This window comes from Coturnix japonica, chromosome 13 (assembly GCF_054131305.1).
Source record: "Coturnix japonica strain WE chromosome 13, WE-NBRP24, whole genome shotgun sequence".
Lineage (NCBI taxonomy): Eukaryota > Metazoa > Chordata > Aves > Galliformes > Phasianidae > Coturnix > Coturnix japonica.
Window position 1 is genome coordinate 9,111,810 of NC_140675.1, and position 143,433 is coordinate 9,255,242.

At 41.0% G+C, this 143,433-nt stretch overlaps 2 protein-coding genes across 7 annotated transcripts; one reads left to right on the forward strand and one right to left on the reverse strand.

The window, feature by feature from the left end:
• Nucleotides 1-16,198: 16,198 nt before the first annotated feature.
• TMEM130 (transmembrane protein 130) lies at nt 16,199-24,713 on the reverse strand. Of its 2 annotated transcripts, none has more exons than XM_015876803.3 (8): nt 24,075-24,713; nt 22,867-23,157; nt 22,305-22,473; nt 21,506-21,675; nt 20,807-20,891; nt 18,536-18,738; nt 17,471-17,583; nt 16,199-16,722 (listed from the first exon to the last, which is right to left on the reverse strand). In XM_015876803.3, the coding sequence occupies exons 1-8, from the start codon at nt 24,157-24,159 to the stop codon at nt 16,546-16,548; spliced, it is 1,293 nt and encodes a 430-aa protein (XP_015732289.2). In that variant the 5' UTR covers nt 24,160-24,713; the 3' UTR covers nt 16,199-16,545. The 2 variants fall into 2 exon arrangements, with proteins under 2 accessions (XP_015732289.2, XP_015732290.2); XM_015876804.3 differs by having other exon boundaries at nt 17,471-17,626.
• Nucleotides 24,714-24,751: 38 nt separating this feature from the next.
• Nucleotides 24,752-97,838, forward strand: TRRAP (transformation/transcription domain associated protein). Of its 5 annotated transcripts, none has more exons than XM_015876799.3 (71): nt 24,752-25,088; nt 26,012-26,162; nt 26,811-26,860; nt 27,871-27,981; nt 28,496-28,600; nt 29,274-29,357; nt 29,898-29,954; nt 30,575-30,700; nt 30,979-31,056; nt 31,269-31,357; nt 32,208-32,304; nt 32,638-32,776; nt 33,537-33,615; nt 34,106-34,340; nt 34,673-35,000; nt 35,145-35,242; nt 35,965-36,159; nt 37,069-37,260; nt 38,898-39,063; nt 40,290-40,546; nt 41,557-41,757; nt 42,570-42,748; nt 43,832-44,031; nt 44,775-44,992; nt 45,113-45,310; nt 45,955-46,215; nt 47,227-47,388; nt 47,900-47,996; nt 48,445-48,566; nt 49,634-49,804; nt 50,985-51,053; nt 51,910-52,029; nt 52,334-52,453; nt 52,778-52,942; nt 53,344-53,525; nt 53,770-53,968; nt 54,374-54,502; nt 55,026-55,292; nt 55,721-55,927; nt 57,110-57,268; nt 57,354-57,488; nt 57,679-57,789; nt 59,082-59,228; nt 59,692-59,905; nt 60,562-60,687; nt 61,927-62,073; nt 63,076-63,278; nt 64,044-64,165; nt 64,962-65,175; nt 65,439-65,618; nt 65,960-66,106; nt 66,718-66,837; nt 67,118-67,405; nt 67,898-68,035; nt 68,392-68,504; nt 68,958-69,093; nt 72,145-72,336; nt 75,937-76,165; nt 76,378-76,643; nt 77,338-77,438; nt 80,095-80,296; nt 81,313-81,477; nt 83,017-83,107; nt 84,127-84,326; nt 84,830-85,091; nt 88,760-88,985; nt 89,535-89,752; nt 92,016-92,200; nt 94,227-94,430; nt 95,260-95,454; nt 96,568-97,838. In XM_015876799.3, the coding sequence occupies exons 2-71, from the start codon at nt 26,063-26,065 to the stop codon at nt 96,850-96,852; spliced, it is 11,574 nt and encodes a 3,857-aa protein (XP_015732285.1). In that variant the 5' UTR covers nt 24,752-25,088; nt 26,012-26,062; the 3' UTR covers nt 96,853-97,838. The 5 variants fall into 5 exon arrangements, with proteins under 5 accessions (XP_015732285.1, XP_015732287.1, XP_015732286.1 ...); XM_015876801.3 differs by having other exon boundaries at nt 75,937-76,132; XM_015876800.3 differs by having other exon boundaries at nt 42,570-42,721.
• The last annotated feature ends 45,595 nt before the right edge of the window (nt 97,839-143,433 follow it).

The window sequence follows — 143,433 nt, forward strand, 5'->3', positions numbered from 1 at the left end:
ATGTTGTTTGTTTTTTTTCCAAAGAGCTCTCAGTTCTCACCCTGTCTGCTCTTTCTTTTTAGCAAGTCTTTGTGCATTTTATGTTCTGTTTTGGGACAACGCTCTTTTTGAAGTCTCGCACACAGTTCCATCCCTGTTCCTTTCTGTTCCATCCCTTTTTCTTTCTTATAACATCCTTTCCATTGTTTCATGCAGCATCCTCCCAGAAGCATTTCCCTTGATCATCTTCTCCAGGATTTCAGGGTGCACTGGGGGTTTCCATGTGACAGGGGACATCTGGTAGGACCCAAGACCTGAGCAAGGTGGTTGTGCTGTGTGTGTGAGGAATACACGTGCTCCCAGGGGATCCTGAAGTACAGTGTGTGTCTTGAGGCTGGCAGCATCAGCTCAGCCTTGTGGCGCATTCACGTGGTGGTTTTTCAGTGCCTGGGGGAGCTCACTCATAGATGACTTCTTGGAGCCCCAGAATTGATGGGTGTCCCTGATCAAGGTGTGCTGCAGCTGAACTTCCATTCTCCTTTCCTATCCTGCAGCCATGGCTAGAAAGGCAGGATTTGTCACTGCTTGTCTGTGCTGATGTTGTCTTCTGCTTGCCATTTGTGTAGTATCTCTCCTTGCTTTCTTCCCCCTCTGAAAATGACATATCCTGTCCCTAGATATCTAAGCACATCCTGCTAAGAGTGTGGAGCAGATTGACTGCGAGCCCTTCTGATGCTGAATTCAGCTGACAATCAGCTCTTGGTGCCAGCAGCTATTCCTGGTTTATATCCTCTTCCTTCAATCTGATGTTGACAAGGTCAATTCTAGAAACTTCTAACAAATGTTACTTTCCCATTAACAGCCGTTAATGGGTGGCAACTCCTATTTAGCGTATACCAGTTGCCATTTTAATCAGCTCTCTCTTTGTTAAGCTTTATGTTTGAATAGCTAGTAATTCCGGAGTGGAGAATGGCATTGGAACCGGCACATCTCCAGGCTTTTGTTTTGCAATCTGTATTTCTTTTAAAGCAATTTGTATTTGAGTCCCATTTCCAAGTGACCCTGATTGCTCTCTGAAGAGAAAAAGGGGTGAGTGCGGGAAATCAGGGGATGGATGGATGGGTGAATGAATGGAGAGCACTGTGAGCCAAGGGAGCTCTGCTGCCAAGGGAAACTTCTTCCACATTGGGGAGTCTTTACTCCAGGTCCTGTAAGCGCAGTTCTCTCAGCCTGCACCCTCAGTATCCTCAGCTGAGGACCTCTCCAGCTTGGTAGGGACAGTGAGGTATCCTAAAGATGCACAGCCCACACATCAAGGACAGTGAACTCTGTTGTGCTGGGCTGAGATGAGAGGCTGAAGCAGAAGGAGCCCTGCCTTTCTGTGCCTCTTCTCATCTATTTATTGCTGCAGTCCCTAGTATAGTGCTTCAGGCATGGGCTGAGATATGCACTCAGAGCAATTATACAAGTGAGTGGCATCAAATATAGAAAATATATAAATACTGTGATTTAAAATTGTAGCATTAACCTGTATGCAGAGACCTACAGTTTGAGTCAGACACCTTTTAAATCACTGGGGATCTTTCCACTGCTGTCAGCAGGCTTCACTTCAGCCTAATGATTTGTCCTCTGTGCTGGAAGTGATAGAGTACATCTTCCCGTGAAGGGTTCAGGGCTGTCAATCGCTGGTGGATGCTCTGTCTGAATGATGGTCCCAAAAGTTAATTTCCATTCGTGATGTGGTGAGGGATGTGAGATTGTTCCTCAGTCTCACTTCAGACAGCAGTAGGGCTGTGGAAGGATGGATGATGGTGGCTGACTTTGCACACATTGGAAAGATGATCTCCAGAAGAGCAGCCTTGTCTGGCATGCGCTGGGATTGATAGCTGGCATTAGCTGCAATGAAATGGCCTCTCATTAACACTAATCATACTTAGCTCTTTCTTTTCATATTAGATAATTAACATAGTTATGTACTGGAAAGCCTGCCCTCCCTTTTCTGCTGACAGCGTTGGATTATTGTGATTTATATTCTTCATAAAAGAAGTAATATGATTATTCAGTTAATCTATTATTCATTTCACTCGTGATCTATTCTTTTCACATTCATATTCCGTGAGTCAGTTTCTCTCTCTGCTGTTTTAATAGAGTAGCATTTTAAATTGTGAGAATACTGCATTAAACATGTATAAGATTTAATCTAATTTAAAATGCTTTCTTCTAGCAGGATACACCTAATAAGCATAAACACAATAATGGTCAAAAAACTACGGCATATTAGCGTGACGCACTACCAGGGATGAATTCAAATAAAGCTAAGCACTAATTAATGAATATGAAATAAAAATATTAAGAATTCTTACCCTGAAGCTCAGTGATAGACATGGGAACGGATCTTTTGGCAGAGTAGCCTTGCATTCAAGCTGCCTTGAAGTCTATAAATACTGTTTCTTGCTGTCTAGCGAGGTATCTCTAGAGTAGCACAAAGTCAGTGATATCTCACAGTATTAACGTTACACAGACAGCAAAGTGCTTGTGAATAATTAATCTGCACTTGATTTAGCATTGGCTGTGTGTGTGTGACCCACCGGCTGGGATGGATGTTGGGTTTCCTCTCTGTGTTTCTGCAGTGAGGCCGGGGCAGCACAGCCAGCTCCTGCTTCTGTGTGAGCTTTGAGGGACTCCTGTTCAGCTCCATTATCTGTGTGGTTGTTGTCAATGACTTGTGGGGCAGAAAGACGAAGCTCTGGCTGGACTCGAGACTTGTCTGAGTGAAATTCCATGTGCTCTTAGGCTTTTCACATGGAATGTTCTATACAAATGCAGGCAGTGGCAAATCCCCGACCCTCCAGCAAGTCAGGTCTGTCACGGCTGGGCCTGCCCTGTGCAGTCTGTGGGACCCTGCTCCCCCAGAATTGCAGTGGCTGCAGAGCCCAGTCCCACAGTGTGACCAGGGCACCCCCACGTGCTTCTGGAAGCCATCTCAGCTCTGTCACTTCACACAAAGCCGATGGAAGCTGACTTTGTAAAACCCAGTGGGAAAACTCACTTTATTAAGCTCATCCCTACATCTCTGCAGTCCCCGAAACTGCTTTTTAAACCTCCCGTTCATTACCATTGTATCAGTTTAATTATAGATTTTCAGCAGAGGCTGACATGCAACAGGAGGTCTAATTGTGCACTCGCTTTCCGGGATTGCTCATTCCCAGCAGGTAACCCCAGGCACAGATGGCAGCATTAGCCACGTGCTCACGCTGCTGACCTGCTCTGCACGCAGGCTGTGAGCTGCTGCCCTCCCACACTTGAAAGGGTGAGTGATGCAAAGAGAGACTTGGACAGTTGGATGAGGATCACCAAGACAGCTTGCTGGAAGCAGGGCCTCAAATGATGTAGAAAAATGACTAATGCTGCAAGTTCCAGAATACAAACTCCTGTGATATCGGGAGAGTCTAGAAAGAAAATATCTTCTGACAAGAGTTTAGAGTGCGGTTTGGATTCAGCAGCGTTTCTTCTTAAGCACGTTTTGGTTCTTGATAGGGTCAGAGCTCTGCTGAATATTTCTATCTATGATTTGCATGTTGCTAGCTGCTAAGTTCTCCAGCTGCAGTCCAGGATCCATCGTGCTGGTGGTGTTTGGACATAAGAGAATGAGAGTGCTTTGTGTTTGAGGAATGTAATAGGACTGTACTTAAGTTGACATCTCTCTGCCCTGGAACTGGCATGAAATAAATAGTAACGAGAGCAGCTTTCCTGAATGTTACAAAACCAATATTTGGGAGTGTGTGCGCATATATGGCAGGTTTTCAAACAGAGGACGCACCAACCCCCTTTGCTATTCTTTATCCTGGGAGGATCTTGTGGAAGCTGTATTTCAGGTGTTCAAGAAATCCAAGCTTAGATGCTGGATATTGAGCAAACGCTGGACAGAACTGGTAAGCCGTGGTCACTTGTTCCTTTATGCACTGGCACAGACTGTCCAGGGTGCTGGTGGAGTCATTGTCCCTAGAGGTGTTGAAGAAAAGGGCAGATGTAGTGCTTAGGGACATGGTTAGTGGGCAATTCTGGCTGTAGGTGGGCAGTTGGACTTGATCTTAGAGGTTCTTTCCAGTCTTAATGATTCAATGATTCTGTGATTCTTGCAGACATACCAAGTGCTCTGGACCATCCAGAAGCCATGGAACTGCATTAGTGCCGTTCCTGTGGCTGTGGGTGCTGGTGTCACTGGATCTCCTTCCTGCTGAAACCAGGGGTTATGACCCCATTTCCAGTCACATCAGTGTTCTTGCACTAGGAAACAGCTAGTGGCAGATCTCCTCTGTCATGTACTTCACAATAGAACGTGCCCCAGAGCCCACCCAGAATCTTCCAGCAGCAAAAAATACTATTATTTGGTCACAGTGCTTGGTTATACAAAACACTGCTCTGTAAGTGACCCATTTCAGCCAATTAATGAGCAGGCTTTGACTGCTAGGCCTTTCCTGTTTAGAATCCTGGATGCCTCAGCACTGCCGTAGCTTGGGTTGGCAGTTGGTGTTGTTGGCACCTTGGGGAGCTCAGGCCCTGGGCACACGGCGCAGCACTTTGCTTTTCTTCCATGTCAACCTCTCTTCACATCCATCCATCTTAACCGAAATCTATTTTCTGTTCTCTCATTGTGTTGCTTCTTCTTCTAGCAAATAATACAAGGAAAAGGTCTGGGACAGTTTTGGAGGCTGTATTTTAAAGAGGAAAAAAAAGAGGTTATGGATGGCAGCTACTTTTTCTGTGTGCATTTGGAAAAAAACCCTTGATTTGGGGTTTGGTGGCTTGGTGGAATGAACGATTTCTATGGAAACGGAGTCTGAAATGTTGCAAAAAAGTTTCTAGTTTTCCTTTTTTTTTCTGTTTATACTGTCCTAAAATCACGCAGCCCTATTGCTGAGATGCGGGGACAGCTGTGTTGGTGCTATTTGTGATGCAGCTTGAACAACGAGAGAGCACCAAGCATGTCAGTCTTTGGATACATACCCATTTACTGAAAGAAATAAGAAACCAGGAAAATGTACACATCAGCTGGAGGAGTCTTGTGTTAATGCTAGCGATGCTTAGATTTTAAGTAGTACTACTTACTGGATTCATATCACGGCTCCACAGGTAGGAGCTGCTGTTGTGTTACAAACCTCCGTGTTTTTGGTAGGAATTTCCTGTCTGCCTCCTGGTGGTTGGGGGCTGTGCAGCTCTGCCTGTCCCAGGGCTCACTGGGAGCAAAGATGTCCTATTTGTCCTGATTTCCAGCACAGATGAGCACAGGGTCTGGGGCTGTAAGCCCCGCGTTGAGGTACTGATCTGTTGTGTATGTGGGGGGATAGTCAAACTGCTGTCTCTTCCCTGGAATTATCTCCTGAAGGTGGGGGCAAGTTGATGCACATCTTCAAATCATGCATTGCTTGAGGTTCATGCTTGTGCCTTGTGGTTTAATTGGCCTTGTTCTGATGTGCTTAAAAGCCACTGAGGGGTTTGGTCCTCCAGCTCCTCTGTGGAACTGCAGCCAGACTCACTGAGTGTTCAGGGAAGAGGGGGCTCGATCTCAAGGAATTACTTCTGCTTTGTCCTTTTCAGAACTCTGCCTTTGGTGTGCTTTTATACATTAATTCTTTGGTGATGCTTAAGGTGATGGGCCTTATTTTAAAACACAGACACTAAGAAATATTAGGAAAAAAAAGTTGAGATGTTGTCATCAGGTTTATTCCAGTATTTGGTGTCTTAGTCCTGTAGCAGCACAGTGTTTCAGGTGACACTATGCTATGTAGTAATGGCTTTTGGGCGCTGTTTGGTGACAGCTATTAGGAGAACTGGACTGAAAAATCCACCAAAAATGAAAAGCTACGTGAGTATGAATCAGGCTGTGGAAGGGAACGTGGGTTTGCATTTGCAAACACCCACTCAGCCCTGAGCACTGGCACCAGCCGTGGCTCTTGGACAATTGTGATTCCTCAGCCTGTATACACCAGTGGAATCTGGGAGCAGCTCCACTGAAGTGACTGGGACTGTCCCTGTAAATAGGGGCGAGCTCAGACTGATGCTCTGTGAGACCTGCATGGGACCAGTCTGAGCAGGGAGCAGATCCTCAGCAAAACTAAAAGATGCAGGTCTGAGTGCATTTTGAACTTGTTTAAACAAAATCTCTTTCCCATCACTTCCACCCCTTTAAATCCAAAATAAAAGACTGCATGGAGTGCTTTCATAAATAATTTACTTTCTGCCTGACACCAGTCAAGGAGGCATAAAGCTTCCTGTATGTACATGCTGCTCCTGGAGCTCAGCAATAACTGCATCAGAATTTAAAACAAAAATCTGAAGATTTTTATTTTTCTATGAGGATGGAAGAGGGTCAGGGGCTCTGAAAGAGTCATTTCAGATCTCACCACATCAAACCCTCCCTGTGGGGCTTGGAGAGGTGCCGCCCATTCATCCTCTGCACCCTGGCGGAGGAAGGGTAATGTGGGGAGGACTGCCCTTATGTATGAACTGGGTGGGACTCGCAGGGCTTTGGCTCAGGTCTCTGCCCTGCTCAGGGTGACGTCAGCTGGGTACAATGCACTCCTGTGCTGAGATCCCAGCTCACCTCTGAAGGAGCCAGGGAGCAGAATAACTGCATTCATACGTCCTGTCCAGGCAAGCCGCCCGTTGCCCATGGGGTTGGCTGACACAGTAGGTGTGTTGTGTTTACCCGACCAACCTTACAACATTGCCAGTTTTCCATCCTCCAGGTTCACGGGGAGAGGAATTACTGAGCAAGCAGTGGAGTTTGGAAATGGCTTTTCCAAATGTTCTGTGTGACTTTGGGCACATCGCTTAGGCAGGAATTTAGCAGAGTGTTGAAGCATTTTGGTCCCACTGGAGGCTGATCTCCCATTCTTCCCAGTGGGATTTACATTTCCATTGTCTGTTCATCAGTCTCACTGGAATCCATACATATTTTAAGGTTTCTTTTTGAAAAAAGATAAATGTCTCACAGAGAAGCTCTGAGGAGAAATTAAAGACTGTGAAGGAGTTAAAAATCTGATGATGATGCCTCGTAGCCATGATAGAATGACCATGTATTTCCCAAAGCAAAATGCAGACTGTGTGCTTGGCACGAGCATTGCACAAGCATTTCCAAGCTTGCACCCAGTCTCCATCTCATACAAAGCTAATTCTGTAGTCTATTGCAACCCTTTAGAAAATGATTCTTAACCGCCAACATTTCTGCCAATGGCCCAATATTTGTAATGCGAGCTCTTTGTAATTCATCAGTAAGGCCACACAGATAACAAGATGAGGCTGCTTGCTGTTGCTGAACATTTCCAGTGCTGCTTCAGAATGAGAGCTGGGGATGTTGATGGAGGCAGGAGGGCCGCAGTGCAGAGCGTGCCCACAGTTGGATCCCACTTGTTGCCCATCCTGGGGATCTCCACCCCCATTCTGGAGCCTGCACCTTGCCTGCGTGCCTCTGGCCCAGAATTTGGAGTGCCCAAACTGTGGTTAAATGAGCTCCAAAATGAGCCACGGCCAGAGGTGCCATGGTAGCTTGCTTTGTCTGTAGCTGATGCTGTGAGTAGGATAGAGCTGACTCTAGTAGGGCTTCTGACTCTAGAGAGAGAACACGGCTGTGGGAAATGACACTCTTGCTTTCTTCTTGCTCCTGGAGTGGTCCTTTCCATTAAGCTGCAGTTGACTGATGCTGCGCTGCCAAGATAGAGGCTTTTCATGAGCTGGCAGGAACTGTTGGGCTCTGCACTGCTGTGAACATTTGGAAGCACAATCTCTCCTCAGAGGTCGGGGTCTCTGATCTCCCGTATGTGTTACAGCACATGTCCAGGTGCAGTGTGAATGTTTGTATCAATGGCTCCTTGGTTTCCTTCTCCCTTTTCTCAGTGTTAGTTGCATAAATGTCAGGAGTTGGTAAGGAAGGTGGGGACGTGATGCCCCTTCCCTCTGACTGTGGGACATGAAATCAAACAGGAGGCACTGAAGGCAAAAACATCACCCTGATGGGTATGTTTGAATGAAAGAGGTTCCTCTTGCTTTACCTTCACTTCGTAAGTTCTGTGTAATTTAATTGCAAATTAAAGAAGGAGAGAAGCAACGTTAAGCGAAAGTGCATGAAGGATTTGTTAATAGGAAGCAGAGCTGTGCTTTCCCTCTCCCCGGTGTGGTTTGGAATATGCCCTGTGGTCTCAATAACACTGAGCTATGTGTGCTTCTGGCTAGTGGGTGACAAATGGCACATAGTGCCTAGGAACGTGCTGAGGTGGGGTAAGTAACCATGCTGACAGTACACAGTGCAGATGTAGGAGTTATTGTGGCAATAACCTGTTGAGTCACTGCTTTTTATTGTACAATAATTTGTGTTCAGATGTGATGGCTAAATAATGTTCAATACTGAAACGCTGCAGAAAAAAAGAAATGAATGCAGAGCGCTGCTCCACGCAGCAGAATGTCCCTGCTGAATAAGGTCTATAGCTATTTCCCTCAAGCTCTAGTTAACAAGGTTCTAAAAAAGTTGGGTGAGCTCCTCAGGGGCTGGTGCCTGAGTGCAGTTCAGAAGAGTAGCCTGAAGTTCAGACACTTCTCCAAAGCTCCTCTCATGCATTTGAACACCATCAGTCTCCAAACCTGGGCTGAAATTCACCCTGTGAGGATACACTGCTCAGCAGCTGTTTGACTTCTCAGGTTCCCACCAGGGAATGGAACTGCAAAGGCATGCAGAACTCACAGCTTCTCATGCTGAGTGCCAGGAGTTAGCAGTGTGCTGGGGACACAGGGACTAAGGTGGTCAGGAGCATCTTTGTGACTGGGTTCACACGATGGAGAAGCTTATTCTGCTCAGCATGTGGAGTGGTGGAAACTTCTAGCTGATGAATAGAGGAGCTCTTTGCAACCTGCACCTGTTTACCCTATGGCCAACTTGCTCATCAAGGGCCTGTCTATGGTAATGCAGGCCAACATGTGGCCTGCTGCCACTGTCCTAACGTGGGCAAAACATACACCAGTGTCTGAGCTGCTGTGACTCATCTTTGAGGGGAAGTAGCACAGGCAGGTCCTTGTATCTACAGAACTCGGGCTCTCTGCTCTCACATGGCTATGAGAGGTGGGTCAGGGCATATACACCTTTTTCAAGTTGGATGTTAAGCATGTTAGCAGAAATCTGGTATAGGCAAGGTGCATCCTCTCAAGAGCTAACTTACTGCTGCTGTTCCTGGCTGGACTGCTGCATGCCCATCCTCTTTTAGGCTGTGACAGTGAATGTGGCATTAAATGCTGTGTTAAGGTATTAGAGAGAAGAGAACAACGTGGGCTTGTTATGAGTCTTTTAGCTCTCAGAGCGATTTGCAGGTTTATAGGCAGAAAGAATTGGTGTAAGCTGCTGAAATGCACAGACTGTTTCCTTCTGCTCCTCCGTGGTGTCTCTGACCCTGCAGAGCTCCCAGGCTCTCTGCACTGAGGGCTGAGGAGCAGAGCTGTGCAGTGTTCGGGGTCCTCTGTGCACTCCTGAATGCGTTTGGATTGCAGTGTTATTTCCCCTTAGAGCCACTGTGGTTCCCTTTGTGCCACAACAAAACTGCTGAACAATCCTTCCTCTGTTTCAGGAGAAAGGAAGCAATTTTAAAGCATTTGCAGCCATGTATGTCTCTGGAGGTTCGAGGCTGGAAGGACGTATCACATTTAAGTTGTCATGGCAGTGGCTCTGTAGGCATTCCCACAGCTGAGCAGCTCTAGAGCATCATGGCCTGTGAGCCCCAGCACTGTGCTGTGGGCACAGACATTGCACTTCAATGTTTTTAAAGTTACAGTGCTACATGTCATTGGATAAAGAAAATACCTATTTGGTCTCTGGGGCTGAGTGCTTATTATTAGCTGTGTCAAATCTGAATTAGAAGTATTTTAAATCGTGGCATTCGCCAGCAAATAAAAGGCGTATTCAATTATTTGAGAACATTTTGATGGCTCTGTGTGAGTAATTGGACAGATGGTACTGAGACTTTTTGTTACAATGCAAAAGGAATATGAAAACCGGTCCTATTATAACATGAAAGTTGGTTCCCACATTCTGCACTGATTTTATACAACTGTGAGGCATGTGCAGGACAGAGACAGCGATGTGAGCCCTTAATGGCACAGCCTGCCTAAAGGCTGCAGTGTGTTCTGCTGCAGGTAGCTCTCCTGTCCCACGTGCATGTTGGTGAAACGTTGGTGTTCCATGGGACTCTGCCCCCATTGCAGACAGAGGAGCGTGCTGGGCTCAGGCTGTGCTTGCAGTGTGTGAGCTGGGGTGGCAGATCCAGCTGCTGGGAAGGCGTGCTCACTTGGAGGAGCAAATTAGGTGGAAATTTTCCAGATTTGTGTTTAAAAATTGAGATACTCAAGAGCTTTGGAACTAAATGAGCCCCATCTGTTTTAGAAATCACACAGCACCAAGAATGCGTCCATCAAAAATACACATCAAAATCTGGGATGCATAAAAAAGCAGCAAATTCAACGGTAACAGAAAGATTTAAACAAATAATAAATCTCAAAGCATTCGTTGCCTGAACTGCTGGTTTTAGTGCTAATCATGAACAATATTCAGGCCTGGTTTTCTGGTGGAAGTGTTTCCTCCCCAGTTAGGATTGGCCATGTCGTAGGTCCTGCTCGCTGAGGAGTGAGCTCTGGCACCAACAGCCCACAGCCCTGGTGTCTGCTGCTGCTGAGCAGGGGTGTCTTCTGGTGTCTGGATGTTCTGTGGCCTTTGCATCAAGTAGCAGTTCCTCTTGGGATGCACTTGTGGGCACAGGGAGGAGAAGGTCCCTGGGATCAGTCAGCACAGGGTGACCAGAGGTAAACATGCCCGAGCAACACAATTGCCTCCAGTCAAAGAGTGATGGGAGTGACAGCATGGGGTGTGTGACTGGGCTCCTGGGTCCATGAGGAGGAGAGATGTCCGGTGGAAGCAGAAGGAGGGCAGCAACCTGAGCCCAAAGTCACCCAGCTCTGTCAGGGTTGGATCATTTGATGGCTGGCTGCCTTGGAGGTGGGCATGGCAGGCTTCTAAAGGCTCTGTCTGGTCCCAGCAGGGCTCTGCAGGACTGGGCTGGCTCCTCAGCTGATTGTTTATAGCAGGCACTTGTTTGCTTGTCATGCAGTGATGCAGGATGCTCCTGGATGGAGAACAACCCCTTAAATCTCAGAGCTGCCAGCGGCTGCAGACATCTGCTGATACGGGGCATGTAATCTCTGCTTTCAGACCTTGACATTGCTGTCTAATCTCTGCTATTTGGGGCTACAGGTTTTTGTACAACTAAAACCAGGCTGCAGGTTAGTGGGAAAAAAATATAGTAACATCTGTTGCAAAGGTCAGAAAATATGTCCATGGTGTTTGACTAACATAATGCAGCAGCTCAAGGCCTTACGAAATAGGCATCCCGCCTGTCCCAGCCCACACAGAGGAAGCAGCTACTGTCTCTCAATTCTAAGTGCCGTCTGATCCCCAGGGAAGACCTTAAGGGATGGTATTTCCCTGCTGAGAGTCTGCCTTTTCTTTCTGTACTTCATTAGTAATCGTTGAGGGTCCTCTTGTTCATCAAGAAATGCAGGCGCTGCTCATCTGATTTCGCACAGGCTGTATTATGAAGAAGGATGTAATCCCTACAGAGCTAAATAGAGCACTTTGCATTTAATTACGTGGTGTCTCCTTGTCTGCAAGATTTACCCCACTACTTACTGCCCAACAAAAGGAAAGGGAAGAAAAGAGAGAATAAAATCGCAGCTGTGTGAGAGGCTGAGCTGCGTGTGGGGCCTGTGTGGGGCTGGCAGATCCTTCAGTGGGCAGCTCCTGTCTGCACTGGGGTGGGCATGGCCAAGGGATGGCTCATTGCTGTGGGGGTGGACTTGTGATATGAGCCACTTGTGTTCCCGAGTATGAATAATTTCATACACAAGGAAAACCTGGCGCTTGTTTGATGGCCCAGCAGTACTGCGCTGCTGAGGCAGGAGCACCCCTCGTGGAGCTCCCCTCAGCCTCCTGCATTTGGAACAGCAGCAATGGAAGAGAAAGGGCTGAGAAGTGGTTTTTTGCATTGGACTCAGGGCTCTCCAGGCCAGCTGCTCACTGTGGTGTGTTCTGTGTGTTCTGTGTGCTGCTGGGATCCCGCAGCCCTCACAGCAGCCCACTCCTGTGCTTGCAGCTGGGTGTGTGTGCAGGACCGGGGGCAGCCCTGTCTGCTTTGTGCCTTTTAAACTGAGTGCTCTGTCTCGTGGTGAAAGAAATGCACTGAACCTGAAGTTAGTTAGTAATTAGGCTGTAATTTATCAGGATTGAACTGGAAGGGTAATGCTATTTAGTTAAGCTGAGGCATTTGGATTTTTTAGATCGTTTTTTTCCCCTCTTTGATTTAATTCAAAGTATTACAATGAACAATTTGCATATAATGAAAGAAGAATAGATGAAGGACAGGAAACTGAACGGAGAATTAAAAAGCTGTGTAATTCCATTTTGCAGAGAAGTACACACTGTTGATCCAATAAGAGAGGTTTTGTTGCTGTCTGTTCTCATTTTGTACTCAAACTGTAGCTGAAAAGACACTTTGATTGCCGGTGTTGTAATTATAGTGTTACAGGAGGCATGGAATGGCAGAGCTGTGGGGCTGAAGTGTGCTTCGTGCTGCTCCAAGAGCTGCCCTGGTGATGGCTGCAGGTCCCCCACGCAGGTCAGTGGCTGACAAGCATCACCTGTGTGAGCTGCTCGGGGTGGCAACCAAACCCGTGGGGTTTGTAAGGCGAGATGTAGGTTTTGTACTGACTAGCTGTGCATTCAGCTCACATATCACAGTGAGGAGCTCCCAGCAATCCCAGCTGGCAGAGCACAGCACGATGGCATTGCTGTATGCAGGGAGCCCCCTGCTGCACGGTGCACCCACACTGCGTATTCTGTGAGAGCAGAGCTCCCTTCTGGCGTGTTTTAGTCCTGGATTTTATGCAGACAGCTGCACCTGCCTCAGCAGCGCTCTAGGGCAAGCTCCGTGCTGCTGCACAGCCCCCTTTTGCCTTCTGTACGTGGTGACAGCAGCACTTCCGAGCAAATGCATTAGAAACTGTTCTGTTCAGTCTGGGGTATTCCTGAGGCCAGAGAAGCCTTCTAGCAGTGCTCTGCTGTCACTTGCTTGTGGAGTTGTTGCCAGTTGTTGTGCAAAACCCTGTACGTTGTGACTGCTCTGCTTATGTGCGCTGTTGTGGGAGGTGTGTGTGCCGGCAACGAGCGCACTCAGCTCAGGAAGAAGTTTCTGGAGCTTCTGTGTTCCCACATTGGTGTCTTCGATGTAAAATCCCACATCTGTAGTGCTCAGTGAGCTGTCAGAGCCCAGCTCTGAAGGACCGAACGCTTCTGTGACAGCTGCAAGATAACACTTCAGTTTCCACGGAAACTGGTGCTGGCTCTCCGAAATCAAGGTGAAGTGTTGGCTGATCATTGAATAATAATGCTGAGCATTTAAATATGAATTTCTTCACCTTACCCTTTCAATGGCAATAATCGACATTCCTACGGCATCCAGCAAACACTACAGAAGTCTCATGAATTCCAGGTGTCACAGCTTGGGCTGCATAATCCCCTTTCAGGGAGAGGGCTGGATTCTGGCTCTGACCTGCTGGGATGCAGCCTTCTGCACTGCTGCTAAGTTAAGGGTTAATTTGTGCCTGTGTGCTGCAGGGCTATTGGTATGTTCTGTTGTTTTCACTGCACATATTCACACCGTAACTCTCCAGAACCATTTTTGTCGTCAGATGCATTTCCTGGAAAACAATTCTCAGTTGCATAAACTTTTTAACTGCTCCCACCCTCACTTATCACAGCGGTGTGATCGCTCTGCCTTTGTGCTCACCGGACTCTGGTTTTGTGTCAGTGAGTTTCATGGTTTTGCTGAACGTTCCTTTTTCCAGGTCATTGATTTCTGAGGTTAACAAACCGATCCTCCCGCCCATCCCTGCTCCGTTCCACTGATCTCCTTGCTGTATCCGGAACTGCTCAATTACCTCGTCTTCAATTTCAGAGGCTTTTATTGAGCCCACAGATCAGCCCTTTGTGCAGGAAGCAGTTTCATATTAGATTCAGGAACATATTCCTGAGAGTATTTCTTACCCTTATACCTCAATTTGTTCAAGTTCTTTAAATTTTCTTGGTTAATTTCCTTCTTGACGTGCCCTTTGAAGTGCACTTTCTCCACTTTTTTTGCAAGAGATGTCCATCTTTCTGACCTCTATTCTTTTCCTCCTGCTCTTGAATAACAGCTTCTACTTTGTGACAGCCTTGGCCTGGTGTGCTGCTGCCCTCCATCTTTCCCACCCTCCTGAATCCCTTCACTGTCATGTCCTTCAGCCATTCTAGCAGTGAAGGAAGAACCAATGTTCTTTGGAAGGATGTTTGCTCTGTTTTGCTCAGCAGGGACCTGGGAATTTCCCTAGGCCCAGCCTTTATTGGCCACATCACTAAGTCCATGACCCTCATTTTTTTCTGGTCTGTGGGTGATATCCACCTTAGTCAGGCTTGGTGCCAGGGTAATAGGTCAGATGTGTTGGGGAAGAGCACAGAGACCCCAACCAAAGAAGTGACATGTGTGACCTAACACCACGTGAGGCCTTAGGAATAAATTAGGTATTAATGGAAATTAGGGCAGAATGTGTGTCTTGCTCGCTGGGTATCCTCATTCTCTGTCCAAAATTCTCTCTGTTTGAGGTATCTACAACTGATAGTCATTGCTCTCTTGTAGTTACTGCCTTTCCTAGGACAGCAGCATGGAGAAGACTAACTTCACATACTCATTAGCATGTCAAGGTGTTGCTTTCAGGTGTATTATCCCAGAAATGGTCACACTTCTGCCACAGTCTTCTTAAAAAAATAAGGCTAGACTGAACTTCTGGCTCCAGAGAGCCACAGTGCAGTCAGTGCAGGGCTGCTGTCACTCTGCCTTATGATTTTCACATTGGTTTGCATTTCCAGTGCCCAAGGACCATGTAGGCATCTATAGAACACTCTGATATCCCGGAACAAGTTGTGAACCTTTGGCAGCGGCTCAGGTTGCTGGTATCTCAGGAATAAGCAATAAAACCAAGGCTGCTGAGAACAATAGCTTCTTTGCTAGTCTAAGGAGAGGCACATTTTAAACAGTGACTGAATATGACTGAAAATAAGAATTTGACACTGGGGCATGGAGAAGGAAGACAAAGGCCACTGGTCCTAACCAGCAGGCTCGCTTACTTTACAAACATAGCTTCTCTTTATAAAACCAAAACCAAAGCCAAAATCTGTTTGGCCTTGGAGGACTTTTAGACAAAAACTTGGATTTAGTGGATCAGTTGTTACTTTAGGTGATCCTAATCCATTTTGTGCGTATCAATTAGCAAAGCCCCTCTGAGGTTATGTAATTCCATTCACAGAGGAACTGAGATGCTGGGTTTCCCAAAGGAAATGTGGAAGTTGGATGTGTGAAATAAGAACTGTGAAACCTGATGGTAAATCCCTCCCAGTCAGGCAAGTACCTCTCATTCAGTGCATTGGATAAATTATGACAGGTGAAAAACCCCAAGCCCAAGTCAGAGGTGGTAAAAATGTCAGCACTGTGTTTAAGAAAAGAAATGGGCCCAAAGACAGTTCAGGGTAAAAACCTCCAGAGTGCTCTGAAGTACTTCATAGCAGGAAGAAAAACATGGCTGAGCAGGAAGCTGATCACAGAAGACAGTCTGCAATGAGCAAGGGGTTTATACAGCCTTGAACACTGACTATGGACTGAGTGTGTTTTGCTGAGCACTTTGAGCTGCAAGTTACTGCTTTGTTGATGTGGAAGTTTTGGTGACCAGCTGGGTGGTAACATAAGAAAAGGAGAAGGAATGTTATGGAAAAAATGCAACTTATTTAGACTGAAGTGGTCTCAGACTGCTGGAGGTGTAGAGTCTTCCACAGTGGGTGCTGCCATCCCACCGGACTCCTGTGAGTAGAGCTACCTCTCCATGAGCAGCTCAGCATCTACTGCAGTCTCAAAGCAGCTCTTAATTAACTTAACAAAGAGGTCTTCTAAGGTGGAGGAAAAAAGACAACATAATTACGTAGTCTGGTTCACTGGAAGCACTGAAGGCTAAAGCCTTTCCCAAGCAGGACAAGTTGGTTCCCTTATAGGCGCCTTGCATTTCCAGTAGTATTTTTACAGCATAAGAAAGAAAGAGAAGTGTGTTTGTTTTAAGTACTTTCTTTTTTTGAAACACATAGCAGAAGGCAAAGAGAAATTACAAGAGGTAGTGAGTTTAGCAAACTGCATAAAATAATCCTTCATACGAATAAAATGCTGCTTTCACAGCTGTAAATGTATACATCCATATAATTTAAAAATACAAAATTTTGCTGTGTTTCAGGCTCCTTCTTTTTCAGATTACATAATGAGACACTCAAGTGCTGGACTTAGCAAAGTGGTTTACCTCATAGCATTGGCAAAAAGAAACCGTGCAGCACTGGGCTTGTAACTCATCACATGTGAGAAAGTTAAAGTTGGAGTTAGTGTAACCAAAGTGCAGCTGTGTTCTTCACACCGTGTACATTTTGACTGGCTTGTAAAAAGAAAGTAGAAATTCATGACTCTCCCTGGCAGCTTCTTGAGATGATCGAAGAAAACATGATCTGCAACATACTTGGCCACAGCCTGACTCTGAATGAGAAGACAGGCTTTTATCGGACAGCGGAGAAAAGTCAAAGTCAGCTACCTGGAAAAGGAACATTAATGAGATTGTTTTCAATTCCAGGCATACCAGTTCAAGTGAAAACAGCAAGAATACTCTGGGTTAGAAATGGCACCTGGTCCTCAACCAGTTTCTATCAGAAATCAATAGATAGATTGAATCAGTCACCGATTGAATCAGTCAACAAAGTTGGTGACTGATTCATACCAGCTGGACACATGGATCGCAGCAGCCCTCCTAGAGGTCCCAGGTCCATTCATATGTACTGTGACATGTATTACATGTATTAGGTACTTTCCAAAGGGCCAAGAAAGCTTCTTTGATTTGGGATATCATGACCGTTATAAATACAAAAGTGTAAGAAGCTACAGAAAGGAGATGGCATGGCACCAGCAGAGATGAGGGTCACATACTAAGCTTGGTTGACAAGTTAGTGTCACTTTAGCTAATATAACTATCCTTTTTTACTGTTCCATATCCCTTCTCACCATCCCTCTGCTTTCTTCAATGTAACCATTCTAGGCACAACCTCTGGAAGGCATACTTCGATTCAAGCTCATGTTTAGGAATTTTAACTAACTAGCCATGCTAGCTCTGGGAACTCGAATTGCATTTTTATTTCTCCACAAGCCAGAAGCATGCCTGTTGCTTAAACTCTTTGACAGCTCAAACAGATACCAGAGAAGTGCTCCCTCCCACTCTGTTTGCCTGAGGATGAAAGAAGAGACATAGCTGTAAGCTATCTAATTACTGTCCCAGCTCAAAGTAATACCTCCACAAGGTCTTTCTGTTGTGTGCTACTTCGAAAGGTCATGTAAAGCACCAGTCCTACTGTCACTGAAACCAGGGCGATGCACAGCAGGACAAAGAAGGCTGGCTGGATCCCTGGGAAAGAGCACAAGGGACATTCCAGGAGTGATACAATACACTGAGAAGAAGTAACAGAAGAAAAAGATGTTTTAGGAGAACTTTTCACATTTTTACAACAAAGGATGTGTATGCATCAGGGAACAGATTCAACCCAGATTACTTCAGGTCTTTCTGAAATCACAGAAGTAGGAATACAGGATTGCAAGGGTCAGCTTAAATGGGCTAAAAAAAGCCCCTGTGAGTTACATGTTAGCCCTAACTTCCAAGGGTGTCTGTACCTCTGTCATGACCTCAGTGGGTAGGGAGAAATCTTGATCAGCATCTTCTTCTCAACAGCTGGTAGCCCTCAGCAGAGAGGATTCTACCTCTGTGCCCTGAGTGTACACTACTGCCTCCTGCAGCGAGCAGACCTGCATGTACAGAAGTGCTGGCCCACATGGGAAGTTCTGTAACTGTTCTTGTAACTGTTCTGTTACCACAATCTAGCTGACTCCTAGCCAGGTCCTCTTCATTTGGCTACCTGACCCCTTTCTCAGATTAATCAGAGCCCCATGAGGGCAGCAGGCAGGGGGTGGTCTGCAGGGATTGCTGGCTGGGGGAACAGAAATATGTAATGAAATGGAGATGTAGAGAAAACTACCCTTAATAAATACTAAAAAGAATTCAGGGAGTGCTACAGCCACTTATGCTTTTATACTTATCCTCTCTAACTACAAGAGAGGGAGACTATTTAAACTGAAAAATATGTAATTTAAATCTTCCTGGGGAACACATTAGCTTCAAAACACTCTTGAGACTATGGGTTCAGCAGGATACAAAAAGCTCAGAGCAATTATAGAAAGCACAGTATAGGCTTCCCTTTATGCTTCCAGAAACCCCATGAGCTGCGAATTAATGCATAATGCCCACGACATGCTTGAGACTGTCAGATTCTCGGACAATCGTGAATCTGTGCCCTGCAGCTCACCTGTTGGCCATACTTTTATTTCATGGTAGGTCTGCAGCATCGTCACGCCATTCTGCACTCGGACGCTGAGGCAGTACTGCCCGGCATCACTGAAGGTATGGCTGAGGTTGTAGCAGGAGCCGGTTATCACCACCAGATGGCACTTTTCGCCTTCTAGTGGGATGCACTCAGACTTTATAAGCCAGCATAATGCTAGTGGTGGGCTGAAATGAAATTTAAAAACAAACAAACCACGACAACACGTTAAAAGCTCCAAAATGTTCAGCTAAGATGTGATAAATCACTGGGATAAAACTGTATAACAACTTAGAAAATAATAAGGTTAACCTAACTACAAACAGAGAAATAATTAACAGCACACTTGCTCAGTTCATAGTGTTTGTTCATTGAAAAAAAAAAAAAAAGGGTCTTTCTTATGCTTTTATAACAGCGGTCCTTTCAACTGAAAGCTAAATACCTGTGTGGGTCATAGGCAGGCCATTGTGCATTGCAAGCCTATGTCCTGCTCTAACAGAGATAAAAGCAATCCTTTCTCCCCTCTTTTAGGGGAGTATAGGTTGGTTTTCTTTGTTCTTTTCACAGTGGAGATCACTGTCTGTGCTACTGAAGTACATCCGAGACTTCTGATTTAACCAAAAAAAAAAAAACAACAAACCAACAAAAGAAAGAAAGAAAAGAATGTAAGTGACCTCTGCACAATGGGCTAACAGTTAGGGTAGTTAAATGACTTGCAAGGATCTTGGTATTCCCTTACAATAACAAAAAGCTTTTTAGATGCTGTCAAGCTCTCTAGGAGCAATCCACATAATGTCTGCGTGCGTTCTCACTGCATTTAGCTGATGCTATTTATTTACACTGTAAGATCCTTGCTCCAACTGATTCTGCTTGAACTCCCCATACACACTATGGACTTTGATTCTGATGACAGAGCTTTTCTTTACACTGTCTTACTGGTATTTTGTTCCTTATCTGCTCAGGGTAGACTCTGGTAAGAAAGCAGCATGCTTATGTGTTTCATAACACATCTCTCAAGCCTTTGTTGTTGATTTTGTCACAAATTGCTGTCACAGCAGTCCCAGCCCTGCTGCTATTGGATAGCTCTGGCAAGCATTGATTGGCCATCTTAAGAGACAAGCCTTGTAGCCTGTAATTTTTTTTAAACCATTCATATTTACTTGCATGCCACCTGCAATTTCCAGTCTGTCAAAGTGCAGTCCCTTTGCTGAATGCAAACTGTGCTGCCCTGTGTATCTGTACCACTCATGTCTTTGATACATGACTGCACTGGGTGCTTCTCCCTCTGTCCTACATCCCTACCAGCAGCCCTGCTCGTTTTTGGTTTGGTTTTGGAAATCCACCATTAGACAAATCCGCTCCCTGTAGCAGAGCACAGAAGAGTTACTTTTCTGGGGGATAAATGACCCTCCATGATCATGGAGATTTTATGGTGAAAGCACTTTCCTGAGTGCTTCAAACATCAGTTAAAATGCTTCTGCTATATGGGAAACTCTCACGTGTTCTAAATACTTTAACTTGAGAGAGCTTGTGGTCAGATCAAGGTGCTCCTGAGTCTCCTACATTCCTACAATGGTAAATGATTAGTTACCAAAGCTGGATTTCTCCCAGCTCATCACACTGCACAGTGACATTTCCCTTTTCCTCTCTTTCCTTGACTCATCTCTCTTCAACAACTTCATTTTTCTCTGGACTTTTCCTTGCAACGATGACTTTAAAAACAAAACAAAGTAAACTGCCCTTCTCTCACTGTGTGGTGCCCCTCTCTTATTCATCTTATGGCAACCTTTACTTTATCATACTGATTTCAGAAACTCACCTCTCCCATGTGCCAGTCAAGGGCTGCTGCTATTCAACAGCACTCTGAATACAGTTTAATTTAATTATGAGGAAATTGGTCAAGGATAAAAATTCAAAAGAGAGTTTTAAAACATCATTGTTTCCGCTATCTTTCTCTGGCAAGTTCTCCTGTAATATTCCATTTACAAAGAGATAAAGGTAACCTTTGCTTTCTATATGAGGATTTGTTGAGGAGATTAACATCTTAACATCCTACTTTTCTGTACAGATGTGGGCTCTGTCAGACTATTACAGTTCATGGTCTTTTAAGTCAAGAAAAAGCAATGTTCAACACTATTCTCTTCAAAGAAAACTTCAACAAACAGTTCTGTGGGGTGCAAGTGACTTTTAAGGAAACGGAGCAGAAAAAAGCTTAGACAAAGTGTTTTGGGGAAAGCAGTAGTGTTTGCTACTTACGTGCCATTGATATGAAGTGATAGACTCAAGTTTTCCATTACGTGAGTTTCTCTGGAGCCCACTACGTTAATGCTTTTAACAGCATCTGAGAGGAAGAAAGCAAGCATATCACATGAACACAACCTGGTTTCCCAGTACATATTTCATCTCTTAGCCCATGTAGATGTTAGCTGCTTCGCTCATACAAACAACAGCTCCCTCATACCCCAAAAAGAAACCTACCAGTAGAGTTGTTATAAGTTTCCTGAATGCTTTGTGATTTCTTTTTAGAATATAATCAGTTACTTCAATAATCACTGAAGCGCATTATTATGTGTGTTTCCAAATCAATGGAACTTTTATAACACTCGTTTTAACAGATGTATTTTTTTAGGGATATTCACCATAAATTAAGCAAACAGATCCTCCATAAGTATGAGAAACAAATGATTTGAAGTTTTGAGTATATTTGAGGCTGTTACAAAAGACAGTGAAACTGCTAATGAATGAAACAGCAACAGAAGATTCTAGATTTTTTGTGAAGCAGAATGGTACAAAGTCCATTGTAGAATGCAAACTCTTCACTGAAAAATACTGACCAATTCATCCACTTGAATCAGTGCCCACGTTGTGTTATCACCTTAAAAACCTATCGTCTAGATTGTATTGCTACATACATATAACATCTTATTTCGAGCATGCAAAATGTTTTATAGTTACCCAGCAGCTCCAGAGCAGTGGTAAAATCACCAGTTTTCTGCACAGTTTCTGTTTCGTGTATGATGCTTCCAATTTGCTCCCATTCTGCTACGACTTTGAGATGCACTGTGCGATTCCCCATGGTGGAGTAGTTACAGTAGACAAAGGGCTCCTTGGTAATCTGATAAACTCTGCGTGCAACATGAAAATCAAAACTGCTTTTTATCAAGTACTTCCTTATTTCTGATTTAGCACTGAAAAAGGACTAAGGGTTATTGTATTTTCTTTATAGCCAGTGGTAGCCACGATTCTAATTCTCCTTTATGTCCTTATCAATAAGGATTAACGTCTGTTGCACTTTGTTTGTGTAAAACCAATAAAGCTCTAGTCAATATCAGACTTACACTGTATTTATGCATTTTTAGTAAATGAAATCAAGGATAGTACTAAGGCACTTTATAAAATGGGGTAGGAATAGACAATAAAAGGTAAAAACTATGATTATAACAGTGGACTATAGCTAACTGAAGTACTGAAAAGGAAAAAATAAAAGATTTTGTTTTAAAAGAAAGGAAGATGTAGTATTCAAAACCAAAACCTTATTTTTCTATTTGTGTATGCTTGTTTGTGCTAGACATAAATTTGTACTCAAGAGAAGACAAATAGCTGGACATCTTTCATCCTCCCTGCTGCAGGGTCATACCTATGGACAAAGGCGAGTGCACCATCTCATGCATTAATCAGGATTTCTCTCTAGATGAGCAGCTGAATGAGAAGCACCTTGAATATTCATTAAAGAGTACAAAGTAACCACACCTACCCATCTCCAAAATCCCAGTTGTAGACAAATGAAGCTGACTTGAAGTAATCACTTGGATCATGAAGACAGAAAGAAATCCGTGTCACAGCACCCATAGAAGAGCTAGAACCGTGCTTGCTAAATCTGCTATCTTCTATCTGTGCAATGGTCAGATTCCCTGTGACAAATTCTGCAGAAAATTAAGGTAGACGAAGAACGACAGCATTTATCACTTCCATAGAATACTGTGTGTGCCAATACATGACTTAAAATATACAGCACAGGTCTTTGTGTGCCCCAGTCCAAACACTAAGGTGTATTTTGTATCTATTACTCAGTGATGAGATTACTTGGCCTACGGAAGGTTATACAGTGGGACGAGATGAAGCTTCTAATAGGACTGAGAGAAAAAATCCTGGACCAACTGAGATAGGTAGACTACAGCACAGCACAGCTGGAACAGCGCTGGCTAAAACCACCTGCAATGAAGGCCTACACAGATCCAACTCTGGTGGTGGAAGCCATATTTACACCTGGCTTTAATTTTCTAATGTAAGGAAAGGCAGCAGCAGTTCTGCTTTACCTGTGATCTGAAGCATGGTGACATTCCTTGCAACCGGCCGACATAACCAGCAGTTTCTGTGAGTCACCCAGACAGATACGGGAAAAGTCCCAGGAAATTCACCAGTCACATTAATGACAGAGTCAAACCGCTGCTCGGATTTCGCTATCAGGATCAGAGGAGCATAAATCCAGTTGAAGTGATACAAGTTTGATACAGCGCTGTTGTTCTTCACCCTCAGAGTGGCGTGAACAGTAGCTTGAGCTCCTGTTGTGATGGGACCATTGTTGGTGATTTCTAGCCCATACTCCTCTGTGGATTCCAGAAGCAGGACAAAAAAAAAAAAGAGAAATCTTGTTGTAAATAAGTGCACATTACCCAGCCAGCTGTGGGCTATAAGGTACCTTCCAACCTAGGCTATTTCATGATGAAATGATCTGCTAAATCAAAACAAAACACGACATACACTGCAAGTTCTGAAGTGAGACAGAGCTGGGAAGTGGATCTGGGAGTTCGCTACCCTGAACAGCTTTCTGCCCAGCTGTTCTGTCATGGGAGAGCACATGGGCAATACTGGGCAGAGCACGGGGCAGCTGTGGGGTTGCTCACTCTTCCAGCAGCTTAACAGATTGCTCACAGGGACAGGAGGGAGCAGAGGGACCAGCTCATCCCTGCACTGCCTTTCCTGCAGCCCTCTGGCTGGGATGGGAGAGGAGCCCAAAGCATCCATGCTAGTGTCCTCACGCTGTTCCCAGGGTTGCAGGTGCTGAGCAAATCTGGATGTAAATGAATGGTGAAAAACAGTTTTCAGAGAATGGCCCAAACTAGAACTCATCTGTTGCCCTTTTATAGGAACAGCTCTGAGTTCGTTCAGCTTTTGGGCTTCATGGAGGAAACTGTGATTTAATGAAACCAAGCGCTGAGAAGTTCCATCTCTCTAGAAGGTTCAGGACGATCTCAGCTTCTTCTCAGAGAAACTTGGGGAAAAAACCAGCCGCCTCTCGGTTATCTACTGCAGCTCTATCGCAGCTCTCCTTGGAGGCTATCGCCGGGCTTTGCCCACCAAGGTCGCCGCACATCAGCGCCTCCCCCACGAGCACAGCAGCGCTCCGCGGTCCCTTTTACCTCCCCGACCCTCCCCGAGGTGACACCCCATCCCACCCCTCTGTCCCCGCAGCCCTACGCTCCATCTTCCGGGAACGCGGCCCCGTCCCCCCGTTACCCGTTACCCGGTGCCGTGGCGGCGCGGCCGAGCAGCAGCATCAGCATCAGTATCAGCAGTGCGGGCAGCAGCGCGCAGCTCAGCCGCAGCATGACGGGCGCTCACCGCTCCGCTCCGGGCGATGCCCTCAAGGCCGCCCGCCGTACTGCGGCTCCGTCCGTCCGCCCCCGGGGCCGCTCCCCCTCGTCAGCGCCCAACCGCCCCCAGGGGGAAGGTCCCGCGGGGCTGCGCTGCCCGCGGCTGCTGCGAGGCCACGGGCGGGTAGAGCCCAGACGTAAACAGCCCTGGGCTCACTGATCCTGCGTTTGTCAGCCCTGCCCGCCGCAGCTCCGCGACCCGCAGGGCTCCGTCTGACCAGAGCCCAGCTCTGCGCGGTGCGGGCACACCGTTCTCCTGCACCTCAAGCCCTCGAGGAGCGCAGCGTGCGCTGCAGGAGCCCACGGGCAGATAACACGGGGCGGTCCGACGGGCTCCGTCCAGCTGTGCCCCGCACCTGCCGGCGGGGAACTCATCGGCTGTGGCTCCCCCGGCCGCAGCGCTGGGACGGACGCTCCGCGGAGAGGCCCGGTCCCGGCGGGGCCGCACAGCGCGGTACGGCGCCATCCCGGGCGGCCCCGCGCACTGTGCCGGCGCTCCGCCCGGGGGTGCCCGCGAGGCGGGCGGCGGGAGGAGGCGGCCGGAACTGAGCTGAGGCGCTTCCGTTGCGCCCATGCGCTGCCGCCGGGCTCCGGCAGCAACAAAGGAGGGAGCCGGGGGCCGCGGGGCGAGCGGCGCGGGGCGGCGGGCCGGGCCCGGCGGCGGGGAGGGCCGGGGCGAAGCGGCGGGGCCCGGAGTGAAGCCGCCCGCGGGGCGGAGCGGGAGGAGGAAGGGCCGCGCTCCGGCCGCACCGCGCTCGGAGGCCGCGGGGCCGCGGGGAGCGCCGGAGCGGCCGTTCATTCTGTGCCCGTGTCGGCAGGGCCGCTCGGCGGGGATGGGGGCGGCGTGATGGCCGCGCGGCAGCGGGGAGCAGCGGGCGGTGGAGGTAAGAGGCCGTGAGTCGCGGCGGGGCTGGGGCGGGAGGATGAGGATCGAGCGGTGTCTGAGGGCCGCTCTGGCTGCGGGTCGCTGGGGTGGGATGCGGGCGGGTCGGAGGGTGCGGCGTTGGGGCGGCTTTGAGCCCAGTGCTACAGAGGGGACGCGGAAGTTGCAGATGCTGACATGGATCTTGGGACCCCAGAATGGTTGAGTTGGGGGGGGCCTCAGAGATCACCCAGTTCCATCTCTTTGCTGTGGGCAGGGCTGACAGCACCCAAATCATGCAGCAGCTCCAGCTGCCCGTGTGTGCCCTTGGCACCTCCAGGGATGGGGCAGCATAGCTCTGCACAGCGTTGCCAGCACTTCACCAATCTCTTCAATAAAAGTCTCCCCAGCATATAATCTGGATCTCTTTTCTTTTAGTCTAAAACTGTTTTCCCTTATCCTGTCACTACCTATCTGTGCAAAAAGTCAGTTTCCCTCCTGTTTATATGCTCCCTTTAAGTACTGGAAGGCTGCTCTTGGGTCTCCCTGCAGCCTTTTCCTGGCTGTACACCCCTGGCTCCCTCAGCCTGTTGCTGCAGAGAGGTGCTCCTGCTCTCTGAGCATCTCTGTGCCCACACCAACAGCTCTGCATCCCCCCCCCGAGTTGTGGCCCCAGGCCTGGGTGCAGTGCTCCAGGTGAGGCTTCAGGTAGATGCAAAGAGGGCAGATGGGAAGAGCTGGGCTGCCTTGGCTGTTTGGAAGTATGTACCTGTGCTCCTGGGTGCTGTACACACCAGACACTGTTCATGTGGGCCTGCAGAGGTCCCCCTGTTACTCTAGGAGTGAGATGTGTCCTCTTCAGTATGTCAGATGAATGGGTTTAGGTAATGTGATGACTGCGATTAAACATATATGTAAACTAACACACATACATGTATTTTGTAGGCGTGTCGATCTTGATTTTATGTAGTGAAAGCTGATCCTCCCTCCTCCAAGATGGCATTTGTTTCAGCACAAGGGCCCACAGTGGTGGACCAAACCACTCTGATGAAAAAGTACCTTCAGTTTGTGGCTGCTCTTACAGATGTCAATACACGTAAGATACAGTTTTCTTTTGCACTGTAAGTTGAGTCACAGGATCACTTTTGAATTGGAGGGGACCCTTAAAGCTCATCTAGTTTAACTCCTCTGCACTGAGCAGGGGCATCCAGTGCTCCATCAGTGCTCAGATCTATCCTCTGAGCTTGGATATCTTCAGGGACAGGGCATGGCCACTGCTCTGTGCACCTTGTGCCACTGCCTCACTGTCCTCATTGTAAAAAACATTTTCCTTACATTTGATCTAGACTTCCCAGCTTCTAGTTTGAAAACATTCCTTGTGCTATCAGAACTGATTGCTAATAGAGTCATAGGATCATGTTCACTTGTGGTTTGTTTCACCAACATATGAATATTGTTCAGAAAGTTGACACATGTGTGCTCAATTCAGCTTAAATTTTGCTGAAATATTGATTTTTGAAGAAGCAAAGTGATGAATAATGTTTCCTTGAGCCAAAGAGAGAGTGAGGTGTGTGTGTGTCTGGTTGTATGACAGGGATGTTTGTGAGAACTGTGTGCCTTATAGTTTGGCGGTGACAGCTAAACTGATAAGATCTGATTGCTTCTTTCATCACTCAGCCTGGTAACTTGCTTTCGTGATTTAGCTTTGTATTCATTTATTTTTTGTTTGAATCTCCATTTTCAGCTGATGAAACCAAACTGAAAATGATGCAAGAAGTCAGTGAGAATTTTGAGGTAATTAATAAAAAGAGCTGTCCAGGATGACAGTGTTTCTGGTGCTTCGTGTCTGTCAGTTTGATGTCTGATATCATGCAGTTAAAAGATTGTGTATGTTGTGAGTTGTGATTTCTACTATAAATCAGTTATGTTGCTGCTGCGTTTAGCAACTACCCAGATGTTTGACGAGTTCATCTTTGAGCTTGAGAGCTCTTTTATTCTGTCATTATTCAGTATATATATAGTCATTATTCAGTAAGCATTTAAATACAGGTGACATCATACACTTTTTTTTTCTATTTAGTTGAGTGATCCAAAATCTCTGTATTTTAAGCATTGTTTTATATATAAAAGAACTTGTTCTTTTGTGAAATAAATAAGATCTTAGAATAGCTGTAGTTCTCTCTGTGTCTGTGCTTTTAGTTGTGTTGTGATAAATAAATAAGCTGTTGCTGTAATAGCTTTTGTCCATATCTGCTTTGTTTGAAGTGGTCTTGCTTAGTCTGTGGTGTGGGCACAAAAATACCCATTCTAGTGCTCTTTGATGTCATCAGATATTCTTAAATAGGCTTTATTCAAGGTGCTGGAAGTGCAGTGCTGTGCAGATTTCAGTTGTTGATGAGCTATCAGTGGAATCTCCTGACCAGCAAAGTGTTGGGTTTTTTTTAGGTTAATGCAGTGAAATGCAATTAGAGCTATTACAGCTGTAATATTTACATGTAAAAAGCTAAAAGGCTTAATCCTTGCTTAGTGTGTATAAGGGACTAAGTTGCCTGTGACCATCCTGCAGTAGTGTGTGCACAGGCTGAGCAGAACTATTACAATAAGTGACTATCTGAAGATATCCTCATGGGGTTTGGTGTGTGTTTGTTTCGAAGATGCTAACTCTGCAATATTTCAGCAAATGCTTAAATACTGTGTCTATTAAAAATCACTGAAAATATTTTCTAGAAGCTTTGAATGTAACTCAATGCAATCTGTGGCAGTGTGTTAACACGTCTTCATGGCTTTGTTTCCTTTTTGATTAGAACGTGACATCATCCCCTCAATATTCTACATTCCTTGAACACATCATCCCGAGGTTCCTCACCTTCCTGCAGGACGGAGAAGTTCAGTTTCTGCAGGAGAAGCCAGCTCAGGTAAGCTGTGCACAGCATCTCTTGTTCAGTGATGCACTTGGTCAGCCCAGTGACCTGACTTCCGTACTTTGTTCTTGACAATAGGTCTCTTGTTTGGAGTGAAGCTGAAAAAGTCCAGTTTCTGAATATGTTGCTTTTAAACTTTGCAATTATGCTTCTAAGAGCAGTGAGGGAGAAACTAGATGCATTGGACTTGGTTTTCTCACTGATAAGTTGTTACCACTTGTAACAAAAGGCAATGGTTGAGAATCTATGTTGTTGAAGGTTTACCTGACTTGTTTAAGGACCTCATTTTTATCAGGTATTGTTACATTTGGGTTATTCAGCTGTTTAAAATAGGAAACATTTTGTGTTTGTATCGAAGTGTATGTCTGTGCAAGGAGAAATGGCTTTTTTATTGTAAACGTGCTGAAGTATGGAAGTTGAAAACACACATCAACAAACTGTTGTTTTTGTGCTCTGCTAAAAAACCCAGGAGCGATTTACTTATTTACTTATTTATTAATTTAAACAGCAACTCCGGAAATTAGTGCTTGAGATTATTCACAGAATACCAACAAACGAACACCTTCGTCTTCATACCAAGAACATCCTGTCTGTGATGTTTAGATTTCTAGAGGTACTTATCTTTGCCTATGTGTGTGTGTGTGTGTGTGTGTATATATTTCTTTTAAAACTTACAGATTTGCAGAAAGTTTTTCTTCATCTCCAGAATTGCTTCTGGAGCAAGAGTAGAACAGCATTCTGCTTAGACTTTATCAGTGTAATTACTTACTGTTTGTAGGATTTTTTTCATGCTTTTTACTCCCTTACTTGGCTTTTAATTTGGCAGGGAGCTGTTCTTTATCGCTTACTTCAGACAACGTTATGCTTATAAGCATTTTCTTGCTTAGTTTATATAGACACAAATGCTTTATTCTGGAGATGTAGTTCTGCTTTTTATTTGGCATTGAAAACATTGTTACTTGAAGCCTACCAAAAATAACATGTTATATTTGGAAAGGTCTTGATGTGCAAATGGCCCCACTGTGTTTTTGCCTGTGGGGTGTGTGGTCAGGTCTGATGGTGTACAGAGATTGTAACTTCTGGTTTTTGTTCCAGAAGGGATGAATTGAATTCACTTTCAGCCTTCCCCAGAGGTTACAACGTAGAGTTAGATCAAATGGAAGGCATCTTGCTAATGCAGATCTGCAGTAATGGAATGCTGAGATAACTGTACTTTCATGGGGTTTTGAAGTTGAAGAATGCAATGGTAGACTTGCTGAAAATCCTGTTGTTTTTTTTTTTATTAGACAGAGAATGAAGAAAATGTACTGATATGCTTAAGAATAATAATCGAATTGCACAAACAGTTCAGACCAGCAATCACTCAAGAAGTAAGTGATCAGTCTTATTACGTAGCATGGAGTTTACTCCCATGATCTTTTCAGAACTGTATGGTTTGGTTTTTATTATGTCTCCTGTCATTTTCTGTTTGTTGACCTCTAGTAACCATATGTCAGCCAGCAGCAAAAAACCTCCCTAAAGTAATTTGTAGCAGAGGATTGCATAGTGCTAACAGCCCAGCACCACGGAGAGGGTAAAAAAACAACAAAACAAACTGTCAGAGTCTTCACTTCAGGTGTTTAGCTTATGGGTACTATGTTAAAATGGGAGACTTAATTGTTTTATAGTCGTTATTCCTATTTATACCATATCGAGAAAACGTTGAGGTTATAGTTAAATTATTCCAAGTCAATTCAAGTTAATGTTAGTGGAACAGAATAGACTTGGAGAACACTTCAGTATCCCTTTTAGATGTCATGAAAAGTGAACTCTCCTGGTGGCTGAAGGTTGTGTGTAGTTGTGCTGCTAATACAGATGCTGTAAAATTGGAAGTTTTTGTCTGTGTGGTGAAGCACCTTTTTCTTCCCTAGATTCATCATTTTTTGGACTTTGTGAAGCAGATTTACAAGGAACTTCCTAAAGTTGTGGTGAGTTTTTTGTTTCCAAAATAACCCTTGAAATAGTCAGGAAACTGATTTCTCTGCCGTAATTTTGCCTCTAAATGAGTCATTGGTTTTACATCTAGTGATTCAGTTAGAGATATAGTTTTAAGAAAAATATTTAACAAAAATACTCCATTAAATAGAGAAATATAGACTTTGATTTAGAAAATCTTGTGTTTGTAGAACGATATTAACACTGTGAGAAAACCAAGGTGCATTTGGTTAATGTGATACTATTCTGTTGGCTGCAGTGATCTCCGTATTGTGGTGTTTTTTTTTTTTTTTTTTTTTTTGAGGAAAGGGCTGAAATGACTTCTCTCCCAGTAGAGCTCTTCAACTTGCTTGATCTCTGGAGGCCGGTGCCTGTTCTTCCTGTCAGATACAGCTGACTGCCTACTTCAGTGTTTTTGTCTTCTGCTTCCTGCTGTAGTGGGAATGAAGAGTTATGGCACATGCAGTCACAGTACCTTCTATAGTGTAAAGGCCCTGTGCAGTGGAGAAAAGAATATCTACAATGAGTTGTGGGGAAAAATTATGTGGAAGAATTGCCTTATGACTGTAACTAGCATTGTTATATTTTTGTTCTGCTCTTCCTCTACTTGTAGGGTCGGTATTTTGAGAATCCTCAGGTGATTCCTGAGAACACTGTTCCACCTCCTGAGATGGTTGGCATGATCACAACAATTGTAGTGAAGGTGAACCCAGAGAGAGAAGACAGTGAAACAAGAACAGTAAGTTTTCTAACTGAGATTTGGGTATTGTGATATACACAAATTTGAGGGCAAATGAATTCTGTAGGCTCTTTTTGTTTGTTTTGCGTATCAGCCTATATTTGTAGAAGAGGATTGGAACTTGTCATGTATTTGCTATACAACTGTAACGTTTTATTTAATGTGATACCAAGTGGCTCTGAGCCCCTTCAATGTTTTTGTAATATTTCTTTAAAAATGTATTTCATGTGCTTTTAAAAATCAACAGACTGTTCACAAAACGTGTATTCTCTTTTCAGCATTCTATAATACCCAGAGGATCTTTATCCCTGAAGGTCTTGGCCGAGCTACCTATTATTGTTGTTCTTATGTATCAGGTTAGTATAGTGTTGTATTTTGCACCTAAACTCTTCTGGTGTAACTTCTGATGACAAAATGTAACCAATTTTTGAGATTAAAATATGGTGGAATAATAATCTTGCAAGATTTTTTCATTTTCTTTCATTAGCTGTCAAATATGTTGAATGTAAGAATGAGTTGCATGTTTCTCTTGTTTCTCTAATTATACTGTTTGTTTTTTTTCTTTAAGCTCTACAAACTGAACATTCATAATGTGGTAGCTGAATTTGTGCCCTTGATTATGAACACTATTATAATTCAGGTTTCTGCTCAAGCCAGGTAAAAGTAATTCAGTACTATTTTGATGATCTATGAAATGAACTTTTTAACCTGCTATTCAAGGTTATTTGAAATATTTTTTTCTCTTGTATCCTGTGAGTTTTGCTTCTAGTCTTAGTGCTTTTAATCTCAAAATACTTGAAGTAATTGGCAAATTTGAGTATTTCCATTATGTGTCACTAAGAAGATTCATGGTTATGAGCTGCCCCCCAGTTTATTATTTGATAGGCATTTTTAAAAAAATGGAGTTTCTGACTCCATCTGAAATTGATTTTACCACAGATAGAATGTGATGGAGACCACACAGCTGGGACTTCGGAGCTGTTTCTCTTTAGGAAGCCACCATTGTTACAGTTTTGCTTTTCCAAGTCTAGCTTGCATGGAGCCATGTGGTCTTGCAGATGTGGGCACTGTTTTACCTGCTTCAGGGAGATGTTTCTAAGAAGCAGCAATTGGTGCTGTGCAGTGCAGCAGGATTTCTACCTCTGTCTTTCCCTGTCTGCTCGGATGATCTGCATAAGTCTTTGGAACTTGGGAGATGTGCAAGCCTTTGGGAAGGAATATTGCTTGGAGAAAAATGGCCCCAGCTAAGGGAAGAGAGGCAGCTGTTTGGTGAATGTATTAGCTTAGTTTTCTGATGGGGGTTGAAAATTGCATGCTTGCTTCAGAGTTGCACATTTCTATTTAAAGCATAAAATGTTGGCTAAATGGGCTCTCCTGTAATGAATTTATTTTCTTATGCAGCAAGAACCTCTGTTTAAGATAATGTAATTTGATACTGCCATGAATGTTCTGACCAAAGGTATTGAAGAGGGGGAGAAGAATAACCACTGTTCAATTTTGTTTTCAGGCAACATAAACTTTATAACAAAGAACTGTATGCTGATTTTATCGCTGCTCAAATTAAAACATTGTCTTTTTTGGCTTACATCATCAGAATTTATCAGGTAGGTTGCATTTTTGTTACCTTACTATTAAATGCAGCAGATCTCTCGTTACTCTAAGGTGGGAAAGCTACTTGTATGACTGCTGGAGAGAAGAGCAATTGAGTAGCAAACCTGACCACATCTGTAGGGCTGTACTCAGTTATGCTTTCAAAAGTGTTCTGATGTGAACACGAAATAAAAGCATGTATAGAATGGCTACTGTGTTTTATTTTCACAAGCAGACTTCCTAAAGAGAAGTCACTGAATTTTAGTACAATCTTCTATTGGAGATTCAAAAACAGAGTTTTAAAGCAGAGTATAATAATAATTTGTTTTTTCGTTTATTTTTTATAGGAATTAGTGGCTAAATATTCTCAGCAAATGGTGAAAGGAATGTTGCAATTGCTTTCCAATTGTCCAGCAGAAACAGCACACCTCCGGAAGGAGCTTCTGATTGCTGCTAAGCACATTTTAACAACAGACTTGAGGAGCCGTACGTATGGTTTTCTACAGTGTATCTATACATTGATAAGGTTTCAGCTATTTCTGTGTATCTAGTAGGTACATTTGTGTACGATTTGGTTTGGACTATTACACACTTCTCGCTACTTTGGAAAGGGGGTGAACTTAGCTTTCAGTTCTGTTCTTTTTGGGTGCCTCTCTTTATTTGAGGTTTTATTTATTACTGCATTTTCCTTTGTGTTATTTGAAGGTGGGATCACTCAACACTTCCTGTCATTGCCATCATCTGCCCTTTGGATGGAGTGAACTAATCAATTCAGTCTTTTTGAATTCTATATTTAGAAAGAAAAAAAAAAAAGCTTATTTGACCTTGCTTTTTCATTTGAATTTGTTACTGATAGCTCTTCTTATTTCCTTGAATCCCAAATTCCATGTATTCTTTCTCACATTTTGGGATAGAGCTTGCATGATAGATGACACACCAAACAGCGTTTTCCTGGGCAGTAACTCATTAGTTGCTTCTAAAAAGTTCTGTGAAGTTGAAATTAATGGAACCGCTTTTTCCAGCTGTAGCTGTTCTCATTATATCCATCCATAGTGTTGCTTTGACTGTTCTGTAAAGTTACTCAAGGGGCAAGTGCCAGGAGAGTTATAAGAGTTTGACTGAGAGCTTTCATGTTTCAAGAGTAAACTTTCTGTCTTTGGTTTCAATATGTGCAATGAGTTGCTTAGTGCTTAACAATCTAAGTATTTATTTAGCTTTCATTTTCTTTCTTTTTTTTGAATTACAGAATTTATTCCATGCATGGACAAACTGTTTGATGAATCTATATTAATTGGCTCTGGATATACCGCTCGAGAGACACTGAGGTATGGCAGAAAGGTTGGAATGTCTTTGTGAGTGCCTGCCATGGCTGCTTTCTTTCAGGGTTTGCTAATATTTAACTGTCTGTATAGAATTTTAAGACTTTATAGGGCTCATTTTCATGAAGTCATGAGTAACTGAGGATTAATTGTGAAAAAGCTTACCAGCACAGCTTCCAGTGCGGTTTGAAACAGCTGAATTGTTATGGAGATGATGTCGTGTGTGGGGATGTTCAGCAGTGGGTGAATAAAGATCCAAGTAGTTCTAATATTAGTGTTGTGGAATGAATTAATGCTTCTTCGGTGAAGTTATACAGATTATAATTTTTTTGTGTAATTGAAAAAGCCTCAAAGCAATGTGTTTCCACATAAAAATAGAAAATTTTAATTCAGAATCTTGGAAATAGATCAGGTGGTGATTATTGGTTAAGTCCAATTAGCAACTGTTATAATTGTCCTCAGTGTGTTTTCTTTGTTTCTTGTTTTTTACCGACAGGCCCCTTGCATACAGTACACTGGCAGACCTGGTGCATCACGTCCGGCAGCATTTACCTCTCAACGATCTCTCACTTGCTGTCCAGTTATTTGCCAAGAATATTGATGATGAGTCGCTGCCTAGCAGTATCCAGACAATGTCCTGCAAGCTCCTGCTAAATTTGGTTGACTGTATCCGGTCTAAAAGTGAACAGGAAAATGGGAATGGTAGAGATATTCTCATGAGAATGTTGGAGGTATTGACATGTTTAAAAATTTTTATAATAAGTTGAATAGCCTAATTAATGTTTTGTAGTATATTATCAGTCACCTTTTACTCCGTCCTTCAGAAATGAGAATATACCAAAACAGCATGTTAACACCTTGTGGTACACTTGAATATGTTTGCAGTTATTTGAGCCGTTCCAGAAATATGGTTTTAAGCCTTATTGATCTAAGTATGTTCAATTGAAGGATTAGGGTTATGAAATGTAGAATAATCTTAAATTTTAAGGTGGGAACTTACTTTCTTTTTTTTCTTCCCCTCTCCACTCTGCTCTTCTGTTTCCTTTCTTCCCTGTCCCCGCAGGTGTTTGTTCTGAAGTTTCACACCATTGCACGATACCAGCTTTCAGGGATTTTTAAGAAGTGCAAACCACAGTCTGAGCTCGGAGCGGCCGAGGCTGCATTGCCTGGAGTGCCAACAGCAGCAAATGCAGCGCCTGTTCCTGTTCCATCTCCTGCTCCAGCCACTCCAGTGGCCCCTGCGCCTGTACCTGTGTTTGAAAAGCAGGGGGAGAAAGAAAAAGAAGATAAACAGACTTTTCAGGTTACAGACTGCCGAAGCTTAGTGAAAACTTTGGTCTGTGGTGTGAAGACAATCACGTGGGGCATAACGTCATGCAAAGCTCCTGGTGGTAAAGCTGCATAATGTTTAGTTACTCTTGACATTTTTAATTCTAAATTACTCTATTACATACTCAATTACATACTCTAGCCAAAAAACCCCAAACAAATAGTAGTTTTAATATGTACCTGTTGTTGTATTTTTCTCCTTTCAGAAGCACAGTTCATTCCCAATAAGCAATTGCAACCTAAAGAGACTCAAATCTATATAAAACTGGTAAAATATGCAATGCAAGCTCTGGATATTTATCAGGTATGCACCCTGACCTCACACCATGTTTATTTTATGCAGTTTCTGTGTTAGATCTCCTAATAGGTCAGCTAAAATACAGGTTGCACTTGTATATTTTCATGAAGCTTTTCATTTCAGGGCAGTCTCTAGAGGGAAATTGTTTGAATTTCAGAGTACTTACCGCTTGCAAGAAGCACATTATTTTCCTAACAGTTATTATGGTCTCTTTAGGCTGGCAGGTCAGACTACAAATCTTTGTCATTTATGTGGAGGAATTAAATTTCTTCTCTTGAGAGATTTCTTTAAGTTTAGTTACCAGTTGAAGCATTCAATTGTCACATGTTTATCTTTTGAAGTTACACAAGGTATTGCTGAAATGTAAATGTACGTGATACAGAATTAAGTAGCTTTACAAATACAGCATGATGTTTCCTGTTGTATTTTTTGTACTCCTGACTCTGTGTTTTTGAAGCCTGTGATCTTCACATTCCATTTTAAGATATTTATTGTCACTGTTGGCTTTTGTGATTTCTAGTTGTATGGGAATTGCTTGTGAATCTTGCATAAAATCAGTTTTATTCAAATCTTTCTTTAGGAATAGCAAGGACAAGTTGCTCCAGTTCAGTAACTGATAGATTGAGATGTCTGTCTGTCTGTCTGTCTATCTATCTATCTATCTATCTATCTACACATACACATATATGTTAGTATTAATTTATTTATTTATTCCTCAATTGCCATAGGTTCAAATAGCAGGAAATGGACAGACGTATGTTCGAGTAGCCAACTGTCAGACAGTCAGAATGAAAGAAGAAAAGGAAGTTCTGGAGCATTTTGCTGGTGTATTCACAATGATGAACCCTTTAACTTTTAAAGAGATCTTTCAAACTACTGTTCCTTATATGGTGGAAAGAATCTCAAAAAACTATGCTCTGCAGGTATTATGTTTGTTGTTGTTTTTCTTCTCTAATTGATAATAACCAGCCTGTAGAAAATGCCTCATGCCTTATAGTATCTAAGGCTGAAGAGGAATTATTAAGCACATGATGTTGAAATTAGCATGAATCGTTCTATGAAAAGACAGTGCAAAGATGGGTTTTGAAAAACTTTCCAGGTTAAGTGATGAAATGCAAACACGAGCACCTCAGGCTGGTACTTTTCTTCATGAGAAACATTAAACATTGTGGAATTCCTGTTTTGTGAGGTTGTTGTGTTAGTGTTCTGATCTTCTCTGGCTGAGTGAGCTAGGATTGTTCAGCCTGGAGAAGAGGAGGCTCAGGGGAGACCTTATTACTCTCTATAACTTCCTGAAGGGAGGTTGTAGTGAGCTGGGGGTTGGCCTTTTCTCTCATGTAGACAGTGATAGAACTAGAGGGAATGGTTCCAAGCTGCGGCAGGGAAGATTCAGGCTGAACATTAGGAAGTATTACTTCTCGGAAAGGGTAGTCAGGCATTGGAATGCACTGCCCAGGGAGGTGGTGGAGTCACCAACCATGGAGGTGTTCAAGAAACGTTTGGATGTTGTGCTGGGGGATATGATTTAACTGGGAAGTATTGGTGATGGTTGGACTGGATGATCTTCTAGGTCTTTTCCAACCTTGATAATTCTGTGATTCTGCTTAGCAGAACGCAATTCCTATAGTGTGCATCTAAAGTTTAAATATCAGTCTTAAATTATGTGCGTGGTTCTTTTCCTTTGAGGATAATATGAACTGTGTGCACTTCAGTGAAGATGGGGTGGAGAAGCAGAAACTGGTCGTAGTTGTTTTTTTCTAAATTGGTAGTCTATTAATCCCTCTGTTCTTTTCATTGCAGCAGCATTAATTCCCTTCTGGTTTCCTTTATAGATAGTTGCCAACTCCTTCTTGGCAAATCCTACTACCTCTGCCCTCTTTGCAACGATTTTGGTAGAGTATCTTCTGGACCGACTGCCAGAAATGGGCTCGAACGTGGAACTTTCCAATCTGTATCTCAAGCTGTTCAAGTTGGTCTTTGGCTCCGTTTCGTTGTTTGCTGCTGAAAATGAACAAATGCTGAAGGTAAAGGTCATTTGGATTTAAAAAAATGTAATCTGATTTTACTCTTAATGTATTCTTCAGTTGTTTGAAGAAGCTTAGTTTTATTCTCTGTATCATTTGATAGTCTTTTCATGTTTGAACCACTATTAGCACCATTGTTCAAACAGCAATCCGTTACTGCCTTGATTATAAGAGGCAGTTTCTGTGAGTATTTGACACCTTAGTGATGTGCTAATTCTGAATCTAAATGGCTGGGACTGCATGGGGTCTGACTGGTCAGGACAGTTATGAATCTCGTGCTTTTTTTTGGTTGTTGCCTTTTTAACGTGAGGATTTTGCTTAGGCTGTCACTTCTGTGTGGTTGTGGATCTGGTTTAATTCTCATCATGTCTGGTGACATGGAGTTAAAAATACAGTTTTGAGATGTTGCAAAGTCTGCATTGATGAACTCTGTTTTTCTGTCAACAAGATAATACTTACTGTTCAAAGAAACTTGTTTTATGTTGAACGTAATCATTAATTTTAATAAGTTCAGAAATAATGAGTTCTGAGCTCAAAGCTTTCTCATAACTATGAGAAACAGCTACCAATATAACAGAAGTGCTTTAAAACATTGGTAGAGCACTGCTGCTTCTCTCAAGATTTATCTCACTTCCCCTTTCCCTACCTTAAAATAAATGCAGTTCCAGATAGAGGTAACCATATAAAAATTACTCCTTTGCTTAATGTTTTGTTATTGATGGTTTAGTTCAGTATTTTCAGGGCGGAACAGAGTAGCGATGACTATTTTTCCTGATTCTTTAAGAGATTAATATGAAGCAATGTTCCTAAGGAGAGTGAGGCAATATTCATATAATTTTGGTTAAATTCTTTTGCCATCAGAGTCAAGGTCATTTGGATTTTATAAGCTGGAGGTCCCATTTGGGGGATGTCATTTAATGCCTTCACAGTTCCCTTCTTCTGATACATTTTTGTTTCAGCAGGATTGATGCTGTGAGCCTTGGGTAGACAATTAAATTGAATGATGAAGGCTCTCCGCAGCATTTGCGTAACAATGTGGAGTGCTTTTAGACGTGAATAAAATCCAGAACTATGTCACTGTTTGTACCTGTTGTGGGAGGTTCCTTGCATTTATCAACTGTTGTTAATGATTTCTGGGCACTGTTGAAGTCCTCTCCTCCATGAGGCCGTTCAGCCTTACTCTTTTGGTTCAGGAACTGCTTCTTTCCTTTGTAAAAGTTAGTTTTTAACGTAATACCACTGCATTCACCAAAAAATAAGAATTAATGATGAAACTAAATCTGAATTAAACTAATGCGGTGAAATATCTTCTGTTGTCATTATGACGCTGCTGTGCTCTGGTGGAGCAAATGTGTTTCATTGTGTTATGTTTGTGGGTTTCTGCTTTAATACAGATTGTGTTTGGAGTAGCAAGCAGACTTGATTGTTTGGCTAATGTGAAAGCAGTATTTAATTAATTAACAAATGCTATGTGTTTTAGTAACAACTCCTCCGTAGCAGTATAAAATTGGGATGATATCAGTTACTTGGAGAAACTGAAGGGTCTTTATCTGAAAAAGTTGTCTCCTGTAAAGTCTTACACTACAGCGATGATAAAATTGATGATTTATTAATCTTAAAGCTTTATTTCCTTATAGCCACATTTACACAAGATTGTGAACAGCTCTATGGAACTTGCACAGACTGCCAAAGAGCCCTATAACTATTTCCTGCTGCTCAGAGCACTGTTCAGATCTATTGGAGGAGGCAGTCATGATCTGTTATATCAAGAATTCTTGCCGCTGTTACCAAACTTACTGCAAGGTAGAACAATACCTTTATTCTCCCTCCCAGTTTCTGATCTTTTTATGTACATAGTACTCATAAAGTTATGTTGCGTAATTTAAAAGAGAAAACAACATGAAACCAATCGTAGCTGCTGGTTTTGAGCTTAGCAGTTGATTAAATAACTTGGACGTGGCTTATTTTTGTTTTCTGTCAGCTGCTTCAGGCTCCATAGTTTTGGCTGCTTCACAACTCCTGCTACTTGCTTTCTGCTGTCTGTTTTGGGGCTCTTGGGTTTTGTTTGCTTGTTGTTTTGAGGTGTGGGGGTTGCAGGAGGAGCAAGGTTGCCAGTCTATTGCTGCTTCTGAATGAAGAGCACTGCAGAGAGGCTCTCGCTCATATGTGGTTGTGGGTGTGTTGTGTGCACTTGCTGCCGCATGAGAAATGGACTTCGAAGTTGTATCAGTTTCCAGAAAGAAACAGAAAAGTGAAAGAGCTTGATTAAATGAGCTTATGTGCTTGTGAAGGCCATCTTCCAGAGACTCTGGACATGACCAGGGGAATATGGAGAACTACTTAAACCTAAGGAGAAGCTAATCAGAACAACTTTGGGAAGGCAAAATCTGTGGTTTCCCCCTACGTCAGCAGGGGCAACTTTTATTGTAGTTAGCAAATATTTCTCTTATATTTAAATCATTATGAAAAATATGTGTCAGTGTGGAGCTGCTAGCTGAGGCTGTGGAGTATATGAAATCTTCTGTGGAGGGCCTGGGGAAGAAGAGTTGCAGATCATAATTTGCCTGTATGGAACAGTGGATGGACATTGACATAAACATATTTACATATTAATATTTGTTTTCAGGAGCCCACATGATTTAGAAACAACCATCTTCTCCATCTGGAGAAGATTTCAAATTTACATTGAAATGAAGTTGGGTTTGGGTCAGGCTGTCTTTTTGCTTTCATCCACTCTATTCAAATGCTACCTTATCTTGACATTTATTTGATTTCAGTTTTAGTGCACACACAGATCTTCTTGTATATGCATGTATCTAAAAAGCATTCACTGTGTTGCATCCTTAGATGAAACTTGTGTTTATAATGGTGCTATGTTGTTTAAATACATTGTTTAGAAATAAATAAGCCTGACATAATTGCAAATGACAGGTTATCCTGAGTTTAAGACATGGTTTGTTCTGAACACTGAATTGTGGACTGTTTTTTTTCCCTACCTTTTGAACATGTAATTTTTCAATAATTTTCAGGACTTAATATGTTGCAAAGTGGTCTTCATAAACAACACATGAAAGACTTGTTTGTGGAGCTTTGCCTCACTGTGCCAGTTCGTCTGAGCTCGTTGCTGCCATACCTGCCGATGCTCATGGATCCCTTGGTGTCAGCTCTCAATGGATCTCAGACCCTGGTTAGCCAAGGCTTAAGAACACTTGAATTGTGCGTGGATAACTTGCAGCCAGACTTTCTGTATGATCATATTCAGCCAGTTCGAGCTGAGCTTATGCAGGTAAACAGGTTTTTTTCCCATTAGACCACAAGAGGTCATCAATTCACTACGTTAGAATGTTATATGAAACTTTGGTTATAAGAACTGGGAAAAAAGTGTCATGGGAACCATAGCTGTCTGATTTGTATGTGGAGCGTTGTTTGGTGTTGTGCAACTGAAAACTGAAACATTTAAAAGTAGATGAATCTTTGCTTCTATACCTCCTGGTAAGAAGTTAAAATTAAGGCTTGGGAGTCTGTAGGAAGAATATTGCTGTCTAAGAGTTGGTATAGAAAATGATTAAGATCTGTTAAGATTAGTTGCCTAGTTCCCTTCAGCATATTGTGATTGACAACTATATGCAATTTTCATAGAATCATAGAATCATAAGGTTGGGAAGGACTTACAAGATCATCCAGTCCAACTGTCCTCCCATTACCAAAGCTACAGAAAACCACTAGACCAGATCTTGTAGCTCCTCATCCAGATGCCTCTTGATCACTGCCAGGGATGGTGACTCCACCGCCTCCCTGGGGGTGGTGGAGTGAAGATTGTATTTATACTGTGGCTGAAATTTGGAGCAATGTTGTATGTCTGTTCTCTAATAGGGTTAGCATATCCTTTGGCCTGTAAATGTAATATTTAATTCATTTTCTTTTTAGATTTAGAAGCTAGCTTTCTGAGGGTATTTCACTTGGCCCATGTTGATGTTTGGTTTTTAATTTTTCTTACTAAATTCATAATGTTATCTATCTGATATTAGCCACAAGTACAACATTGCATTTCACTGGAACAAAGATTTGGTGACTGATCACATTAATCAAATCTAAAACTGTTTGTAGGATTCAGTTCACCTGTTTTCAACAAACTGTTTTCATTCCTTCTGGGTAAGTGTTTTTGTTCTGGAAGGTATGCAGGACCAGATACCCAGATAGGTGAATAAGTGGTTTCTGTGACATTTTATTGCACTGTAAGCTGAAAAATCTTGAAGTGAGCCTGGTTTGACCTTATTACATTTAAAATACTTCCAGGCTCTGTGGCGCACACTGCGCAATCCTGCAGACAGCATTTCTCATGTGGCTTATCGTGTCCTTGGTAAGTTTGGTGGAAGTAACAGGAAGATGTTAAAGGAGTCACAGAAACTACAATATGTGGTCACAGAAATTCAGGGACCCAGCATCACAATAGAATTTTCAGACTGTAAAGCATCTATTCAGCTCCCTATGGAAAAGGTAAGGACTTGAGCCAGAAGTTTGCCAGTATTTTTTTTTCTCCTTTAAATTGCTTTATGTATCAGTCCAAATAATAAATGTAAAGATGCTGTTCTGCTTCTACAAAGCCTTAGGCAAGGGCCGAACTGTCAAAAGTAAATCTTTGCTGTGCAGTTTTCCTCTCTTCTTACCTTTCTGTGTGTTGGTTAGATTAGGAGCAGGATTCTACTCTATTATCTTCCTGTTTTCTTTATGAAGTGTACCAAAAGCTTATCATAGATGTTCTTCAGTGATTATCCTAATGGCTTTAATGATTTGGCTTCCTTTGTTGTCTGTAGGTTTGGTATAGTACTTCTAATACTTGCAAAAATACTTTGTACTTGTAGTGGCTTTCATCTGACAATCTCAGTGTTTTACAAATGCTTTGTTCTCACTAATTACAGCAGTCTAATCTGTGACTGTATTTTGGGATCAGAGAATCCAGCTGGATTCTAAGTTAATTTGGTCTGTACGGTTTTAATACATTTTCTGTGATTTTCAATATCAGCTCCATAAGTAGGTGTGATCTGAATGTGGTAAACAGATTGCTGTACAGGCAGCTGCCTCTCTTTGTATCCATATAGCCAGCAGGCTTAGATATAGCTTGGAAGAATGGTTGCTTGGTTGTTTTTTTTCATGCACATGACTTTGCTGATTTCTCCCCTGTACTGAAACTGATGAGTTGAATTTGTATAAATACTGTAATAGCTGACATCTTCCTATCCTGACAAGTTTAATTCAAACCAGGTTTTCCAGTACATTTATGTATCTAACGTTTAACCTCTCCATTGTAGGCAATTGAAACTGCTCTGGACTGTTTGAAGAGTGCTAACACAGAACCGTATTATCGGAGGCAAGCTTGGGAAGTAATCAAGTGTTTTTTAGTAGCTATGATGAGCCTGGATGACAACAAACATGCTTTATACCAACTTCTTGCACATCCCAAGTATGACAATTCTTTAAGCATAAATGCGTATGTAAAATTTATAGTGTCTAACCTTATTTAGTGACAGTGTATTCTTCATGGCATTTTAACCTACTGGCTTACCCTGCTTTCTTATGAATTAATTCAGGACTTTTCAAATCTTTCTCATGCTAACATGAACACTGTTAGCATACAATGTGTGTTAATTTTCCATAATTTTCATATTTTACTTGCAGTCCAGTGCAATCTATAGATATAAAAGACAGTCATTTAAAATGTAATCCTGGCTTCATGTATTTAAATAACTAGAGTATTCTGATGCTTAATTGGATTGGCAAGATTAGATTGCAATATCATATGCATACTTCTCAATTTTTACCAAAGTGAAAGAGATGCAAAATCCGATTTTGGTTAGTTCCCAAACTGTGGCATAGTCACATACAGTTGATACCTATGTATGTGTTGTTTTGAGGTATGACTTTGTCTTAGAGCAGCTGAGAGGTTATATTGAATTATTTTACATCGTTTTAAATTTCAGTTTTTGGTACTTAATGACTTTTTTTGTTTTTAGACAACTGTCACTTTTATGTGACAGTGCTGGCTTTGAGTTGTGCTGGCTTTGTGTGTGCTGGCTTTGAGTTGCAGTTGCTAAGGAGCATAGTAGCTTGTATAATTTGGGTTTGTTAGACTTGACACACACATAGCTTTGCAGTAAAAAGTTTTTTTTGGGGGTGGAGATCTGTTACGTGATATTTCAGTCTTGAAAGATTAAAATCAAATGTCATTTTAAAAAAGGGAAAATGTCAAAATATTGAAAATGACATTCTGTAATTGAGTTGCAATGTGACGCCTGTATACCTCTTATTTGTAATATATGTGGCTTCTTTTGAACCACTGGCTTGAAATGCTCATGATGAAATTGAGCTATCCATCATGTTTGAGACCAGTGGTTGACAAAATTGATACCAACTGGGTAAACCAATCTAGATCTATCAAAATGAGGGGAAAATGGGAGGTGGAGAAGGAGTTTGATATAAAGATCAAACTGTAAATCAGGTACTTGATGATGTTCATGGTTGAGCTGCTGATACTACAGTTTAGGACTACAGCGAACTCAATTTTGTCTTTCAGCTTTACCGAGAAGTCCATACCCAGCGTCATTATTTCACATCGGTACAAAGCTCAGGATACTCCGGCTCGTAAAACGTTTGAGCAGGCGTTGACAGGGGCGTTCATGTCAGCAGTCATCAAAGATCTGCGGCCCAGCGCTCTGCCTTTCGTAGCCAGCCTGATCCGCCATTACACCATGGTGGCTGTGGCCCAGCAGTGTGGTGAGCAGAGGGGCAGGGATGGCTGGGCTGCGTGGCTGCAGGGGGGGGAGAAGTTGTTTGGATCTTGTGGTCCTTAGTTTGAAGGAAGTCAGGACGTTATGGTGGCTTTTGGGTTGTTTGGTTTTGCCTTGTGGCCAAATTGTGCTGAGCAGTGAAAAATAACTGAGCAGGTTTTCAAAGTTGTCTCCTAATAATACTTTCAAAATTCTGAAGCAAATCAATTAAATTGGGTCTGGAATTGTTTATGTTTCCAATGCATTTGTGAAACTTGGTAAATACAGTTATTTTTGCAGGTGGTTTATGGTTTGGTTGTTTCCATTCGCTTTTTTGAGGGCCTATCGCAGGAACCAAGTAAACCTTGGTGAAGCCTAAAATGTAAACTTCTTGTTTGGAGTTTGATTGCGTGGCAATATTGGGAAAAGACCTAGTATGAGCATATGACTTCATTGTTACATTAATGTAACTTGAATGTCTTAGGATTCTTTATTTTAATTAAATTTCCTTAGGAGACCTGCAGTGCATAGTCTAGTAAGTAGAAGAAAATATCCAAGTAGATGTAATCTTTTTTTCTTGTGAGCGAAGAATGCCTTACAATCCATTTATATGCAAATTGGCACAGCACTCGCTGTTTTTTCCATCCCTTAGTCATAGGAATAGTAATCTAATTGAAAGACTATTCATATTGAAATATCCATTATTTTATCTTTTTCTTCCCCTTCTCTTTCCCCCCATAACAATTGCAGGTCCTTTTCTGCTGCAGTGCTATCAGGTTGGAAGCCAGCCTAGCACAGCCATGTTTCATAGTGAAGAAAATGGGTCAAAAGGCATGGATCCCTTGGTGCTTATTGATGCCATAGCAATCTGCATGGCTTATGAGGAAAAGGAGCTCTGCAAAATAGGAGAGGTGGCTCTAGCAGTGATATTTGATGTTGCAAGCATTATCTTGGGTTCGAAAGAAAGGGTAATATATATTTCAGTTTTATCTATATGATCTACATTCAACCAGTTCAATTCTGCCTCAAAGACTCCAGAGGCTACCAGTGAGCTGAGAAAGCAAACTGATCAAATTCTGTGTTGGCAGGCTTGTCAGCTTCCCTTGTTTTCATACATTGTGGAACGTTTATGTGCTTGCTGTTACGAACAAGCTTGGTATGCAAAACTAGGAGGTGTTGTGTCAATTAAATTTCTTATGGAACGGCTTCCACTAATTTGGGTCCTCCAGAACCAACAGACTTTCCTGAAGGCACTTCTCTTTGTTATGATGGACCTAACTGGAGAGGTAATAATGAATATATCATGTAGTTTGGGGGGAAAATAACTTATTTTTTTTTTCCAATTTGTACACATTAAACTTTTCTAATCTTGATTTTATTTAACTTGAAACTATATTGATAATGCAATAGTTTTGAGTTAATTTTAGTCATTTTAACTTAAACTAAGTCGTGATTTTAGGAATCATTCCTTGCCCTGTCCTGCCCACTTCACCAATGTTATTGGAATTACTTTTGATTACATTACCTTATTTCTGAGTATGAATGTTATGTTCTGATCAGTGAAAGAAGATGATTCCCTGTAACTTGGACTGATTATTTTTTATCCTGTGCTTAGTTTGAAGGTGTTGGCATTATCTGAAGGCAGTATGCAGCTACAGTTACCACCAAATTGTCTGCTTGACCTTTTCTTAGTTGTGAATCATACAGTAACACCATAGCTGAAGTGTTCCAGCTCTTAGAGGTGGTTTGCATAGTTGCGTTCCACTGCAGCTCACAGCTTTGAAAAGGTTGCTGGGAGGTGAATAATGTTGTTTTTAAACTTAGGATGTTTTTAGCCTTTTGCAGAGGATTCATCAAAATCAAATGCAGTTTCTTGTTGATGAATGTGCTGATTTATAGTCTTTGTCAAAAATTATCTATGATACCCTAGGTATCCAATGGGGCAGTTGCTATGGCAAAGACCACACTCGAACAGCTTCTGATTAGATGTGCAACTCCTTTAAAAGATGAAGAAAAAACAGAGGAAATCATAGCAGCGCAGGAGAAGTCTTTCCATCACGTAACACATGATCTTGTTCGAGAAGTAACCTCTCCAAACTCTACTGTGAGGAAACAAGCAATGCATTCGTTGCAAGTACTTGCACAGGTCACTGGAAAAAGTGTCACTGTGATTATGGAGCCACATAAAGAGGTAAGCAAAAGCACTTAGTGAAGTCCAAGCAAACCTGAAGTTGTTCACCAGTTTGGGTTTGCAAGATGCTTTTCTGAGTGCATTTTTACATGTTAGTGTATAAAGTTGTTAGTGCTTTGGTAGGATATGTTTTTGTTTGCTGTGTTTCAATGCTGTAAAATACCCTGTGGCTGGAGTACTGTGGAGGTTCATGGGAACTGTGCCAGATTGCTTTGTCTGTATTGCTGGTGTCTCCAGGTTGTTTTTTTTTTTTCCCTCTGAAATTATGGGCTGCGTGTCCTACCACCAATCAGATGTAGGCTAGGCCAAATGCATATTCTATTTTGAACCTGTATTTTCTGTTATTGTCTAAATCAGACATATTGCTACACCTTTCCCAGTCCAGAAAGAGATTGTGTATATCAAAGTTGGCTGAAAACACTTTTTGCTTTGTACTCCTTAAAGCTGATAGCATTCATTCTCTTGCAGTGCTAGCAAATGTACAAAGGCCCTAAGGGCCACCATAATGTGTAAAATTACAGATGTCATTACTCCAATTTGGGAACACACAGAGTAGCCCCCTAATTGATATCTTATTTTTCTGAAGGGTTTTTTTTTTTTATGAAGGAGAGTGGGAATTTGATGCTATGGAAAAATTCTGCATGAATGATTTTGTTTTCCTGATGCTTTTAGGAGCTTTATTCTTGTTCTTGTACTTCAGTGTTTTAAATGCTTACGTTTATGGATTTCTTTTTCGTATGTTGCTTATAACATCATATGGAGCCATTGCCATAGGTATGTTCAGAAAGAGTATGTGATAATTGAACGTACTGAGTTGCTTCCCTAATGACAGTGAGTTCAGGTGTTTCAGACACACTTTTCTTCATTTAGTGATTTCTAAAGAGGTACAGCTGGAGTTCCAGTAGCAAATGGATAGGAACAATTGATCACACCTAATGGTGTCTTAGTAGCTGGGCTTGTGGGATTATTCAAGTAGGCTGCTAATTCAGTAATCTAAATTGCATTGTGTAGGTCCTCCAAGATATGGTCCCTCCTAAAAAACATTTACTTAGGCATCAACCTGCAAATGCCCAGATTGGACTGATGGAAGGGAATACATTTTGTACAACCCTGCAACCTCGATTGTTTACAATGGATCTAAATGTTGTGGAACATAAGGTTTTCTACACAGAGGTACTCTAATTTTATTTTTTCATATTTGAATGCATATGCTTAAGTAATGATGGTGTTGGCAGAACTCTCATTGCTACAAGTAGAGATTACTGGTGTATGTTTGTTCTTCATTACCCTACCCCGGTCCTCAGTATTCCTTGTATTCTACTGCAATTCAGGATGCAAGAATTCCTGCAGACATGTTCTTTTATAACCTGTATCATATAAGCAGTTTCTTTGCAAATAGACCTGCTAGCTACTGGCAAGTTGTAAAATCACTACTTTTTGGCCGGACTTTTCTTCAGTGGCTCTATGAATGGGTCTCTTGCCTCTGGCAGTAACCATTAGTTTTCATGGAAACTTATACTTTAATTTCAAGAAGAATTTTTGCCTGTTGGTAAAATTAGGGGATTGTACTTTGAATAAAAGTGTCTCTTTGAAGACATAAGGCTCAAAATACAACTGATAAAACTGTATCAGTCATCCATAATTCTGTGCTAAAATGATTGCTGTTCTTTATTTTTTCCCCTAGCTTTTGAATTTGTGTGAGGCTGAAGATTCAGCCTTAATGAAACTGCCTTGTTACAAAAGTCTTCCATCACTTGTACCTCTTCGGATTGCTGCATTAAGTAAGTGAAAGTTCATAAACAGAGTTGGATGTAGATACGTGCCCTTCTGAGCAGTGGGCAGTCTTCTTCCCAAGATCAGTAGAAAATTAGAGAGCTTGAAGACTGATGACTGCTCCCTAGAGGTGAAAGTTTAATGGAGAATAATGGGAAAGTATCACTGCTTTCTTAATGAGTAGGATTTATTTTCTGAAATCAACCCAATTTTTTTTTAATTAATTATGTCATATAGCACTGGGGACACTTTAAAGCACTCCTAATAGACATTCCTTTCATTTACTACTTTATGATGCCCGTTGCTCTTGACAAAGCATGCTGGGCTTCATGTGTCTGTAATTTGAGATGAAGTTAAAAAAAAAACAACTTGATGAGAATAAATGTAGAAATAAGATATTTTTTTTCCTCTTTTGAAGTTGAGTTAACAAAGAGAGTTTTACTTTGATATTTGCAGATGCTCTGGCTGCGTGCAATTATTTGCCTCAGTCAAGAGAGAAAATCATTGCTGCACTTTTCAAGGCGCTTAATTCGACAAACAACGAGCTGCAGGAGGCAGGAGAAGCGTGCATGAGAAAGGTTAGTATATTAAAATAATGTTGCTTTTGAGTCTGTTCTCTCTGCTTTACTTCCTCAATTATGAGGAGCATAGCATGGATATAAGCAGTATAGCATGGACAGGCTCTGCTTTATGGGGGCAGGACTGTCTGTGTACTGTTGAAGGCCAGAATTAGCATCTTTGTCTAGTCCTGCACTGCACTGTCTGTTCTGGATGCTAGACTACAATATAAAAAGCTGGGAGGAGAAGAAAAGTATGTCCTCTCACCATGACACGGAGCCTGGTAGATACACCTCATTCTCACTTAGCACAGTTTCAATACCTTTGCTCCGAATATGGAAAATGGTAATATAATGATAAAACTCCTCACAGCCTCTTCATGATGAGGTGTAGATTGGGTGGTATGTAAATGCTGGTGCATTTGCTTAGGCAGTCAACTTACTAGAGGTTGGATCTCATGTTTTTGTGTTATTTTGGCCATGAAAGAAAACATATTTCCTGGTTACAGCTTGCTGATACCAGTTGAGCTGAGGGGGTAGATGGAGCTGCTAGGGGTTGTTTTGACATTTGTGTTCAGTGTGAAATTTTCTGGATGTGTCTGTCACCTTTTTTGTGATAAAACCATGTCCATAGGATGTGTAATGGGAAGTGTTATATCTGGGTGCTTGTAGCTGGGTTTTCTTTTGCCTTTTATTTTTCTCATTATACATATGAATTTTAACTGAGTAACTTGCTCCATTACCTCCAGCCAGATTCAGAGCCATTTCTTAATAAAGCAACTTCTGAGTAGCTTGTCTGTAGTTGTGCGTTTAATTTATAGCGATGGCAGTTTTTCAATTGTCAGCTATAATTAAGTCCTCCTGCTTGATTGTATTATGGAGTGTTCTGCCATGCATCACGAATACTGAAATGCTTCCCAAATCCATCTTTTCATTGTATGTATCACTAGTAATAAACATCTTGTAGTCTATTGCATTTTGAAAATACAAAATAAAGATCTGCTCAGTGGAAAGTACTTAAATGTGCTCATACTGAAGTCACTGCGCTCTCTGATCCACTTGTTTTTTGAACCTCTACTCCCTTGCAGTTTTTGGAAGGGGCTACAATAGAAGTTGATCAAATTCATACACACATGAGACCATTGCTTATGATGTTGGGAGACTACCGAAGCCTGACACTGAATGTTGTGAATCGTCTGACATCAGTCACCAGACTTTTTCCAAACTCTTTTAATGATAAATTCTGCGATCAGATGATGGTAAGCCCATTTCTGTGGTGCTTTTTCCTGTAACTTGGCTTTCCTAAATCACTAATACAAAGACCATCTCGCCAGAGGCTTAAAGTATAGTAAGTAATAGAAATGTAGAGTAAGGAAAATGTTTTTGTGTTTCATAATTAATAGGAAACATGAGTATATTCAAACATCTACATGCTTAGAATTTGGCTTAATTTCTGAAGAAGTACTGCAGCTAAAAGTTCAGAGGAGTTCTTATCTACTGGAGTCAAACCTAATTAAGTTAAGGTCTGTTTGGCCGTATTCCTTTGTTAAGCAATGTGCCAGCATTGCAGTATGTTAAGTATTCCCTTGAGCACGTTTTGCTTCCTAGCAATCTAAGTGTTTCCTTACTTACAAAACAGTGGAAGGTATTGCCCTTCTTATCTAATTTGCAATTTTTAAAGCATTCGTGGGAAGTCTGTATTCTTTTGCCAGGGATTTTTAATTATTTAATTGCATGTGTATGATTTTAAATAATTATAAAAGTATAAACCTATCATCATTGTCCCATGTGGTTTCGTTTTTTGTTTTTTTTTTTGCCTTTTAATGTATGTACCTTTATAACCCTTCCTATCTTGGGTAGATAAAGAACTTTCAGCAATCTTTAAAAGTCAGCGTAGTTCCAGTTGCTAGTGGTAACTCTTGATGAAGATCCGGGGGCCCTTTTTTAGTCATTGAATGTCATATTTGTGTGTTCTGTATAGAGATTAAATTGGTGCCAGCTTCAACTGTACAGTGCTTTAGTTTTAAATTAAAAGTAAATGTAGGTCTTGGGTGTTTTCTAATGACAATCCTTAGCATCCCCTCTCACAAGCTTCAGTGCAGGAACGTGTTATTCTCCTAACGTGTGAAACATACCTTTATACATTTCACACCCAAAATTCAGTCTTCTAATCCCATACAAATCAATGGCAACTTTTGTAGGTGATATTCCAACCTTTTTTAGTTTGGAATGCACTGAAGGTATTTGAAGTTGGGAACTGTATGTTTTCAAACAATTGACTCTTCAGTCTGAGGGAATAAAAATAACTCACCATTTTTTCCCTTTGTTTCCCTCAAACAGTCACTTTTGTCTCTGTTTCTTTTCTTGGGATATATGCTGTCACTTGCTAAAATGGAGTGGTATTATTAGAAGAATAACACCACTTGTCTTTTTTCATAGCAACACCTACGTAAATGGATGGAAGTTGTAGTGATTACACACAAAGGTGGACAGAGGAGTGATGGAAATGTAAGTTAATGAAAGCTTTTATGTGGGAAGACAAAGAGGAAACTAATAGTATTATTCTTGAAGAATTACAGAATTCATTTACTTGTAAATGCTGCCGTAACTGCTGATGCAGTGATATTTTATTACAAGCCACTTCATTTATGTATTTTGAATAGCTGTTAGAAATCTTAGTGTGGTGGGAAGATCTTCTTACCAGCTGGCAGCAGGTTCTTTGGTCTCTCTTCTGTACTGGTTGGTGTGAAGACCATTTCCCTTTTTCTACAGAGGAAAATCCACGGTGTGGTTATCTGAATTGTAGTTCACCTTTAAATTACACAATTATTACAAAAGGAAAGCACAGTATTATTTTGAACTTCAAAGAATCTATTATGTAGTGGGGGGATATCTATTGGGAAAGCAAGTTTCTTCCAAAGTAGCCAGCTGTTTGCAAAGGGCATAGAATAGTGCTAGGAGAAAGCTGTCTGTCTTCTTCTTCAGGTCTTACCTGGGGCTGTGGGCTGGATATGAGGAATAGTTTATAAAGGAAGGTCTGGCTTTTTGATGCAATAACCAAGTGGTGCAGTGCAGCAGTGAGTGCTCTTTAACTCCCCATCCCCTTTATCATGATGCAGAGTTTAGCTCTTACCTTAAGATAACACTTTCCTGATAAAGAAAATCAAATGAAACCTTTGTATTGCAAGTGGGAAGGGCAAACTTCCACAAGAGAATTTTATTCCATCCGTCATGGTAAATAGATATTGTGTATTCATTAACCCTTGCTGGTTCTGCTAATATAGAGGGGTAAAACCAGTAGGATGTTTGATACAATGTTCACCTGTTAGGCTGTTAATTTAATCTTACTTCTTTTTACCCGTAGGAAATGAAGATTTGTTCAGCAATTATAAATCTGTTTCATCTGATCCCAGCTGCCCCTCAGACACTGGTTAAACCTCTGCTGGAAGTTGTGATGAAAACAGAACGAGCAATGTTGATTGAGGTAAAAGTGGAAATTAACATTGCTGATATTTTTGCTTTGTAACATTGTTAAGTATGTGGTACAAGAAGATCTGATATTACAAAGCTGTTTAAAAATAAAGGAAAATGCTCACCAGTCCTCTGAGGAGGGGTTATTGTTTGTCTTTCTTCAGAGGGAGCTTTGAAATTATCAGTAAATCCTGATCATGGAAATTCTGAATGTTCTGTATCTACATGGATGCCAAAACAAGTGCTCCTCCCATTCTGCCCCCCTTAAGAACAGTCTGCATTCTGCATTTTTAATCTAAGCATTATGAATTTTTCAGGCTGGCAGTCCCTTCAGGGAACCACTGATAAAGTTTTTGACACGCCATCCATCCCAGACAGTAGAGCTTTTCATGATGGAAGCAACTTTAAATGACCCACAGTGGAGCAGGATGTTTATGGTAAGCAGTAGGGCTCCTAATCTTCAAAAACTTCTGATTCATCAGATTTGTGGTCTCATTCCTTATTTTTTTTCCCCTCGTATGTTCTGAAAATCCTATAGCTGGTCTTATTCCAGCACAAAGTGTATATAATTTATTTTGCATCTCTTTATCGATAGCTATTGGTTTTTATACCTTTTCAGATCACATAGGATTATCACTAGAGTTATGTAGCTTGAAAGCTATGTAACTTCAGTGGTAGATAGAATGCCAAAGGGCAAGAGAGCTTTTTGGTATTTTTGCTTTTAAAGTTTGAGATTAAAATTCTTTCTTCCTCTTCTTCAGAGCTTCTTAAAACATAAGGATGCCAAACCTCTCCGTGATGTGTTGGCTGCTAACCCAAACCGGTTCATCACACTCCTGTTACCTGCTGGTACCCAGGCGACTGTGAGACCTGGTTCTCCAAGCACGACCACGATGCGTCTTGACCTTCAGTTTCAGGCTATCAAGGTATTAATTTATTTTTGATTGTCTGCTTTGGATAATAAAAATCTCTTTAGCAAAAGGCCTCTTACATAGAGACTTTCAAGTGTGTGTGTATGTGTGTGTGTTATGGCTTATGGAAAAATAGTTGCAAAAATGTAAGGTGTTTGTAGTCATGGTGAGGAAAAGAGAAGAGATTCAAATGAATAATTCTTATCTTTCATCAAGTATGATACAAGAGAGAAACATGGCATGATAAACTGTCCTTAGAAAAAAATCACTTCAAAATTGATCTTAATTACTTTTTGTTTGAATTTGGATTATTTTGGAACCCTTAATTTACCTGAAAGAAATGCTTTTATTCATTGCTTCCACTGGCAGGTCTGTTGAATGTTGATTGTGCATTTGTCTTGTTTTGCTTTTGACAGATCATAAGTATTATTGTTAAGAATGATGAATGTTGGTTAGCAAATCAGCATTCCTTGGTGAGTCAGCTGAAACGTGTGTGGGTGAGCGAAGCTTTTCAGGAAAGGCATCGTAAGGAGAATATGGCTGCAACAAATTGGAAAGAACCTAAGCTACTCGCATATTGCCTGTTGAATTACTGCAAGTACGTAACAAGATTTATTTCCTATCGCTTCTGTACAAACTGGGATACTAAAAATGGTTAGCGGTTAATGAAGGGAATGTTCAGTATATTTCATAATACTGCTCTTAGCTCTTAATACATACCTCTAGTAGTGCCTGCTCTTGGTTCTCTGCTTGTCTAAAACCAGTGTTTGCTTTTTCTTCATCAATGTGGTGGTTTAGAAGGAATTTCTCTTGACAGCTTTTTATTTTCTGTGTTTTTACAGGAGGAATTATGGTGACATAGAGCTGCTCTTCCAGTTACTTCGAGCTTTTACAGGTCGTTTTCTTTGCAACATGACTTTCTTAAAGGAATACATGGAAGAAGAGATTCCTAAAAACTACAGTATTCCCCAAAAACGAGCTTTGTTCTTCCGGTTTGTAGACTTCAATGACCCAAACTTTGGAGATGAGCTCAAAGCCAAGGTAGCTAAAGCAATTAATTCAAAGTAGTCTGGTATTTAGGTTTAATTTTCTTCTTGAGATCTAGGGCAACAAAACTCACTTACTTAAATGTCAATGAGTTTGATAATTGGCAGAGCCACTTAGGTGAAAATATCATACCTGAGGAAGGGTGATAATAAACAGGAGCAGCAATTTATCTTGCTTTCAATGCTGACTGATTTAGTTCACACTTTCTAAGAATCTTTGCCCTTGGAAGAAGGAAAAAGGGAAAAAATAGCAAATGCATCTGCTTACTAAGCTGTTACTTACAGCTCCCTTTTGTAACAATGTCTCTCACATGTGTCTTAGCGCAGGACCTTAGTTTGTATGTTGACTGCTGCTAAGAGAATGTAGTGCTGAAGAGTAATGGTTTTGTTTACTCTGTAGGTGCTGCAGCATATCCTGAATCCTGCTTTCTTGTACAGCTTTGAAAAGGGAGAAGGTGAACAGCTGTTGGGACCCCCAAACCCAGAAGGAGATAATCCAGAAAGCATCACTAGTGTTTTTATTACAAAGGTATCAATCATAGTTTATGTTAGTGTTTGAGGGTTTAAAGCATTATTTATCTCATTTGGTATTTCAATCTCAGTTTGACTCTTGTGCTACTTGTGAGTATTATAATCAGTTAAATCACAACGTAACTTTGAACTGCTATGAGGTCTACCAGTCATCTGTAGGATTAGAATAACATTTTCAGTTTCTTTATGGTATTTATGGACAATTGAATGTCTTCATTTAGGAATGAGCCTCATATGACTGTAATTCCAGTCTTTTAGCAGGAAAAGTTTTGTGTGATTGACCGTCGGGATCTTTCTAATTATTCCCTTTGGTTTTGTTGAACCAATAATAATTACCCATAAAGAAGTTCTCACCTCAGGGCTGTTTTGTATGTCTCAAATTGGGAAAAAAAACATAATTATTAACTTTCTTAAAAACAACAAGGAAACACTCAAAAAACCAAAACATAGCACATTTCTTTTATAGATATTAAAGCATTCCCACCTTCCTTCTTCTTTTCTTTCAATGTTCCTGCAACCAGGTACTTGATCCAGAAAAACAGGCAGATATGCTGGATTCTCTCAGGATATATCTCTTGCAGTTTGCCACACTTCTGGTTGAGCATGCTCCTCATCACATCCATGACAACAACAAAAACCGGAACAGCAAACTGCGGCGTCTGATGACGTTTGCTTGGCCATGCCTCCTGTCCAAAGCTTGCGTGGACCCAGCATGCAAATACAGTGGACATTTGCTTTTGGCACACATCATTGCAAAGTTTGCCATACATAAGAAGATAGTTCTGCAGGTATTGACTCAGTGCTTGTGTTTTTGTGTTTTTGGATACTCAGTCTACATGTAATAATTAAATTAATCCTCGTAAGTCAAGTACAGAAGCACCAAGCCAAATATTGGTAGAAATTTAGTTGGATAGAAGATAGAAGTAGGAGGCAAGTGAAAAAGAGAGACTAAAGGAGACAGTAAAAAATCCTCTTGGTTAAACTATCCAAGTCAGTAATGTTTATCCATCTGATAGATAAAGATGTCAGCTGAGACAGGAAAACTTCAAGTCAAACAGAGGGAAAGAAAGGAAGATAAATGGAATGCAGAGGATACACAAGGGTACGCTTAACAAAAGCAGTGTTGTTTAAAAGATATATTGTATACTCCTTCTTTTGTAAGTGCTTGTCGTAAATACGTGTGATATTAACGTTAACCAGAAATCTTGACTGTTAGGTTTTTCATAGTCTTCTGAAAGCTCATGCAATGGAGGCCCGTGCTATTGTCAGGCAAGCGATGGCTATTCTGACTCCAGCTGTGCCTGCTCGAATGGAGGATGGACATCAGATGCTGACTCACTGGACAAGAAAAATCATTGTGGAAGAAGGTCATACAGTTCCCCAGCTAGTACATATTTTACACCTAATAGTACAACATTTCAAGGTACTTCTACCAATTATTCTCATAGTCACTGTGTCATAGATACTAAAGTGGTAAACTGCAGTTCGATTGGAAAATATTATAATCCAAATTACGTAGCTTGATTTCAGGAAGCATCTGCTGTCTGCATAGGTATTCAATTATAAAGAAGAAGAATTATTGACATTATATAGCAAATTCTGATGTGTTTTCACTTTTGTTTATGTTCTTTGTGCTTCCCCTTTTGTCTAAAATGTTTTTTGTGTCTGGTATTTGTAAAAGCTTTCTTGGCATGGCTTTGTGAACCTGCAGACAATCTCCCTGCAGAGTGCAGGGAGACTGGCTTAAATTAAAATGACATTTCAAACAAAGATCTACCTGTTCCTAGCCAAAATAAACTTTAAAATAAGTAGATTAGTTTGCATATGGAGCAGAGTTGTGTGATTAAGGAGCTGATTAAGGTACTTGTGGAGGAGTTTGAAGGTGAGTAGTTGGGCTTGCAGTGGATTGTTGCAATACAGGATGGCTGTTAGTTTTTTTTTGTCTCAGTTGCTTCTGGGTGTTTGTTGTTTCTTGAAAAATGGAGTGCATTGCTTAGTTTATATAGATCCTAATTTACTTGTTAGATTTGGATGTAAGACTGTTCCTTATGTAGTGGAAGAATGGGATTTATTGTTATTCTGATTGCCAAAATAGAATCCTGAAGTGCTCCGCTATCATTTTCTTAAGCCTATGTTGTTTGTTTTCTCCGCTAATTACAATTGTGACTTTGAATTTGCCATTCTGTTAGATTTCCTTTTGTTTATAGTGATTGAAGTTAGAACTCAAAATGTGACTTTTATGTCACGCTTTAGGAATTGATGGCTCACGTATCTGCCTGTGTTCCAATGTGAGCTTTGGCTCTGTGAGGATTGGCAAAGGAATCAGAGCGCTTGTCCTTGAGAAAGAGCACCAAACAAGTACCTTCAGAAGAACAACATCATAACTACCGAGTTCAGTAGTCTTGACTGAAAATTACAGCCAAAATTGTGTTTTCAAAGCGCCAGTTGTTTTTCCTGAGTAAAATATTCAGATATGGTACAAATTTAAGAAACTTTGGGATTAAAGCTGCTTTACCATTCTGGTTTAGCTTTATTTCAGTGCTGTAGTCTTTGTGAAGGATCTGATTAGTTGATAGCTAACATGACTGTAAAATTGTCTTTTCAGGTTTATTATCCAGTGAGACATCACTTGGTTCAGCATATGGTTAGTGCCATGCAGAGGCTGGGCTTCACTCCCAGTGTTACGATAGAGCAAAGAAAATTAGCGGTGGATCTTGCTGAAGTAGTCATTAAATGGGAATTGCAAAGAATTAAAGACCAGCAGGTAGGAATTCTAAATAAACTGGTGAAGGTTGGACTGTTATGACATTAAGTATTCTTTATTAACATGCACATTGCTGATATTTCAGCCAGATTCAGATATGGATCCAAGTGCAAGTGGAGAAGGAGCAAGTTCTACCTCATCTGCTGTTAAGAGAGGACTGTCTGTTGATTCTGGCCAAGAAGTGAAACGATTCAGGACAGCCACTGGGGCAATCAGTGCTGTAAGGACAATTTGGCTTTTGATTCTGAGGCTGTAAATAGTGCTGCCTAATCCGTTCAGTTTTTCCATGTAACTTGGACCCCACTAAATGAATGGCTGCAGTTTTAGAAAAACTTTTGAATCTAATCTACTTGTTGTTAAATTTCTTGTGTTGTTAATCATGGGTTTTGTGTTTTGTTGTATACATGCAGGTGTTTGGACGTAGCCAGTCCTTGCCAGGAGCTGATGCACTTCTTTCCAAGCCAATTGATAAGCAGCATACGGATACAGTTGTGAACTTCCTGATTAGAATTGCCTGCCAGGTATAACAGGTTTATTCTGATACGCAAATACTCATGTAGTGTGAGGAACTAAAACAAAAACCATCTCTTTTCCTAAGAGTTCGGCTACGCTTGGATTGTTTTACAATTTGTGTACTTGCATTCATTTGCTGTCAGGCTTGAAATTTTAAAATTGCACCAAAAAAATGAAATGTTTTCATTTTAATGAGGAAAGGAATTTAACTTGATAACCAGCATTTGCATGCTTTTCATTTCACAAATGATTTGTGGTGCTCACGTAGGAGGTACGCTTCAGCTTCTAATGTGGTGTTGTGTGCTTACAGCTTCGTGCAGGGGGAATGCACTTTGACAGTCAGACTTGGAATGTGAACGATTGCAAGCCAGATTTTGAAATTGAAAGTGTCTCCGTTTTGCTGCTTAGCTGCTCACTTCTAGCGTTCTGTTTGTTCTTTTCTCCTTTCAAACAAGTGCTATATTGAAAGTGACATGCTTGAAGTAAACTCGAGTAGCAGAAATTGGCTGGAGCCAGGCAGAGACTTCAAAAAAGTTCCCATAAGTTTTCCTTCTTAATTTGTTTGTGTGCTTGCTCATTTCTATAAAGTGTGCCAGCTCTACTGACTAGATTCAGCAGCAAGAATATTTTACCTGAGAACTGAAGAGAATTTAGAGGGAAATAAGGAAAGGCTGTATCAATTATACATCTAAGGATAATTATTGTGATGGCATTTTCAAGATCAAAAATATGGAACTTCTTTTCATGTAGCATATCAAGCCTCTTAAATTTTGTTAATTCTCCTGGTGTGGGGCAGGCCAGCTGAGTGTGAAGGTGAAAAATCGTATGGCTTCTGCAGCACGTTCGGCAGTTACTTGGAATATTATGCATCACAGTTCAGTGCAGAGAAAACTCTGCAGTTATAAAGAGGAACTTTATATAAACTATATAACTACATAAACTATATAAAGAGCTGTGTATCTTTTTTGGATATTTTCCTAGCAGTCAAGATGAACTAATTTGGAAAACATTCAGGGTTGTAGTAATAATCTATCAGATTAAAGTACCAGGTGGGATTTTAAAATACATCCTTCAGATTGGATGATTTCAGGTAATTAGCTAGCAATTTACACCTAAGTTCTGATGTTCACTGTTAGTTGTTATCTTTCTTTGCAGTAGAATACTCTGTGTCTGCAGTGATAAAACTGCTTAAGCTCAGCCATTTCAGAAGGAAGGAATTAAATGCTTGCTTGGAATGCATGATAAATTAATTAGTTTGATGCAAGATGGTGTCATTTTGTTAACTCTGATTAATTACTAGGTAAATGACAACTCAAACACTGCTGGTTCTCCTGGGGAATTGCTCTCTCGCCGCTGTGTCAACCTTCTGAAAACTGCTTTACGACCAGATATGTGGCCTAAGTCAGAACTGAAACTGCAGTGGTTTGATAAGCTGTTAATGACTGTGGTAGGTAACAGTCCAGCTCTTCAGTGTTTTAGGATTCTCCAGCATGTATGTTGATTGGATACTTGCCCAACCAGATGTCCCTCATATTGAAGTATTTTTTAACTATTACATTTCTGAAACACTAATTTCTTGTGGATTTTAACTTTAAATTGTAGATTGATCTTTATAGCAAAGTGTAGTTGTGAGTTTGAAGTAAGTCTTGATGGGTTTAATGACTGATTTCATTCAGTATCGTTTTTTGGAAAACTTGGAACCAAATTGCAGTATATATATTAACAAGTAATTTGTGGCTTTGTATTAAGAAGTGGAATAGGATGAAGTCAGTGTCATCTGAGTGCAAACATTTAATGTTTTGGGCTTGAATGTCTGTAGTCAATGTATTACTTTGCATCTCTTAAATAATTTTCAGTGCTTTTTGTCTTTTCCTACCCACTCACTGCCTCTTTGTGTGTGTTCTCTTTAGGAACAACCCAATCAAGCCAACTTTGCCAACATTTGCACTGGCTTGGAGGTCTTAAGTTTCCTGCTAACAGTACTGCAGCCCCCTGCTATTCTTAGTAGCTTCAAACCCCTGCAACGAGGTGTGGCAGCTTGTATGACTTGTGGAAACACCAAGGTTTTGAGAGCAGTCCACAGTTTGCTTTCTCGCTTAATGGGTATTTTCCCTACAGAACCAAGTATGTGGTATATTCTTCCTCCTTTTATCTGTTATTTCTCAAATGATTTAAAGTGGGGTAAAGACACTGTCTGCAATGTGCTAATATTCTGTTTTATGATGTCTGTGTGTAATGGTATGTTTTAGTTTGCACTTTCAACCTCTGTTTATAAAAAAGCTGAAAATGTAATCATGTGGAAATCGTCATTATCCATTGACATAAAAACTTAATAACCTGTGGCTGTCATAACTTTGGTTCAAGAAATGCATTCTATAATTTCAGTGCATTTTTGCAGTTACAGTTTTTCAGCTTCAGAAGTACAATGAAAAGACAGCTTTACTGTTTTGCTGAAACAACGAAGAGAGTGAGCGTACTGCCTGCTGTCTTTATTTCATGTTCTATGTCTTAATATAAACTAATGCCAGTCAACTTAGAAAAACTTCAGTGCTTGGGTTGTCATCCAAATGAATTACTTGGAAGTAGTGGTACATGTACAGAAGACACATTGGTTGTACAGTCAGGAGGTCGTATCAGTGCGGGGTCTGTTGGTGCTGTTTCGTTTATCAGCAAGGTAAAGCTCCTGTAGTGGTGTAGGTGACTGTTCACATTGTTAACTGTACCTTGCATGTTCTGTGGCTAAGGTTATTAGGAGTAAATGCAAACGCTGAACTTTGCAGGTACTTCAAGCGTAGCTTCAAAGTATGAAGAACTGGAGTGCCTTTATGCTGCAGTTGGAAAGGTTATTTATGAAGGACTTACTAATTATGAAAAGGCCACTAATGCTAACCCTTCTCAGCTCTTTGGTAAGTTTCTCATGTCTCTAGTAGAAATACGTGAGTTGGTCTGTTAATTAGTATGATCTTTGTCATTAGCTTGTCTTTTACGTAAGGAAATTGAAATCTGCTAGTGGTGAAGAGGAAGCTGTGGGAAGCAGTTAAAGCTAGCTCATGAGATGAGCTTTTGATGTCTGTCAGCTATGAAGGAAGGGACTGGGGGGGTTCACTGCAGTCTGTCCTCTCGTGGTAGTTTGCTTGGGAGGAGTCAGTGGAAGTAGAAGCCTGCTGCTGTGCTAGATGGAAGCTATCTGTACTCAGAGTACATGGGAACAAGACACTGCATTGAGATTAACCAAAACAGAAAGTAAAGATAACTGATATCTTGTTACATGGAAAAAGAAAACCCACAAGTAAGGCACCATTGAGATACATTAGAATATTTCAAGGATTATGTGTGAACATGCTTATGTGTTACCTTAGGCTTTCCTTTTTATTGTATTTAAAATATTATTTGTCAACTGACTTGAATAGAGTAGAAAGTCTTATTTGTTTCTAGATCTCGAGTTTTCACTGCATGAGAAATTCTAAAAATACTATTTTTTGTTGAGCAAGAAACTGAGTTTTTAGTGTATCCCACTCTGCTGGACTGCAGTGGTCTTCTTTTCTTGTTACTCATACTTACTCGACTGGTAGAAAGCTCAGTGACACATGACAGTGACATATTGGAATCATTCAGTCTGGCCCAGAACTAGTTTTGTTGGTAATACAGACCTGAAATTGCACAGTTCTGGAAAACTAGCTGATTTAAATGGCAAATGTCCTTCACTGTTCTACTCTGCGGTCTGTGCAGATGGTTGTAATTTGGCTTGGGAATGGCCTATTTGTCAGGTGTCAGGATGTGCTTCAGGACAAACTCACCCACAAAGATGCTTTTTGCCCTTTGCTCAGAGCTCGTTTAAAAGAAACACTGCAGCCTGACCTTCAAGTAGTGCAAATCTTTTTAATTCTGTGTTTAAGAAGCTTTGTGTGCTAAATTTCACACATTCCCAAAGCATGCCAAAACATCCTGTTCTGTAGTGTTCATTTTGTCGGTCTACTATTTGTAACATGGATAGTCCCATACCTTTCCATGATAGCACAAAGTACAGCAAGAGCATTTCCCCATATTCTTTATTAGAAAGAGCACAACTGCACTGAAAGCTTCTGTCTTACTTAAATTATGCTCAATTAAAGTTTTGCTTCCATTGCTGTTATTTTCATCAATAGGTACTTTAATGATTCTGAAATCTGCGTGCAGTAACAACCCCAGCTATATTGACAGATTGATTTCGGTTTTCATGCGATCTCTGCAGAAGATGGTCAGGGAACACTTAAACCCACAGGCTACAGCAGGAGCAGCAGAAACAAACACAGGTATTCCATTACATAGTTTAACGATGTTAGTGATTAGAAACGTTGTAAAGCATTAAAATCTCTTAATCCAAAGGGGATTGTAATGACTTGCAAGTTTTCTGTACGTATTTAAAATGGCAAGAAAATTAATGATTAATATTGCTGAAGTACTGAATGATAAAAATGCACTTTGAGTTCCTATACCAGCTTAAGACATGAGCTGCAACAAGTGGTTTGTGAATACTTGAGCTATGGCATACATATTCAAATAGTTAAGTTTTTCCTGAATTGATGGTATTCAGTGGGGAGAGGATGACAAGCAACAGAAGCACTGCTTGTGAAATAAATTTGCTGAAGCTGATGTCTTTGTTTTTATCCTTAAATAGCATCTTTTTCAGTCCGTACAGTACTGTCTATCATCTAATCAATTACGTCATTACCCATTGAAAGTCTTAGATGTTCCTATAGAAAGAACTACTAGAGAACACTGTAATTTATGAATGAATAAGCTACTGAAGAAAAGAATTATGAAGAAAGGCAGCCTTTACATTTCCAGACTATATTTAGTCAAGTACATTTAAACATTGCAAATTTACAATGGGAAACAATGAGAAAATTATTAAATTTGTATGATGAGAAAGGCAGGAAATGAACAGTACCAGATTGATATGCTGCATCATTGAGCACTTCTTACACAAGTTTAATTGCAATGTTTAACTACTGGAGTTCTATAACACCTTTCAGCATAGCTTTCCAGAGATGAAACTTCACAGGTCTGCCCTTTGGGTTCTAAGTGGGTGACTTCTGTTTATTTATTCACTTACAAGCAACTCTGTGTCCCTGGTTGCCTAGGATTGGAAAGTAATAACTCTGAAAATATTATTTCTATTTCTTGAGATTTATATCCAGGCAACAGATTTTATTAGTTGCCACTTTTGAAATTACAGTGGCTTATCTTGGAAATGTTTTTGCTAGGCATTTCAGGCATGTATATGTAATTGTAATGGCTTTTTGCATTCACAGCAGGTACAAGTGAACTGGTAATGCTGAGCCTGGATCTTGTAAAAACTCGCCTGGCTGTGATGAGCATGGAAATGAGGAAAAATTTTATACAAGCTATTCTCACATCTCTAATTGAAAAGTCGACTGATGCAAAAATTCTTCGCGCTGTGGTAAAAATTGTTGAAGAGTGGGTGAAGAACAATTCCCCAATGGCAGCTAATCAGGTAAATTGGGAAGGAATAAATCATGACCGTACTCAAACACTGAATACGTGCATGTTATAATTCATCAGGTATTGGCAAGGAGGATTGCAAGGACCTGTTACAGAAACTGATGCACCCCTGTGAGGTTTTGAATATTTGGAATCCCACAAGTAACAGGAGTTAAAGGTGTTTAGCATGTTGTAGGCTGCTGTTAGGTGTTTTGCCTAGAACATGCTTTAATGTAAATGTTTGAAGTGTTTCACATTGACTTGGATAGGGAATCCTTCAGGAGGAGGGTGACTGTAATGCTGGTTTAAGTCACGTTTTTCTTAAAGCATTTTGCAACCTCCTCTATTGACCGTATTTTGTATCAGTTAGAGTTGAGCACTTGACAATCCAGTGCTTTATAAAGGGACTTACATTTCAAAAAATATATGTTAAATTTTTGTAACCATCTAAACAGCTGAACCTACATTTACCTGCTGTAGGGAAACTGCTTTAGCAGGGGGTTGGACTTGTTGATTTCCAGAGGTCCCTTCCAACCTCTTCAATTCGGTGATTCTGTGATTTAGTTATAATTCTAAAATTCTCTAGCTTATGTTAGAAGGAGAAATGTGTGAGTGTCTTTTCTTTGTAAGAACGGTGACCTTCTAGCAAGTAGTCTTTCAATACTTCAGTAGAGAAAGAGTGATTAAAAATGGTAGCTAGGATGTACTTAGAATATGCCAGTTCTGTTCACGTTTTAAGATGAACTGACAAAATTAATCATGTCTTCTTTTAACATAGACACCTACTCTCCGGGAGAAGTCCATTTTACTGGTGAAAATGATGACTTACATTGAAAAGCGTTTTCCAGAAGACCTTGAATTGAATGCCCAGTTCTTAGACCTTGTTAACTATGTCTATAGGTAATTATAGCAATTAATCATTTATTTCAGCTTATTGGTTCATAATTTGTACTGTATATGACCTTTATAGCATAGCATCAATCTCTTTAGGTTTGAATTAAATGATTTTTTTCTATGATTCAGAATCAGTTCATGTTTCTGGAATCACAAGATGTATTTACTGAAGGAAGTTTTGAAACGGATAATACTTAAAAAGGATTTTGGTTTCGAATCTGCCAAAATACACCCTTTACCAGAGTATTTGGGTGTCCTTGTAGTTGCTTTCACATTTAATACTGTAGTGAAAGCTAAAATCTGTCTCTGCTTTTATATCAGTAGTGTACAAAATTGTTCTTGGAAATGTAAATTGCACTTTCAGGAAATGTTCTTAGCAAGCTAAGCAACTGGGTTCTGTAATGTCATAAAAGAAATATCAAGAATTGACAGCTGCATTATTTTGTGCTAATGGTTCATGTTGTTTCAGCAACTGTTTGCCACCATTCTGTTTGTTGGTTAATGGTTCAAAGCTATGGTGCAGTCAGAAAGTCTTATCAATGAGTGTTACTTTGCAGTTCAAACAGGTACAAATGTGGCCAAAGTTGATACTGTTCCACAATTTGGGCAGCTAGAATTCTATCCTGGAAGTGTTTGTGACAGTTCAGGGTTGGTTTTTATCAGGCAGCAATGTTTTCTTTGCTGTTTCCCTCAGAACACTACACTTGGATGCTTGCCACCCTACATAGGCTTCCATAGACCATCACCTCCCTTGATTTTTGTATGTTGTCTGCAAAAATAATTTCACCTCTATTTCTTTTAGGGATGAGAATCTTTCTGGTAGTGAACTTACTGCTAAACTGGAGCCAGCATTTCTCTCGGGTCTGCGCTGTGCCCAGCCACTGATACGAGCCAAATTTTTTGAGGTCTTTGACAATTCTATGAAGCGCCGTGTTTATGAGCGTCTGCTTTATGTGACGTGTTCTCAAAACTGGGAAGCAATGGGAAATCACTTCTGGATAAAACAGTGCATTGAGGTAGGGAAATTTCTCTTCTCAGAAATACAACTAGAATTCCAGAAGTATGTCGGTCTTGATACCATGGTATTGAACTTCAAATTGATGTACATGAAATCAAATAAAGATGAAATTGTATTATTGTATTTATTGAACAAGTATGACAGGTATACCTTGGACATATTACAACTCTTACTGATAAGAGAATGTCTCTGCAGTTTCGTGCTTACATATACTGCAGTAAAATGTCTGTTTAAAAGTCTTCTCTCTTTTTAATGTCTTAGCTCCTGTTGGCGGTGTGTGAGAGAAATACTACGATCGGGACAAGTTGTCAGGGTGCAATGTTGCCTTCTATCACCAATGTTATCAACCTGGCCGACAGTCACGACAGAGCAGCCTTTGCTATGGTAACCCATGTCAAACAAGAGCCTCGGGAAAGGGAGAACAGTGAATCCAAAGAGGAGGTAATTTACAGAAAACGTTGTAGAAAAATATAACTTTTTAATGAAGAAATCTCTTCCTTGTTTCACGTTCCAAAAGTTTGGTGACTGTGCCTCAAAGATGACATGCTTGTTCTGTCTACCTTGTCTGTGGTGTGTTGTTTTAACCATATACCTGTTCCTCAGAACTTTTGTCATTAATTTAGCCCTTTCTTAATGCAGCACTCCAACAGTTTTACAACTGAGCCCAAACAACAATCTGGAGACCCAGAATAGGTTGATTGGAAGAGCACTTTGTATAGGAGGAAAAAAGTAAAAGTAGTTGTAAAATACCTTCGTGATCTGAGTTGTTTACTTCTGTGTAGGATGTGGAAATTGACATTGAATTGGCTCCAGGAGATCAGACTAGTACACCCAAAACTAAGGAGCTTTCTGAGAAGGACATTGGAAATCAGCTGCACATGCTGACCAACCGGCACGATAAATTTCTTGACTCGCTTCGTGAAGTGAAGGTTGGTACTCTGTAGTTGCTTTCCTGATGAATCATTTTGATACTGAAATCTCCTGGCTGACCTTCTTATCTTCTGAGTGTTGTTCTTAAGCTTTTTGTTAATATGGAAAACTCATAGAATCTGATGTAATTCCTTTATTGTGTAGCTTAAAAGATGCATAAGCCTTTGCTTAATGCTGCTGCATCCCCGTCTTACAAACATGAAATTTCTTCCTGCTATATTTTAAAAGTTAAGAAGCTTGTGATGGCAAACACAGAGCACAAAGTCAAAAGTGTATCAGCATCTTGTGTTTAAATAATTTATGAGAAGGTAATTTTAGCTGAAAGCTATTTTGAAGTAATTTTCACAGTGGTAACAAGAAGAAGTAACTATCGTTTATATTACCAAACAGTTGTCAACTTTCTTTTCCTTTTTCTTTTCTTTTTAAAATAGTTGCAGTGATGAAGCAGAGTCTTGATCAACATGAAAATAGCATTAAATTAATTTTACAGTAGCTTTCATTGCTGAAAGAAACATTTTGATATGTTGGTTGGAAAAGGCATTTATGTGACTACTCCAACACTATATAACTGAACCGTTTTTCAGTGCTATTAATTTTATTTCTTTTCTAGACTGGAGCACTGCTGAGTGCCTTTGTTCAGTTATGTCATATTTCTACACCATTAGCAGAGAAGACTTGGATCCAGCTTTTTTCACGACTTTGGAAGATCTTATCTGACAGGCAACAACATGTGAGAATCTTTGTCTTGTAATAAATTCTGTTGTAAATGACTGGTGCTCCAGGAAAATGTGTAGTAAATGGCTTGTTCACTTGCTTTGAGAAGTTTGCCATTTTGTGTGTTTGCTTAAGGCTGTACATCTCCATTGATACATCTTTTAAAGGAAGTGGGGCCCTTCCTTTTGCTAAGGGAATGACACATCAAATGACACCCTATTAACAAAGTTCTGAATCCAAATTCTATCATATTTAACTCTTCATTAAGTTTTCTGTGTGCTTATTTTTCATTCCAGGCTCTGGCAGGTGAAATAAGCCCTTTCTTGTGCAGTGGAAGCCATCAAGTGCAGCGTGATTGCCAGCCGAGCGCACTGAATTGCTTTGTGGAAGCCATGTCACAGTGTGTTCCACCCATTCCCATCAGGCCATGTGTCCTGAAGTACTTGGGGAAAACTCACAACCTCTGGTTCCGTTCTACACTGATGCTGGAACATCAAGCGTTTGAAAAAGGACTGAGCTTACAAATTAAGCCTAAACAGACAACGGAATTTTATGAGCAGGAAAGCATAACTCCTCCTCAGCAGGTAAGGAGTTATGCTGAAATACCTCATGAAATGTGGAGAGAAAAACGTGGTCACAGTGCAGTGCAACAGCCCTGCTTTAGAAATCTTTCTATTTAGAAACTTGTTGAAGTAGCGTTCATTTTCAGTTCAGCTAAGAAATTCCTGGCCTTGGGTGTTTTGAACGGGCTTGTGATATTGATTACTTTATATCTTGCCTGCTTCTCACGCCTTTCTTTCAACTGGCTTTGAAATTATTGTGTTTTTATCCTGATCTTTCTTTCCACTCTGCTTTTGCAAGTAATTCTCTGCAGCACTGTAAAACTAGATCAGGCCCTTTCTGCTTCTTACCTTAAATTTCATGTGGAAGTGTCTGCTGCCTCAGTCTCTCTCAAAGGGGGTGTGCTTTCCCTAACAAGTCATGTCTGTTGGTATGTGACCTTAAGAAGTTATTAGCTGAATAAAACTGAATTGTCTGTAAACAGACTGCAGAGAAACATGTGCTTAACATTCTAGGAAATACTGGATTCCCTTGCTGAGCTCTACTCTTTGTTACAAGAGGAGGATATGTGGGCTGGACTATGGCAGAAACGCTGTAAATTCCCAGAGACAGCAACGGCTATTGCCTATGAACAGCATGGCTTCTTTGAACAGGTATGCTCTTGATATTGGAGCCAATCTGGATAGTTCTACTGCTGTGATGAATATTATGGTCAGAGAGAAAATAAACAGAGTAGGAATGTAGAAAACTTCAGTTACCTAAAATAATAAGTAGAGTTTCTCTTCTGGTTAAAGTAATAGTTGAAGGCCATGTAATACTTAGATGAGGTGGGATTTTTGAGTCCATCAGCTCTTATCACATTTGTAAAGCTACCAAATAATGACCATTTCAGAAACAAGCTGGTGACTGTTTTCCTTTCAACTTAGAGTGCTTTTTTTTTTCTTGAAGTAAATATTGAGCTGATGTGTTACAGCAAATGGAAAAATAAAACACTATGAATTTTATTTAGGCACAAGAATCTTATGAAAAAGCAATGGAAAAGGCTAAAAAAGAACATGAACGGAACAACGCTTCCCCTTCCATCTTTCCTGAGTATCAGCTCTGGGAGGATCACTGGATTCGGTAAGACTTGAAAGCTGATGAAGCGCTGCTGCCCTGCAATGGAGGTGTACCCTGCTGGTTTAAAGCTTTAGTTGGTAGAATACACTTCACTCAGACCTTTTAAAATACAGAGGAAACTTGAGAAAAAAAAACAAACCTACTTTTGTAGTCCCTTAAGAGACCCTCATAACTTTTATGTGTGAAGATTGGTAAAAATGTAATTTGATATTGGTGGAATCAGACTGGAACTAAAATTTGTTTTTCCTATTTAAAACTGTTATAGCAGACAGAAAATGCAGCTTTTTTCTGCTCACATAACTAGTAATAAATCCTCCTACCTGGATAAAATATCTGCAGCGCTTGCAGAGCAGTTCACAGAGAAACAAATATGTTGGTAATCTAATACAAGGCACTTTTATTGATTATTATTATTATTATTGGTAAACAAACTTACAGTGGTTTTGATTTTCTTAGCTGCTCCAAAGAACTGAACCAGTGGGAACCTTTGACGGAATATGGGCAATCAAAAGGCCATATAAATCCTTACCTGGTACTGGAATGTGCATGGAGGGTCTCAAACTGGACTGCTATGAAGGAGGCTCTGGTGCAGGTGAGTGAGGGCTTTCTGTATTCATGTTTAGTTTAATGCTGAGCTTACTGAATCACACACTGATTTGAACTGGAGGGGAACAGAGATCTATTTAGAGTAGATCCAAGTAGATCAGGCTGCCTTGCCTGGTAGGGTTCTGGTGTCCCAGGGGTTGATGTGCCACAGGCCTTGTGGGCATGTTTTTCATTTGAAGGGGAAGAGATGTGCTCTTCTTGTTACAGACAGTTTAAGAAAGTAGCACTATATGTAGCTTTTGTTAGAAACTAAGGAACTGGTGTGCAGCAAGTGGAGCAGTTGTCTTCCTCATTTGGTAAAGGATAGAATTCATTGTTTGTACTTTCCTGCTATTGACCTTCCTGATTCATTATGGAGCTCGTTACTGTGTTCTGCTTGTAATTCATTTTGCTGAACAACATGCATTTGTAAAACATTTAACCTTCCCTTTGTCCTTTCCCGGGTTTTACTCATGAGACTGTGCATTCAGTGCATCTGTGTGCCTGGAGAGTGAATCTGTGCTGTCTGTCTGCCTAAGGAACGAGTGCTCCATGAAGTTCTGCCTGTTACAGAAGGGTTTGAAGGTGGGAAGCACACAATGTAAAATAACATTTCAGAAGATGAAAATCTCCACATTCTTTTTTCTTTCCAAGTATCCATAAACTTCTTTGTGTGTGTGTGTGTGTGTGTGTGTGTGAAGTTTAAGTGGCCAGGAAAACGTGCTTGGAATGTCCATGATTTCTGAGAAGACACCACAGAAATCACGCATATAGATCTTTTTTTCTGAGATCCAGCTGGGAGTTTTGCACATGCAAAAGGGAGGGGGTAAAAAAAAAAGCCATCTTTAGATAAATTCATCCTTACCCTCTTAGGTGTCTTTTCCCCACTGTTTTGTGATCTGCCCTGTGAGAATCAGCTCATATTATTGTCCCTGAAGCTGCTGTAAAATATCAGGCCTGCTTCTCATAGTGAGTGGAGCTGTTTGTCTGTGGTTATTTAAAGCAGAAACACAGATCAGATGTAGAACTGAAACCTGAAGGGTGAGAATCCTGCATGAAATTCATTGTGATTTATTCTCCCATGATGGATATACCCCATTGTGCTTTTCCTTTCCTTTCTTCAAAAGGAGACTGAATATTCCAGTTACATTTTTGTAATGTGATGTTTATTCTTTGGCAGTGCTGGTTATACAGGTGAGTGCAGCCAATGTGTTTTGCTTTAAAGGCTAAACAGTGAAAACAGGAAAAGCTGTTTAATTAATTTAAGGCAGTGCTTTTTCTGAAACCTGAATTAAGGGTGTCCAACCATTGCAGCCTTTGAAATTGAATTTTCCCACGCTTGTCGTACTGCTGGTTGGAATGAAGCAGTTGCCTCTAAGGATGCATTTTAACATTTGCCAGCCCACATGGAGCCAAATCCATAAGCAGCAAGTTGTAGTGCAGCTGCAGAAATAATCTAACAGGTGATATTTGCATTTTAATTAACTCATTTTGCTCTTTAAAAAAATTGCTATTTTGTGTATGTGTGCAACTCTACTGACTAATCATAGGAAAGGTGTTATTTGAAAAACCTTTGAAGCCTAAAATAAGAACTGTATTGTACGGCGTATTTTAAACCTTGAGTTGGACTGGAATGGAATCGATCATGTCTGACAGGTTCTGGTGTTGGAGATGAATTTGAGTAGAAGCGACAACCACAAGTGGCTGCTGATGAGCTGTAGTGGCAGTTATATCAAATGAGGTATTTTCAGTAATGGAACCTTCGCTAATTGACTCTGAAGGAGATGCTGCTGAAGCCATAAATGGAGCTTCTATGGCTCCACTTAGATTCCCTTAAAAGATGTGTCAGGACACGTGTTTGTGTAGATATCAGGATGTGACGAGTGGTGGATTCTGTGCTGCTATACTCACTGCTGCAATTACAATGGTGTTCATTGGCTGTTCTTTAGAACTCGACTTTGAAAAACTTATTTGAAATGTACTATTATGTGAATCTCTGCAGTGATCCCTGGGTCAGAAAAGATGGCAAATATGTATCAGCTTTCATAAATCTTGGTGAAACGCTTTAAGTAATCTGCCTATTAAAGCTGAGCTATTAAAATACCATGTGGCCTTTGATAGGACCCAAGACTCATTTCCATGTGCTCACATTGCCGTTGTGTTTAATGATCCAGTAGATAAAGTAATAAAAAAGAGATGATTTTCACTGTGTAAGTGTAAGGTTGGTACCTGGCAGTTTCTCTTTGCAGTCTCAGGTATAAAAGCCAATTGGGGATAAGCAGAAATAACAGTTGTAATGGTTAAGGTGCAGTACATCAACAGGAAGGTAATGTGGAGGGACTTCTGTCAAGTCAGGATTTCCTTGCTAGGCAGTTCAAGTGCTTTGCCATTTTTTGTTCCTGTTTGGTCCGAGATTTTTAAGAAAATGGTTTAAAATTGTGTTTTAATCATTTTAGTACTGCCACCTGACTCTGCACCTGGATTTAGAAATGGTTTTGATGTCTACAGGAAGGCTACGTGTAGGTGACTGAAAAAAAAAATCATCTGTTTATTCTGATAAACTTAGCAGGCAGTTAGGAAGTACAATGCTGGTATAATATACTGACAGATAGGGATGGTATCCTAAGTGAAAAGTTAATGTTCTTGTTCTGGAGCCCCTGAAGCATTTCAGAGGCAGTAGACTGCTGAGAAGCGCTCATTTTCTTGCAGGGTGAACTGGTTGGCAGCGAGCTTTGTGCTCCTGTTTCAGGACTGCTTTCAGCTTGCTCTGCTGTCTCAGCTGCACGTCGGCTGCCCTGAGCAGGTTGTGTGCTGCCCTTCTGCTGTTGTGCTGAGCTGGCAATTTCTTTGCTAGCTGACCCTCACCAATAATTGTTGGAGCCTGAGCCCACTATTATGACAAATTGTGGTAATTTAGTCTGATACTTGTACAAATTGGGCCGTTTTCTAAATAAAATAAGGAACCCAAGTGTTCAAGAAGTCTCCAGAAAATACATCAGAGAAGTCTGTGCTTAAGCATGAGTGATCTTTACCAGACCTTCTTCCATTTCATTACCAGGTGGAGTTGAGTTGTCCAAAGGAGATGGCTTGGAAAGTGAACATGTACAGAGGATACTTAGCAATCTGCCACCCTGAGGAGCAGCAGCTGAACTTCATTGAGCGCCTGGTAGAGATGGCAAGCAGCCTGGCCATCCGGGAGTGGCGAAGGCTTCCCCATGTGGTGTCCCACGTTCACACTCCCCTTCTCCAGGTAAGAACTGAAAGCTTGTGTTGTCAGTTATGTTCTGATAGCAGGTTTCAGGTCTTCCAGTAACTGAGGGCATAAAATGCTGTACTGTCTAATACTGATTGGTTTCTCCTAGTGGTATCTTTGTTAAAATTGCAGAATGTGCTTATTGAGGGGGATTACTTGGACAGTTTATGGTTCACCTGAATGTGTTCTGTTTGTATCGATGTAGCCATTTAAAAACTGACAAATAGCTCAGCCTTCTTTGTGAGCTAACGCGTCATGCACTGCAGCACTTGGAGACCTTGACCATTTAGTGGCTTTCAAAGTGTGTTCCATTTGAAGTAGGTATAGTATTATATTGTAGTACTAAAGATCTAAAGTAAAGCAGCAGGGAGTGGCATTAGGAAGGAGTCTCATCTCTGTATTATGTGATACTTCTGCTTAGACATGGAGAGACTTGTGTAGAACTTCAGGAGTGTGTGGATTGTACCAGATGAACTAATGTGTACTTCAAAGCTTCAAGCATTGGCCTGCAGCTTTATGGAACACCTGGCTAGGTCATTTGGCAGGCTCTGAGGGGTATTGCCTTAAAATCCTTGCAGTAATGTTGTAAAAAGAATTCTTGTATTTAATAATGTTGCTTCGCAGATGGGAGGGCTTTGTGGTCACTGCTCCCTGCATCCCATCTGACGCCAGCTGCAGGAAGGAGAATGTCTGTCTTTGGTCTGAGTGGGAGACCATATTCCAGTAATTCCCCTTGTCTGTGCATGTGGGTGCATACCTTCCAAATTTAGCTGTACTGATTGAAAAGGTTACTGCTTCCAACTAATTGGCTCATTTTAATTCCAATACGTTACAGAGCACTTGTGAGAGTAAGTCAGCTGGAAGACTTGAGACAGCGGTAACCTTTGTCAGGGGCATTTTGCTGAATTGAGAAGGAACAGATCGCTTACATCAGAGGAGGTTGGAGCCCTGTGGCCTTACTTTGGGATCTGAAGGAGATCTGTATGCTTTAGGGGCAAGAAAAATGGGCAAAGCAAGCATGAAGTTTTGAGAGGAACTTAATCATGAAGTCAGGACAGCATTCTGACAATGAAGCTGTGAGCTGTTCTCAGAATAAATGAGAGGCAGTCTGTTAATTTTGAGTTACAAGAATTGTGAAAAGAAGCAGTAATGAAACTCAACAGCAGCACAAAAAGCACACAGAGCAGAGAATCAGCCCGTCTTTAATAGCTTCTTTCAGGATTATTTAAAACAGGAGAAGTTTGTAACTTGAACTTCATGCCGGCCTATAAAATGACTCCACTGTGTTGCACTGGATCTTCTCCAGCACTGATTTTTAAAGAAAGCCTTACGTGCATATTAGAATCCTCGACTTAGAAAAGGTGAATAACTTTCCAGCTGAGTTACTCAGTGTGTACAAAGAAGATGGGCAAAGCTAGCTTTTTTGTGCTTGCCATTTTCTACATATTTCCTTTTTTCTTAACTCTGTCATCCATTTCTGTGGGAAAGCAGAGCTGGTTGGCTACTGAAGATGTCTTTTCTTTCATCCATGCTGCACAGGTCCTTACTGCTTGTATAAATTTACCATATTTTAGAACTAATTAGTAATTGTTATAAGACAAATAATGTACTTTTTCCAGCATTTAAGTGTAAATTGGTTCTCAGGTGCTGTGTACCAGTTAGATGTTTATTTTTGCTTTCAATCTTACTTCTTTAGGCAGCATTGGCAATGCAGTTTAAATAAAAGCTGTTCAAATTCTGTGTGTTTAGTCCTGCTCCTTGACACAGGGGTCACTGAGGATCCACTTAGAAGGGAATAGACTTGGTTCTCATCCTGGCAGGAACAGCTTGGAAGAACTTCAGGCCTGCAGGAGTGTTTTTGTGAAGCAGCTGGCACAACTTTAATCATACAGATTGTGCAGTTTATTTATTGTATGAGATGAAATAAGACATGAGAAACGTACGGCTTGTGTCCTTCACAGCTTTCACACATTTCTCCGTAACAAAAAACGGACTTCTGCTTCCCTTTAAAATGTGTGAAATGTCAACACTTACCCTTTAGCTTTCCTTGGATTTAATTATGTGAGTAATTCAGAGCTGTAAGAGGCAAACTTTTGAGCGTAGATGTTATTGCCAAGTGTAACTGAATGGAAGCAGGTGTCCAAACTCATCTTTAAGAAGTGGGATTTGGCCTCTAAGTGCTTCCAGAAGCTTCTTGAAAGTGAACGTCCTGTGTTGTGCAGCAGCACCCGGAGGCTGGAAGTGGGATTCAGGTTCACCTTCACACACAGTGTGTGCTGTGCCAGCAGTCTGCCATCCTTGGAAGGGCTGCAGTCCTCTGATACACGAACAGTTCACACAGATCAGTGCTCATTGCTGGGGAGGAGCCTCTTGTCTCCAAGGGGGAATATCTGAGTGGGGTATGATCTGAGGTTTGGTGTCAGGGGATGCATTTCTTCATGAGTTGGTGCTCAGAGCACTTGACTAAATGAATTCCTTCCTGATAAGTTTTCTCTGGTATTTCCAGTTTTTCTCCTCTGGATGTGTAGTATTTGTAGCGTGAAAGAATTAGGATTGCTAAATAATTTAAATGCTTCCAGATATCAATTAAAACAAGCATTTAGAATCACCTAATGTGTGGACGTCCCTCATGAAGAAATGATAAATTAGTCAATGAGTGACAGAGGTACAAATGCAGCCATGAATTTGCACTGCAGTAATTACTTTTTTTTTTCTTTTTAATATCAGATAGTATGTGATTAAATACCTGTGAGAAAATTAAATTCATGTGATGAATGGGTATAGGATGAAGGTTAAGCTGTTGTGAGAGCTGATACTGAGATGACTGTAGGAAAATATTACTTCGTTTAATTTATTTTGTTTCTAAGAGATTTCACTGGGTAAATTTAGATGGCTTTTTCTTTAAAGTAGTTATCTTATTTGGTTGATTAACAATGAATACAACTGCTATCTGCCAAGAGGAAGCTTAGAGAATACTACATTGGTTTTATTGTACTACGGGTAATTAAATTCCATTAAAGTTTGTGGGCCTTTTCTTGGGGTTGTTGAAGTTGAGCAGAATGTCTGCTGCCTTTAGCAGGACTGAGACTGCTGCCATCTCTCGTTTGTTCGTTTCATTAATCTGAGGATGGTGATGTCAGTATAAAAAACATTTTTAACCTAAGAAAGTTCTCCAAGCTGAGGTTCTTGGGGGAATCTCTTACAGTAATAGATGAGCCTATCAGGGGTGCATGGAGCCCGAATTTAGGTGGTGACCTTTTTGCAAGCATTCAGGAAGGAACTTCATGGCACCTTTGTGTACTTTATAAAACAACTGGGTTGTTTGTTTCTTAGGACTAGCTACCTGGTGATAGAAATTCTGATGATCAGCAGTTGGGTATGTTCCTGTTAATAGCTGAAGCACGTGGTTCTTGGTTGTCTTTTCTTTTTCTGTTTTGTTAAGTACTGGCTATTGGTTATTTTGCAATTAATAGACGGGTCCCCAAGCAGCATAGCTGCTCCTTTACTTGATGTTTTAAAGGTGAACTGATCAGCTGGATCTTGGCCAGTTTATTGTACAACCTTTTAGGATGATTTATACTGTTTACTGTTTTCTAGGCAGCACAGCAGATAATTGAACTTCAAGAAGCAGCCCAAATAAACGCAGGACTGCAGCCGACTAATCTAGGGAGGAACAACAGCTTACATGATATGAAGACAGTTGTAAAGACGTGGAGGAACAGGTTACCTATTGTGTCAGATGATTTATCCCACTGGAGCAGCATTTTCATGTGGAGACAGCATCATTACCAGGGTAAAACTGCCTGGTCCAGCATGCCTTCATCATGTAATTTTCCAGACAACACATTGTTTGAAATAAGTTCTTTGTATTCTTTTTATTTAAATATGCAGTAGTTTTGTTGGCTCGGACAAGATTGTTTTTATTTAGTTTCCATTCAAGCGTTCCATTGAGTCGTATTTTCATATATACTGTTGTATGAGATTTTGCTGTGTGTATGGTTTCATTTATACTGACAACATTTCATGTTTTGTCTTTAGCCATTGTAACTGCATATGAGAATAGTTCTCAGCATGATCCTAGTTCCAATAACGCGATGCTGGGAGTTCATGCTTCTGCATCAGCAATTATCCAGTATGGAAAGATAGCTCGAAAACAAGGGCTGGTCAACGTAGCTTTGGATATCCTGAGTCGTATTCATACAATTCCAACTGTGCCCATTGTGGACTGCTTCCAGAAGATACGTCAGCAAGTTAAATGTTACCTTCAGCTGGCGGGAGTTATGGGCAAAAATGAATGCATGCAGGTACGGTAGCTTTTTCTCTGATGTTGTGATTAGAACTTGGAAGGTTACGATGGCCATTAGATATATGGATTTAAATAAATGGCCTGCATACAGGATCCATTTCCTTGTCACGTTATACCATACATAGTGTTAAGTCATGTTTTAATGGACAAAAGCAGTCATCATCCTCTTTGACCTATGAATGTTTTAAAAGTTAAGCTAATAAATTTAAAGTGGACATAGATATTTTGAAATCTTACAAAGCAGATAAATGGAAGGGACTTTGAAAATATATTATTAGCAGAAGGACAGTGTAATTGTAAGACATGTTGGGGGTTTTGAGTGGCTTGCTCGTGAGTGATGGTTGCTGGCATACTGAAGTGAAAATGAGTTAAAAAGAAGAGAAAAAAGCGTGATTGGAGGCAGAAAACCCTGATGCTTAATTATAAGGTAGACAAACTTAAAGGTAGAAAAGATAACTGATCACCTGATGAGTGTGGTCTGTTGTATCGATCAGTTTTGTGTGGACCAGCAGAAATTTGAAATTATTGTCAGTCTAGACTATTTTAAATGAAAAATAAGTGGGAAATAGCCAAAATGTTAGAAATTCATGCTATTTCAAGGGGACATTTTGGCTGGTTTTTATGGTATTTCTTTTTTTTTAATAGAAACATCCATTTTGGAAGGCTTTTTTTCACTAATACTTTCTTAACAGGGTCTTGAAGTTATTGAATCGACCAATCTGAAGTACTTCACCAAGGAGATGACTGCTGAGTTCTATGCATTGAAGGGAATGTTCTTGGCACAGATTAACAAGTAAGTATGCTGGCTGGAGGAGGCGTTAGCACACATCTGAGAGAAGTATTTCAACACAATATTTGATTGAGAAAGTTCTTCCCTATGTTTATACCAGCCTAAAATTTGGCACAACTGTGTATGGAAGTAGAATTTTACATGGTGGTTCCTTTTCAGTTTGAGGATGGAATGACTGTTAATATCAAGAGCTACTTGAAGCAAACATTGCATCAGTTATTTTTTTGTTTGGTTGTTTTAGGGATATGCAGAAAGAAGAGGCAGGGAGAATATTTTTGTCCAAAGCTTTGCAGTGTAAAATATCTTTTTTCCTGCTTCTATGACTATTTGGTTAGACAGACTGATGTCTAACTGATACCTCAATCTAGCAAACCAATACATTAGCAAAGTTGACAAAAGGAAGTTCCTTTAATTACAATTTCAATGTAAGTATCACATCTAAAACCAAGGATAGAGCCCTGCTCAGTCTACAGGATTTGTAGTTACCTAAACAAAGCTAACCTCCATCTTTATTCCCCTTTCTGTCCTGTTTTGTTGTTCACTGTGTGTGTCTGTTAAGGGAAACGAAAATGTGTGATGACATAGTTCAGAGTCCATAGCAAAATCTGCTGTATGGTTCAAAATGAAAATGTAACATAAACTCATTTAAGATTGAACTGAAAAGATTGATGTTTTATGTTTTGGAGACAGCTTGCTTTATGGAAATGTAACACCAAGGTGTAAGCTTTACTTTCACACCAGCTTTCCAGGCCTTTTGCTTTAATGCTGACAGGCATCTTACTATATTGAGGAGGGTCTCTCTCTCTAATTCAATAGACAAATATTTTAGCAGTCAAATTTTATTGGGTGATACTTAGAAGCAGCCCTTCAGACTTGAGCATTTTTTCGTGTATGTGGTATTTAATGGCATATTGCTAAATGTTACATCCAGATGGATTCATTCTTTTACCACTGCATTGCAGACACTTTCAAAATGAAGTCCATCAGCTTCTAAGTTGTACACCACAACCCATGTAGCAGTTAAAGTCAGGAAGAAATGAACATGTTCTGTGGGTAAAAGAGAGAAATTTAAATATGCAGAATGAAATTACTGTGATGGAAAGTGCAGTGGGCTTTTTTTATGGCCGTAAATATTCTAAGTTTCAGTTGAGGTTTAAAGGGAAGAAAGTCTGCCTGTCCTCCACCCCACTTTAAAATAAATGAATAAACATAATTCATGCAGTTGAACTAAAAGACAGCAAAAAATGTACCTGCATCTTTCTTCAGGACAGAACGGATAAGGGATTCTGTTTGAAACATGAATCTTAATCTTGAGAAACAACCTAAATGTGCATTTTCAAGCACTGCAGCTGGAGTTGGGACGTTGGGAGGGTTACTCTTGAGAAGAAAGGGCGGTCTTGATGCTGAGAATGTGTGACTGCTGCTGACCTGTGTGCCAAGCACACTGCAAGCTGGAGGTCACCTCTGGTGTTGCATCTCCCTGTGCTGCCCATTTGCTGAGCAAGGTGGGAGAGAGCGTTTTTAAAAAGTCATTTCAGGTGTCAGGGATGATGGATAGTAAAGAGGTAGAAAAGAAGATCTGCTGAGAAAGTCCTGTTTTTAGGAAGGGGAAGCAGTCATATGAAGTCATTTATCAGGCTGCTGCTTTGCTACGAGGCTTCAGAAGTTCAGAAGAGTTCAAAAGGTGCAGAAAGCTTCTGAAAGAAAGTGACATATTTGTGCAACATAGCAATGAGTGTGTATTTGACTGACAAAGTTCCTTCCTTTTTATCATCAATAGCTAATCATTTTAATTCACTGTAATCCTACGAGCTTATATTGATGTTCAAAATACAGGCAAGCATTACTTTACTTTTTGGACTGCTTCTTACTATGCTTATCCTATAAGAGAGATACCTATTAAATAGGAATCCTGAAATGCTTTAACAGTTTCTTTGTTTCAGTTGTACATGAGAGTTTTCTCATTCTTTAGCCCTATACGTGAATCACTCCCTAAGTTGGAGGGCTGTGTGTATATTGGGGTGAAATTTGCCAAATCTTGAAATGGAAAAGCGAGGAAACACAGAGAGAACTTTCCAATTACCAAACCTTGTTTTGTTGTTTTTGAGAATCCAAGGATTGTATGACGAGATTTCTTTTGTTTTGGCACTGTTGTGTTTTTTTCCCCAGCTTCCTAACATTTTAGCTTTGGCAGTGAGGAGCTGACTTTGTTCCGGGTAACATCACTTGGAGATTGGGTGGGAGGACAGTTAAGCAAGATGGTGTCCACCGACAGATATGCCGTATCTTCTCCATTTTACTTTTTTTCACTCCTTCTTACTTCTGGTGTTTTTGTGCAATTGTTGTTCGTTTCTTCCCCAGAGTCTTTATTCTGTTGCTTGTGTTGCAGTTGCAGTGTACTGGAACTTGTAGTTTTTCAGGGAGTATATGGGGATCTGAAACATTTGCATAATTGTTTCCATTATGAACCATTTGCTTTCATAGCTGCTGAAATAAAGGAAAGCTAAGAGAAAGCAATCATAAGCCCTTACTGGAGAACGTAGTGGAAAAATTCCATTTGATGTTAAGGACATAATTGGGTACCCTATCAGAAATCTGTTACATGATTTAGTGATTTTTTTCTAGTATGGAACTCACATCCATTCTTGTCACAATACAGGTCTGAAGAAGCAAACAAAGCATTTTCTGCAGCTGTACAAATGCACGATGTCCTAGTGAAGGCATGGGCAATGTGGGGTGATTACCTGGAGAATATCTTTGTGAAAGAACGTCAGCTTCACCTGGGTGTGTCTGCTATTACATGCTATCTACATGCATGTCGTCATCAGAATGAGAGCAAATCACGAAAGTATTTAGCAAAGGTAAGGTCCTGATGTTTAGATGTTCATATGCCCACATTGGTGTAATTGGAGAAATACCAGGTACTAATTAAAGCTTTACTTGAGGCTGAAGCTGTATGCACGGTTGCTGCACAGTCATTGCATGGAAGTCATCATGGATTTTTTTTATTATTATATATTTTATAATATAATATTATTATATTTTATTAGGGCATATATGTATGTGTGTGTATATAAAATATATTTTTTTAGGGTGTGGAACCTCTTTCTCTGTGGGGAGCAGGAGGGAAGGGGACAAGTAACATCCTTGCTTGCATAACTGTTAATGATTTTTAACTTAATGTAAGACTTTCTGTGTCTTTCTGCAATGTAGTTTAGTCAGATACTTTGCCACGTCAAAGCCTTGGAATTAACAGCACCTTTTTTTCCCCACTTTTGCATTTCAGCTCTATTCAAATACCTCTTCCAGCTACTTAACTGGGATTGGTTTTGAAGGCATTGCCCTTCTGACTCCGTCAGGGATAGGAACTGTGGATTACGACTGGTACATTGTCAGCTGTCATTAGTTTAATCTTTGTTCTCCTGAGTGACCTTCTGAAAAAATTAATGCTTCGTTTTCAGAACTTTTTGTGTTACTTTTTTTAGTTCATCAGACAAATGCAGTTATTACATTTGTGCTCTCCTGCTAAATGTCGTATTTTTGAGTCCACAAATACAGCTTCAGTTACTTGTGAGTGCTTAGGACACTTGAGGCGTGTTTCATACTGCCTATAATTTCCACCCCAGCCCCCTCACTGCATCCATGAAATATGCATGTGTTTATTTTTACATCCTTTTAATCTTATTTCTGTGGGAAAATCCTACACTGGCCAGGTATGATAAATATAAATTCCTGTGTCCAAGTAGGCTTTGACAGATAAATGGACTTCAGTGTCATATCAGTGATTATCTGGATGTTTGGGCTTTTTTCTGCATAATCCAATTGATGTGTTGAATTTGCTCAAGCCCTGAGATGTCTGCTTGAAACTCTCTTTCAGGTTCTGTGGCTGCTGAGTTTTGATGATGATAAGAACACGCTGGCAGACGCAGTAGACAAGTACTGTATTGGTGTCCCACCCATCCAGTGGTTGGCCTGGATTCCGCAGCTGCTGACGTGCTTGGTTGGCTCTGAGGGCAAACTCCTTCTGAACCTCATCAGTCAGGTAGCTACAGAAGATGAACACTAATTCTTTATTGTCTGTAATCTTTATTTTCAAGATGTGATCTATAAGAATTTTTAAAAGCAAATTAAGGAAGCTTAAAAAGTGTTATTTCTTGCAACTGTTGTTAATTTAATAAATGCTAATTTCTCCCTAGAAGCAGAATAACTTGAAGTTCAAAGTGAGCGATGCTTAATGAGACTAAACCTAGTGTAATTGTATGCCATATTTGCTTAACACGTTTTAGATTTCCCTCTGGAATTCTCTTTATTACATTTTTGTGAACAGAATAGTACACATTTAGGAGCGTATCGTTAAATGTTTGTCATGTTAAGAGCACAGATACAAAATTGCTATCTCTACTGAGTAAATAGTGAGCAAAAGATGGAATTTTTTAGCTCCTTATTTTTCTTAGACTTGGTTTAAAAGTTAGTGCTGTCACTATCAGCAATCTTTACAGAGGTGCTATGAGTTTGCACTCAAAATGTAGTACGTCAGGTGACTGGAAAAGTAAGGGTAGAGTTTCAGGAGTTGGGTGAGGAATCTGATTTCCTCAATTTATACCTCTGAATAGGCAAAGGAGCTTTGATTAATCTTACCTTGGAATCTGAAGATTTTAGTGCCCTCTGATCTAAAACAGAATTTGAACAGAACATTGCCTGCATCTCAGCATAAACTTGGTTTGCAGCATGCCATTACATTAAGGGAGATTATTATTAAATACTGTTTTGATATTGCTTAGTGTGAACAGGGCTGGGATATGTTTTCAGGGAAGATAACTGCTCATGGTTCAGTTGGAGCTCCTTTTTAGCACATGTGGAACCTGGAAGTGCCATTGAGAAACTTGTCAGGCTTACCGTGGCCATTTGGAGGGGAGAAAAATCCATGATTTAATGCAGTTGTGGCTGGAGGAGTCTCTGATCATGTCTTAAGATGGGCTCCATTGTGGGTACTTCTTAGACACATTAATTCTTTCCTTTAATAGAAAAGAGTTATGGATTTCAGAGGAGGCGCTGGACGTTAATATCTCCTTTGGCTTTTTTTTAATTATTGTTTTATTATGGAAACTAAAATATTTTTTTGGTGAAATTGGTATCCCCTTACATTAAGTGCTGGAGTAAAGTTACTCTCTAATGGGCTTTCGTATCTTACTGTGGGGCTTACTGGGAATTGTGGCCTAATTTAAAGACTAACTGGTGTCATTATGTCTGTTTTTTTCCATTATGTTCATGAGTAAGATCGGTGAGCTGGTCCAGGTACACTGGCACTATGCTATTTTCAGATTTATTGAACAGTACTATCTGGAAGCACTAATTAGGTAATGTCTGAACAGCATGCGGAGAGAGTCACCATTTCATCCTCTTTGGATTTCTGTTGCTGAAATGATCTTCAATTTCCTAGTTTTCCATAAGATGTTATTTAAAACAAGGAACTGATTATTACTGACTTGGACTCATGTACACAGAGAATCTGTATGTGTTGATCTGATGTGTAGTCAGTATTCCTTAAATGAGAAACATGTGTATGTACATCTCCAAATAGGTGGGACGAGTCTATCCCCAAGCCGTCTACTTCCCTATCAGGACCCTCTACTTGACCTTGAAGATAGAACAGCGGGAGCGCTACAAAAGTGGTGAGTCTGACACAGATAAAATTCTTCAAGTTCTTTAACTTGTCGTTGTCTTTAGCTCTCCCTGATTTTCCTGGGAAGATGGCTGCTTAGAAGAAGCTGCATAGCAACTTCTCAAGGCCAAGGAAAAAATTTCCAATGAACCTTATTTAAATTCATTTTTGTGGCATCAAGTCTACAGGAGCTTCAAGTATTGATCTGTCTTGAATAACCAAGAAGAGTTTAACCTTCATTATTAATTAACTGTAATTATTCAAAATTACACACTCCTTACTGGATTTTAGGCAGAAAAGTCTTGGAATTCAAATATGGAAGAGCAGTAAAAATGCTTCATTTTTCTTTGTTCTTCCTTTGGAGGAGGAAGATGATATGTTTACGTGTCATAATACTTTACTACATTCATGTCCAGCAAGATTAATTTTTGAGCCAGATTCTTGATATCACTATTTATGTGTTTAGCGGTAGATGGTAACATATCTTCCTCTCATTTCTGCCACAAACTACTGCTCCAGTGAGTTACGTGAGGCTTCTATCACTGGGAGATGATGCTATTTGAAGTAACTGGACATCATGTGATAAACTGAAACTCTGTGCAGTGGAGTTGAAACACAGGAGATAAGTTTCACTAATGGGTAACACTGTACAGCAATATGAGTTGTTGGCATCTTATTCCTGCAGCTGAGCAAGAGATCTCACCAAAAAAGGGAAGGTGCCAAAATGAACAGTGTTTACTTTATTTGCTCCTGTGTGAAATGTTGTCCGTTAGTTTAAGAGCTTGATTTAGCAGAGTGAAACCCAGGACTGTGTGATTTTGAAGAGTGTTTGCATTGCTCCAGCTTTGAGAAGTCTGTAGTGCTGAACAGCACTGCGAGCAGTTTACTTTCTTAACTGACAAGTCTTCTGAAACTCAGCAGGAAATTCGAAATCCAAAGCCATTTCTTTCATGCGGATGCATTTCAAGGTGATAAAGAATAAAATCTTTCTTGATTGTTTTGTATCAATTTCGCTTTTCCTCTTTCCAGATTCTGGGCAACAACAGCCAAGTTCAGTTGGAAATCAGTCCCACTCTGCCTCAGATCCTGGGCCAATCAGAGCCACAGCACCGATGTGGAGATGCAGTCGGATTATGCATATGCAGCGAGAATTACACCCAACGCTTTTGTCTTCTCTGGAAGGCATTGTAGATCAGATGGTCTGGTTCAGAGAGAATTGGCATGAAGAGGTATTTGGCTTTTATACAGTTTCATATCTATGTGTCCTCTAGGGAAAACTTAGCTGCAAAATATTTCTCTAAGATTACTTCTGAGCAGTAAAACATAGCTTCTTTTTTTATTAGAAAACTGATGTGTTCCTAGAACTGACTTCTCTGATTGGAGTTTTTAAAGCTTATTTATGGAAGCAATATATAAGTTTCCCAAAGACGGAGGAATGCCTCTAGCATTAGGATTTAAGCTGTTGCTTATACTAACTGAAAAATGATGCTCTTATCTTAAATTTCACATGTACCGGTTTTCTTCTTGATCTGATGGTCTGTGACAGGTGGTAACTATTGTCCAAATTTGATTTAGAGAGCAGATAGACTTGCTATTCCATTTCTTTTTGCCTCTTGAAGTGGTACATGCAGTTCTATCTACCTGGCAGTGACTGAACGGTGTTTTCTTATACCAAATCAGAAGACCTGATCTTCCTGACTTTTTGTCTTTATTATCGTTATTTTGTCTTTAGGTTCTTAGACAACTGCAGCAGGGCTTGGCGAAGTGCTATTCAGTTGCCTTTGAGAAAAGTGGAGCTGTTTCAGATGCCAAAATCACTCCGCATACACTAAACTTCGTCAAGAAGTTAGTGAGCACTTTTGGAGTAGGACTTGAGAACGTGTCCAATGTGTCCACCATGTTTTCCAGTGCAGCCTCAGAGTCGCTAGCCAGGAGAGCGCAGGCGACAGCTCAAGATCCTGTCTTCCAGAAGCTAAAAGGGCAATTCACAACAGGTAATTTGTTTTAAAAGCCTTGACCTCCTGGGGAATTTTCCTCACAAAGCTCACCTCAAAGCACTCCACCTTTTAATTTTTCCTACCATTTGGCACAACCTAGAGTATCATCTTTGTTGCTCCATACGTTGTCAGATGACAACCAGACAATAGAGAATGAGGATATTGTACTTCTATTACCTAAAACTGTGGTCAAACCACCTATGTGTTTAAAGATAAAACAGATTACTTCACTGCAATATTTGTGCAGTTTGGATCAGGCTGCCTGCTTTAGATGAAGGCAGTAATGATGACTGATGTTGAATGCTTCAATGTAATGCAATTATCACTGCAGGATTCCCAATTCACAATATTGTGTGAAATCTTTCAAAACAATTGACTTCTGATGAGTAAGATTGTTCCGGTGTTTTGGATAACAAGATTATGAAAGAAACAATGACAAAAACTCGCATCATTGTTAGATAATTGAATCAATAACTTTAATCAGCTCTAATAAAAAAGGTACTTGAGAGAAGTAGCTTTTTGCCTTATCAGTGGTGTTACATGTTTGATGAGTATCTGAAGTTGATCTTGGATTCCACGTAGAGTCTGTGTGCAGTGGAGCGTGGTGACGCATTTGCTGAGAAGCGTTAAGGCCACGCAGCTGTATGTGACAGAAATTAACAACTCAGAGTTATTGGTTGTCCATAACTGGACTGATAGAATTCTTAGGCAGCCCCGAGCTTTCATATTATTCTGAATTTGCTTTCCAGCTCACCCTGCTGGGGTTCTGATTCACATGATTCTTGCATGAGATCAAACTCAGTTTTGGCTTTATGGTGATTTAAAAATCACAGCCTTTCTGCACCAAGCTGACACCTCTGCAGATGTGAATCTGGTGTTGACTGATTATTCCTGTTAGAATTCTCAGCTACTAGATATCCTTTAACATAAAATTGTTTCAGGTGCACACTGTTGTGGAGAGTTTGCAGAGTTGGACAAGTAGATTTACAGTGTTTTTTCTGTTGTTATTTTCCTTCTTTTTTTTTTCCCAAGCATTTTACTGCTAACGTTGAGAAAATAGGCGATTGGATGGGAACCTTGTGAAAGCAGCGCAGTTGTAGATTTGACCTACATATCTTGTGCACATGATACATTGCATGGCGTCCTTTTTGAGGCACAACAGTTGCATGACAGCAGATAATGAAAGTCCTGAACCATATGATTAGATTTTTAATGGATGAAGGCTGCTGGGAAGGGAAGTGAAAGCAGAACCATTTTGCGAGTCTTCAACTGAAGCTTACAGGGAAATGAAATATGTTAAATAGAAGTTTGGGCTTGTTTTTGCTTTTTAGTAATGGTTTATATGTCTGCAGTGCAGTAAGAGGCTAGTTGCATGCTCAGTCTTAGGGTACTTCTGAGTTAGTTCAGGTCCATTGTACTTTGCCTTCATGTCTTTCCTTTAAGATATGAGTGCTGGGGGGGCGTCTGGTTTCAGCAGTCTTACAGCTGAAGGCTGAGTACAGCAGTAGGTGAAACCTGAAGGGCTCTTTTAAAATGTTTAATTACTGTTCAGTTACATTTTCATTTAAAAAAAAAAAAAAAAAGTAATAATAAAGTTGAATGGGTGGGATTTGGGGTTTTTATGTGCTGTTTGCATATCTTTCTTGTGTGTAAATAGCACGTAAAGTTTTCAGCTGTGTTTTCCAACCACAACTTTTACAAAGAATGATGTGGAACAACATATAGAAACATATAGAAATGGATGTTGGTGGCTGTGTTGCAGACGTGTGCAGCTCTGTGTGGCTGTGTCGTCTCCTCCATTGCTGTTGAAGCTGCACCTTGACCCCATTAGGGGCTATCAGGGGCTCTCTCACCATTTCTTGTAGCTGACAGATTTTGTTGGCATCCAACCGGACTGCTAGAGTTCTCATAGGTCATCTTTTTCCATCCCAACATTAAGCATTTTAAAACCAAATTTTACTTTAATTTTTCTTTTTTCTTTTTTATTTCTGGAGCTTCAAATTCCTCTTTGAGCATCCCTTCTTTGTTCCTTCAATCCTTCTTCGCAAACCTTTGGCATCAAAGAGCACACAAAAAAAGGCACAGAGAGAGAAATGCTCCCCTTGAGAGCACTCAGCAGCAAAGGTGGAGAGAAACGGCCTCAACTGTTCAGATGAGAGTTCAGAGGTTGGATCCCTGCTTCTTTCTGCTGCCCTCTCTGCAGTCAAGCCGTGTACAGGTGGAAAACTGAACATTCCCTTAAGAGGCAGTGTGGTGTTGTTGGCAGTTGTGGCACTTAGCAGAGTTCTGTGCTGAGAATGGAAGCTGCAGGTAGAAGGAAGTTTCTTGAAGTCCTCAGTCCATGCAAAGTGTGGGGCAAAGGGAGGTGGAACACTTCTGCTATTAGCTGTCAGCTTTTTAAGTGTTACTTTGGTGGTGTTTCCCCCTTGGCCTCTTTTCTCCCGAGAAAGCCCAGCACTGCGCAGGCCCCTGTTCCTTTACTTCTCTTGTAACTTTTAGGTATTAGGACAGTATGCAGAAAATGCAATTGAAGATACTGGAGTTAGTATCTCATTTGACCTCAATCTGGTCTTCCTAGTCTTGGTTTTCTGCAGCCGACTTGTTCCTCTTTCTTAACTGTCACTGAGTTTTTTCTTGTTTGTTGGTGCTGTCCTGAAGTTCTTAGGAGATTAAAAAGAACCCTTCAGAAAGCACAGAGTAATTTCATAACTGAATAATAATAGACAGCTCTTGCTTTTGGACAGTGCTCGGTTCTTCAGCATCATGTGTACAAGGGACTGAACTTCTCTCCAGAGTTCAGCTTATATCTCAGGCCCATGGAGGCTGTCCTGGCTCTTTGGTGATGCGTGGGTTTTCTTAAGCAGAACCCCATTGTGTCTCTGGCAGAAGTTTGGGATACTTCTCCATGCCTGGTGCAGTCAGGAGGTGATGGTTCAGTTCTGTGGCCGTCATGCAGTGATGTGCTGGCAGTGCTCACTAGAGGGCAGCCGTGGGATTCTAATGAGCATCGTGCCGAGCTTTGCAACAGATGCGCTGTCTGTACCACGTAGAAAGAGACAAGGGAGGATTACTGAATACTCCTAATTCTTGTCATCCGTACACAAGGGGCTGCATCTTTCACTGCAGGCTTTTTTCTTACACGAGTGGAATGGTTTTTGTGCTGCTAGTTGTTGCTGTACTGGGAGGTGCTGCTGCCCTAGAGGCTGTTGCGTTGGGCTGAGCATGGGCTCCTGGCATGATGCCCTTTTGCTTAGGCCATCATATCTGTTCAGACTGCAGTGGCACTCGGTTGGTATCCAGGTGAGGAAAGAAGGACTGGATTTTCTTGCAGCTCAGAACAGGAAGATAACAGTAACAGCAGTTCTACTTCTTGTCCTGAAGTTCCTCACAGGTTCTGCTTCCATTCTCTTTAAAAGTAGAAGGGCTCCACTCATTTTAAATAAATAAATCACTTTTAATGAAACAGGCAGAAAACTGAAGTGCTTAGGCCTTAAAAAACAGCTTTCTTCATCATAGGTGTGTGCGGTATGGGGGACTGCTTAAAGCATTTTGCTTGAGGGCATGTGAAAGAATCTCATCTAAGGCACAGACTTCCAACGTGTGGTTGTTAAATACGCCATATGGAATTCAAAATGCTAAGGATGGATGTGCATCTTTTCTTTTAGACTTTGACTTCAGTGTACCGGGGTCAATGAAACTTCATAATCTTATCTCAAAACTGAAGAAGTGGATCAAAATTCTGGAGGCAAAAACTAAACAGCTTCCCAAGTTTTTCCTCATAGAGGAGAAGTGCCGCTTTCTAAGCAATTTTTCAGCTCAAACTGCTGAAGTGGAGATACCCGGAGAGTTCCTTATGCCAAAGCCAACACATTACTACATCAAGATCGCCAGGTAAGCTCTAGTGAGTCAGAGGTAGTTGTAATTCTGCAAATGGAGAAGAAAGTGGCAATGTTCTCCCATCCATGGTGCAGAAAGTAGCTACTGTGTGTATTTCGTGTATTGAAATAATGTGTACAGAGCTGGGCTTTGTTGTAACAGCCCAAGTTGCTCCTTTATCCTCCTTTGGTGATGTCTCATTGCCTCGCTGTATGGCTCAATTGCTATATGACAGTTTTGTTTAATGTTGATGTTATTTGAGAGCATTTCTACTGTTGTGGTCCACAGAGGGACAGCTCTTCAAAGCAGAGATCAGGATCTCATCTAATGATTAATTCTGCTTGAGAACTGTTTTTCTTAATAGAAAGAAACAAACGCCTGAAATTTTGGACTATCAAATAGAACCTTTGTGTTAACTGGGTAATAAAATAGTAAGTAATTGTTCATAATGTAGTTTCACAGTTGCACTGTGTAATTCCTTTGTTTATCTTCTGTTTTTTAAATTGTTATTTGATATCAGAGGAGATGAGCTCAAGGGCTTTAATCTCTCCTTCCTCCTGGTAGGTTTATGCCCCGAGTGGAGATAGTTCAGAAACACAATACTGCAGCCAGGAGGCTCTACATCCGAGGCCACAATGGAAAGATTTACCCCTATCTTGTAATGAACGATGCTTGCCTGACAGAGTCTCGCAGAGAAGAACGTGTCTTACAACTCCTTCGCCTTTTGAACCCCTGTTTAGAGAAGAGGAAGGAAACCACAAAAAGGCATCTGTTTTTTACAGGTACTGGAAAGAGAGATTCTGTCTTTTTTTTTTGCTTTAATATACACTCTTCCCTCAATATAACACTGGATATTTATTTATTTATTTATTTGCTTATTTATGTATTTATTTTCTAAGAGCTTCAAATTCAGCGCACAGTTTCTGAGTTGTGCCATTGAGAATTTCCGAAGTAACTCTATGTATTCATGATGGTGTTTACTCCCGGGGGAAAATCCTAAAACACACCAACTAATGAGTTGTTGCCAAATGAAAGCAGTTCATAATCTGGATATTGGATGCAGGCGTTGTGCTGAGCGCACTTCCATCCTGTACAAGGTTCCTTGTTCTGGAGAGCATCCTTTGCCAACAGCACCACCTGGCAGTGCCTGCACGTAGCCTAATTTACAACCTTAGAGAGGGCTTAGTGAGGGGGGAAGCTGAGGAAGGTTCCAGAATGATCTGTGTGTATAAAATACCAAAATAATAATGTAATAAAAGGTTGCATATTTAAGCATTTCAAAACAGAAGCAATGGATAAATGATGAGCACAGTCTTAATTCTTTCTCTTTTCATATGCGCGTTGCCTTTCTCAATGTGTTGATGGTAAATAACTTGTTGATGAAATGAGAAGTGCTCAGCTACATACTCGATCTGCTTGTGATTCAGGTGTAATGGGAATGCCTTCAAAGAGTTAAACACTCATGTTCCCAGAAATTCAGGAGTTCCAACTTGTAAATATGTAATGACTTAATAAAAATATAAAGTACTTCTCAGAATGTCAGGGGATCACTTACTAACTTCATATAAATGAGTTCTGTACGTTCAAATAATCCTTAGCTGGTGACCAGAAAATATATTGCAAATAGTGGGAAGTTGAACTGAAGACACCAAGGCGTGCTGCTGCTTTGCTCTTGGCATTTACAGAATCCTTAGATCTGATTTTAACAAAGTCTGGCTTTATCAATCTTTCCCTCTGTACACACTGTATCTCTTAATGCAGACTTGCTCTCAGAAGCAGTGACGAGGTGATGCAAGTTGCAGTTACAGGGGTAGAAGTGCCTAATTGAGACCTGGCTTTAACGAGTCTAAAATGTACAAATCAAAGGTCTTGTTCTAACAAGGGGTGAATTTAGTATCTATGTATGTGAAGGCACTCTTACATCATTCCAAGGCCAAGAAGTGAGAAATACAGTCGATACGGCCTTGAGAGGTACGACTGAAAAGAAAAAGAAAAAAGCCACTGGCGTGTACTTTATATAACACTATTAGGAAAGCAACGTGCTTTCCTTCAAACTGCTGGTTTTAAGCTGCAGTCTTTTTGGAAATAATTCTGTACTTTGTGGTTTGATACTATTTGAAAGAACCTGAAGAACATTCCTCTCTCTGCTGCCAGAGGGTAATGGAAGCAGGCCAGAAGAAAGAGCTCATTAACACTCTTTCTGTGGAATGCATTTGTTTCTTTACAATTGAAGAAATTGCATCAAACAATTTAAGGGCATTTGAAGAACATTTTTTTCCTGTATTCCTGAGGTTAGTTATTACAGATCCTGAGGGAAACGATGAGAGAACGTTCTGCTGGTGACCAGAGGCCACTCTCAGCAGTCCCACGGGTTCACCAGCTGTGCTGGGAGAGGCCTCCTCTCTCTGGACATGAGTGCACGTGTTCTGCACATGTAAGAGTCACAGGAGTGATACATCTGTGAAGCACCATTCATTTGTGTGCAAATAGGGGTTTTGCAGGTTCACAGTTCCTGAAGTAAAACCTCCCTGGCTTTAAGTTTTCTTGTTGTTGAACAATTTACTTCATTTCCCCCTTGTGCTGTCCCTCTAAACTTCTGTTCCTCAGCTATGTGTAGATTTTATCCCAGTTTTTATGAATTACTTTAAGCACAGCACTGAGTTCACTACTTCTTCAGAATAATGGTTTTTGAAATGATGCTAGCATTGTGTAATCACCACCACCTGTTTGCAGCAAAGCAAAACACTGCCCTCTTTTCTGCAGGTAAAGTAGGAAGGGTGGAGTGCTCACTGTTGGGTTTTTTTTCTCCTAATATAGCAAAGATGTTTCTGCTTAGATAAAACTTAAAACAAAACAAAACTGCCTTGCTTTCTTTTTAACTGAGCTCATGAATTAGTAATGAGCATAGTTGGAACCATTTTCTCTTGATGCCCTTCAGCTGATTACTATGGTAGGGTGTGAAGGGCTGCTGGCTGCACGCTCGTGCTCTTCTCTGAGTGCTGGGAACTGACTGTTGTGTTTTGTTGCCCTCTCTGCCCACTGCAGTGCCGCGCGTCGTGGCCGTTTCTCCGCAGATGCGTCTGGTCGAAGACAATCCCTCCTCTCTGTCTCTGGTGGAGATCTACAAGCAGCGCTGCGCCAAGAAGGGCATTGAGCATGACAATCCTATTTCTCGATACTATGACAGGCTGGCAACGGTGCAAGCACGGGGGACTCAAGCTAGCCACCAGGTATTAGAACATAGAACGAGTTCTCATGAGGGTTATTTCTTGAGGACTTTGCTACAGCGCGTTCAGCTCCCTCCCATTAGGTAGGGGCTGGAGGTATTTCACTAAGGAGGTGGTTTGCATTCGTTTTGTTTTTACTATAAGTGTTGTTGGGAGTTCTCATACCTCATTGGCGTTTTGGAGTATCTTTGAAAGCCTCCAAAAAGCTGTATTTGTATTTGGGAACTGCAGCTGGAAGCAGGTGAAGGATTCATTACTTTTAGGTCCTTTTTGTATAATGCTTTGTAAATAATGAATTGATGACATGGGAAAAGCATTCCTATTTCATGTTCCTAATTTGTGTAAGTGGAGAATGCTATGTGGTGCCATTTCCTCATCTTTTGGTGTTCATCCTAAAACTGACCCTGGATTCATCCCACCCAGGTCAGTTAGGAATAGAAGCTAATCTCACCCTAATATGTGACAATACTTGGGAAGTAGCAACTTCTGCCCCTCTAACCTCCACCAAACATCTAATTCTGATAAATATGGTTCCGTTACCGTTTTTAATCCCAAGGTTAATGCAAATTCTTATATCAAATGCTAGTCCCGCATCAAATACAGCTGTTAGAAAATACACAGTATCATGTGGATATGATATACTGGAGAATGTTTTCTGTTAGAAAAGAAAACGAAATGTTATGTAACATCTGCTTCTATTTTGAGGACTTTTTTCTTCAGGTTATGAAACTCTTCAACAGTCGTGGAACTGAAGTCAGTCTGACTGTCACTCTGGAGCAGTAGAACATTCTAACTCCATTCCGTTTTCTATTTAATTAGGCTAGGATGTGCTATAGTAATGAAATATTTTGGTAAACTGTATGTTTACATTAAGGAAAAAATTATTACTTACTGTTCACATATTTATATGAGTACATCTCTCAGTTTTTCTCTCCACATTTAACGTTACCTTTTCCAGTAAACTATGCTGTGTGCAAAGAAACCACCCAGGTTTTAGGTTTTGGTCTTTGTAGATCCCAAGTGCAATTTCACATCTTGTCATTATGCTTTTTTGTTTGTCAGATGCCTTCCAAAAATTCTGCCTAATTGCTGCTGTAACTTTTTTGTACTTCTCTTTTTGCCATCTGTCTCCTCGTGCTGCCTACAGGCTACCATCACCTGATAATGAGAACCAACCAAGGCTATTACTAGTCTTCTTAGTTGTTGCAGACCAGATATGGAAAGACTCCATGTCACTGTTGTTGGTCAGCATTTTGCTCAGTAACGTGTTAGTCTGAGCAGCAACCTTTCTGACTTTATTTTATGTAAGGTTTCTATCACAGACCCTTTGAAATTCAGGGAAATTAACTAGGTAGGCTCCATAACGATTGTCACTTAATTGCTGAGTGATGTTTACATCCTTCACTGCAAAAAGGAGATCTTTCACTGCAAGGATGTTCCATGGAAAATGTGTATTTTCCTTCCAGGGCTGCTGACCTTCAGTAGTGTTCAGCGTCCTGGTGCCTGAGGTTGGAAATAAGTGTTACTATTAACACATACAAATATTCAGACTTAAGCAGGGGGTTTTATTTTATTGCTGACAAATGCATAATCCACCTTGCACTGAAGCCTAAAGAGAGTGGAGTGTGTTCCATTAGTTTGCCTTAAGGAGGTGCTGCACCATGATTGAATGTCTCTTTAGTTTGCTTCTGATTTTCTTGAAAGCTTTGAAGCTACTTCAATCAGTGCATAACTTGGATTTTCTCATGTCAGACTGACTGTAGATCTTCAGCTTATTTGGTTTTATTAAAATCGGAGTCTTGTAAGACGGAGGTTATTTGGCAGCTTTGCAGGGGCTGGACTTACAAAGCGTCGTGTATCCTGGTAAGGAAATCAGGAAATGCTGTTGGATTAAGAGTGTTGGAGTTCGGGATGTTTTCCCCCAGTGGTGTGCAGCAGTTCAGTGAAGTCTGGTAGTTGCTTTGGGCATAATTGTTGCTAAAAATTGCACTAAAAATGATCTCTTTCAAATAATATTTTTCATGTTTAGGTTCTCAGAGATATACTTAAAGAAGTGCAGAGTAACATGGTGCCACGCAGTATGCTTAAGGAGTGGGCTTTACATACATTCCCCAATGCCACGGATTACTGGACCTTCCGAAAGATGTTCACTATTCAGTTAGCCCTGATTGGCTTTGCAGAATTCATCTTTCATTTAAACAGACTCAACCCTGAAATGCTGCAGATAGCTCAGGTATGCTTTGTTTTGTCCTAACTGCACGCTGTCTTTTTTGATCAAATGGAAATTTCAGAGTTTGAATTGAGTCAAAAAGGGGATTTGCGATATATAATTAAGTGTGTTTCAGTAGGCTTTCATTTGATTATGTGATTGCACATCATGTAGGCAGTGATTTATACTGCAGACCCAGTTGCCATCAAGTCTTCCTTCTGTGGTTAGAATTTATTACGTAGTCTGTAAAGTTGGTTACAGATATCAGAACTGTTACTGCAAGTGACTGATCAGCCTCTCTTTAGTCTTGTTTTAAACATGTTGCTTTGGATAGACCTGTGTGCCAAACAGCTTAAAAAAAAAACAAAGCACAACACAACAAAATAAAACTTTTAAAAGCAAACCCTTTTTCAAATAATGGCCTCTTTTCTGCATTGACATCACGTCAAGCTACAACTCCTATTAGAAGTAAGTTCTCTGTTTTAACCCAATATTTAAAATGAGGAGTAGAGCAAAGGTGGTATATATTAAAGCCTTAATGGCATTTTAATGCATGGAGAGTTACGCTGTGTATGGCAGTGTAGATTTTTAATTCCCACTGTGCAGCTGCGCCATTCAGGTTCTTACCCAGTGAGCAGCTCATAGAAAGTGCTTACCCAGAGCTGAGATGCCTGGAGAGTGAAGATCCATCTTTATGCCCAGCTCCTTTCAGACCCCTACCAGAGGAGTATTGCTTCCCGAGGTTTAATACTACAATCTGTGTTCATTACAGCTTTTTGGACACTCACTGGTAAAAATTACTTCAGTCTGAACTTATTTACTCAAAAACTGTGCATTTTGGTTTTCCATCCAGGATACTGGCAAGCTAAATGTAGCATATTTCCGCTTTGACATTAATGATGCTACGGGAGATTTGGATGCCAATCGCCCGGTTCCATTCCGCCTCACACCAAACATCTCCGAGTTTCTTACCACCATTGGGGTGTCCGGCCCACTGACCGCCTCCATGATTGCAGTTGCTCGCTGCTTTGCACAGCCAAACTTTAAGGTTTGTATACCTTTCCAAAAGTTGTTTACGGGCACTTCATTTGCATTTATCATTTAGGATACGAGGAGCTAAACAGCATTTTCTTGCTTGAGATAGCAACTGAGCACCTCATATTTATGTTTTGAAGTCTTACCCCAAGGTCATCATAAAAGCAGCTGAAGACTTTGCCGTTTTGGAAAGAATAGGAGGAAGATAGGTGTAATTGTACCCTGAATTTCTTCTTTATTCTGTTGAAGTGTGTTAATTCAGGCTGATTGTTTCAGTGCTGTAGCCTCATAAATCCCTACACGTTCTGGCAGTAGTAAGTAGTGAAATGACAAATGCAACATCATTTAGAATCTTCATAATATGCTGTGAATAGAAATGTGTTTGGCCTTTGTTAGCAGAGCAGAATGCTCAAGATACATTGTTCCTTTGATGGATTCGAGCTCTTAGCAGGGTGTAGTTTTCTAAAGAAATTGTCTAACTTCCTTTTAAATTCTAATGCTTTCCAAAAATGAGGCATCATGCACTTAGGCTGCAATTTGCACCAGAACGGCACTGCACAGAGTGTACTGCAGCTACAGTGTGAGCAGTTACTTTGTAAAGGATGGAAAATATCCTAAAAGGATTTTTTTTTCCTTGTAATATGGAAAATTTAGATTTTTTTAAAAAATAATCCGTCACTTTGCCTTACAAAGCCATGTCTGTACATGCAAATGAGTTTGCTGACTTGGTGTGTAATCTGTGCATCCGGATGATGTCAACCCGATTAGACTTCTCATATTGAATTTACAAGACGAGAGCATGGGTGCCCATTTGTGCTTTTTGGAGTGATGGGTGCCCAGCTCATCTCAGGTGTGTGGTTACAGTCGTGTTAGCTTGTCTGAATTCTGGACACGAGAGGAATTCCTTTAACGTTTGATATGAAATGTATTTAATAAATGCGTGACCTGATATCTAGGTATGCTAAAACATGCTTATTTACTATATGCAAACAGAAGGTTTATCTCAGACTTGATACCAGAAAATCTTAGAAGCTTGAGGAGACTAATATTTAGTTTAAAGTCTGCAGAGTAGAGCTCGTGCTTGCTGAGCTTAAACATAATAGTCTGATTTTTCTCTCTCATGTAGGTTGATGGGATCCTGAAAACTGTGCTGCGGGATGAAATAATTGCATGGCACAAGAAAACACAGGAGGATACCTCCTCCCCGCTCTCAGCAGCTGGACAGCCTGAAAACATGGACAGCCAGCAGCTGGTTTCACTCGTTCAGAAAGCTGTCACCGCTATCATGACTCGACTTCATAATCTTGCTCAGTTTGAAGGAGGAGAAAGCAAAGTGAACACGCTGGTAGCAGCTGCAAATAGCTTGGATAATCTCTGTCGGATGGATCCTGCCTGGCACCCCTGGCTGTAACTTGAAATTTGCAATAGCTTTTTATTGATGCTGCCGTCACTGGTGTGAGCCATATATTGTGCTAAGGAAATGTGAAAGAGAAATCAGACCTTGGCTTACCTGTCACACTGCATTTTGTCAGTCTTCGTTGGATTGTGTTTACAGAAATAGGACAGGTTTACTCCTTTTAATTTCGTGAGGGTTTAAAATCCTGTTTAAAAAAAAATAAGGAAAAAGGAAAAGGTTGTTGAATTTGCAACAATGGCTTTTGCAAATAGCTTAAAATTAGGGAAGGAAACTTAAAAATACACAGAAAAAATCTTATTTTATGATGGGGACTGTAAAACTAGCACTGTTAGATTTCAGGTTTGCCATTCCTAATAACCTACAACATATAAAGTTTTTATACAGTAATAATTATTAAAGCGGACAGAATTCCCAGTTCATTGATTTTACTTTGTGAAATTTTACTTAATCACTGTTCCTTCATGATACCAAATGGAAGGCTCGAATAAATATTCTTCCTTGAATTTGCTTGAGAAATTCACGTGAGCAAATGTGGCTTGTACAGAGACTTTTGTACCGGATGTATAGAGGCATCTTTTTGTCAGGCACTGAGAAAAGGATGGTGAGATTGTGCGAGGTTTTCTTGGAGCACAAGCTGTGTACAGAAGAAGTGTAATCCATTTAGGGCATTTGGTTCAGTTGTGGACAGTGTTGGGGGGAAAGCTTATAAAAAGCATGGGAGAAGTCATCTATTGATACACGTATTTGACTGCAATAGAGAAAGAAGATAAATCTTATAAAGTTATCTCTTTTTTAATGTTTAGAATTGCAATAGCTTCTTTAGAATGAATCAGTTTCTTTGTAATTTAAGAAGAGAGGAGTTTAATGTTTCACTCAAGTCCTTCTGTTGTGTGAGCATTTTTATAAGACCCCAGTGCTGAGGATGTTACATTTGTACAGAGTGATTTTTTCAAAATAAATATTTAAAAAAGAAAAACAAACCCTCTCTATGGCATTCATTGGGTAGTTTTAATATGGCAGAAGCTGAACAGACCAAGAGGCGAGTGTGATCTTGAAACTAAAATCGGCTGAGCATTACAAGGTGGGAGCTGCACTGATGAGACATGCATGTGATGTGTTTGTTGAGCAGTTTGTTTTAGGAAGAGCTGCAAGTAGGAAATGATGCATGACGAGGATTTTCTCAGTGTACAGGTTTTCTTGCTAAGCCAGCCAGCGTGGTAACAGTCTGTTTGTTAATCATCTGTCTTTAAACAGAATGGCCTATGGCATGCCCGCAAGAATTACAGCTTTTAAGTAATTGCTCGAGGTTACAGATGGAGACGAACTCTATTAGGGGTTTTCTGCAGCTCCCTTGGAAACTTGGTTTTGACACGCAGGAAAGGATGGATCTTTCTCTTTTTATACACATGTATATGTATTTAATAAGATGTCAAAAGATTCTTCAGAGATTTCTAAGCAACACGAAGTTAATCACCATTGTTCATCAGTGAGTTGTCTCAGGGAAGGGGAATTTCTGCAAGGCAGTCTGATGGCTTCTGGCTGGCAGAGCTCATGGGTGATCATCATCTACCTTGGTGGCTACCTGCAGACCAGGGCCTGCAGTAGGTAAGACTACTGAAATCAAGTTGTTATTTGGGGGGAATGGAAGCAACATGAGCATTCCACAGGTCTCTTACAGAGATGCAAAATAACCTGTTCCTTTTATCTTTGCAGCCACGAGCAGAACCAATCAACTGATACGGACTTGTGTCAGCGATGAGCAGGAGGTGCACGTCTCTACCTGCTATTCATCTGACACAAAGGTTCTGCTAGCACCAAAGCAGCACTGAACCTGGTGTTGAGAAGTGAAGCTGATGGACAGGACGTGTGTTGTGTGTGCGTGCGTATATGCGTCCATTTATTTACACACACGTACACAGAGCTGACAGCCATGAACTCAAAACTGTTAATATCTTTAAACCTATTTGCAGGCTAAGCATTAAATAGGTTGGAAGGCTGCACTTTGTTATGTCAGAAGCTCTGATAAAACTCTCAGTCTTCATTCAGGTGGGATGTTCTGGTGCGCTCGTTTGGGCATGAAGCCTTTGGTGGTTCATACAGAATATTTTACTGAATTATAGTTATGCATAAATGCGAAGGTATGTGTCAATTAAACATAATATATAGGATCATGCCTAATTTTCAGAGGTTAATTTATGCATTTGCACCTGTTCTTTATCTTTTGACTAGTAATAAGGAAGGAATGAAGATATGTTGTGCTCCGGCATAGATACGCTTCTTTTCCTTTGGAATATAGTTATAACATGGCAGAAAAAATGTAGTTAAAATATAGGAGGAAAAATGAAATGCAGTTTTGAAAGAGGAAATTAGGATGTTTTTAACTTGTAAATATATATTAAAAAAAGCTTTACTGTTATCTCTGATAAGTAAATGTGTAATAAAGAATTTATGGGAAAAGGTCATATTTTTAAGGAAGAAGCCTGGGAAATATATGAACGTTCTATTTTCTGTATAAAATATGGCACAGCTCGATATTAAGTGATAAACACACACCAATGGAAGGGTTTACTGTGGCTCCAGCTGTGGGATTGGGCTGGGACAAAGAGCTAATTACTTCTCACCAGATATGTTTTCATTCTGGATTATGGTTCTGTTTGCTTGTGTGACGAATAAAGCTGCGTCCCCATTATTCCCATCCTTGGTTTGCGCGCTCTGTACATACTGGAGAGAGTGATAGGTTGAATCATGCTCTGTGTCATTGTTTACAGCTGGAAGCTGAAATACACAAGTGATAAGGACTGTATGAGGATTTGGAAAACAAATGTATTCTTTTTGGCAAAGACTCGCTTCCTTATCAAAATCATGTTGGCAAGAATAATCTGAACTTTCTTCTTATAAAACATAACACATCCTGCATGTGTCACAACATACTCTATATTCAGTCACTCACAACGAAGCTTAGTGCTTTTATGACTTGAAGGGAATTGTTGGCTTCCTTTTACTGAAGATTGTAATGTTTGTAGCTGTGAAATGTGGCACTTGCTGCATCAGAGGAGTCGCAGTATCTGTTTTTCTTTCATCATTTGCATGTCTTAGATATGTCCAGCTGTGAGAAGACAGCGTTCCCTGCAAGGAAACCATCAGATAACTCAGCTATCTCTCCATTCAAGAGAGAACTTAAAGTGGAAAAGTGAGAATGCAAGTTAAAGGGAACAAACTTTGTAAATGCGTCTGTGGTATTTTTCTTGCTCGCTGAAATACACAACTGAACATGTGGGGCGTGATAAAATAGAGCAAATATGGAAAAGAGAATTGTTTTAATGAGGTCCCTGGTGGTGTTAATGCGCAAACATTAATACTTGGATCTTCTGTTTCATGAATATATGCCATGGATTTACCTTATTTTGTGTGAGGGCTTACGCAGTATTAACCCAGAGCTCCACCAGTGGCTCCAAGGAGGAAAACACAAAAGCTTTAGCTATATGCAAGCATTCTTTGGAGCCCAATGGAAATCTGGTATATGCTGTGTGACCAGGAACTGCCAGACAGCATGAAACTAGTCTGACACGGTGCATGAAGAACCTGATTATCTTCAAGAACATGTGCCATTTCCATTACCTACATTTAAAGACTGATGGTTTTTGCTAGGTCCTATTTCTAAACCTGCTAAAAACCTAAACCTGGCGGCTCTGGGCTGGTCCTGGAGTGTTGCTAACTAAGAACCAGCTTTAGCATGAAATATTGTAGGTAAAAACATGAGCTGGGGATTAAGTGGTGAGTAAGTAGTTAATAATTTTCTCAGATTATACAGTGTGGTGGGTTTTTTTTTGGTCTCTTTTTGTATCTTTTGGCTCCTATTTGGTGGTGTTTCCACAACTTAACTATTTATTATTATTGTCTGCTCTTGAAGAGGACTGTCAGAATTCATTTGCTTAAGTAAATTACGCTCCAAAGCAGAATCATTTAACATTAATTGCGTATTTGAGTCCACCCTCTGAAGCGGGTATGTGGCTGCCTCTCCTGTAATTGGGCTGTCTGTGGACTGTCAGATACACAGAGGGAAATTAGTTCTCTCTGGGAGGAGATGACTCAAAGCATTTCAGCAGCAAACAATGAAAGCTGTGTTTCACAATGGCAGAGGAATAAAGTTGCTTTTAAGGCTCTGGTCGGATTCAGATCGGATGGATGAAGTGTCCTTTTGTGGGGCAGGAGCCTTTTCAGGGAGGAGAATTCACACTTGGGGTAGATTTTAATCAGCTCCTCTGGGTTTTTTAGGGCAGCGTATTTATCCAGGTCTGACCTATCAGAGCTGTACCTTAATCAGTCAAGTGGTGCAGCCCAGCCTCCGTCAGCCATCCCTGTGCCAGCTGTACTATAGCCTTCCTCAATCTGTTATCTGGGAGGGGGCAGAGTCTTGTGCAGGCTTTTTGTTTCTCCTGATACGCACACATTAATTATTGTCTCTGTGCTCCTTGCTGCCGTTGGTAAGAAAGTGGCACTAAAGAATCTGTTCTTGTTCAGCTGGAGTTCTCATTGGCAGCAATCTGTATGCTGCTCCACAGTGGGTCAGTGCTGCTTAACCAAGGCAAGTGGTGCAGAACTTGTAACTGAGGTCTGCTGGTGTCTCTGAAGTTTTGTTTTGTGCTGCAATGGCCGCCTCCATTCCCTTCTGCAATGAGAAAAGTATCAACTACCGCGGTCAGAGATATGTAGAGAAAGATGCCTTATTAAACGTCTGTGAACTAAGTGCATGTGCTACTTTAAAGGCTGTTTTTTCCTCACGCAATGAAGTAATTTGCTCTGTACTCTTATTTATCTATTTGGTTTTTCTCTTCAAAGCTTGAGTGTGTGAGAGGACCACTCTGCACTGTCATGAGTGTCAAAACTTGGGCTTCCTTGTCCAGCTCTGCCAGCGATGCACACTCTGCAGTATGAAGTAAGTAGAGAACAACGAGTTTGATACTTGGAGAGGTGGATGTAAAACAAATTTGCTTTTTAGCCTGTGGATAGGAAGCATTGCTTTCAGTTACGATATCCAGTATATCTGTCTTGTCGATGTACTGCAGTTTGGGCAGCCCAGCCAGAGTTTTATTGGCATTAAAATGGGTTTTTAGACCTTGACTGCAAAACCTCGTGGTCTTCCATAGCCCTTTACCACCTCCTTCCCCCTTTTGCTACTTACACAGCAAGAACTAGCAGAGGCTAAATGTATAGATAAGCACAGATACATAGGGAATGGTGCTAGGGGGCTGAGAAATGCAGGAGTGATACCTTGGCAGAGGATTTACCTGCTAATGCAAATAGTGCATATCTTTAGTGCCCTCTTAACTGGAATTTGGGTATTGCCCATCTCCCCAAAGAAGTCACATTTCCCTCTGGTGGAAACACATTCAGCTCAAGCAGGTGAGCTCCAGGATGTCAGCTGCTGTGGAACTTCAGTCACACACAATCCTACTGCTGTATCTCAGAATAACTAGGCATTGAGATGAACTAAGGAAGTGTTGGAGGAGCTGATCTGATAATAGGTAACCTAAATAAACCCTGCTGTGGAGATGTAGACTTAATTGCTGAATGTAGTTATTGATACAACTTTCAGGATGTTAGGTACTGCTGGTGAGAAGTCCTTCATTGACTGCAATGGGGCAAAAATTTAATCCTTAACCTGTGATTTAAAGGCAGCGCAGCACAAGCACGTGCAGGCTGGTATAGTCTTCCTCAGCTTTCACTGTTCAGCTCTTTCAGCAGAGGAGCAGAGTGATTTGGTCATAATATGAATTGTGATAGATTGTAGCCTGGAAATGGGCCTAAGATCATGAAATAGTGAGAGCGCTTATTCTGAACATCTGCTGTTTGCTTTTATTATGGTGATTCTTAGAAGCCTGAACCTTTCACAGCTGTGCAAAGGGAGGAGCATTAGTTTGGGTTGACATGATGACTTCTTTGGTTCAGCTTTGGCTCTCTGCTAACCTAGTGGATGATGAACAAGGTGACTGTTGAAAGCTCCAAAGTCGTCATTTGGTTCTTTGTGTGACAGATGTGAGGCTGAAGGCAGGTTTGGTGCAGAAACAGATTTCTGTACTTAGCTCCCACACAGGCTATTACTCACCCAGAGGAAGCTATCTAAAAGGTCCAGTTTAACTTTCATTATGACCTATTTTTTCAAAGCTGTGTACTGTGTGATTCATCTCTTCTGTGACCAGAACAAAGTCCTTAAAATGGTACCTTGCTTTACTCTAGTAATGTTTATGTACAGTGGCACCCAGCTCCATGTGTTGCATGTTCTGCTCAGGATGAGATCTCAGCTGTGATAACTGTGTTTTTTCCACTGGATGATCAGCCTTCATTATGAAAATACATTTTCAGACTGATACAGCAATTGTACTTAAGTGAGATTGATGGAACTCCAATTAATGCCTGAAAACCCATTTTTTAATGGAAAATTTTATTCTAGGTATCTCTTTGTAAAGTTATAGGCTGTTGCTTAGTAAGGCATGAATACTTGGTTAAGTGCTGCATGTGTAGCTCTTGATATTTATTGCTGTGTGATAAATGGTGCTACAGAATGTTTGCACCAATTTTCAGCCCTGTTTTCTTTGGGGAAAAAAAGAAGAACTGTAGATATTAGTGTTTTTGTTGGCATACAATACATACATAAACTGTATGGCATGACCCTTCGTTCCAGATTCCAATTAGATTAAACACTGATAGATTCCCTCTGCAGTGAAGATTATTACAGTCAACTTGACATTTAAAAGTGAGAGCTACACTGCTGTTTAGTCAAAGGAGGTCATGAATTTGCTAAAGAATGAAATAGCTTCGTCAGATCTCAACCTTAAAATTCTCCCTTTTATTAATGCAGGGTTAAGTGTAGCTGAAATAAGGAACTGTAAAAGTGAATGCGGACCATTCTGAGTGTAATGCAGCTGAATGGATTGTGACTTAGTTTAAGACACGTGTAAGAACCTGAGGAGACCCCGATGTCCCTCAATTCAGGCACAAAATGGAAGATGTTGAGATCAGACTTTTGTTTCAGATTCTACCATTGACTCCCTTGGTTGTGCTGGTCAGGTTGCTTCATCCCCTTCTGCTTTTGCCTTTTCTGCGAAGGGAAGATGTTGCACGGCGCTCAGTACAACGTGAGATCCGCTGCGGAGTCACGCTGTTAGGTGTCCTTGCTGTGGAGGTGATGTATTGCTATTCAGTTCTGCTCAGCTTCCTCACCTGGGAGCTGCCATCAGGAGACAAATGCTGCCCTTTTTACCTTTAGCAGAATTTTTCGCATTGAGTTTGTGCTCATTAGTTCAGCACTTCCGAAGCACTGCCCGTGTCTTAGAATGGGTAACAATACAGACACACAAATTAATTATCTTAGTTTTAAATTCCTTGTATACTTTATATACATATAAAGTATATATATACTAGAAATATGTTTCTGAAACAGATATATGCTATAATGCAGTGTGTATTTGGTTAACAGTTACCTTCCTGTTTTGACTGAATCAGTGGTGGGAAGTGCATGTTCAGAGCGCTGCAGTTCACCTGTGTGCACGCTCCTTGTATTATTCAAACATATCAGCAGTAAGGGCTGTCAGATGAAGCTGTAGATTACAGAGCGTGAATTGGTGACAAAGATGCACAAATGGACCTGACATCAGAGCTGTAGCTGAAATATCATTTCGTGATTGCTTTTAGGAATTACCGTATCTGTCCCCGCCATCTTTAATAGGCAGCTGTTTGTGAATCAAATATCATTTCAGTCAAGAAGCAGCACGCCAGTGGGAGGGTCTGTGTGAACAGAAAGAATGTACTTATTATTCCACTTGCTTTTATGCATTTAATAACAAAAGAGTGGAAGCTTGAGGTACAATAGAAACCTTAAAGGCACAATCATCCTGAACAGCAACAGTAACGCACCAGTGCGTGCCCTGTGAAATGATTAATTAAAGAGTGATGGGGGCAATTATTCATTTACTTTCCTCATTCCTCATAATACTAAATTAGCTCACCGTGTTTGCTAATATGAAGTTATTTCCTGAAGCTAAAGTTGTAGAGAACTGGGAACTTAGTGGGAAATGGAGAAATGCTTTTGTTAAAAGAAGAGGGGGAAGAAAGGGGATTTTATCTGTGTGTTCTTAGAGGGCTGTGGCAGCGTGATGGATAAATCCTGATGCAGTGATGTCTGCCTGCGTTTGCAGAGTACCTGAAACAATAGATTTGAGGTGAAAACTGCTTCATCTTCTGTAACTGGACGCTAAAAGAAGGGTCAGCCATGGATTGGTGTTTATTTTAGGTGTCAGCTCTGTGAACTGTGTGCCCATGTTTGAGGAAGAATCTTCTTTAAGTGTCTTGTAACACATATATTCAATAGGAATATATTGGAATAGGAATATATTGGAAGTGCCCTTCCTACTAGGCATGTTAAACACCTGGCTGAGGAATTGACCTCGCTTGAGGAAAAAGATCTGGGGATCTCATTTTTGTTACTTGGATTTCATATACATCAGAAACAAACAAATATCCCATAATGGAAATATTATCTTATCAATACACTGCATCAGATTAAGGGCAGCTGAATGCTAACAGAAACATGAATGTTGGCTAAAGTGTTCCTATACAACATAATCCTTTAATCCAAGTGATAAGTAAAACAAATGTTTTTGATGTGAAACGTGATTGCTTTGATTATAGCAACTGCGGGGAAATGGTTTTTCTCCCACTGCTTTACGTAGGATAAATCTGTCAGCTGAAGTTTGACAAGGTAAGTCCTCTCCTCTCTTCCTGCCCTTTAGACAGTCTTATTCTAGAATACCAGCACCAGCTCAGTTTCTTATCACTGAACTCCTGAGTATGGCAAGCCTCCTTCCAGAGGAGGTTGGTTATTGACGTGAGGTCCTACAGTGTTTTTTGGAGCGTGAGCTTCGTAAGTTCAGGGTTGTGTTTCTGTACATTTCAGTCCTTGTCTGCAGTGGGACTTGGTGTGGTTATGGGTCCATCAGTGTGTCCTGTGAGTTCACCAGTTCTCTGCTACATGCTAATATATTTGAGGATTATCTCTTGTTACACTAGATAAAGACGGGTCAAAACGTCAACAGAAACTGATGCAAAATAGTCACTGACATCAATACTTCTAACTCATTAAAGTTTTATGCAAGGGTTTTGCGCTCAGAAGGCAGTATAATAGATGTCCTTTTAACCATTTTCAAGTAAAATGTATTTTGATTTATTTTTATTCAAAAAGGCTTCATTTTGAAATATTCTTTATTTACAAGCTTTAAAAAGAGTGAAAATCTTAATGATTTTTTTAATAATTGAACCAGGAGCAAAGTGAGTTGCGGTTCTTGTGTGGAGCACAGTGAGGTGTTTTCAGTTTCACCTGCATCCAGTTTCACATCAACCTAATTCCAAATCATACATTTTTATTTTGGAAAACTACAGATAGAAAAGTCATATTTTTTTACCCCCACTAAGCAATTGTTGGTCTCTATTTGCTGCTGATTTGCAGTTGATATTTTAAGGAGCCTCAGGTTGTTGCTGCGTGTCTCTGAGCTGTGTTGTGCTTTGGATCTGCGTTGCCTTGAGGCTGCCCAATGAAACGTGTAATTGTACTGTGATCCTACTGCTGCGCCAGGAGCGGAGATCACCGCCCAGTTAAAATTACAGACAGCAAATTTGCTGTAATCAAACAGCACTTTCCAGCATAGATTCATTTAGCAAAGGCAAATTTATAGGATTTGGGAAGATTCATCCAGAACACGATGAGTCCTTGCACACACCAAGTGCCAGCGTTAAATGGACAAAGGTGTGTTCGGAACATTGGTTGTGATCCAGAAGTGTGTGGGTGTGTTTGTGTGGCACACATGTGCAAAATGAAAAGAGATGAGACAAATTGTGCTGATCTACTCTAAGCTTCTCAAAGCTTGCTGTCCAGTATCAATGCTTATGCTACCTGAATTTCCTCTAGCAGATCCACCAGTTGCTTTACAGAACTGGGGCTTTGAAAATGGTTGGGATAGCGCTGGTAGTTTAGAAGTGAAGGAGAAGTTAAATTGCATGGATTATAATAATGTAATTAAATTAATTGAGATTAAATGGGGTAGGACTTTGAGCATCTCCTGAGTAAATATTAGCCGGATTTAGGGAGTGCTGAGTTGTGTTTATCCTCCAAAATTATCTTCTGACATCTGTGTTTTATGTTGGTAGTGTGACTCCTTGAGAACTTCTGCTTATTAATTACCCCTTATTAAATATAGTGGTGCAGTTCTGATGTCTTCTGTGTATTAATTAGTTTTAGCCTGTCTTGTTAGAAGGGCTGTTGGATCTCTTATAGTGTGTTTTATAGTCTATTGGCTGCACATGATTTCTTACTTGCTTGGTTTTGCACACAAGCCCGTTGTCTTTTTCCAGCATTTAGAAGACCCAGCTCTGATGGTCACAGGAAGCTTATTTGAGTCCCAAATTATTTTTTCCTCTTCTTGAAATGTGTTAAACTAGGGAATTTCCATTTATTTTTCTCTAAAGAAGATTAAAAGATTGTGGATCTAACTGTATTCTTGATAATGTCATTAATTATGCTTTGTTGCATTATCAATCCCTTGTGATGTGTCAAATCGATATTTATGTGTAGAAGCTATTTGTGAAAGAAAGAGCTTTCTTGGCTTTTCCTGTGCTTATGTAGTTCCCACCACAGTGCAGTCTGCATGCACCGCCCTTCTGCACCATCCCAATTTAAGTATCAAATCCCAAGTTCAACATTTCACTTAAAATGTAATATTTTAACTTGGATTTTTCCATCCTACAAGCCATAAATCGTACCTGTCTACAGATACGTATGGAATCCTGTGGACTAACCATATGAGTGTGCTGGCACATGGAAACAATGGTGTCTCACAGCAGCTGACTCTCTTTGCAAATTGCACAGCTATGTTAGTACTTGGGGGTTTGAAACTGTCAGTGCTCGGTAAAGATGAGTAATAGCAATCCTAGGTGTTCTCAGCCTTGAGTTCTAAAATTGTTTTCAACTCTCAATGCAAATGTCCCTCTCAAGGTGAGAAATGTCACAGCAGAAAGGCTGAAAACTTTCCAGGCAATTACACTGGTGAATAAGCGTGTGTGGATTCCTGATAACTTCTAAATAAGCTCTTTTAAAATAAACGATAATAGTACAGAAACAAAAACAAGAAATCCAGACGAACCTTTTGTAGTTTAAGTATGGGTTGACTGTAGAGCAGAAGATGAAGTACTGAGTGAGAATGTGAGGCTGTTAATGATTGTCGGGATCTGGAAATGATTTGCTTTGCAGTGTTGGGCTGACTTTCAGCACACAGATCCGGTTCTGCAGAGGCCATCAGGTTTTATGTCATGGTCTTAATCTTGCCATTGACACACAAGGATCTGACTGTACACTGAAAGCTGATGACACAGGCAGTAGAGCACCTACAGATTCTCCTGTTAGCTTTACATAATATACAAGCAGCAAACGTAGGCTGACTTTTATGTTCCAGCTGTAACTCTCATTGCTATAAGAAACAAAGTCTGTTACAGTAAATGTGGTGTTCAGCTCGCGGCAGGAATTTGGCTGTCTGTGCAGCTGATACCAAATTGATATCTTTCTGGCAGTTCTGGGGGGGTCGAATGGGAGAGCGACAGAAGGTTGTTAAACCAAATGTATGAGGATCAGTACCTCAGAGGAGAGAGGAGTTTGTTCCATGTGGATTTTATACTTCTTGTTGATGTACGGTTGATGTTTGCTGGACACCCAAATGGCAACGTGTTCATTTTCAACACAGCTAAAGTTCTGTGCCCTTGTTCCTCTTGCACGATGGTCCCTGTATAGCACTTGCGGTCAGGGAGAATTTGGGTGAGATGCTACATGACAAGCTGTTTGATAAGGTAAGGTTAGACCTCTGTACGGTCTGTGGGGCCCAGAATTGCCTTTAGTTGCAGGTGGAAGAAGCATTTAAATGGTGCATCTGCTGTGGAATCACTCAGCATTGTTGGACCCATCTTTACCTCCAGCTATCGCCCTCAACCCTTCTGCTGTTGCAAACTGCCAGTTATGCAACAGAAGGAAAGGAAGCGTACTTAGATGCGATAGAGATGGCAGAAGCAAAGCTGGTGCTGTTTGGTATCTGGCATAGGTTTGTACTTTGAATAGGAGCACTAAATATTGTTTTAATGTTGTAACTATGAGCACAGCAGGTAAAAGAACTGAAAATCAAATCTGAAGCAATTTAACTTCAGGCAGGGAAGGATTAAAGGAGGTAAAGGAAGTACATACAGGGATAACTGGGTAAAGAATTCTGTGATCCATCCAGTACAGACAACTGTCAAAGATATGAGGCTCCACAACTATTTTTATCTTGTGCTTTGTGTCTGTGATCTGGAAAAATGCTTATGCACATGTAGAACAAGGAAGCGGTTCCATTGCTTTCAGGGGGTAAGAAGAAGTGGGACAGCCATATGTGAATACGTTTTCAAGCTTAGAGCCATCGGGCTGTCATTCCTTGTGCTCATTCAAAGCATGTGCTGAAGTTGGTGGGAATTTGGGCCAGTCAGATATTTCATCTGGAGGTTGTTTAGAGCAGTTTTGTAGCAGAGCTACAGGATGTAGATCATAAAAGAAGAAAAAATGTAGGTGGTTATTTCACCCCTCCACGTGGTCTTATTCATAGCAAAACATTCTGATTGCTGCTCATGGAGGCTAACATCAAGCAGATCTTTGCTTAGCTTGCAAACATGGGGCCTTAAGTAGGACAGCAGATTGCAGGGCCTGCCAGGACAAAGCCATGGAAATACAGCTAGGTGAGCCTCGTGCTGGTGAGAGCAATGTCTGCTGTGGGCAGGCTGTCTCTTCTCTACAAGGCTAACCTTGGGGTTCTTGGCCATGTGGTGAGTACATGAGTGGGTTGATATCATGCTAGATTAGATGCTGGTGTCCTATGTCTACCCTGCCTGTGGGCAAATGCACTTTTCCTTCTTGTAGTAACAGCTGATGACCATCCATTCTGCCCTGGATGTGGGCTGGGTTGCACAAGCTCTGGAAAAGCTTGCTATGGCAGAGTAGCTGGAAGCAATTGGCCAAGCAGGGCCTCTTGCTCTATTACTTGCAATAACGTTTCAAGGAATGAATGCATTAATGTCTGGGTATCTCTGCTGTGGTCCTAAAAGGGGTGATTATGGTTTTACTTATGACTTGACTTCAAAGTTCCTGCATAAAGCTGCAGACATTTTCCATTGTAATTTTTCAGCACAAGAAAAGTCTTTTTTCTTGGCAATTTCTTCTTTTTGACTGTAAGAAACAAAAAGTGTTTTTGTTTTGTTTTGTTTTGTTTTTCCCTGGAGGGATAGCTGTCCATTACATATTGATGTGAAGTTGAAAAACAGCATCTACTGTACAGACGTCATTCCTTACCCAGCAATTAGCTTCAGTCGTCCAGGTGAAAGCCCATTATACACTTCTACGATGAACGGATCAACACTATGCATCAATGAAACAGTCCGTTTATATGGACATAATTAGATTTTTATCAGTTTCAGCTAGGTGTAACCGTTTCATTATAATTGACCCAGATTAGTTTCTACATGTCTCCCTCATTAAAACGTATAGCACCTGCGCTAATGGGTTTTGTTTCTATCAAGACATAATGAGGACTGGCATATCTGCATATTCTCTGAGCACACCAAGAACAGAGACAAATACTCCATTTTATTACCATCTGACAGAGACATAATGATTGCTGAGAAACTCATTACCATCATATTATACAATGATTTAACTTGAAATCCTCGCCATGCTGCTGCCTGGCAGTGGCAGAGCACTTGGAAATGCATGAGTTTCTGTTGGAGCGGTGAGTGCTGAGCTGATTCCCTTCTCCCCATGTGCCATACATGGTCTATTTGCCTTGCAGATTTCTGATTGGTTTTGAGTGTATTTCATTACTGTGCTGTGAAATTAAGGAGTATCACTGAGAGATGGTTTAGGAAATCACATGTGGTGAGGCTACACGCAGAGCAGGACGCTTGTGCGAAATGCAGAGTATTTTTTCTTTGTCAGTGCTCCATTTACACATCTCATAACACCCTGGTTTATGGATGAGACGTCCTGGTGTCTCCTCATTTGAGGCAACCAGGGAAAGAGTTTTTCTGCTCTTGGTCAACTTTTGTGCAGCTTTGGAGGTACAGACGGGTACTTACTGATAAAAGCTTTTCACGGGTACTTTGTGTTTTCATTCTCTGTGCAACTTACCCTCCTGCAAATGGCACCACCGAGCTGATTGCTTCAGAGCTCCGTTCAGTGCCAAAGGCCATGACCAAAAATGTCACTGAGCACGGGTTATCATTTGAACACAAAGCCCCTCAGTAATGCAAGACAACACAATTTGTGTGGCTAAAGCTGGCTGCGATCCCTCTGCCATCGTGCTAGACTGGGAAGAAAGGTGTGTGTTATTTGTCTCTGTCATCCTGTGTATAAACTCCTTAAACACACAGAAAGCCATGCAGTAGTCAGAAGCAGCAGTTTTTAATCCTTATTAGCTTGACAAATTCACTCCAGTTTAGGCATTACGCTATATGTGAAAGGATGAGTGCTTTGGAGAGAGATCATGTCAAATAATAATACTTATGGAAGTAGCCATAATTATTATATTCTGACAAGTGCTCATTAGCTTGAATTCTATGTTTTATTGTTTCCATGCAATTTCTGGAAATAAACATCCTTACTGTAAATTATTTGCTCGTTAGCATCCTCAGCCACACTATTAGCACAGAGATGAGGATGGGACTTATAATCCTGTCTGACCCAGAATGAGCATTTCTAGTGCAGAAATCATGCTATTAAAGAAGTGTGCTAAAAGTGCTTGCATATGTCATTTATTAGGTAAGCAATAGGAAGTAGAACGGGTACTGATTTAACTTTAGCCATTTAATTCAGTACTGTGTAGTCAATGAATAGGGGCAAGGAGTCAAGGTAGATGTTGCAGTATGCCCTTCCGAAGAAATGAATAGTCTTGTGTTGATACTGGGAGACTAGATATGAGTGCCTGGAAGATGCAGTATGAGTACTGTGCTCTGTATAAGCAAGAAAAATGATGGGGCTGTTTCATTAGCCTGATTTCATGCAGTCAGTAATGAACACTTTGCAGTGTAGTGACATTCCAAACTGGGCTTGTTTACCTATGTCTGGTGTTCAGAAATGAAGGGGATGGGGAAACTTCTTATCCTCTCCCTGTTTTATCAGTGTTCTTGAGCAGGCTAACAGATTCAAACGCTGGCTGAGAAAAGACAATCTGAAATTGATAAAAATAGTCTTTGTATACCTGAAAATAGATGGAAAGCTTTATCTATGTTCAGCCTTTGATCAGGTAAGTAATTCAGCTGTGCTGTGTCACAGAATTATAAACACAATGTTTCACCTGGGAGCACTGTCATTGGTCTGTGGAGCAGGTTTCCCAGTTGGAAAGTGAACCATATGGTGCATATGTCAAACCAGGGGAAGGAGAATTAACAGACTGACTCTTAATTAAGATCAGATGGTGCCTACTGTTAATCAGATACCCAGGAATACTATCTATAGCTGCCTTGATCCTGGGTGTAAAGTTGTTATATGAACAAATTTCTCCACTTACCCAAAATCAATGGAGTTTCACTGATGAGAACGAATGTTGAACGTGACCTCTATTCTGTGTTGGGGAAATTCTAAGTGGAGATAATAACCTACCTGGACAAACCATCTGTCCGCTGCCCATGTTGTTGTAGGGCTCTCATTCTTGGAGGAAGATAACCCAGCAGAGAACTATGAAAATCCATGTGTGATAGAACTTACCTCTAGACTGAAGAAAATGGTGAGATCCCTATGGTTGTCCATCTGCTTACTTTTTCCATCTAGCTCTTTGCTTTCCATCATGTGTTCATATTGTAGAAGGCACGAAAGCATATTCCAGTCTGATGCAAAAAGCTTATCTGCTCTTATGAATAAAGTTTGCTGCAAGAGAACAACAGGTAGCGTGCGTAAACCAGAGGTCTAAAAGTCCTTGGTGGTCTTTGGATGCCAGCAGCCTGGGCAGTAGGATAGGGAAAACCAAGATGTGCCTCTTACGGGAGGTTCCTAATAGGCCAATGTGCACAGCCCCACACAGCTTCCAGCTGTACCTCTTGAGTAGGATTTATCAGTTGTAATATATGTGATTTTATAGATGACTTCAGCACACAGTTCTGCCATGATGTTGCAAGTGAACGAAGACATTTGAGAGGAAGAGATACGGTTTGTAATCAAGTTTTGATTCCTTGTTACATTTCAAAGCTGATCTTTTCTTCTCACCCAATAAACAGCGTCAGGCTGGTGTTCGTTGTCATATACGAACATATATGGAAAGGAAGCACCTGCTCTATCAGAAGGCTCTGTGTGGGTAACAGTTACAGGTTGGGTGCTGGAGCTGTGGAACTACTTACTGTGGGTCAAGGCATTTCTTTTCCTTTCTTGGAGCTTTTTCTTCATCTTGGCTAAGGTGATTACACTACCTGTGCTGTATATGTATGCATACAGAATGTACAAGGAAGTGCCATCGTCAGTTTTTTATAATGAGAAGGAAATGTGTTTGCCCACAGAATTATTTCCCATAAACTCTAGGACTGCTGTCACTTGGAGCTCCAATGCTTTACTCATAGTAGGATTGAATTCTTCCCCTAATGCATTTTTCTCACACAAAGAATATTATGTTGATTGTATTGAGTAGAAAGAAGTAAGGTCATTGAACAGCGAGGCTTTGACTTTATTACTGAAGTTGGAAGGGATTGCTTTTCTTAGGTAAGTACAGGGATATTGATAGCTAAACTATTCAGCGTGTTTGTTTCAGGTAAACATTTTGCTGTAATTCAATTTGAGAGGGATCTTTCTCTGGAAAGCATTGGATGTGTCTGCATACTAATGAGGGATTGTGCTCTTTAGTCCTATATACCGAAGTGATTGAAAACAGGTCATTTAGTGCCAGCAGAAGCTTGTTTCCTGTGTAATTATGAAATGCAAAAGATAGTGCCAAAAACAGTAATCAGGATGCTGACTTTGAAAACATCCTCTTTTTGGAAACGTGAGTTATGTTCGTTCTTGTGTTTCTTGAGATGGAAGATTAGCATACTTTAATATGTGAAGGAAAAACAAGAAGAATCTGTTTGATTGAGAGACACAGTGAAAATGATTGCAGTGCTGCAGTTAGATGGATGGAAATCCCATTTCCCAAGTGCAGGTTTGTGTTGGCAGTGTATGAAGAAGACCAAAAAGAGGTTGTTGCTCCCTGCAGTCCCCTCCGAAGCTTTAGGCAAAGCAGGAGGTTACTTTGCAGGGAGCACTGTTTGGTGTGGCAGTGGGATACAGAAGAAACCAGCTGACGGTTAACCTGTGTTCTGGAGGAAGTGCTCTTACATCAATAAGCATTCGGTCTGTGTACCAGGGTTTGGTTTGTGCTCCTTTCAAGCAGACACAGCCAGTTATTTCTGCTGTCTAACACCACGTGAGGTGCTCTAAGTCCTGGTATATGAAGACTGATGTGAGCCCATCTCCCAGCCCCATGCACTGCCTGCCCCTGCAGCATGTGAGCGCTCTACCCCGCGGGGCTCCCTGCACATGGGTAGAGCTGAACGCTCATCTCACAGGCTCGCTTCCCCTGGTAGGTGGCACGTTGTAAAAGGTGACTTTTGATTTGCTGAGTTTTCATTGTCTCTTTATTTAAGTGAATCTTTTAATTTAAGTTCTGGAGGAACATCTTATAACCCAGCCAGAATCTGTATTTGTGAATCTGTGATAGAGCAAAGTGCTGTACTTGCTGTGAAATACGAGCCTGGTTCAAAGCCCTCTCGAGCTCTTGGAAGTGTTTCCATTGATTGCAGCAGGCTTGGATCTATTCTATTTCTGTGAAAATTCTGTAATAGATGAAACTGCTTTTGGCCTTTGGGAATGAAGGATAGCAGCTGTAGGCAGTGTGCTATTACTGTGGTGCCAATAATCTCCAATTGTATTAGGGCTGTTACAAGGTGTCTGTGGGAAATGGATCTTCTCATAAGGGAGAGATGGTTTCAAAGTTCCGTAGGGGCTGTTCTGGTGTTTAACTGCTGGTTTGTACTGGTTTCTGTCATGTTCCCCCCTTCATCCCTTTGGTGAGCCAGCAGCTCATTAGATACCTCTCTGGATCCCAGAGTTTAGCTCCTAGCCCGGTTTACTTAGACCACTGGTGTCTTGCAGAAGAGACTTTATCTTGCAGCAATCTCTGTCAGCCTTGTATGAGAGACTGGGAGATAGCGCTCTGTAAGCCACTGCCTGTGCCAAGTTACTGGAAAGTACTTCTGACTTCCCCTTAGTTGATAAAATGCTTTTGATACGCCTAAAATGGAACGTTTCTTCTGGTTTAGATTTGCTTCTTCCTGAAACACCATCAGATCTCTAACTGAGCTTAAACGAAGACGTTTTTCTTTTTTTCGGTCTGGTCTTTGTCCAGTCTTTTGTTTTTACTTTTTTAACAACACTGTTGATGCGGCTCAGAACTGCTTCATCCTTAATTGCTGCAGCAGAACCATCAAAGAGGCAAAAAAGCGAAGTGTTGAGCACAGAACTGTGTGCTGTGAGCAAGGCCTCAACCACAACTTTGATTTCAAAAACCTCTTTTTCTCTTGTGTTTCCTTTCCCTTCTCTAGCTGGGGACTGTGAAGTGGATCCTCTTCAGTTATCCAGGGCAAGGTGCCTCTGGCAGTGGTGCTGGTAACACTGCCTTAGCTCTGAAGCAATAAAATAAGCTCAGGACAGTGAGGACTGTTCAGTTCGGGGCCTCTTCAATCTTCATCTTCTCTGTTGAGCTAGATGCCGATTACCGTCAATAACAGTGGATGGCTTTGATGATGTGGAGTCCTCTAAGCCAGAAACTGGGATGAAACTGCTAACTCATTTTATGGCTATTACTATAAAGACATTCCAAAGCGTTCATTTGTCATTGTTACTGCCTGTCTGGGATTTGGGTCTGAGGATTAGAAGAGAAAGTCTGCGTCTTTTTGCTGCGCCTCTTACAGCCTTGATGATCAAAATAGGTATTTAATCTCTAAATCTAAGAAACTGTGGCAAAATCAGAAGCTGGACATCAAACTGTAAGCTGCAGTCTCTCTCCTTGAGACAGGGCTAATATTACTTTGAGTTTGTTTGTTTTCTTGCTTCTTTAAATGCAAACAAAATCATGCTTTGCAGAAGTGGGTTTTTTGGTCTCTTGTTTCAGACAGATGTTTTCACATTCCACTTATTTATTTGCATTTGTTTATTATTTTACTACATTTTTCCTTCCCTTTCCTGAGGTTTATTTTGGGTTTCTGACAGTATGCACTATAATATACAAAATACTGTCAGACGAATTAGAAACAATATGGATTGTCCTCACTGGTTTAAGTCTGTCAAAAACAAAACATAAGGCTTTCCAGGTGCTAAGTTGGCTTCTGTTATTACTCACTGGAATAGTGTTAACCATGTGCTACATAAAATGTATATTTGCGAATTCACAAAACAACTTTTTGACAGTAAAGCCTTCCTAAACTGAGATGAAAACGAGTAATCACAGTTTTTTCTCAGAATGAATTAAAAGATAAACTGCACTGGGTTAGATGAAGAGTTCACTTTGCAGGTAAATATATAACGCTCTGAGTTTTCTAAAGTAACAAACCTGGGAACAAACCACCATGTTTTGCCTTGGTTAGGTCATGTCATTCAGCTTTCAGAAGCACTGTAGGCACATTCTGAGGTAGCATTAAAGGGAGCAAGTGACAACAAAACAATCATTTAGAGGCATGATACCATCATCGCTTCTGAAATTTAAACACAGTGCTTCACTCGTTTTCCTTATTCCATACATTTTCTTTGCATTCATCCCCTCTGTTGCTCTGTGCTTGGTTGACTTACATGCTCCAGAAATCGGCTGAGAGATTTCCTTTCCGAAAGCTGTTCCTTGTGTTCAAAGGTAGAGAGATTCCTTTCTTAACTGGGGTTGGGAAGCTCTGTGTTTTTGATTCCTGCCTGCTCTGCCCAGTTTGAAAATCTAACCTTAATATATCAATAAAGATGAGAAATGTTGTTCCTTAGCGGAGCTTCCTGATGGCTACTTGGATGAAGTCCAGGCTCCTGGGGTGGTTGCCTGTGGTGAAAGCCCAACTGCTTTGAGTAGGACAGACCTCTGGGCCCGGATGGAGCATGTTTGCATGGATCCAATTAGAGGATCAAAGCCTTCATTAGCTCTGCTCAGGCTTTTGTTTAAAGCCAATCTTTTATTTGCACAGACCTCTGCTTTACCGCAATAGAGGCGTGTAGCTGTATCACATGAATTTGCAAACAGGCTGAGCAGGGGCTGTAACCGCCACATTAACTCTAGCTCCTGTGTCACAGTCAGAGCTCTGTAGCCCACCCAGCTGCATCTGGCACACCTGGCCCTATGCATACACATAGCCGGAGCAGATAAGCTTTGTTTCTAGGAGTTTTGTACTGACCGTAATGTAAAAAATGTCGTTTTTCCTTCTTGTCATTGCTTTCTGCTCCTGAGTGCACCATAGGATCTGCACCACTTGAGAACCTGTGTTTCCCACAGTAGCTGTCCGTGGATAGCTGGTACATTGCTCAGTGGGGAACAGTCAGGACAAGAGGGGTTTTCCCAAGGGCTGACATTTGTGTAACAATATAATATATAATATAATTGCCTGAATAATCCTAAGGGTAGTTTCACATGCACTTAGAGCCAGTATAAGCAGACTTGACTGCCAAGAAGCAGTTCAACCCTCCCTATGCCCGTGGTTGCTTTTTCCCAATTCAGAAATGTCCTCTCCAGTGAACTGTGTTGTTTTCATCCAGATAAGTTCCCTAGTCTACTTCCTGCTGGGCCACACAGCTGCTTGTCTGCACGCATGGGGGTAGGGCTGGAAATGAACAGCTGAAAATGAACAGCTGGAACCTGGAGGAGGGCAGGATCGGCTCCTCTGGTGGCTGTCCTGGCTTGTGCCAACTTGAAGCGTATGTGAAACTATTGCCTCATGTTATTTTGCTTCTTGCTCTTTTAGTTCTTCATGGGGTTCCCACTTCAAAGTGCCTGAGCTGTGGCATCTGCTTAGAAGAACTGCAGTGGGAGAAATTTTATGTATTAGAAGATGGACTCAGTTAATTAGGGTTTGAGAAAGAGCTGGATCTTCCCCCTCATGTCTAGAGATCTAGGGTTTATTGTAAGGACAGAGTTGGAGGGATGGTGCTGGCAGCATTTTAAAAAGCCAACACCCGCGGATGTGGATTCTCACAGTCTATTGGCTTCCTTTTCCCAGCAGGTTTAGTGGCTGGTTGGTCTTTAGGTTCTGTGGCAGTCCATGCACATTTAAGTAGGTTATGGGCTCTTTTAATTTATACCTGCGTGTTTCTTCTCTGGCGTTGGATTTGAGAGAAAGAAGGAAGGTGGCATTAGGCCACCTCAGCTGTTTGTGTTAACTGGACATGTATTTGCTGCCATGAGGAGGTCCGGAACGGCATCCGTCTCCAGTAATAATTTCTGCCAGCTGGAGGGATGTGAGGGGCTGGGCAGGTTGGCTGCCTTGCTCCATGACTGAGGTGGCAGGTTTGGGCCTTCTTGGTTTTGTTTTGGGCACACTGTGTGGTTAACAGTGCAGGGACCTGCTTGTTCTTATGCAGGGCCAGCTTTCCTCAGCCTTACCAGTAAAGTCACAGCAACTCGGATTTAAGTGGCCAGTTTTTTAAGGGCTGTTACAGTCTTTAGGCTGCTAATGACTCCTAAAACACACAGTGAATTCCTATTCACCGAGACTGAAACAAAAATAAGAGAGTTTAGTGCTTCTTTACTGGCTGTTTTTCTAGCCTTTTCATGGGTGAATTATTATAAAAGCTACATATACTCAGAGACATTCATTATAATGATGATAACTGGATGGTGGCTTCCTGTTGAGGAAATAATAAATGCATTCTAGGTTGAATAAACTCCCAAGAGAGGAACTCTCTCCTGTGTGTCCCAACATGGAGCCCTTCTGTGGGAGCCCTGCTGATTTCTACACTAAGCATGAGGGAGAAGCCGCTTCTCACAGCACCCATGTATGGTTGTGCTGGGATCTCCAGATGGAAGTCTGCGTGGGAGCTAACAGAGCTGTGATGTGCATTTAGCTCCCTCCAGGTCCCCTCTGCCATGGCCTCTCAGGTGGGAGACCTGCCAGGAGAGAGGTGGGTGTGCTGTCACAGTGGTGGGAAGGCATGGTGAGATGCTCTCCTTGTGCAGTGGGAGGGGAGGTCCTCTCCAGGGGGATGTAGGGACTGGGAGATTCATAGAAGCAGAGCTCCTGAAATAACGATTCATAGAAGCAGAGCTCCTGAAATAACAACCACTCAAATCCTTTTTTCTGGTAAGAGCTGTTTCAGGGGAAAGAATTAGAAGGAAGCTTTGGCAGGTTCTTTTTTGCTTTAATAACTTCTGTAGCAGCAGGCAGCTTGTCCTTCAGCCTGCGTGGGTAACTCATCTGGCAAAGGTCTGTAAATAGGAAAGGCTGGAAGGTGAGGCAGGAAGGATTCATGTGAAAACTATTCGAATGAAGGCTTTCTCTTTTCTGTGCCCAGTTTGTTCTCCTGTGCACCCTTGGGGCAACTGAGCTCATTTGCTGAATTGTATTTACCCAGAGTTATTCAGGAGTTTTAAACTTTGTTCTCGTGAGAAGGTGGGAAAGCATAGCAGGGGAACCGTGCTCCATGTATGTCTGATGAAAGAAAGAAAATAACTTTATAATAATTAAAGCTAATTGCTGACCTTGGATTAAAAGTTACTGTCAGCTGCTCAGAGCACAGAGCTTTGCTTAGCTATGGGGTGCTTAGGCACATCAAATGCATGCCCAACCAGGAAAGAGTGTGAAAAGCCAGGATGGTGCAGCAGCACTGTGGAGCATCCCAGCAGTGCGGCTGGGTCGCACTCCTTCATTCAGTATCCATAAAGCATGCACACAGGCCAGTCAAAATCCTCCTTCATTCAAAACCCTTTTATTCCAGATAGTAATAATAAAGAAAATTCACAGTTAATCATAATCATCTTGTTCCCATGTTAGGTAATTAGTATTGCATTGTTGCTTTGTGCCGTTCCCTATGTTCCCTTCATGTTGGAAGAGTTTAATTGACATTAAAAGAAGAGGAAATTAAAGGGATTTTAATCAGCTGGTCTGTCCTATCAGCTTTAAAAAGAAAAGCTGGAGTAATAGAAAAATAGACTGGTGTCTATGCTCTCTTATCATCCATTTTGCTATTCATTACTGAATTGATGAGACTATCTGCTTTGCATTTTTAATCATATAATTGATTAAATGAAATTAAAATACTCGGCATCTTCTTCCTGTTAGTGAGCCTTTTGGCTAACCATGATCCCAATTCTTTTCAGTTTTCACTCAGAAACCAGCACTGGGACTAAGGAGTGGTCATTTACATCAAGGTTTTTGAGACATCTGTCAATATCTGCAGCAAGATCCCATCTGATAAAGAAATAAGTAAGAACCTAATGTTCCTATCTATGCAAACTCCTGAGTTTGCTGCAACAACTGTAACATTAATAATATGCTCTGAGTTATTCACTTAAGTATTTTCTGGATTGAAACTTTAATGCACGGTCAGCAAATACTCAGTGTCTTTGTTAAAAAAAATGATGGCATTGAAGACAGCCAAAGAGTGATATGGGTTACAGAAGTACTTCAAACTACATCAGATATTCAAACTCTGAGGAAATTCCAAAACAACACAAGCAGTAACTCCTCTGTGTAATTTGTTCTGACAAATAAAATCAGTTTAATATATTTTAATGACCTAAGTGCAAATTAATGCATAAGGACACATTTTGCTTTGCTAAAGACACTGAACTCTTATTCATTCACATTCAGATTTTCTTAGAGTGAAGAGCAAATCTGGTTTATAAATACAGTATTATTAGGCCCTCTTCTTTTGTGGTGTTTTCAGTAACAAAGAAAATCAGAGAACATTATTTAAATAGCCTCAGATAAATCTGCTTAAAGAAGATGATTTTTGCGATTTACTGTATAACACTCAGAGATGAACTCAAACGTGCCAGTACAAGTCAATTAACACAAAGCAAATTGTTAAGGACGTCAGGCTGTATGCACTGGAATGAGCAGGAGGGCTCCCCACTACCTTTGGAATGCTTGGAGTCAGGCAGTGGAAATGAGATCCTGGCAGATGTCCAGTGCAAGCTGGTGGCATCCCATTGACTCATTAGAGGTGGGATTTCATGCTACGTTTTGAAAGATTTCATTCCCACATAGTTTTTATTCTCAAAAGAAAGAAAAGCCAGAGATGCTTCACATCAGGTCCTTGCTATTGCTGCTTAAGTGGGAAGCACTTAAATGCAGTGGTCACTCAGGAGGAGTTTATCAAAGCACACGTGGAAATGACTTGCTTGCTTCCAGATATGGAGTCATGTTCTTGCGTGTAAGAAGCTGGCTGTCCCTTCTAAGCAGCCTTTAAGCTTTGTGTACTTAAAAACAAATGTGCTTACAAGGTAATGTTTAAAAATAACCTTTTAGGTTTTATTTTGGCTGTATTTTTCAGAATATTTCTTTGCCTTTTGAGGTTCATCATCTGCATGAAAATCACTTACTTCTAAGAAATCTGTTCCTTCACATTAGAAGAATATCTGTAGATGTAAAAGGAAGAAAGCAAGGACAGGTGTGCTGTGGTTCTCTTGGGTGTGGGATGATGCTTTATCTGTAACAGCAACCATTTTAACTGAAGGGAGAAAACATATTATATATTGCTGCTTCCTTTTCTGAAGCCTTTAATGTGGGGAGTTCCTTGGACTGATTTAATTTCAGGGTCTTCATAAATAGCTGCCCTGGTATGAGAAAGGCTGGAGATCATTTCTGTGTCTTAGATTATGCTGCTAAAGTGGTGTAGGAGTTGTCTAGGCTGCCTTCAAACTAGCTTATGTATCTGAAGAAGTGTAGTGGTGGCAGTGCAGGAATAGTTCCCAATTCCTACAAAGCCATCTGGAAAGCAAGTCTGAAAAACCAGCAATGGAACTTTTTTATAGTCCTTCAAAATGCCCTTTATCACCTAGTTTATAAAACACGATGCTCTGGACAGCCCAGAAGGGAGAATATACATCTATATTAACTATCTGCCTTTGTCAGACTGCTGTTAAAAAGCTCTTTGGTATGGGTGTGGGGAAGAAGCCCTTCATTTTTAATCAAAAAGACAAATGCTAGAATACAAACAGAAAGTTTTTCCAGTTCTTTTACTTTCTTTCTGATTGTAGTCTTTAAAGGGAATGTGGATACCAGCATTAACAGGGAGTAAAGTGAGAAATGTGTTGCTTTTCAATAAGTGGGCAAATAGAATGTCTTGGAAAGGAAGTCTGGAGAGACAGGAGGCTCAGACCTGGGCACCTTTGGTTAATGAGTCATCTCAGTCCTGTAATAGTCCCACTAATAAATCCCAAATTGGTCTATTACCTGGCAGTGGAGTGGAAGGACATTGCACATCTCCAGTCTTCTCCTGATTCCGTTCTTGTCCCTATCTTGTTTCTGCACTTGATTTGCCAAAAGCTTGGCTGCAAATTGACAGAAGTCCCAGTGGTTTCATAGCAATAAACAGCTCCGTGCAGGCTTTGCAGGGTGACCTGGAGTGAAGGCTGGAATGATGAGCAATGCAGCCTGTGCCCATCACTGTCTGTGGTTGCTGCCTGAGAGCACTGAGGAAATCAGTAGGGTCCCTAGTTGGACTTCAGGTATGATTTCCCTGTGGAGATGCTTATTCTCTGAAGCTCCACTCATTTTGTCTAAAGTTCTCTTTATTTGTTCTGACATAAGAGCCTCATAATAAGGACTCTAGATGCTAATTTATTTTAATGAATGAGACCTATAGGAAGCTGTTAACAAAGTAGTGTGCTGTGGTAAGGCCATTTTTGTTACATGGAATGGCTTTTTCTGCCTTTTCATAGAACCTGAAGGGCAACGTGACAGGAAGACAGTGAGCCAAAGGGAAAAGTATGCTTACAAGAAAAGTTATTTAGAATCTAATCAGCTAATGTTAATGCTGATATCACTATGTGGCCTTTGGTAGGGCATGAGACTGAGGAGGACAGGATTGTCCTGGTGTCTGTATTGCTGGGATGCTCTTTGCTGCTGCCATGCAGGGAGGTGCATCCAGGCCAGAGCAAGAGGATGTGATGGGCTGCTCAATGCTTGCTCTCACCTGCACTTTTTAGTAGTCAGGCTCACAGTGTTAGCAGACTTTTGCAGTCTCTTTGTAGTGGGCATCATAAGTATTTATTTTTTTTTTCACTTTTCCCTACATGAAAACATGACCTGGGAACTTGCTTTAGAAGCTTTACTCTGCATTGTTGACCTTTCTCCTGAAACACTAGTGTTGCCCTTGGTTTTCAGCAAAGAGATCATCAGCATGTATTTACAGCTTCATATAATGATATATTAGGATAACCTGATGCTAATGCAAACACCAAATGGAACTTAAGAATCGAATTGTATACTTCCTGTTGAATAATGAAAGGTGGTAACTGTCATTAGCCTTGTACTGTCTGAGAACATGGGTATCTGACCCATCTTGTGGGTACTCAGTGCTTCTGAATATCTAGGCCTTGGTATGGGCCTAGCCTTTGGTCTAGAGATCTGAAAAGCAATTTTGCATCAAGAGAAACTTACAAAATGGAATGGAATAACAAATGGAAGATTTCTTGATCTGAGCCCCAGCCTTGCTGTGTCCTGCTGGTGCTCTGGGGGAAATGAAAAACACTAGAGGGTGTAGTAGGAGTGGGATAAGGAAAAAAAGGCCTGAAGCTTAACTTCATCCATGGTGGAACAACATATTTAGTGCTGCAACTGTAAACCAGTGGCATGATTTAATCCACAGTGTTTCTTGTCTGTCCTATGGAGGTCCCATGCCACTCATAAACAGTCCTTACACTCTTATATTCACTCTGGTGGGGCTCTTACTTGTGCTGTCAGAGGTCCAGGTAGCATTACTGTACCTGGATATGCTTCTTGTGCATCAGTAGGCCTGGGCTGAATGGTATGTGTATCTGACAGGCCAGCAACATTGAAGCCCTGTGAGGATAAAGGCCCTCAAAGATGTAAGAGTGATTGCCATGCATAGCTAAAAATTGGAGAGAATATCATTCGTCTCTGGGTTTGGACTGGGAGTGCACAGCTGCCAGTGCACGGCTGTAGAAGCTCTGACTATTGTTCCTGTTTCTGGCAATTGCAGTATTTGCAGTCACCACTGAGCTAATTGTTATGAGAAGTGTCACTCTGCTTCACACATCTGATGCGTTCTGATTGTAGTTGTGTAACAGCACTTTAAAACCTTCTGCTTCTTGTCTGCCTGAAAAGGTTGTTTCTTTTCACCCTTTAAAAGTAGGAAGCTGTCTCAGTTGGGGCTCTGCAGGATCTACAACTCAGGCCTGCCTTTCTGTCATACCATTCTGCTTACTCCTTTTGAGTTTGCTTGAGAGAATAAGGATGTTGGGTTGCGCCTTTAGATTGTGTGGATGATGGTTTGAATTCCTAAGATTTCAAAATGCATGTGTAGTTTTCCAGGCTCTGAAGGTGCGTATCATTTCACATAAAACCTACTTAATGTAGTTTGTAATGAGTACGTGCCCCACTGAAGGCTCATTTGGCCATTTACCTGTGCTGAAAGCACTGCTGTTACTGGTAGTGCTTGGGGACAGAATTTTCTCCTACGGCCAAGCTTTAAGAAAATAGGAAGGAAGCTTCTGGCTACTTTGTGGTTTTCAGGTCTTAAAAACATACAAAAAACAAACATGTGGATATGAAAAGTGAAGCGATGTAAGTTTGGCTGCTGTTGTCTTGAGCTGAAGGCTTATAATTTGCTGTTAAGTCTCATGCAGGTTATTAGTCTAAGAGAACTCCTTAGGGTTTCCTTGTTCCATACATTGCTTTTCGACCTTGGTGAATCCAGATCCCTGTTGTGCACTGCCCAGGTACATTGCTTGGCTGCCAGTCGGGCAGGCTGGGCTTGGAGCTGCCATCCCCAGCATCCTGCTCCTGCCTTCTCTCCTTGAGAGTTACCTCCTGCTTTCTGCTTGCTTTTCATCCCGAGTTTGATCAAATGTTTATATATAACAAAGCTTATGTGTAACATGAAGTTAAACTGTATTAGGAGTTGGTTCCCCTTATGTTTGTAAAAAAGACCAGGAGGTGGTCGGTAAGGTTTTCTTAATGTAAAAGAAAGCTCCTAATCGTTCCCAGGGCTGTATTTGTAGTTCTGCCATGTGTGTTCTGAGCTGAGTGAGGGCTTTCCTGTGGGACTATTGCACTCCATGTTTACTTTTCCCACTGGATTGTCTGCTCTGTGGTATAAATGCTTTTTTGTATGATCTGTATCTAATCTGAAGGGTTTATCTCCTGTTTTGATAATTTCTTTCTTTCTTACTTACTTTTTTTTTACATTTTGGCCTTAGTCTGAGCCTTGAATCTTGCCTTGAAAACTCAACATCAGATCTTTGGAGAGGAACATGGCTATCTGAGGGCTTAGACAGCAATATCAGGGTGTATTTGTGAAGGACAGTCCTTTCCTACTGAGAGGAGGAAGCAATGTCTGTAGTTTTCTGTCAGATTGCTAAACTCTCTGCCTTTTCCAGTTGAGACTGTGCCTTTGTCTCATTTTGTTATTTCAAATGCTTCTTTTCCAGACTCCGTTAGTACTGCCCAGTATTTTCTTACTCAAAATTTCTTGTCAAGCCTTTAGGAATGAAGCTTTGCCTTTTAATCACTACTGATGGCCCCTGCAGTGAGAGCAATGCTGAAACTCATTGCCTTCTTGTTTGTGTGTTGGCTCTGCTCGTTGTGATCTCAGGCCTTGTGGGTGCTGAGCGAGGGAGCATGACCCTCTCTGCTTGGCGAGAGGTTTGGGGAAGAAGGTTGGTGTCGGTGGCCTTTAGCAGCCTTCAGCACACATTAACAGGCTGCTCTCTCTCCAAAGGCTGAGCCAGGCTGACCCTAGCTGACACACTCTCTGTGCCCTGCAGGCAGTGCCAGGCCGTGCACTTTGTACCAGTGAGCCCCTTGTTTGTGTGCGTGGGGACCACATCCACAAGCACTTGCTCCTGGAGAGACATAAGGGCATATTTTCTAGTCATTTAACCTTGCCCCAGCTTAGCCACATGTGGCACCAGGCTGCCTTCTGCTTATGGAACTGCCTCTCAGAGGTACACTGTAAGGTGAACAGCCAGTGTCTGAGCAGCCACTGAGCCTTAAATACAAGTGAATCTCTTTTTAGAAATTCTAGCAGGAACTTCAGAATACCTTTGGGAATTTGATTAAAAAAGAGTCAGTTTTTCCTGAAAGTCCCTGAGGCTCAATTCAATCTAGATGGGCTTCTCAGATGCTGAAGCCACCTATTCATACCCATGCAAGTTTTCCAAGACTTCCTATCTAAGCAGGGTGTAGTGTTAAGAGCAATGAAAGAAATGCAAGTTGGAAGAAGAATACTGTCAGAAGGATGCTGGGAAGCTTAGCAGTTGTATGAAAGGATGTGGTGGGAAAAGACTTGAAATGGCACGCAGTAATGCTTTCTAATCCGTCAGGAGCAGAGCAAAGGTTTTCAGCTCACTGCCTTTAGCACTTATCGTGGGCTGGCTTTATTCTAAAATTCCACAGAGTTAATATTTAGCAGAGAGTGAATTTCCCTGGAAAGAAGTGATTTGGAATGGCAGGCTTCATTGCTGAAGGCTTGGTGGTTTAGATCTGATTATGGATTGCTTTTATAAATATATATAATGAAATATAATATAATATTTTAATGAAATATAATGAATATTATATATAATATATAATGAAAATGCTCCTGATACATTTGTAACTATTCGTTTATGTGAGTTATGAATTAAGGACGAGTAGATGTTCTCCAGAAGGGCATCTTGTGCATGTAAAACTTCTCCTTGGATGGCTCTGCCTTTTGTCATTCATATTTCATGTGGTTAGCTGAAGCATTGCCTTTTGTTTTGGTAGGTGAGGTTTTTGTTCCTTCCAAATTGTTCCTGCTTATGCTGTCTTTATTTTCATTAAACAGATCAGCCTTTTGACTTACAGATTGTCTTGATTGATACGAAGAGGGGCTGATGCTGCGAACACCAGCTGATAAATTACTCAGCAGAGAGATGGGACTTTGTGTTTGGAGGAAGTACGTTCTAAGGAAGACCTGTCTCAAAACTCCCAAGAATATATATTTTCCCTTAGAGTCATCAGTGTTTGCTCCAAGACATACACAAGTGTGCCGTGCAGAGTAGGGTGGCTGTACTGCACTTTCAGTTTCTGAGCACAGGGCCAAGGTCTGTGCATGTGGCTGGTGTGGGCTCCCAGTCTGCGGCTCGATGGCTTCTGGTGGAAATCCTAATTATTAAACCCAAGATACTTTTGTGCTGTCTTGTCCAAACTAGATTAAAAAAACACAACAGTGGGTAGTGGTATTTCCAAGATAACTGACTAGCTTAGCAAGTTTCTCTTAATCATTCCAAAAGCTTCTAAATTGACCCTTTTGTTTTCATAATCCCAAAGTAACAAAGAGTTCCTGTCTCCGTTCCAAGCCCATGTACTCAATGGTTCCTTGTGGAAATACTGACCATGATGGGCAAGGTTTCTTGAAAGGATTTGCTTTGGAAATTTCTGCAAAGTAAAATCACAGCTATGACACTCTTGATGTTATCAGCTGTGTTATGGGGCTGAGGGGCTGTTTCTCTCTTTTACTGCAGTTGTGATGCTGCTTTGATGGAATAGCTTTTGGTATGTTGTCTTGAAGTTTCCCACAATTGAAGACTCTAGTTAAAAATCCATTCACTTTTCCTGTTAGATGTCTCCAGCTGAGATACAAATCAGACCAGTATCATTTCCATCCGGTAGCCTTCAATGTTGTTTTCCTCCGAGGCAAACTGTTACCGTGACAGTTTTGTAGCTATTGATTTCAGAAATGCCACGTTCTTCATCTGTCAAAACCAGGAAGTATGTCTTAGTCTAATTATGGTGTTTGTGAGGAACAAACTGATTAACTGAATTCTAGTTTATTATTTCCAAAGATAGACTTAAATAGATGCATGTACATAATGTGGTGGCTGTGTTGTGTGGTCAGGAAAGTCCACAGAGAAACCTGGGTGAGAGGAAGTGGCATGTGGATATTGCGGCTTGCTGCTGGATTGTTCCAGGGACTGACCAAAGGAAATTGGTGAAGGATATTTGATGTTTTGCCTCCACTGTACTTAACCAGGCATGTTTTGACCTGTGGCTTTTTTGAGATGATGAAACTGCAGCTCTCTGCACTGATGCGGTTCCTATAGTTAAGGTGCTGTAGACACAAATATTGACAAAGGTTTGATTTTAATCATAAAGGTGAGCTGCCTTCCGGAGATTGACTTTTCTATTTTTCCTGATTCTCCTCAGAAATCTGCTCCCAAAGTTGCTCTGTTCATGAGTTGCCCACCTGGTCGTTTACTATATGCATGGTGCTGTGAAACAAACAGCACTACTTAGTGGAAAAAGGTGTTGTGCCTGAGTGGGGGGTTGGAATAGTCACTGGTCATGTGCTTCATAATGCACATCTCGGGTTTGGTCCCTGCCTCCTTTGGTATCACAGAACCTCCTCTTCCTTGTAACTCATGAGCAGCAAGTAAAGTGTCTCCCTTGGGTGACTCTTTTCCCACTACAAGAGAATAGAGAAAATCCATAGAGAGTGTTGTCGAAGTGAATAGATCTTTGTAAGAGATGTGAGCTGGGCTGAAGGATCCAAGGTATTTTGCTGAAGTCCCGTGGCTCTGGGTTGGTTTCTGTAACATTCCTATTGAGAGCTCTTTGTAAAGGAATATAGTGTGTTGTGGATAGTGATGAAGATCCAACCTCAATTTACTAAATTAAATAAATAATCTCCAGAAAATAAAACCCAACGCGTGTGTTCAATGGAGTATAACTAATAGAAAATGTTTGATCGTTTCGATTTATCTTTCAATAAGTTTGTTAATGAAATTACCTTTATGTGGAAGTGATACAGTGTATGTCTTCATACATGGTGGCAGTTTAATAAGATAGAGCTTAGAGCCTTGTCAGGCTATCTGGTCTTTTCTGGAAAAGCTGATATAAGAGTGAGTCACCTTACCAGGAAAACTCTGGGCACCTGCATAGCTTTCAGTTCTGTATGGGAGCTCTTAGATGCAAGAATGACATACGTGTATACATATGTATATGTCCTAACTTATTCCTAACATATTGGTGTTTCTCTGTGGATGCTTCTAGCCTGCAGTGTGTCTGAGGTTATGTGGGAGCTGTTAGCAAAGTTCTGCAGTCTGTACTTTGCCCTGTGATCATTAGTGAGAACTTTTTCACCAGGGTGTGTTAGATGGATTAGCGAGGCAGAATCTTGGGGTCTGCGATATGGCAATATCTGCCTCAGGATGGAAATGGCCTTTGGAAAAACAGAAAGATAAAATAACAGTGTACATGCTGTTTACCTGGGGAAAAACAAATCCAATTTGCTCAGGAATAAGAGCTTCTTGTGTTGGAACTTCAGTTATTTCAGGGCAAAGTTCCAATCTGAAATGAAGAGCTGCAATAGCAAGACACCCTGCGGTGTGGAAATTAAATACATATATTTATATAGAGATAAATTTCTTCAGTTCTTGTTATTATGACAATACCAGAATAATTATTTGAAGAAAAAAGCTTTAATTTAAATGCTCATGTTCAATTTGTAATTTCAATTGTGGTGTTTCATGTGTATGTTTTTTATGTTATGTTTTTGTTTTTTTTTTTTAAATTCATTTTTGAGACTATACTGGTATGTGCCCAAACAAAATGGATTTCCCATACTTAAGTATAGTTGCTTGGATATTCTCACACCAGTAAGGGAAAAGAAAAATGAAGAATGACTAGTTTTGAAGTTAAATTGAGCTCTTGATTTGTATCTCGGGGAAATCTAACTTCACAAGCTCCCTTCTTTAGAGGCAGAGTCTGAGGACTGTAGAAGTCTCCATTCTAAACAAGTGTCCTTGAACCTAGATAAGGTGATCTGCTGCTCTCAGGGGTTATTTTGGTGCCAGGTGTGCAGATCTGGTTCTTCCTTGTCCTCTGTAGCTAATTGTCCCTTGAATACTTCAGGTGTGAACCTTATGGAGCCCGTGTGCACAGTGCAGGTGCGTGGAGCAGCAGTCTGCTCTGAGTGAGTGTGGAGCAATGTCACCAGCCTTGCCTCTGTGCTGGAAACAGCTGGGTTTGATGTGGAACGATTAAGCTGTGGGCAATTTTTAAGAAATCGGTGATTTTAACTGGAAGGGTTGATACTCACACAGAAGCTGCTCTTTTTCCCACCAGGATAATTTGATTTTCCCTTTCTTTATGATTATTTCACCAAGTCTCTTCCACTGGCTCATTTTGACCTCTCAAGGACTTGGGATTACGGCTTTCCTTGCCCCTTAATAAATCTTCCTGTGGTTTTGAACTATAGGAGAGAAGTGGTAGCCAAGACATCTTAGACCATTGGAGTGATCACCTGTCGTATTTTATCACCAGTAATTTTTCTCCAGCCTAGCTGCTGTTGTTTGTCCTTTTATTGCTCCCAGAGTGCAAATATAATCAGTGGTTTGGAAGATTTTCAGGGATGGTGGCTGTATTGAGTAGGAACATCCCGCTTGCTTCATGTTCCCATATAGGCTAAGTGGGACATCTTTTTGGTAGATGTCATTTTACAAATGCAGAGGGATTAATAGTGAATGGAGTCTCTCTGTGCATAGCTTTCCTATTGCTTCTTTTCAGAAAACAAATCTGCAAATAACAGCTTCATTGTGTTATGTCTGGGGTCCTTGTAGATTATTAAACCAGAACTAACGTCCTCTTTGATTCCTGCCATTTTAGAGTGTGGGCAGCCAGAACTGGCACACATTCTGCTTTCTACAACTTAACCTAATGGTGTTAATGATCTGTTCAGCATAATTTTAAGTCCACTGGATTACACCTTGAGGCAAAACAGATTGTACTGTTCTGTGTGGTGACATATCTTAATTCATCCTTATTGTCTTTTCACTTTGCTTTTTGTTTTTAAATAAATATACCTAAGCAAGAGATGTACAATAAGACATCATTGCCCAGTGAATCATTTCATCAAAGGCTGTGGTCATAGGTCAGTAATTATCAGTGGCAGTTTCCTAGGAGCTGTATGGCTTGGGGCACGTGTACGAAGTGTCCAGGCTGATACAGGTAAATCTCAGAATGCTTCCCAGAGGGCTGGAGAGGCTTCTCCCACACTATTGATGGACTGGCAGGCGATAGTCTGTCCATCTCATCTTGTATACTGAGTTCAGTCTCATTGTTTACTTGGTGGTGCTTAAAAAAATGCTAAGCTAAATAACTTAAGTGATGTGTTTCATTGTGGAAGAATGTTTTTGATAAATGCAGTAGTTCAGGGATGTGGTGCCTGGTGTGTGTGGTTATGACCTCTGGGAGGAAGAACATAAGAACTTGGCCTTGTGCCTCCATAAAACACAAGTCCACTTCTAGGCAATTATATTTGTGTTCCAGGCAAAAGGAAAAGCAGTAACTTCCAACTAACTAAATGCTTCTTTGGACCATTCCCCACTGCCATTATAGCTGCACTTGCAGCTCAACCCTAGTACAAGGCAGTTAACATGAAATCTTTACAAACAACTCTTTTCATAAATAAGTTTATATTTGGTACAGTTGTGCCAGAAAGTTTCCCTTTGTGTTTTTCTTCATCTCTTTGTTCTCTTTCTCCGTAGTCAGAGGAGCCTTGAGTCGTGTTCCTATTTGGCAATTCTGCTTCCAGCTCAAATGGAACAGATTATTATTTTTAGCATTGGGTATTTGCTAAATAAGTTTCAAGTAATTCCACCCTAGGAACCAGGGGAATGACTGCAGAGAGTGATGGTGTAATTAAAAAAATACACAGTAGTGTCGCACACCAGCAGTTCAAAACACTGCAGTAAAAAGAGTGTGTTGAGAATGAGCTGTAGGACTGAGAGCTGGTGGGTCTGGTGTGGCCGGTCTTGGTGTGGTAAACTGTGGCAGGAAACAGGAGACACTGAATTTAATTTATGGCTATGTCACAGAGTATTGGTGACCCTGGGCAACTCGTTTGACCAGTCTGTGATGTGGTACTTAATTGTAAAACAGTCAAATCTTATCTTTCACACAGCCAGTTTCCTTCTGGTTTGGATTTGTCACATCTCTATGTCAGAGGGCTATTACTTGGCATGGCTTCAGTTCCTTATGCTGCCTGGATGTAGCTCTTCTGCACTGTCTGAAGTGCAAATGGTTACACAGAGGCTGAAGAACTTGGGTCTTGCTTTTCTGCCATTTAAGACTGTAGAAGTTTTCCTTCTGTATTAACAGAAGAGTTTGTTTGTGCCTTTCTGGAAACTGAGAAGCATAAAAAATGAGCCTGCTTCTGTGATGAGTTCTGCATAAAACCTTCTGTATGGCCTTTCTCTCCCGTTAGATGGTTCTCCATGACTACTCTACAACAAGTTCTCAATGCTTTTCTAAAGCCCCTTTATTTTTTGGCTATTATTTACTTCTCCCAGGCTTTTCTCAAGTTCAGAACAGTGCACTTAATCAAATTAGACTTTCGTGCATGCTGATGACCGTGTTAAGTGTGTTTAATTATAAAGCCCAGCCTTTCTGCTGGCAGTGGTTTCTTGACTTATTCCCGACTCAACATTTTCTAAGACAATATTTTATTTACAGAAGCTACATAAATAATTCACTTTGCTTTTGTATTTTCCAGCTATCTAAAAGAAAACCCCCTCTTGAATATTTTTTCAGTGGGTGCTTTTGTGTCTGGGGACTCCTTTTTCTGCCTATATGGTTTATGATGATATTTCATTTAGTCAGAATGTTGCTTTTTCCCAAGTTTGGAAAAAGAATCACTTATTGACCTGACTTTTATTGCTGCTCTGAGCCAAAATTCACTCATAAATTGAGCATCTTCTAACTTTTATCTGAAAGAAACGCTGTAAATTTTATTAAACATTTTATCATTTCTCCCTCTTGGAGTGTCATCCAACACAGAGGAATAGTTCCATTTTTGTATTAAATACTCTGGTTAAGTTCTTTATCAAGCTGTATTTTAAATGAGTTTGGTTAAATGGTTCTTTGTAGTGGCTGGTAAGGCAGAGTGGTTTAGCACTGTGGCCTTTTATCTGGAGACCTCAAGGCCCATCCTTGTGGTGCAGATAAGGCCTCTCTGCACTTCTGAAGCAGTATGGAGTGACATTCAGCTGGCCTCAGAGGACCCACAGCAGAATCCTTTACAGCTTGAGAGTGCTATACAGAGACTTAAGAAAATTTCTTTCTAGTCGTGGCAGTGAACTACTATAGGGCAAAATGCTGGGTGGAAAACTCGTGACTTCTGCTCAGGGACTGTGACTTGTACTGATTTCCTGCTTCAGGTCACAGGCAATCAGTCTGTGGTTGGACCCAGCCAAGTCTAGCAAGTACTGGCTGTGTCACAGGGACTCAACTCAAATAGAAATACTTCAAGAATGAATGAGAATTGTCTGGCAAAGAAAAATACACCTTCAACAATCTCAGGGGTTACCGGGGTATAATTGGCAGAGATGCATAAAGTGATTTTTATTGTTGAATGCCATTGTACAGATAAGTGCATTTGGTTGCAGAACGGGGAGGTAGCAATGTGTCTCTGGGAAGCCTTTCAAACCCATCCCTGTGGCAGCTTCTGTGGTGAGCTGTCCTTATTCTAACGTTTGAATAAGCTCTGTTGCAATTTAAGAGCTTGGGTACTGAATTTTATGTGGCTTAGTGTTATTTGTGAAGAAACTTCTACCATTTTCTTCTCCCTCCAATATCGGGTACAGAAGTTACACATGCAAGCATAGCAGAATTGCCTTGGATGACACTGCAGTAGGTGAACATTTGCTTGAAAGGGACTGTGTAAGGGAGAAATGGGATTTACACCATGCTGATATAGCAGCATATCACAGGGACTGGAGGAAGCCCCAGTTCTGCAAACCTGGACGTCTGAGGGAGGTTCGGATCCTTTAGCTTCTTTCCTTCAGTTTGCCATCTATGCATTTTTCTGTGCTGAGCTCTGCTGAAGTCAGCTGTGGTGCTGGCGCTGTGTATTGCTCTAACAGCAGCTACAGACTCAAAGCTCTAGTGGCCAATCTCTAATGTGATGGGAGGAAAAAAAAGAAAGAAAAGGGACTTGACTTACTGAACAGTCTTAATGAAGTTTCTAGGTGTCATTGTAATAACTTCTATTGCATTATATTTGGAATTTTGTTATGCTCTACTCTGGTGCTTATTCACCTAGACAGAGAGGGTATTAGGGCCAGCCTGTCAGGCAGCTGCAGTAATGCAGTACTTCTGCCTTTCCTTGGAGAGCTTTATGGAGTGAGGGAAAAGGTGGGAGTGCAGCTGCTGAGGGCTTCGTGATGCTCCATACTCTTAAGTGCTTTTTGTGTGTTTATTTCATAGTTTGTTTCAGATTTTATAGATAAAAGACTAATTTTGTTGCTTTTTTATTATTATTTTGGCTTAATTTGTTTTGCCTGCTTCATGCAACTAGGTGATTTAAATGGCCCACAAGCGAGAGATACCTTGGGGACAAAACTTAGTTTTATGCTTCATATTATTCAGACTCTGAAGCTCAAAGTAATTGAATCTCTACTCATAGAAACCAAGATGGAGTATTTTTATTTTAAATTTAAGTGTCTATATAAACATGATGCCTCAGGGCTTTGCTTGATTTATCATATACGTGATCTGGAGGGTGCCTTAGCGGCTTCAGCAGAACCCTTTTCATTATATTAGTCTTCAGGAAAAAAGATATGCAGCCCATAATTCTTTTCTTTCTATACAATAATATTGCTAATGCTCTTTTCTGTCGTGATCCTGTATAATGCTATTAGCCAACAGCTGTTCTGTACCTCAGACACACAGCAGAACTCCGAGCAGCATTGGTTCCCTCAGGCCCTGCTGATAACCCCTGGCAGCTTCTCCTCTCCTTATGTGTCTGTGTCCTCTCCTTACCAGAGGAGAGGACATCTTACTACCTTACTCCTCTCTCGCTTAGCCTGGTGCCCTTAGCTGATGATGCTGATGGAGAGGAGCTCCTGGAGCCCACTCATGTTGGACCCCATTCTTCTAAAGTCTATGTGGATTATTGGAAGTAGTGGGACAGCTGCCTTCATTGCAGAGCCTGTTGGGTATGAAAGGCAGATTCTGAGGGTCTGTGTGGGGCCTCACTGACCTCTGTGGGGCTTTTGGGGTTGAGAACCAACTGATTGGATTCCCGGCTGTGATTCGGCTACCTCTTGCCAGAGTGCCAGTTCAGAGATGAGATGCATGGTGAATCATCTTATTCCTCCTACAGTCCTGGGGCCACATGGGCTGAGCCTGTTGCCCCAGCAGTGGGTTGGATATGTGCTGGCCTCAGGTGTTCCCTGAGCACTATGAGTTCAAAAAGCATGCTTTTAAATGAAAATGTGGTGGGTGAGAGGGAGTGATCAAAGTCTTCAAGATGCTCTGGTGGGGACCAGAGTGAATAGTACCTTGTAAAGTCATCCAGTTCAGTTTTTACTTTTGAGACCCAAAACAAAGCTTAGAAGCTGGTCACTTGAATGTGAGAACCAGCTCAGCTAGACCCCGTGATAAGATTTGATAAGCCTGAACTTTCCTGTGAGGACCACTTCCCTCTTTCATTGTGCAAATGGGCAGCAGCCCATCCTTTGCAAGGCAGATCAGAGTTGCCATCAGGACCAACCACAAGCTTGAGTGGTGTGATTTCCTAAATGCAGTAATTCTTGTACTGTAACCTGATGGTGAGACCATTCTGTTACTCAAAGAACTGTGTGGTCTTTCACAGGGGGCAATCGCAAAATTACTACAGGTTTGAATTGGCTTTTTAGTGACGCAGTGAGTTTGGGAGTTAGATGGGGTTAAGAGCTTCAAGGGGCACATTTTATTGAGAGCTTATTTTTTGTCCATCTGGCAAAGACAGTGCACAGAATCATCTGTTCCTGGGGATAGGCCTCTTACCTTCCACAGAAATGCAGCAGATATTATTCAATTTTATTTAATTTCTTAACTCCTACAGATTCTTCTTGACCGTCCTTGCATTTGTAAAAGGCAGGAGTTCTTTTGCACAGCATATATTCCAAGATTTTTTGAGAATACTTTTTCTATGGGCTCAGTAGAAGAATGTACTTTTTGTATAGAAGCGGCAAGAAAATTGGATTTAAAATTGTTCAAATTGTTTGACAGTGGCATTTTCATTGCTGGTACTTAGATAGCAGTGCAATAGATTCCTTACAAAAACCTAAGGTAGTGAGACTTAGCTGTAGGCAGGACAGTAAGAACACTTCTTTTGTCCTTTATCAGTGTGGATGAAAAATGCTCACGCTTTAATGTGTTATGATTTTACATATTTGCTGGTAAACCTCTTCTCAAGCTGTGTGCAGGATCCCACAACTGTGAGCATATGAAATAATTAATATTTTTGTCTTCTCTTTACTGGGACAAAGTTGCTTTCCAAAGTCTGTTCAGATTTCTGTCAAAGGAACATGTTGGGACCAGTACATTCTGATGATGCAGGAATCCTATTTCAAGGAACAAGTGCTGGGTAATGCTGATATGTGCAAGCACAGGCTCTTTTGGTGTGCTGGGCAGTGTGCGTATGCAGCTTTTAATGGGCAGGAGTAAATGCTAACATTTGAAAGACCAGGTCTGAAGATGGCATTTTAATTGAGCTCTTTTTCTGTGTATGACACATCTGGCAAGCATCTGGCTACAAATTATCCCACACAGCCTGTTCTTACCTTTGGGCTTTCCTGTTCTTCCTATTCGTGTAATTGCATGTGTTACCTAAGTACACTGTATACCTCAGGAAGAATGTTTATTTTTACTGTGACTGCTATTTCATTTCCGTGTGCGTGTTTCCTCAGGAGCCACACAGTAGCAGCTGGGCACAACATGTACTTCCAGCCAATTACAAGGGATGTGTGTGGCTTTAAGTCATGAGAGAACAAATATTTTGTTTACCATTTCCATGAGAATTATCTTTTCCACTGAGAACAAATGTAGTAGATCAAACGAGGAATAGTCCTCTCATGCCTAAGTAAACAAAAGAAAACTTAGATGCTCAAGGAAGACCTTTGGACAATCATAGAATCATAGAATTACCCAGGCTGGAAAAGACCTCAAAGATCATCAAGTCCTACCACAGCCTAACCATAGTACCCCAACTCTAACCCTCTGCTAAATCATGTCTCTGAGCACCACATCCAAACATCTCTTAAACACATCCAGGGATGGCAACTCAACCATCTTCCTGGGCAGCCAATTCCAGTGTTTAACTACCCTTTCTGTACAGAAGTGTTTCCTAACATCCAACCTAAACTTACCTTTGTGTAACTTGAGGCCATATTCCCTCATCCTGTCACCTGTCGCCAGTGAGAAGAGACCTGCCCCGCTCTCACTGTAAGCACCTCTCAGATACTGGAAGAGAGCAATAAGGTCTCACCTCAGCCTCCTTTTCCCCAGACTAAACAGCCCCAGCTTTCTTAGCCTCTTCTCATAGGGCTGATTCTCTAAGCCCTTCACAAGCCTTGTTGCCCTTCTCTCGACCTGCTCCAGCACCTCCATGTCTTTTTGTACTGAGGTGCCCAAAACTGAATGCAGTACTCGAGGTGAGGCCTCACCAATGCCGAGTACAGGGGCACAATGACTTCCCTAGTCCTGCTCACCACACCATTCCTGATACAAGCCAGGATGCCATTGGCCTCCTTGGCCACCTGGGCACACTGCTGGCTCATATTCATCTGACTGTCCATCAGCACACCAAGATCCCTTTCCATCAGGCAGCTTTCCAGCCACACCTCCCCAAGCCTGTAGGGTTGCCTGGGGTTGTTGTGTCCAAAATGCAGACCCGACACTTGACCCTATTGAAACTCTTTAGAAGACAGCATTCCAGTTCTGCCAGCATAATAGATGGCAAAAAAATGAGGAAAAAATGGAAATGCTGTCAATTAAAGAGTCATTATTGTGTTTGGAATGTGTGAGATTAAGGAAAAAAAATATTAAATCCACCTTTGTGTTATTTGATCTTTTCACTTTGCTTTGAGTTCTAGTCCCAGTTCTGAGTTTCAGTTCATCCACACTTATCAGTCAGTGCAGAGTTATGATAGAAAGGTAAAGTTTAGTCACTGGGATTAGATTGCAAGTGCCAAACTGTTCCATTTTGATATAGTGATCTGTGGAGCTGACTAACAAGGAAGATAGATGGTATTTCCAGACCTGTAAGCCTACTTTCTTATGTTTTTTTGGTGGCATCTGTGAGCTGGGCATCACGTCCTTAGGTAACCTGTTGACCTGTTGGTATGTAGTAGTGGTGGCTGATTTTGAAGAGCAATAGGGAAAGAGATAGTATGGTGGAAATGAATGGATAGTAATCATTGGAATGAAGAAGTTGATAGATGAGTGTGACTTGACCAAAATCAACAAGGAGGCCTGTGGCAGAGCAGGGAACTGCTTCAGATTTTGTGAGCTCCAGAATTTGGTTTACTCTTTTACTCTTTTTTTTTTTTTTTTTTTCCTTTTTAAATCGTTATTCTTTCTTGGCTGACTTTCTTTGGTGGCTTGGCAGCATCCCAGTTGTCCTTTGACAGGCATCTAAGAAATGAATAAGAAATTACATAATGGAAAAAGCAGTCAAGCATTTCAATGACAATAAAAAAAGGTGTGAAAATGAAGGAAGAAAAAAAAAAACAGCCAAAAAAAAATCCCCTCTCCTATAATAAAAACATCATTATTCATGAGCCACAACTAAACTTTTCTTTTTAACATCTGATTTTTTAATGGCCTCTTTGAGAAAGAAAGGAAATAGAATCAAAGTGCAACGCAAAATGACAAGTGTTGCATTTGTTATTGGTTCCAGCTAATAAATATGAGTATTGCTGTGAGCCTCTTTCAGACTGGTGGGCATAACAACAGAAATTCCATTCAAGCTAAATGAGGGAGCAGTTAAAAACATCTTTGTTTAGTGAGGGCTGAAACAATGGAGGCTGCTGCCAAAAGCGTGAAGTGGTAAAGCACAGCAAATAAATTAGTTTGCTTGGGCTGAGGCATTTGCTTGGAATAATAAGGCAAAGTGAGAGATTTGGGTGCTGGGAATAAGGAGTAGGACCAGAAAAGTTGAGGGCATGGTCAGACCGAGCATATAACCATTGGCACTGGGTATGGCGGCAAGTAATGAGTAACTTCCATTCTTCTTGGACGGAAATTTGGTGTTGCTCTGTAGTTATTTAAAAGGAAAAGGAAAGGAACTGTAACACCAAGATTGCATGAAAGAAGGTCTTGCCTCTGTCATCTGTTCCTCTTTCAATGTGAATGACAGCTCAGGTTTGCCTCAGTGCTGAGGTTAAAAGTGAAGTAGCGATTTGTATCTTCTGGGCTGGATTCTCAGGGAGTACAAGTTAACAGAACTTTGTGTTTTTGACCCATTATAAGGACAAGAAGTGCAGAAGGTGAGCTGATTCCCTTCTGCTTTGTTTAAGATGAATGAAATGTCGTTTGACATGGAATGGTTTCCAATTTTGATATATTTTGCTGGAAAAAAAAAAAAAAGGTTGTTGGATGAAAATAGAACTACTGGAAAGAGCTAACATTTATCCCTCATCTGACCAAACTGCAGAAAACAAGGTAATTATAGACATGTGGGGGTTGAAGAACCTTCTGAACTTTGCCATTTCTCTATAAACACTGAGCTCACTGAGACTCATCCAAGTTCTGGCTGGAAATAAACAGTGGGAATCCACAGCCTTAGTGAGGCTGAAGTGTAGAAAGTGTTTCTCTGCCTTGTTTTCAGTTCTTGCATAGGGAGGTTAAAACAGGGTGCATGGTCCCCAGCTTAGACCCATAAACCATGGCGACGATGAGTTCCACTGCTGAGCTCGGATGTCTATATTTTTTGCAGGCAACTGCTGTTAGAAATGAGCACCCTGGGGTATGTTTAGAGATGTTTGTGTGTCTTTGGAAATATTTTGAAATATTTCTGAGTTTTCCTTGGTGCTGACAGAGAGGAAACCTTGCTGGCAGCCTCAGCTGGGAAGGCCTGCTTATCGAGCTGAACTTCTTACCCCCAGCAGCAGGAGATGGGGCTGTGCAGTGGAAGTCCATTATAAAATGGTTCCCACATTTTCCATTTACTCCTTTCCTATCAGTCTTGAAATATGTGCTAAATACCAAGGGGAAAAAGCTGTAACACCACCCCTTCGGTTTTACACACTGCATCTGCCATCTGTATGGGAAGGCAGATGAGGGACCTGAGCATTCTCTAATTTTAACTCCTTTTTGCTATTTAAGGTTTGAAGAAACCATGCCCATCACTTCATTGAAATCACATGGTCTGGTAGTATCTTACAGGGAGCATTTCCAGTGGGTAAAAGAACATAGGAGGAGGTATGGAGATGTATTTACAGCCAAAGGAGAAAGAATGATATTCATGTTTGGTTTTTGAGGCTAAGAAGTTCTGTTTGACCCATGCTCTTTCTTCTTGTTAATTTGTCTAAGTGTAGGTGTATTAAAAAAACAACAACAAAACATGCATCAAAGATACCCTGTAATGTCAGGCCTGCAGCTAACCACATCTCACCTCCAGGGAAAGGATGGTTTTCCTCATCTTTCTTGTTTGTGGCCACAGAAGAGCAACTGTTCTGCTTTTGTGAGGCGGAATGTTTGGCAAGGCTTCATTTATTAAAAGCATGATTTGTTGATTTTAAACAAACAGTGCTGCAACATCTAATTCCACTCAAATACAGTAAATAAAACAGCGAAAAGTTACCTAGCTGGTGAATTGCTGGCAGATTTTAGTTTGTTGGTTGCTCTTTCACTCTTCTTCAATGGCTTTAACCCCTCTCCCTCACCCCCCGCCCCCAACCCCCCCCCCCCAAAAAAAAAAAAAAAAAAAAGGGCAAAGATAGTTCCAAAACCATGAGGCATATCTGCAGGGTATGCAATTATGCAATTAGCTCCAGACTGCAGAGAGACCCTCAGAGAATGCACTGTGCAGCTTTATCCCTCACTGCTGTCACTTCTCACTCAGTATGTGCCATATGGGAGCACTCCACAGAGATCTGTGTAGAGGTGAGCACCGTCATTTTGCAGAAGCTCACCCACTGAGCAAGATTTGACAGAAAACAACTCTTAGATTCGCAGTGTTCCATCTCAATCAGAAAATCTTCCTGTGTATTTAGTATTCTACCCATCTTTATTTGCTTCATTGAACATTGGAGTTTTGGGGAATAGGGAGATAAAATAAGCTCTGCTCTGACTTTAACCATCAAAGTCTGTTAAAAATGGAGCTGTCATGTCAGAAGACCTACTTGGTTAACTCTAACTTTCCATCCATTTAGTGCGTGATTTGTGGTATAACTGAAGCACAGCCACATTGCCTGATCTTGCAAACATCTTGGAGATCTTGAAAGCTTCAGTGCTCCTCAGAGGAACAAGTTCTGGAAGGCAAGTTTATTTGGTGAAGAGTTGCTCCACGCTTGGATGTTTATGTGTAACTTTACAGCGCATCTTGTTGGAAGGGAATGAACATAGAGCCATGACTGACTCCCTTAGCTCAACAGGTTGTGGCTTGCTGGCTGACATGACTTGTGTCTGATCTCCTTGCTCATTGAAAATAAGTAGTAAGATGCACTAGTTGATATCAGTAGGGTATGAGCTTGGGGTGGGTGTCATGTAGGAGTCATCCTCTGTCCTGAAATTTGGTTTAAACTTTCACTGTGATGACAAACACGTTCATTTACAGCCTGAAATGTTAACTGCTGTTGGCTATTCAGATATGTTTTTATACCTACTTTCTCCTACTGCATGTGCAGTTTGAAAGATGCTAATCCACACTGTAGCTACAAATACTGTTATGGCATTTCTTTAATAGCTATCCTCATTGGAGCATTCCTTGTTCCACTGCTCATAATGAGGCATGAAGGGTGGAGTTAAAGGACCACAGAGCAGCTGTCCTCATTTTAATGCCTGAACTTCAGGTGGTAACTTTCACCTCACATGGGGAAAAAAATTGTTACATAGCATCTGACTGATGACAACAAACTGCTGGGGTAGGTTTGGTGGTTAAACAAGTTCGTTAAACCAGCATTTCTGCCTAAGAAAATACGTTCAATTTTCTACCTTGATTTGTGATGAGATAGGAGACATGTGGGGACATTTGTTAATTAGAGAAATGCTGTGATTTAGCTTTGTCTTCGTTCTGACCAGTTCTTGGCTTGTCCTGATGAGCTTATGGTGCACAGACCCTTCTAACAAATACCCCCCTCGTTTTTCATGCGTTATTTACGCTGTTTCTAAAGTGCTCTCTGCAAATCCCGCTAAACCACCTTCTATGTGCTAACATTCTTTCTCTTGATCTTCTGACCTTTTTCAAACAATTTAAAAAGACACTCGTATACATCTCTTTAGCTGCGTTTTTCCGTTGATAAGAATTTTGAGTGCTCTTCTAACACTTTTCAACTTCAAAGCTCTTCAGAAATGAAGGGTCTGATCCAAAGGCTCTGTTGAAATAAATGAACAGTCTTTCTGCTGGCTTCATGGGGTCTTAAACTCTAAATTGTGCTCCTATTTTTGTCGTTTTCCCCAGTCTATTCTCTAAAGACCCGCTGTCTTTTCTACCTGCTGAAGTTTTAGGCTCCTGGTAGCAGTAACTCTTACCATGCTCCCAGTTGGCCACGGTGTAATGAGGTTGTTTCTGACAGCATCTTTCTGCGATGCTCAGAATTAGGGTGTAAATACAGTCTCAGCAGCAGGCCTTTGTAACTAAAAGGTGTCTTTATTTGTGAGCATTAGCCTGTATTCACAGTAATTTCTCCTGATGAGATGGCATGGTGGCCTCTGTTTTGGTAAGAAAACAAGATCTCTTCTGAGTTTCAGGGTGGTTCCATGGTGGTTTCTTTAAGGCCGTCTGGTGGGCAGATAATTCCTCCTTTTCCCCTATCAACAAACTGTAATTTGACTTCTTTAAGGACTAAGGGAGACATTATCCTAGTAATGCTATGGCACAGAGCCTGAAAGCCCTTACTGCTTGCAGATTGGTGACTATCAGGGTGCAACAAGATAGGCAGAGGCTGTTCAGTTAACAGCACTGCTTCAACTGTAACAGTGCCTCTGCTTAAGCATCTTTTATAGATCCTGGTTTTCCTGCTTTTGCAATGTTGCTGCTTCCTTTGTGGCAAATTCTGCTTTTCCTGAGCTGGCAAAATGTTCCTTCTTTAGGAATGTCACCTGGTCACATTCTCTTTCCCTCCCCTGTCACCAGGGCTTTGTTTTTGTTTCATCAGCTTTCCTATTTGTTCATTTGTTTGTTTATTTATTTGCTCCCAGTATTTGTTTTTGTCTTCTCTCTGCTTCCGTGGAGGCAGCCAACTACATGCAGGCAGGTGGTCAGGAGGGACTGCTGATACCAGAAATAGTCCTCTGTCAGTCTTTTGCTGGTGTTGTCATCATTGCTTTTCCTGC

Excerpts from the sequence above, each read along its gene's own strand:
- TMEM130 (XM_015876803.3), bottom strand. The coding sequence starts at position 24,159 with ATGCTGCGGCTGAGCTGCGCGCTGCTGCCCGCACTGCTGATACTGATG. Across the intron at positions 18,739-20,806 it reads TCACTTCATATCAATGGCAC|CCCACCACTAGCATTATGCT; the intron begins GTAAGTAGCAAA and ends ATTTCATTTCAG. Across the intron at positions 17,584-18,535 it reads AATAAAAGTATGGCCAACAG|GGATCCAGCCAGCCTTCTTT; the intron begins GTGAGCTGCAGG and ends GCTCTTTCCCAG.
- TRRAP (XM_015876799.3), top strand. The coding sequence starts at position 26,063 with ATGGCATTTGTTTCAGCACAAGGGCCCACAGTGGTGGACCAAACCACT. Across the intron at positions 45,311-45,954 it reads TGATGGACCTAACTGGAGAG|GTATCCAATGGGGCAGTTGC; the intron begins GTAATAATGAAT and ends ATGATACCCTAG. Across the intron at positions 83,108-84,126 it reads GCGGGAGCGCTACAAAAGTG|ATTCTGGGCAACAACAGCCA; the intron begins GTGAGTCTGACA and ends TCCTCTTTCCAG.